This window comes from Muntiacus reevesi, chromosome 3 (assembly GCF_963930625.1).
Source record: "Muntiacus reevesi chromosome 3, mMunRee1.1, whole genome shotgun sequence".
NCBI lineage: Eukaryota > Metazoa > Chordata > Mammalia > Artiodactyla > Cervidae > Muntiacus > Muntiacus reevesi.
Genome location: NC_089251.1, coordinates 192627444 through 192741062, shown reverse-complemented (window position 1 = coordinate 192741062; position 113619 = coordinate 192627444). Strand labels below are relative to the sequence as shown.

Below are 113619 nucleotides of genomic sequence, written 5' to 3'. Positions count from 1 at the left end.
AGCAAGCTTTGGGAATTGGTGATGGACAGGGAAGCCTGGCATGTTGCAGTCTATGGGATTGCAGAGTCAGACACGACTGAGCGACTGAGCGACTGAACTGAACTGAAAGCAAAGTAGGTCTGGGTTTGTTGAAAGCTTCAATCACAATCACCTAAATAGTGCAAATAGGAGGACTCTTTCCCACCAATGCCTACTTTATAGGACTGTCGTAAGAAAAGTTTGAAGAGCAGCAGCATCAGGGGATCTACGGAGGAAAGAGGCACCACGTTCCATCCGTGGAATAAAATGGGTTGTTAGTAAATTCAGTAGCAAGAGGCTGGACTTCGTGGAAAAGCAGACAAAAAAGGGAGCACAGCAGTAATTGTACCAGGTAAGCCTCCCTGGAGCACAGAAGTGAAGAGGCAAGAACACAGCAGGAGTCTGATCCAGTGAGCTAGTCTGAGGAAGCCTGCCCTTCACGTAAACCCTTCCTGTGGCCTTCCAGTGTCCCCGCCATAGGGTATTGATAGTACAGTGAGAAAGACCTGATGCAGAGGGCCTATGCAACTCCTTGGAGAAAGGTCTGGAAGGAACTTGGATTTGTGAGGCATGGAAAAGTGAAGTCATTAGAGAAGAACTGTTTACAAAAGGGTTAAGTTGACCTCATTGGAGCAGCCTGAGTGGACTGAAGATCCGGGTTGGTTTTCTCCCACCAGTGTCAGGAAGTGTAAATGACCAAAGATATTTGCCTGCCCACGTCTTAACCTGTTTTGCACATCATCCTGGCCATGTGCAAGGAGCACTCGTGATATCAAGCAGGTGCTTACTCCCCTGACTTGGGGTCAGAACCTTCATAGGAATCAAGTTCCTCACACACAATAGGGGCTTAGTAAATTTATCACCTTCTGTTGTCCTTGGACTTTCATCTACATGCAACCCTTAGCTCCCATCAATCCCCAAAGATCATATCTTCTCCTACTCACAGCACAGTTGAGCTGCTTCCAGCAGGGTAACATTGGGTCTGCATCTCTACTGCTCCTTTCTCCTGAGCGCCAGCCCCCATTCCCAGTTCCTGCCAGAATTACCCAGTGTCCTCATAAAAGTCAGATGTGTTTGAAACCAACTCCTTTACTTTTATCCCTGAAACCAGCTGCCCACTCCCCTGGGTTTCAACATTCTCCAGTCAGTTCCAAACTCTAAGGCATCCTTGACCGTCTTTGTCAACCTGGGATGCTGTAACATCATAGATTACCATAGATTGGGTGGCTTAAACAGTGAGCATATTCCTCAAGGTCTGGAGGCTGAGAAGTCTGAGGTCAGGGTGTCGGTGCTTCCTTGCTTGAAGACAGCAGACTTACTGTGTCCTCACATGACCGAGGGCAGAGAGACACAAGTTCTTTTGAGACCCTTATAAGAGCACTGATTCTATTATTCCTGAAGGGTCCACTCTCGGAACCTCATTTCATCCTATTTACCAAAGGCCCTGCCTCCTAACACTGGGAGACAGGATTTCAACACGAGAATTTTGAGAGGACACACATACTCAGTTTATACATCGACTAACTCTCCCCAATGTGGAGTCGTTAAACCTGTAGCCAATTTCTCCAAAATAAGACTTGTATCAATCTGACCTTTTCCACTCCCATATCCTCCACCACAGAAGCGCTGTCACCGTTTTACTTATTTTTCTGGTAGAGGTTTAATCTATTTCTCTACTCAAATGTTCTCCTCACTCCAAATAGTCTGCGAGACAGCACGGCCAGCTCTGCTTCAACACCCCATGTTCCCCCTTCACCCTGTTGCTTTTTAGGTGCAAATGTCAGAATCCTCACCCCAGCCTCCCTCTCCACCAGACCATCTCCACCTCCTACACACATCCTCCCTATGTTAGTTTTCTATTACTACTGTATGTAGCACCTTAACTGTTCTGGAGGTCAGGGGTCCAACACAAGTCTCATCTGGCTAAAATCCAGGTATCGGCAGGGTGTGCTCCTCCTGGAGGCTCCAGCAGAGAATATTTCCTTGCTTTTTCTGGTTATTGGAGGCCACCCACATCCCTTGGCTTGTGGCCTCACTTCCTCCACCTTCACTGCCAGCATGCTTGCATCCTCTCGGGACATTCTTCCAAGATTACTTCCCCCTCTGACTCTAAGCTCAGCTGGGATGTGTTCTCCTCTTTTAAGGACCCAGGTGATTAGATTAGGACCCCTACAGGATAATCCAGGCTACTCTTCCCACTATATCCTCTCAGGATCCTCTTTTCCCATCCCACTCAGGCTTTATGTGGCTATGACACTCACCTTGGGTAATGATTCCTCTTGTGAGCAATGTAAGGCTCAAGACACTTAAGAATGGCATTTTTGTTGTTTCTTCCTTAGTCTTTCCACATTTGTTACATGTGGTGAGTCTATGAACCCTGTTTATTTGCAGCCCAGCACTAAGCTTTAACAAAGCATCACGCGTTTAAAAGGCAATTTATTAGAAGATAGAAATCCTCTTGGATTTTTTTCCTAAAATATCTGCAGTCCCCTTTGCCATGTACAGTAACATTTTCACAGCTGGCTACCTTGTGGGGAAGGGATGGGCATTATTCTGCTCGCCACACTCCCATCATTCATACCAACCTGCTGATCTTCAAGCAGGTTTGCCCCCTTCCTCCTTCATCATCTCGTTTCCACCACTTCCTTCGTTTGCCGTGCCTACATCAAATGTCTGATCGTTGTTCTCACTGTATATACACACACATCCCCTACCCATTTCTTTATTTTCCTAGAATCTTCTAGAGGAATCAAATCCATAATGGTAATGATGATATTGACAATGACTGCAGGGGCCTCTCACGGATTCTGATCAAGAGGGAATCATTGCAAGGCTGCTGCAGAGAAACAGGCTTAACTGCTGTAGTGTTTAATGGAATCAACTAAGTTCATCATTTTTTAAAATGTTATATCATTGTACTTAAGATTTTAATATGAATTTTCTTTTTTTTAATTTTTTTTTATTTTTGTTTTTTTTTTCAGTGGGTTTTGTCATACATTGATATGAATCAGCCATTGAGTTACACTTATTATATCATTGTACTTAAGATTTTAATATGAATTTTCTTTAACCACTAACCAAGTTTTTACTCTAGGAAGAAACTCTAAGAGGATTTCCTTCTTCCAATGAATTGGCTACTAGCCTTTCAAACATGTGATCCCTTTAAAAATTAGTGCTGGGCTACAAATAAACAGAGTTCATATGATCTCACCAGAGGCAATGAATGTGGAAAGACTAAGGAAGAAAACAGTAAGCCTTTCTTAAGTGACTTAAACCTTACATTGCTTACAGAGAAAACATTACCCAAGATCACTGTCATACCAACATAATGCCCACATGTAATAGGAAAACTAATTTTCCCAAGCATATGGTTATGTTGCTAATTTGTTAGGTGCTAAAACAATTTCCTTATTGTATATGTTCCTAATAAGTACGGAACTGTTTAGGCTCTACAAAGAAAGGTAAACATATTCCCCTGCTGCCAAATCTGTAGACTGAACGTCCCCATAAAAAGGACATGATTATACTTCCTACAGAAACTCCTCCTGAGAAATAACAGGCCTTTAACTGCAGTTCCCCCAGTGGAGGGCTACAGTAGAGGAAACCGCTAGAAACAGTAGGTCTGAGGTGAGGTACTGCTGCCCTTAGCAGCCAAAGATATCATTGATGTCTTTAAGGATGAACATTGTCCCAAAAGTTCAATGAACAGGGAGAATGTGAACAATAAGTAGGTTGTTAAGACAATTGTTAAGCTGCGTGTAGCTAACACCACAAGTCAAATATGGTATTTTTTGATACTTAGAAAATAATTATCTATTTTTCTTTAAAAGTGCATTAGTATCAATAGAAATAATAAAGAATGAGCCATCTTAGAGATAACAATAGAAAAAACAATTCTAAATTTGTCAGATTACTTGACAACAGGCAGGAAATGAGCTAGATATCTTCCACAAACGTCTCTTAGTGTCAGACTCACTCCTGCAAAGTATAAAACTAGTTTTTCAGTAGACAGAACAAAGTCAAGATTCCTGGATCTTGAGAGGTTTACTACATGGCAGGGGAGATCAGACAAATACACGTAACCAAATATGAAGAAGTGCAATAAAAGTATGACGAAGTGTGCATGGAGCACAGAAGAAAGAGAAACTCCTTTCACCTGGGATCTGGAAAGCCTTTTTTGGAAAATGTGGCTTTGGAGATGACGAAAGAAATGGTTGAAATTTTGGTAGAGTTGTATGTAAGGAAGGGAATTTAAAAACTTATCCTAAATTCAAATAAAGATGCAAAGGATCCCAAGTACCCATAACAACTTTGAATAAGAAAAACAAAGTTGGAGGACTTGAACAATCTGATTTTAAGACTTTTTAAAGCTACAGTAATCAAGAAGTGTGGTCCAGAACTAAACCAATACGCATATGGACAACTGCTTTTCAGTATCAGTGCAAAGGCAATTGTGGACAAAGGATTTTTTTCAACAAATAATGCTGCAACAATTAGGTATCCACATGCCAAAAAAATGAATTTCAATCCATACTTTTCTATGTACATAAAAATTAACTCAAAATGGATTATAGATCTAAATAAAAAATCTAAAACTATAAAACTTTTAGAAAAAAAATGTAGGATTAAACTTTTATGATTTGGGTTTGGCAAATATTTCTTTGCTACAACACCAGAAGTATGATCCATTTAAAGGAGAAGTGAAGTCACTCTGAAAAAGAATTTATATCACGAATAAAGAACTCTCAAAACTCAATAATAAAGCAGACACCCCAGTACGACAATGAAGAGACTTGAAAACACCCCTCACAAAGATACCCAGGTGGATAATAAGCACATGAAAAGATGCTGAATGGGATTTTTCAGGCCAGAAACTAGAGTGGGCTGCCAGTTCCTCCTCCAGGGGATCTTCCCAGCCCAGGGATTGAGCCAGAATCTCCAGCATTGCAGGTTAGATGCTTTACCATCTGAGCCACCAGTGGGGCTTATTAGTCATTAGTGAAATGCAACTAAAAACCACAGCGAGATACTACTACACACACATACTAGAATTAATAAAATTAAAAAGACTGACCTTGCAAAATGTTGGCAATGAAGTAAATCATTAAGAATTCATATACACCATGATGAATTCACAGTGAGATTTAAACAATTATTTTAGAAACCTGATAAGCAGTTTCTTTAAAAAGATAAACATCTAAGATATGACCCAGATATTCCTCTTCTAGGTGCTTTAGAAAATAAAAGCATATGTCCATAGAAAGACTTGTAACCAAATAGTCACTGCAGTTTTCTTTATAGTAGCCAAAATTGTAAATAACCCAAATATCCATCAACAAGAGAATGAATAAACAAATTATGGTCTATCCAAACACTACTCAAAATAAACTACTCAGCAATAAACACGACTCAGCAAATAATAATAAACTACTAATACAACAGGGATGAATCTCAAAATAATTACGCTGAATGAAAGCAGTCAGACAAAATAGAGTAGATACTGCTTGAGTCCATTCATACAAGTATCTTGAAAATGCAAACCAATATACAGTGATAGAAAGCAGATCAGTGGTTTCCAGGGCAAGAGATGGGAAGGGAGGGATTAAAAAAGGGCAGAAAACTTTTGGGGGGTGATGGGTGTGTTCATTGTCTTGAATGTGGTAATGGTTTCTTGGGGATATACTTATGTCAAATGAATTAAAGTGTATGTTTTAAATATGTGAAAATTATTTTGCCAAATATACCCCAAAGCTGTTTTAAGAAAAAACAGTTCAGTCCTGACTCACCTCAACTGGAGTAAGGTGATAGCCCCTCACTCTGTCTGGCTCTTAGGAAGAAAGGGGAGAAATTTCTCTCACAGAAGATAACATATGACACATCAAGGGATTTTTCACTCACAATGTCTGCCATGTAATAAAAATTTCTAGATGTGAAAAGTGTCAAGACTATATGATTGATAATACGAGAATAAGAAACATTAAACAATTAATGCAAACAGATGATGTAAAGAAATAACAAGAAAAACTATAAAATAATTCCCATTAATATAGTCAAGAAAATAGAGGAACTTGTGGGTAAATAGATGACAACATAAAGATGTTCACCAGAGAAACATGCTGGCATGTACTTTTAAGAAAAATCAAGCTCATACTCTAGAGCTGAGGCTTTCAGTTCTGGACACATGGTGAACTAAACTAATTTGAATCCCTTTTAAGTAAAATTTTTATTAAGTTATGCTGGATAAAATACAACAAAAATAATATAGAGCTAAATATGAAGGAGAGAGATGTTCCCAGGTGACATATATTAATAAAAAGGACACTTCACCAGAAAAGTAAGCTTGTAAGTTGATGCCATAGTACCCTGGAGGAAAGAGGCTTTAATCTGCATAGTGAATAGGGCTATACTGTCCATTTAGAAATGAAAAGAGGAGTTCATACCAGATGTGCAGACTTCCTTTATAGAACCCCCCAGATTTGCATGCCCAATCACTCAGTTGTGGCTGACCCTTTGAGACCCTATGGACTGTAGCCCACTAGGCTTCTCCTCCTATGGGATTTTACGAGCAAGAATACTGGAGTGGGTTGCCATTTCCCCCTCCAGGGGATCTTCCTGGTCCAAGGATCGAACTTAAGTCTCCTGCGTCTCCTGCGTCTCCTGCATTGGCAGTAGATTCTTTACCACTGAGCCGCTCCGGAAGCACCTGGGAAACTCCCTGCATAAAAGTTATTGAAAAAGCTGCCTCTTCATTGAAAGGGAGACTCAATGAACTCTACATGCAGACACAGGGAAAAGATGGAGCAACTGGTGCTGCCAAGGTCTCCAGGAAAAAAATCAAAGTCTCCCATAAAAAACCTGAACTCCAAGCCCATGCTTCATGTGGATGTGGAATCCAAATGGATATACTCTCTTTATGATTCAGGAATTCTCAAACAAAAACTTAACAATTCCAGATTGATCAAATCACTTGGGGCCTTAGGATAAGCAATACAAACTGTTCTCTAGGGAAGCTTTTATAAACTAGAATGTGTGAGATAACCATGGGGAAAAAAAATACATGCTGAAGAGCTCACACTATGCTACACATGCATCCATGCATATAATACACACAAGACAAAAAACAGAAGTAAATAATTGGCATGAGGAAGAAGTAGCTAATCCTCAAAGCCAGGATGATCACATTCCAGAGCCTGAAATTATGAAACAATCTAAAAGAGAATATAAAATAAGTTTGACTGAATCATTAAACATAAATCATAGAAAACATAATAGAAATCAGGATATCAAGAAAAAAGATCAATTTTTAAAGAACTAAACATAACATATAAATAAAATATATATAAGATCTTACATATAAAATTCAATGGTCATTACAGAATATCGAGTAGAGTTCCCTGTGCTACACAGTAGGTCCTTGTTGATTATCTATTTTATATACAGTAATGTATATATGTTAATACCGAACTCCTAATTTATCTCTCCCCATCTTTCCCATTTGGTAATCATAAGTTTGTTTCCTAAGTCTGTGAATATATTTCTGTTTTGAGATAAGTTCATTTGAATCATCTTTTAAGAATCAACATATAAGCAATGTCATATGATATCGGTCCTTTTCTGACTGACTTCACTCAGTATGACAATCTCCAGGTTCATCCATGTTGCTACAAATGGCATTACTTCATTATTTTTTATGGCTGAGTAATATTCCACTGTGTGCATATGTGTGTGTGTGTGTGTGTGTGAGTATACCACATCTGCTTTATCCATTCCTCTGTTGATGGACATTTAGGCTGTCTTCATGTCTTGGGATCCTACTCAGGGTCTCAGCCGTACCTGATTTAGATGAATAAGATGATGATATGTGGGACCCTTGAGCTGACACTATATCGACTAAATACTGGACTTTGATTTGATGATGTAATTATTGAGATTTTAGAGGATGTTGGGGGTGAGACAGATATATTTTGCATGAATCTTTGGGGTCACAGAGGAGAATGTAGTAGGATAATGCCCTCTCCCCGCCAAACATGTCCATTTCATAATCCCTAGAACCTATGCATATAGTACCTTGCATGGTGAAAAGGACTTTGTGGATGTGATTAAGTTAAGAATCTTGAGATGAGAGACTACTGTGAGTAATCCAATGTTATTACCAAGGCCTTATAGGAGAAAGGCAGGATGGTCAGAGACAGAGAGGTGAAGTGGAAAGAGGTGACAGTGATACAGGCTATGAGCCAAAAAGTGTGAACAGCCTCTGGAAGCTGCAAAAGACAAGAAATGCATCCTTCGCTAGAGCCTCCACATGGAACACAGCCCTGATGACACCTCGATTCTAGCCCACTGTCACTGGTCTCGCACTTCTGCACTTGAGAACTGTAAGACAATAAAGCTGGGTTGCTTTAAGTCACGGAGTGGCCCTTCGTTACAACAGCAACAGCAAATGGACTCGGGAACCAGCCTGAACATGAAGCACACGCTGCCTGCTATGCCATCATGAAGTTCTTTGTCTCTGACCCAGGAGCCTTGGCCTTCTGCCAGCTTCCACAGAGCTGTGTCATGATAACTTGTAAGCTTGAAAGAGGGGTCAAATCTTAGACCCTTCACAATTCTTGACATTTAGTTAATAAGAACAATGGTATATAGCCATGAATATTCTTCTATCTTTTAAATATCTGTCAGTCTTCTAATAAATCTACTTTTAACTAAAAAGCCACTTAAATAGTTTTGCATCTTAGTAATAGATAACTGTGGTTTATATTGAATTACTTAAATTATGAATAATAATATTCACATTCATAAAAGTCATTAAAATGAGCACTCTTTAATGAAAACAGGAAGTTTCTTTTTACAAGAATGTATATTAACCATAAGAAGTGTCCCATGCTTTGGGTCTTAAAGAATACTATTTGCCTCAAAAGACATTATGGGAAAGGGATTTCTTTTGGTGGAATAAATCCTAAAAGAAATTCGTTACATGACTCATACCATTAGGATCCTAGAGATGACAGAAATTAGGAGGCATTATAAACGTGGGACAGTTTTTAAATAAAATGAAAATTTTTTTTCTTTGTGTGAAAACAAAGAACCAGAGAAAATTATGGTGCAATAAATGTATTTATTTTTCAGTTTAAGCAAGACAGGCGGTAAATGAAAGTCCATATTGAAAATGCCACCCAGAGGTTAGTAGCTGGCCATGCATGCAGTGTGACTGTGCAAAACAAAATCATTTCCAAAACAGTGCGCAGATTTCATTCCTTCTTGAAATTAACTCCAAAGTCATTTCCAAAACAGTGCACAGATTTCATTCCTTCATGAAATTAACTCCAAAGTCATTTCCAAAACAGTGTGCAGATTTCATTCCTTCATGAAATTAACTCTTGTGTTGCCTGGAATGTCGGTTGATGGGGTGTTTATAACCCATTAACCATCCCACCTCCAAGGCTACACACCAGCCACACCGCCATCACCCACACATCTGCCTGGCAAAGAGCACTCAGCTTGTTCACCGGCCAGTGACCCAGCAGGGTGACCAATCACAGCTACACTGATACGGGGACACAGAACACTTCCTTTGACTCAGCTCACAGCCTGCCATACATCTGGGGGGTGGGACTGTCATATTAGGTGCTCATCTTGGGGCACGGGGTGTGGGGGCTGTCTCCAGGTTTGAGCTGTTTTAGCAAAGCGCTATAAATTTGGCCACAGTGACCGTGAGAGGCAAGGTCTCCTGACATCCTGGGAGATGCTCGAGCCCCTGACATAAGTTGGGTTCAATTAAGGGTTGAGAGAGAGGTACAGACCTGGGGGAATGTTATAACAAGAACCAGGGGGCAGCCTCTAGTTTATATAATTTGGGGTATTTCCAGCCTCATGTGAATACAAAGTCAAAAGTCCACAAATTAGTGGATCATCTACTCCAGACTCCTCACCTTACAGATAAAAAGGTGGCATCCCAGAGAATCAAAGTAACTTGCTAGAGGCAGAGCATGGTAGTGGCAGGGCCAGACAGGAAATGCAGCACATCAAACCCGATTCATGAATGCTGACGCTGAATACGTGACCAAGTTCTCAACAAGGAAGGTGAGACAGTGTAAATATTTGGTTCCCCCAAAAGTTCCAAATATGTTTAAAGGCATGAAAACTCAGCTTCACCATCTTTCTTCTCAGGGGGTTCTCTTCTCTTTCTGCCTCTCTCTGTCTGTCTCTTATACACAAACACACACACAATCTCGATGAACAGAGATTTCTGGCTATTCAACGACAAACCCAGCATTTTCAGGAAGACACCTGATAAAATGTGCTTCTCAGTCCAACTCTTTGTGTGAGGTCTGGACCACTGGCTTATTTTCTAGAATAGGTGTTTCGGAAATCAGGAGATCATCTTCCCCAAAGGAGTTCTGGTCGGTGTTGACGAAGTTGGGGATGTCGAATTTCATGAGCCTGTTCAGCTCCTCCTCTGGCCGCCCACTGCATCTGATGGCTTCCTGGAGATGAACTTCACTGTTGATGGCCGTGGTCTGGAGACAAGTTTTAGCCTTCTCCAAGGGGTCCGCTTCACTGATGTAGCAGTGAAAGAAGGACCTGGATTCCTCATTGCCCTGTGGAGAGAACACCTTATCTGGCTCCAGGGGCTTTCCAAAGTCTGACACAAAACTGTTCATCCTGAATCTCTTCTCCGAAGACTCTGCATTGCTGTGAAGAAAGGCAAAATAAAAGACTCCTTACCCACCAGCTCAGTTACCCGCGGGACGATGGTTTCCAGCATCTATGAAGTACACGTCCCTGTACAGAAAATGCAGACAAACATCAAACTGAAAGACACTACTACTTCTGAAGATGTACAAATCAACGCAAGGCAAAAGCCTCAAGGTGTGGGCCCTTGGATCGTCCTGAAAAGATGCTCTTCACTGAGGGATCTTCTATATTCTGCATTACACACCAGTATTTCTCAGTGGGGCCCTTTGTATTCTATCTGCAGTAGAATTATTTGTAGGGCTTCTCAAAATGCAATATTCCTGCTTGCAGATCCTCAGGATCTCTGGCAGAAGGAGCAGGTAATCTGTATTTTCTTAGAATCCCCAAGGATCACTACTCATGGTCCAGTTTAGAGCCGCTGGCCGACATCAGACCAGCCTGAGCAACAATTCGATCCCACAGGGGTGAATTTCACGTTTGTCAAGCACTGCCATATCCGTTGATCTCTCCCAATTCTCAAAACTGACCTGTGTAGTCACTTAGGCCAAAAGTTATACCTATTTCACAGAGGCAGAAGCTAAGGTAAGGAGCAGCCAGACTGCCTGCTTGACTGACACATTCCGTGACAGGAGTGGGGAGAAAACTCAGCTTCTTAATTCCCTGTTTCATTTAGTGTGAAACAAATGAGCAATTCAATGGTAGAAATTGGTGAATGGATGAGTAAAATAACTCTCAATGAGCACCGTAAGTACATGACAGAGCAGATACAAATTGAATAACCTGATGGCCTACCCAAAATTCATCTGCACCAGGTCACAGCTGTGGTTTGTGGGTTCTTTAGCTGTGGCATGTGGCATCTGGTTCCCTAAACAAGGATTGAACCCAGGCTCCCTGCGTTGGGAGCAAGGAGTCTTAGCCACTACACCACCAGGGAAATCCCTAGCCCACCTACTTTAATCACCATCCTTTCCAGATTGATATAAAAGTGACTCCCACACAGGTAGAGTGACTCCATAGGTCAAGAATCATGTCTGAACGTGCCTTCAAGTCCAGGACAGAACTTGACGACAAGTAGGCTCTGGAGTCTGCATTTAAGGCATGTGTAATCTCAGTGACTTCAGTTTTTATACCTCTTCCTCCCCATCCCATTGATGACTCACGATACAGCGTTTATGACCAAACTGTCACGGAGTAGGCAATATAGGATCCATTTACAACTCTTAGAAACTCACCTCCAAATTATCAGGAATCACCTGGATTTCAGAGTTCAGTAATTCTAGAAGCTTTGCAATCCAGGCAGCGGAGACACTTTTATATCAGGTTTATCTCCCGCATGACAACCCAGCTGACATCAGATAAGGAATTCCTCTCAGAAATCTGAGTTCCTCCTTTTAGTGATAAGCCTGATTAACCGATCTCATTGCCCACTCAGCAAAGGTGATATAAAGATCAATGGTTGACACAAGAGTACAACATTAATAGGTTATGTATTCAGAATTCAGAGAAAAATCATTTGAGAGAGACCGACAGAATTGTGTTTTAATGCAAATGTAAGTAGTCTTATCTTTCAGTAAGTGATTTTCTTCCCCTGGTTGTCACTTCACCCAAGTTTAAAAGATGTTTGAGAACAGGGATGAAAGGCGCCGACAACCTGTGACCTAAGAAACTAAAAAGTCATCGAGGAAAAAGAGGGGATTAACATGTTAGAAAAAAGCACGGTTAGGATGGCTGGGATCACGCCATCTCCCAGTTCCAGGCTGAGAAGCTCTGAGCACTCGCTTCTTGCCTATCTGGAGCATCAGCTGAGTAAGAAAGCCAGCCCCACTGCGCCCAGCAGCTCTTCCATTAGCCAGGCTACACGTTCTCAGGATTACGAGTTGGGGCCACTGAACACTTCCCTCCGCACCAGCCCTTGCTGAAAAACAAAGGCACAAGAGCAGAGCATCTTGCCCCTTCCCCAGGGCAGAGCCCAGCAGTGGACAGTAAGATGCCTTCCCTGCCTCACCCCCACTCATCTTTCTCCCCATGATCTCTTCCTGTGATAAAAGTACAATCTGACTCTCCCTTCCTGAAAACAAGGGAAAAATCCATCTTTGTTCTCTTAGAGTCTGAAAAGTGCAAGTGTTAGTCACTCAGTCGTGTCTGACTCTTTGCAACCCCATAGACTGTAGCCAGCTAGGCTCCTCTGTCCATGGGATTCTCCAGGCAAGAATACTGGAGTGGGTTGCCATTCCCTTCTCCAGAAGATCTTCCTGACCGAGGATTGAACCCGGGTCTCTTTATTGCTGGCAGATTCTTTACCACCTGAGACACCTAAACAGACCATCCTTTTATTCCTCTTTCCTTCCTTGACTGATAAACTAAAAAACCTGTATGTGAAAAACTGTGGTCATGGACATGGCTTGTTTCAATTCAGTTTCTTTTTTTTTTTTAATTCAGTTTCTATTCATCCCACCACTAAGTAAAATCTATGCACTGAAATCCATAGATCTTAAACATAAAATTCAATGTATTTTTATTGACACATACACCCAAGTAACCCTCTAATCAAGATATAGACTATTTCCTTTCTTCTGGAAAGGCTCCTTCCATTCAATTTCCAGCCCCTTCAGGTAACACAGATCTGATTTCTATTTCCATTGATTAGCTTTGCCTGTTCTTAAGCTTCCAGTCAATTTACACCTCCCTGGAGGCAATACCTCCTAGAAGCAATCCGTTTTGTTTTTTGTTTTGGGTGAGGTTGCGGGGGAGGGGCGCTGCAGGACATGCAGGGATCTTAGCTCCCCAACCAGGGACTGAACTCATGCCCCCTACATTGGGAGCAGAGTCTTAACCACTGGACCGCCAGGGAAGTCTCGGTCTGTTTTGATTTTTATCACTGCAGATAACAGTGATTTTTATCACTGTTCTTGAAATTCATACAAATGGAGTCATGCAATAAATAGTGTTTGTGTCTGGATATGATAGCATTTTCTCTTGATCTGTGATCTGCATTTTCATTTTCTTAGAGATGTCTTTTGATAAGCAGCTTTACATTTCAGTTAATTTCAAATTACTAACTTTTATCACTTATGTTAGAGCTTTTACATCTTAAGAACTAATTGCCAACTCTAAAATCACAAAGATATTCTCCTAATTTTTCTTCTAGAACCATCCTGTCCAATACAGTAGACAACAGCCACAGGTGGCTCTTCAAATTTAAGTAAAATTTAAAATTCGATTTCTTAGTCATATTACTCACATTTTAAGTGCTCAACAGCCACATGAGGCCAATGGTTACCTAATTAGGCAATACGAAGAACATTCCTGTCATCACAGAAAGTTCTATTGGATTGAACCGTTCTAGGAGGTTTTACTTTGGTTTTACTTTACATTATATATGTTGAGACAGGGGTCAAGGTTCATTTTTTCTCATACGTTTATCCTGTTGTACCAGCACTTTCTTTTCAAATGACCTTATACAAAAATCTCTGTATTTCTACACTGGTAATAAACAATAAGAAAATGAAAAAAATACATTCACAACAGCATCAAGAAATAGGATACTTGGGAATAAATATAACAAGGGGCGTGTAGGACCTGTACACTGAAAATTTCTATATTGCAAAGGGAAACTAAGGAAGAGCTTGGTATGTGAAGAGATATACCAGGTTTGTGGACTGAAAGCCTTCAGGTGTGAAGCCATATTGTGAAGGTTCCTTCCTTCAAGGGCCAAACACATTCCTCCCTTCTGGTTTAGTCTGCTAATGTTTGTTCTCCAATGCCTTCCAATACTCACTTTATAATTTGTCCAGATTTTATCACTGTTATCTGCAAGGTTATTCTGAAACATACTACTCTGCCCATCCTGAAATGGGAATCATGAATGGGCCGTTCATGAAACATTTCTGCCTCCACCTCCTTCCTTGACTCCTCCAATGAGTTGGGATCTCTCCCAGAGGACTGGGGGCCTCTCTCCACCTGCCTTCTCACTCTGCACTAAGCCCTTTTCTTTCCCTGCCTGGCACCCTCTTTAGAACGATGAGATCTTAAGGGCAGGCAGTTTCTTGTGTGGGTCCTCAGTGCCTTGCAGAGTACTAGGCATAGAGTAGTTGCTTCTTACATTTTTGTTAAATGAATGAATACATCGTCAGGAAGAGATCTTGAAACCAAAGCCACTCCTGCCTTGGCAGGGGGCCTCTCCTACAGTGCCTACAGGGTTGGAAATCAATACAAGGGTACACCCAGGTAAGGTCTAAAAGCAAGGGTGGGTGACCCTCAATAGACAGATGGTCTAACATGTGGATTAAATAATATAAGTAAAATGTAGAGCATAATTTAAAAAAAATAGAGAGAGGGTCTAGTAATAGAGATCTTGAATGTGGCTCCAGCATCAGAGGTATGAGAGATTTGGTAAACTAGCCCCAATGAGGTCTGCCTTGCCCTATTTTTGGCCAAGGGAAGCACTGTCTCTGCCTGCAGCCCACAGTGCCCCCCACATCCCCAAGCTGTCCCAGAGTCATCTGGTGTCTCCTGCCCTGAGTCGTTGGAGCTCACAGACCACAGAGCTACTAAAAGGGCAAAAACTGGAACACCGAAAGAACAAGAAACTTTGAGATGTTGACTGAGCTAGCAAGTAATATCATGTTAAAGTATCATAAAGAGAAAGAAAACTGAAGAATATGTGTGCTGGAGACTGAATGTGTGTCCCTCCAAAATTTCTATGTTGAAACTTAATCCCCCAAGTGATGGTATTAGGAGACAGGGCCTCTGGGAAATGAAGTGATTCATCTTATGAATGGGACTAGTGCCCAGATAAAAGAGGCCCCAGAGAGACAGAGAGAGAGAAAGAAAGAGTCCTCGTTCCTTCCCCCATATGAGGACACAGTGATAAATCTAGCACCTATGAGCCAGGAAACAAGTCCTCACCAGACACTGAATCTGCCAGCACGTTAACCTTGGACTTTTCAGCCTCCAAAACTGTGAGAAATAAACTTCTGTTACTTAACAAATCATCTAGTAAATATCCATGGTGTTTATAGGAGCCCAAACAGACTCAGAAAATTAGAAAATTCAGAATCTCCAAGAATTTGAGTGCCTTTCATTATATTTGTCACAGTCCTACCTATTCTATACCTTGTCATCATGAAATTGATATCAAGCTAGTGTGTTTGCAAGAAATTCTCCTCTGTCATACTAACTTTAGAAAAATGACAACTGTTGATTTTGGTACAACCTAAAATTCATTTGTTTCACTTATTTAAGAATCTGTATTCCTCATTTTCAGCTTGTTATAAGAAATGCAATTTGGACCTATCAATTGCAATATTCCCGAACTCCACCAGTCAGATTAAAGAGACTGTTCAGATTGTTCCGATTCTTTTCTTCTTCTCACTCTGGGTTGTGTCATGTAGTCTGTGAGCCAGATCAGAGATTCCCCCTCATGAGGACCCATCCCGTCCACCAGCACCTGCAGGGAACGCCATCTGCTTCCATGACACTCCCCCGCTCACAAACTCACTGATTCCCCAAATCCTTCTTCCTGATCTTTCAGAGTCCACTCCCACATCACGTGGCCTTTCCAGTGTCTGCTCCCGCCAGGCTCCCGGCTAACCTACAGTCCAGTCACATACCTGCCTGTCCCCCAAAGCCCTCAGGGTGGTCCCCCTCTGTGCCTTTGTTTGTGCTGTTTCTTCCACTCCTCTCTGTCAAAATCAAATCTATCCTTTGCTATCCAACTCCTACGTCCCTGCCTCCATGGACTTGTTTTGTTTTGTTTTGTTTTGTTTTTAGGAAGTTTACAGTTTATTCTGAGCCTTTTTCCTACTTTTTTACATGCCCTTTGTTTTGCCCCCCCCCCCAAAAAAAAGGTGATACATCAGTTGTGCTTCTTTGTGTGTGTTCTTCTCCCTCAATAATGATTTGAAGTTTTACTGGTTCTCCTTGAGGTCCTCAAGTCTGGATCTCCAAGAACTACTGGGTGGGGGAAAGAAAAGTGAAAGTGAAGTCAGAGTCATGACCAACTCTTTGTGACCCCATGGACTGTAGCCCACCAGGCCCCTCCGTCCATGGGATTCCCCAGGCAGGAATACTGGAGTGGGTTGCCGTTGCCTTCTCCATCCATGGACTTTTTGATCTCCCAACGGGAAGGAATCTTCCCCTTCTCTGGGCTCCTGTCCTATTTAATCAACCTTCTCTTACACCGGTTTAGCAGGGGGCTCAGTGGTAAAGAATCCGCCTACAATGCAGAGACACAGATGTGGGTTTGATCCCTGCGTTGGGAAGATCCCCTGGAGGAGGAAACGGCAATCCACTCCAATATTCTTGCCTGGGAAATCCCATGGATAGGGAGCCTGGAGGGCTACAGTCCATGGGGTCGCAAAGAGTCAGACACGACTTAGTGAATAGATCAATCACATACAGGGTGCGGCCCTTCCTGTCTCATGTCAGAGCTGCCTGGTGTGATCTTTTCTCTCCTATATACCGCTGTGCTGTATTCCACTCCTCTCTGCATCTCTCAAAGGGACTTGTCATTAGACCCTCCATCACTACCCTGGACAGTTGTACCTGCAGGTGGTCTGGAGCCCTGATTCCTGTGAAAGGCACAGCCACCTCCAGTAATTAGGGACGTGCTCCTTCCTCTGTGACCCTAAGACAAATCAAATCAGGAGGTCAGACTACTCCCCCCTTCACTGGCAGAGGGGGAACACCCGCAAGGCTCTGCGTTACTCCCTTAGGAATTTTAGAGATTTATGAGGTTTTCCAAGTGGACTGCCTGCTGCTAAGAGTCTCAGCAAGCCTTCACTGCTGTCAGCTTGGCTCCACCCATTAAATAGTGGTGGGCAGTCCAGTCTGTGGGCACCTGACTTCCAGTGGACTTTTAGAGACGCATAAGCCAAACAAAGACCTACTAAGAGTGAAAACTCCTGTGATGACCCACCAGTGAGAAAATGATAATAACCACTCTGGAGCCATAGTCTGTCCTGAGAGCTTCACGCCCTAGCAGAGGCACCAACCAAACCCGTGTGCGTGTGTGTGTGTGTGTGTGTGTGTGTGTGTGTGTGTGTAAGTGCCTCTTGGTTGCTTTCATTGGTAGTTCTGACTTGCCAGGGAGATGTCAGTCTCTGAGGAAAGACTCTACTACCTTAGAATGACCCTCAGTACGTCCTGGGCAAGCCATAGTTTTGCACTCAGGAAATACCTCTTGATTGATGGAGAATTAAAAGAAACTACTGAACAAAGGTGTATAACTTGAATCAGATATAAAAAGCACTTGGATTTTTTACCTGTTGATATATGGAGACCTCTCAGAATAACAGATCTTCCTTAGGAATAACCTGCTATGTCTGCATTCAGCTGGTTCCTACGACCTTGGTCATTATCGAAGACCTTGAGCACAGACAGTCTCCAGCTGTTAGCTTTTAGGTGCACTGTACCCATGCTTGGGTGAGAATCATACTCAGATAAATTGCAACTCCAGGTAAAATGCAATTTCCATTTTTGCAAGGTCATGAGCAATACCGTCCTCATCCCTAAAAAAGACCATCCCCACCTAGACAAGTGCACTTAGCAAAGGCTACTCAAAATGAGGATATCTGAGGTGTATGATGTCTGAGAGTTGATCTTTTTTTTTTTTTAAGAAGTCCAAAATATTCAACATAAAATGCAATCCAAGACGTTCCCTTACTCCTTCTCTCTGGCAGATTTATGACAATGAGGTGATTATGATGCTTTAACAAGACGGCAAAGAGAGTAAATGGCTCCTCAGTGGAGAAAGCACAGAAAAAGTGGTTCTTTTACCCTGACTGTCTATAAAGAATTCAAGTGAGAGGGTCCCCCCACCCCATACAACAGCAGATATTCCATGAGAAAATAATCCCCATTAAAGCTACTTCTTGGAGCTAAAAGCTTTTTAAAAAGGCATGACGGCAGCTTTATAAGAGTCTTTCTCCCTCTGCTCTCTGCTTTACCGGCACTCACCTTTATCTGAGTCTCCTCCTGGACACAGAGATTACCCTCCCCAGCCTGGCGGTCAGATGAGTGTGGCTAGTCCTGGCCAACGAGCTGTGAGAGGAAGGAATGTGTGCCACTCTCTGGCTGGAGAACAGACCAGCAAGTGTGAGTTCTCCATGTGCCCCACTGCTCATCACAGCAATTCAGGAGGCTGAACCTTAGAAATACTGCAGCTACAATGAAGAAGCATTGGTCCACGCCTTGCCAACCCTCAGAAGACATGTAGCTTGAACAACGTAAACCTGTGCTGCATTACAGTGAGACTTAGAGAGCTGTTTACTCCTGTCTCATAATCTCATTATGACACATCCACTCCTTAACAGAAGCCACTGAGTAGGCAGTGACTCTGGAATTGAAGTTCTCATGCTAAAATGACCCCAAGTTGTAAACCTCAGGGAAGAAGCCTATTTGCCATCCTTATGTCTTTCTTCTTCCAAGGGGATTCACACACTCTTTCCATAGATTAGCCGTTCAGTCTGCCCAGGATGTCTCCATGGAGAAAAAGATAGAACTAAGTGGCAGATTCAACACTAGTCAATTCTGAGTTGGGGCCTTAATCAGAAGTGATGCTCAAAATTCTCCAAACCAGGCTTCAACAGTACATGAACCGTGAACTTCCAGATGTTCAAGCTGGATTTAGAAAAGGCAGAGGAACCAGACATCAAATTGCCAACATCCATTGGATCATCAAAAAGCAAGAGAGTTCCAGAAAAACATCTACTTCTACTTTATTAAATACACCAAAGCCTTTTGTTGTGTGGATCACAACAAACTGTGGGATAATCTTCAAGAGATGGGAATACCAGACCACCTGACCTGTCTCCTGAGAAATCTGTATGCAGGTCAAGAAGCAACAATTAGAAATGGACATGGAACAACAAACTGGTTCAAAATTGGGAAAGGAGTATGTCAAACTTGTATATTGTGACCCTGCTTATTTAACTTATATGCAGTGTACATCATGAGAAATGCTGGGCTGGCTGAAGCACAAGCTGGAATCAAGATGGCCAGGAGAAATATCAATAACCTCAGATATGCAGATGACACCACCCTTATGGCAGAAAGTGAAGAAGAACTAAAGAGCCTCTTGATGAAAGTGAAAGAGGAGAGTGAAAAAGCTGGCTTAAAACTCAACATTCAGAAAACTATGATCATGGCATCTGGTCCCATCACTTTATGGCAAATAGATGGGGAAACAGTGGAAACAGTGCAGATGGTGATTGCAGCCATGAAATTGAAAGATGCTTGCTCCTTGGAAGAAAGGCTATAACCAACCTAGACAGCATATTAAAAAGCATAGACATTACTTTGCCAACAAATGTCCATCTAGTCAAAGCTTTGGTTTTTCTAGTAGTCATGTATGGATGTGAGAGTTGGACTATAAAGAAAGCTGTGCACCAAAGAATTTATGCTTTTGAACTGTGGTGTTGGAGAAGACTCTTGAGAAACCCTTGGACAGCAGGGAGATCCAATCAGTCCATCCTAAAGGAAATCAGTCCTGAATATTCATTGGAAGGATTGATGCTGAAGCTGAAATTCCAATACTTTGACCACCTGATGCGAAGAACTGGCTCATCTGAAAAGACCCTGATGCTGGGAAAGATTGAAGGCAGGAGAAGGGGACAACAGAGGATGATATGTTCTTTGTGACCCACAACCCAGAGAGCTTGTTACATAAAGCTGTTAGAATTCAGACATTTGAGCCATGACTAAGACTCTCTACTTAATCCCCTTTCTAAAATCATCTTACTCTTTCTTCACACAAAGACATCACTTTGCCAACAAAAGTCCATACAGTCAAAGCTATGGTTTTCCCAGTAGTCATATATAGATATGAGAATTGGACCTTAAAGAAGGCTGAGTGCCAAAGAACTAATGCTTTCAAACTGTGGTGCTGGAAAAGACTCTTGAGAGTCCCTTGAACTGCAAGGAGATCAAACCAGTCAATCCTAAAGGAAATCAGTCCTGAACATTCATTGGAAGAACTGATGCTGAAGATGAAGCTCCAGTATTTTGGCCACCTGACATGAAGGGCCAACTCACTGAAAAAGACCCTGATGTGGGGAAAGATTGAAGGCAGGAGGAGAAGGGGATGACAGAGGATGAGATGGTTGGATGGCATCACCGTCTCAATGGACATGAGTTTGAGGAAACTCTGGGAGATAGTGAAGAACAAGGAAGCCTGGCATGATGCAGTCCATGGGGTTGCAAAGAGTAGGACATGATTGAGCAACTGTAAAAGAACTTTTTCTGAGAGACATGGCCAAGGTGAGGTGAAGCCAGGGGAGAACGAAGTCACATTTGGCACATGTAGCTCCACCATGAAAGCTTAGGGCCTGTGGGAGGATGAGAATCTTCTGCTCCTTCGTACTCTTTACCTGCACCCCTCTGCTCTCCCCAGGATGCCATGAGCCATGCAGGGGTGGACTGATCTTCACTGAGGGCTGTCTGCTGGGAGGCTAGTGCATGCCAGCAGTGCCGTAGGTGTCCGTTCACTCAATCTTTACGAACCTCTAGGAGGCAGTGACGACTTTATTTTTACAAGTGAGAGAGGTTAAGAATCCAGGAAATCTGGAAATGTTTGACTCCAGAACCCATGCCTGATCCAGTATGTGATGAAAGAAAGCAAATCTGATAGCTTGATAATTATCTTTGCTATAAGAGAGAAAGATTTAATATTACTGATATGAAGTCATTTAATGTAGGGTTGACAACAGGAGCTTCAGAGAGACTTTAGTTTGAGGCTTGGCTCCATTTGTTGCTGTTGTTCAGTCGCTCGGTCATGTCCAACTCTTTGAGACCCCGTGGACTGCAGCATGCCAGGCTTCCCTCTCCTTCACTGTCTCCCGGAGCTTGCGCAAGCTCATGTCCATTGAGTCTGTGATGCCATCTAATCATCTTGTCCTCTGTCGTCCCCTTCTCCTCCTGCCTTCAATCCTTCCCAGCATCAGGGTCTTTTCTAATGAATTGGCTCTTTGTATCAAGTGGTCAAAGTATTGGAGCTTCAGTTTCAGCATCAGTCCTTCCAATGAATATTCAGGACTGATTTCCTTTAGGATTAACTGGTTTGATCTCCTTATAGTCAAAGGGACTCTCAAGAGTCTTCTCCAACACCACAGTTCAAAAGCATCAGTTCTTCAGCACTCAGACTTGTTTATGGTTCAGCTCTCACATCCATACATGACCACTGGGAAAACCATAGCTTTGAGTTTATGTACATTAGTTGACAAAGCAATGTCTCTGCTTTTTAATATGCATAGTTTTTTTTTTAAACCTGTGAATCCTTATATGAGTGATTCAGTCTCCTTTTTCTCATCTGTAAAGTGAGATTTTACAGGATAATTTCTATGTGATTTACTTCATCTTTCAGTAAGAACTTAGTGAGATTATACTATAAAGTGATTAACAGATCCTGGCAGATGGTAAATGTCAAAAAATGTTCTTAGTATTATTCTCAGTGATTTATCATTATGTCCTCCATGTCTAATTATCAGGGGCAAACTTAAAACTGACTGTTTTATATTAAAGTTGGCTGCTTGGATAATGTCTATTTTACAAAAAATATTTCCTGCCAAATAAATGTCAAGTTTACTAAGATATAAAACCATTCTTAACTGCTCCATTTAGGGATTTTTCCATATGTCTGTATCATTCAGTTTGATTTTCATATACTATAGCCAAATGCACGTCTTACACTGCTTCAGAAAAACATTTAAAGTGTGGCCCTGAGGGCTGATCCGTCTTTTCATTAAAAGTAAAAATGAAAAGGTCAAACTTTCTCCTTAACCTCACCAAAAGCATGTAGGGTTACAATGACCCCTGTTCTTTGAGATGACTAAGAATAACCATCAAAAGAGAAATCATCTATTAGAAGGACAAATAGCCAACTGGAAAACGGGAAAACCAAGCCTCAGCTACCCAGGGTCAATGTGAAATGCTGAGGCAATGTATTAGTCAGTGTTATCCAGAGAAATAGAACTAACAGGGGTGTTTGGGTGTGGGTGTGGGTGTGCGTGTAGGTGTGTATGAATGTGTGTGTGTGCCTGTGCACATTTATTTCTATATCTATCTATCTACACATTCAGGGTGAGGTGGGGACAGATTTAGTTTAAGAAATTGGTTCATGGGATGGTGGAGACAGGCAAGTCCAAAATCTGTAGGGTTTGGACAGGCTGGAGACCCAGGGAAGAGCTGCAGTCTGAGTCTGAAGGCAGTCCCCTGCCAGAATTCCTTTTTTGCTAGACAGAGGTTCATCTGTTTCTAGGAATGCCTTTTGCAGTTGGATGAGGCCCTCCCTCATTATGGGGAATGATCAGTCTTCCTAAAAGACTGATCTCACCTAAAAAAAAAAAAACAAAAAAAAACCTTCATAGAAACATCTAGAATAATGTTTTACCAAATATCATGGCCTAGACAAACACAAAATTACTCATTACAGGAAGTCATGCTCCCTTTTGAGCTAGGGTGTTCCCATCTATGAAATCATGTGCATCTTATGTGAAACAAGTACATCTCAACAACCATGAAAAGTCCATCCGGCTCGCTGAGGAGCAGGAAGAGAGAAGGGCTTACTATTCCCCGGTCACTCTGCTAGCTGTGCCCGAACCGGAGCTTGTCCTCGGCTTCTTTTACTACTGCTATAGTGAAGTCACTCAGTAGTGTCCCACTCTGTGACCCCGTGGACTGTAGCCCACCAGGCTCCTCCATCCATGGGATTCTCCAGGCAAGAATGCTGGAGTGGGTTGCCATTTCCTTCTCCAAGGGAATCTTCCCGACCCAGGGATCGAACCCAGGTCTCCCGCATGGCAGGCAGATGCTTTAACCTCTGAGCCACCAGAGAAGCCCTTACTACTGCTATAATCCACACCAGATTTCTAAACTCCTTGGACCAATATACTGAAGCAAAGGCATGTGCAGATGTTTGCAAAATCAAGGAGACAGAAAAGGGAAAGTTCATATTTTTTTTAGTGGCTATTCCAGAGATTCTCAACCATCCATTTCCATAGCCTTCAATAAAATGGTCTTTTACTTTCATTTAACAAGTGTTTGAATTTTTCTCTCAGACATTAATGTCTGAAAAGAGCTGTGTGATGCGCAGAACCATTCCCTTTATATGATTAGTTGTTAGAGTTCAAGTGCAGGCTGGAGACTGAACAGCAGACACTGCAGACTGTGTGATGAGTTACAACAAGAACACCACGGCTAGGTGGTGAGGATGAAGGCAGACACTGAATGGAAATGTGAGGATTTGTGCTCACTTTCTTCCATTTACTCTCCCAGGTCGTTCCCTACCCTTCCCCACCCTGCTCTGTGCCCTGGGAAACTGACCTCTGATGTAGGCTCTGGCCACTGGTAGTGGTGTGGTGCTCAGCCAGTGGGGAGCAGTGGTGAGAAAGGGGAGGGACGGGGAAAGACAGGTCTGGGTATTTGTTGGAGGCTCCCTCCATAAGAGGTCACACTGGGCTGTGTCCCTTGACCTGGGTCACTGCTCCTCTCAGCCAGTCTCTCTGCAGGGCTCCTGGGAGACAATCAGGGCCCTTCCGATTTAGGGCATCTATTCCTCAGTGTTCTGAGCCCTGGCATCCTGCACCATCCAGGAAGATGGGCTGCTCTCTTCCCAGGCCACAACCTGTGACGAGTCCCTTTGTCAAAAGCTCTAATCCAAAAAGATACATGCACCCCTGTGTTCACAGCAGCATTATTCACAACAGCTGAGATACAGAGACAACCTAAAAGTCCAGCAATGGATGAATGGATAGAGAAGACGTGGTACATATATACAATGGAATATTACTCAGCCATGAAAAAGAATGCAATAATGCCATCTGCAGCAACATCGATGCAACTAGAGATTATCATACTAAGTAAGTCAGAAAAAATACCATATGATATCACCTATATGTGGAATCTAAAATAGGGCACAAATGAACCTATCTATGAAACAGAAACAGACTCACAGATACTGCCTTGTGGTTGCCAAGGTAACAGAGGAATGGATTGCAAGTTTGGGACTAGTAAATGCAAACTAGTAGATATGGGATGGATAAAAAGAAAGATCCTACTGTATAAAACACAGAACCACCTTCAGTATCCTGGGATAAATCATTATGGAAAATAATACTAAAAAAGCAGAAATATGTGTATAACTGAGTCACTCTGCTGTAGAGCAGAAATTAACACAGCATTGTAAATCAACTATATTTCAAAAAGAAAATTAAGTTTTTAAAAAGCTCTTCTAATTACCTAATTTGAATGTGCTATCTGTTGCCTTCTGGAACTGACTGACAAGGTATCAAATAAGTAGTTATTTTTTCCTTTTTTGGAAGAGTTGGGATTAAAAAAGTCTCTAAAACATTTCTGAGTTTTTGCAAACTATAACCACCCAATTATGTTTTGATGTTATTCAACACTCATTAAGCATCCATGCAATCATTTCCTCCATAAATCCAAAGCCCATCACAGATGTTCTTTACCACACCATGAAACTTTTATAATCCTTTATCTCATTTTGAGGAAATTTAGTGCTGAATTCAGTGAATAATTAAACAATTTAGTTGAGTATTCAGTAACAATGATTTCTCTGCTCCTTGAAATGATTTTTTAAGCTAGCTTTCATCCTATTTTTGGTATTGTCCTTTTTCATTGTTTTCAGTCTGGTGAGTCACCTAAATTCTTTTGGGAATAAGGAGAAAATCCATCCTAATTAATAATCTTTCAAAATAAACATCGAGCCAGGATCAGCATTAAGACTACAGGAAAGACCAAGAAACCCAGGTGCATGAGGGTTCACTTGAAAAGAAGCCTCAGAGGCAAGAGGCAAAGTGCTAGGAGGAAAACAGGTCCCACCCAACCAGCACATGGGTCTGGACAGCAAACCCATCTCTCCACCCATGAGAAGCAACCCCACCCCCCGATACATTTCTGTTTCTTCAAGTCCCTGTGGGGTTTAACAGACATTTAGAAACAGCCCAAACTTACTCTTGGTGTGGGGCTCCTGTCTTGGTCAGCAGAGTCAGCACAAAAAACATAAAAATCACGAAGACTGCAAGACCAACCCAAAATCCAATCACAATGGAATCTGCAAGACAGTTAACACTGGGGTTAGTATTTCATAGCAACATAAAATTTAAACATTCAAGGAATCTGTGCTTTTTGATACATGAAATGAGAGAGGATGGTCACAGTCCTCTGAGACCACCTTGAACTATCGGACAGCAGGGAACAGTTAACATAAGGAATGAGGGAAGAGTCCATGTCTTCAGGTTCCTGACTCAGGTAACACTAGGAGATGTCAGCCTTCCTGACTCTTGGTTGCTACATTCCAACGGAAGAATTTAGGACAGAATCAGGCTGTCTAGGTCCTCAAGATTCCACTGAAGTGTCTTGAGTTAGAAAACCCAATTTTTAGCAGAAACTACAGGATGAAGCTTAAAATGACATCTGATTCATGTCAACCCAGTTTTGTTTTTTCACTCATGTTCATGCTGGCATAACTCAGGTCTTCACTACATCCTGCAAAGAACATAACAAATGGCCTCCTACGTGCTCTTCCTGCCTTCGGTCTTTGCCAGGCCTCATCTTAATGGAATCTGCTTTATCATAGCTCTGATAGTATTGCTCTTTCATGAAAAATACTTCAACAAAAATAGAATTGACCTTTTTCACATGAGAACAGATGCCACATACAAAGCACTTTTACCATATCTGGCATCTGAGAAGAAGGTGGCTCATGTTTGCAGTCTATTATTGTTTAAGTAGTTGTTTTCTCTCAGTTGATCCTTACTTTAAAACTGATGCTTCCCATCAGTCTGGGGGACACTGTATTCCTGTATTTGCCTGAACCCTTAGGCATAGTTCCTTAATACTCACACCTTTCCAGGGGTCCGTACCTTCACCTGGCCAGAACAACTTTCCCCAAACTGGAGATAATGAAAGTCTATCCCTCATTCAAAGTGCATTCCCCACATCAACTCCTTAAGGAAGCCTAATCTCCCCAACTGATGTGCCTGCTCCCTCCTGTGAACTCCATGACCTTTCTGTCTGTGCTTCTCTGCACAGCTCCCTCCTTGATCCTATCACAGGTAATAGTCACTAGTGTGTGTCTCTCAGATGCGGATGAGGCCGAGCTGTCTACACAACCTAGCACATTCATCATAAGGTCTTAAGTTTGGGGAAGCAACAGAGTTGAATTATTTTACATTTTCTGATCTATTCTAAGAAGTTTACCTACATGGCAATACAGTGAGGATGCCTAGCAATTTTTAAAAAGGTGAATAGAACATATACACTAAATGTGTTTAAATACAAAGCATTATTCTAATTGAATTATGTGTATATAGCACTCTTTCTAACATGAAGAAATCAGATTAGCAACTTGCTTGGCATAATTCTTACTTTTATTCTAAATATACTATCACCTAGAGGGTAACAACCTTTATTTAACAATGTTTTAAAAAATTATTTATTTTTAATTGAAGGATAATTGCTTTATAATATTGTGTTAGTTTCTGCCATACATCAACATGAATCAGTCATAAGTATACATATTTCCCCTCCCTCTCGATCCTCCCTCCCACCACCTGCCCCTTCCCACCCCTCTAGGTTGTTTCAGAGCCCCAGTTTATTCAATGGCATTTATTCAGTACTCTGGATGCAAAACCAATTTATCTTTCCCAGGGTTAAGAGTGCCTGAGAAACAGGAATTGTAGACTTTGCCTTACAAACTAATGGAAATGAAGCCTAACAAGACATAGGGACAAATACCAAAAAGCACATGTGTACAAATGCAATTAACATGTAACAATAGCATCTCAGTTATGGGGGCACAGACTGCAAAGCGTCATTTTTGCAGATAAATGCCAGCTCAGCCTCCTGCACTTCATCAACCGCCTGAATAGCAAAAGCCAATTCTAAAATGACCTGTCAGCGTTATGTTAAGTCCTCAGTTGAGAATTTAGTCATGTTGATTCATTTTCAAATCTGTTTACTAGGGAGGGGTTCTCATGAGCGCAGCTCTCACACAGCTGATGGTGGCTGGATCCCCAAGTGTCCTCCAGCCCCCTAGCCCAGGGTGGACACAGGCAGAGGTGCCTTTAACCCAGCCCAGTCCCTTCCCCTGGCCTTCTAGTGACCCAGGGAGCTGATCAAAAAGCAACAATAACGTGGGACCTGAGAGGGTCTCAGCCCTCAGCCAAGTCACAAGAGAGAAGAGAGTGGGAATGAGGAGAGCTTTGGTTAGAATCTTAGAATCCCCACAGTCCAATGGCATTTTCACGCATTCTCTTGATAATGTGGAATCCACGTTTCTCATGACAATATGCTTTAAGTAGCTTTGCTTACTCACATTCTCCTCCAGAGGAAATTCTGCATCCTCAGATTATCTCCATTAATTCTCCTCTACCTCATCCTCATCCTTTATCCAAACAATAAATACATGAGGCCCAATAAATACACAAGATACCTTTCTCACTCTGAGCCCCTTTCAGAGAGCATCAGAGAGCTCCATCTCATCCCAGGAACAACCAAACTCTCCTGAAGTTTTATTTCTATGTCAAGTTTCACGGACACAAGCATTCCAGTGAAAAGAGGAATACAGAGCCTCTGGTCTTCCCCAAAGTACCCTTTCTCAGGAGGAAGTGAGAACAGAGGTTTACATAGAGTGGGGGCTCCAAGAAACCTGCTTGGTTAAGGAAAAGCCTTCCACGGGGGTTTCTAATACAGCCGAAGAGCTACTTCTGTCCTGTCTAGAGACTGAGCTACTTAGAGACCATTTTAGTTTAAGAGAGTATAGGAGGAGAAATTGCCCAGGGGAATTCCAAATCGAATGCATCATAATAAAATAACCTCCCCTTTACCTGACGTCCAGCGAATGGAATGAAACAAGAGAGCTGACATGTGCACGGTTTTCACTGGTATGATCTGCCTTTCCATATATTATGTTTTCCATTTTAGGGGAGGATGAGAGTAACTATCCTATCCCTCCCCCCCAACCAGTCAGAATGGCCATCATTAAAGGGTTTACAAACAATAAATACCGGAAACGGTGTGGAGAAAAGGGAACCTTCTTACACTGCTTGTAAGAATGCACAGCCACTATGAAGAACAGTATGGAGGTTCCTTAAAAAACTAAAAATAGAGCTACCATATGATCCAGCAATCCTACTACTGGGCAAATATTCAGAGAAAACCACGGTTTGAAAGAATATGTGCACCCCAATGTTCAACTGCAGCACTGCTTCCAACAGCCAAAACAAGGAAGAAATCTCAATGTCCATCAACAGAGGAAGAGATAAAGATGTGGTACATATACACAATGGAATATTACTCAGCCATTAAAAGGAATGCAATAATGTGACCTGTGGCAACATGAATGAATCTAGAGATGATCATACTAGGTGAAGTAAGTCAGAGAAAGACAAATATTATAATGGTGATATGTGAAATATAAAAAAAATTATACAAATGAATTTATTTACAAAACAGAAATAGACTTACAGACTTAGAAAACAAACTGAGGGTTATCAAAAGAGAAAGGTGGAGGGGAGGGATAAGTTGGGAGTTTGGGATTAACATACACTCAATACTGTGTTTAACATAGATAACCAACAAAGATTTACTGTATAGTGCAGGGAACTCTGCTCAATATCTTGTAATAATGTAAATGGAAAAAGAATTTGAAAAGGAAGAGGTATATGTGTAACTGAATCACTTTGATGGTCATTTGAAACTAACACAAAATTGTATTAGGTTGGCCAAGAAGTTTGTTTTTGGCCAAACTCTTTGCGACCCCATGGACTGTAGCCTGCCAGGCTTCTCTGCCCACAGGGATTCTCCAGACCAGAATACTGGAGTGGGTTGCCATGTCCTCCTCCAGGGGATCTTCCCAACCCAGGGATCTAACCCAGGTCTCCTGCATTGCAGGCGGATTCTTTATTATCTGAGCCACCAGGGAAACCCAAGAATACTGGAGTGGGTAGCCTATCCCATCTCCAGGAGAACTTCCCAACCCAGGAATTGAACTGGGTCAATTTGGTACCAGCTGAGCTACCAGAGAAGCTCAAATCAACTATAGTCCAATATAAAAAATTTTTTAAAAAAGAATATATTGTGACCTTCCCATCTCATGGTTATATGAAAAGCAAGGGTTAGTGATTAATTTGAAAGACAGGGTTCAGGACACCAGCACAAGCACTGTTCTTATACCGATTCTGGTTCTTAAGGTATTAGGATCCGTTCTGTGTTATGGACTCCTGGGAAGGAGCCAACAGTGCTCCCGATCACAGGTCTTACTCCAAACCATGGAGCATTTTCTGTAATGTTCTTCCTCAGGTATCTTACAGCTCAATCTCTCGTTTCCTTCAGGCATTCGTTCATATTTCTCCTTCTCAGGAAGGCCTTCCACGTCCATTCTATCTATACTTTGACCTCCACACTTCACACCTCCTTTCCCTACATTATCTTCTATCACCATCTGGCATAGTTTGTCTATTTATTTATTATCTGTCTCTCAGGGTAGAATGCAAGATCTATAAGAGATGGGCTTTTTCTTTTCTGTTCACTGCTGTATCTCCAGTGATTAAAACAGGGCTGCACACAAAGGAGACACAGATATAAAAACCAGACTCTTGGACCCAGTGGGAGAAGGTGAGGGTGGGATGATTTGAAAGAATAGCACTGAAACGTGTACATTACCATATGCAAATAGATGACCAGTGCAAGTTTGATGCATAAAGAAGGACACCCAAAACTAGTGCTCTGGGACAACCCAGAGGGATAGTGTGGACAGGGACATGGAAGGGGGGTTCAGGATGGAGGGGACACATGTATACCTGTGGGTGATTCATGTTGATGTTTGGCAATAATGGAATTGGCATATATTGGAAAGCAATTATCCTTCAATTAAATTTATTAAAAAAATAGTGCTGCAAATAACAGGTGCTCAATAAATACATATAGAATGAATGGATGAATGAATGTCCATTTTTCTGGTATCAAATGTATGTCAGATACAGGTCCACTTCAGATAGTTATAAAGTTTATTATCAGATTCAAAACTGAAGGCAAAAGGAGAATTTACAATGATCATCAGAGGTTGTTTCTCAGATAAAAGACGCTATAGAGATAGGATCTTAATTTCAGCAAGCAGGAGAACTCAATCTAACTAGAGATGTAACTATTGTTGCTAAGAACAACCCATCACATGTAAAGTATAAAGATAACCATTATGGTCACTCCTGTCTTCCTAAATGCTTCCCCTTGAAATGACTGATTTTCATTCTTTTCAACTTGCACCTAATTGGCTTTGAATTTTTCTCAGCAAAACAAGAAGATGCACCTGAAGCCCAGAATTACAGCTTTTTAAAATGGAAGACACTAATCCTAAAGTTATACAATACAATAATTGATTTATTTTCCTGTATGTCTTGGGGTTTGTTCTGGAAGCTAAGGGCCTCTAATCAGATCTCTTACATTAAAATAGTAAAGATTTACCTAGGAATTTCTGTTTTTTGCCTAAAATAAATGCTAATACTAAAAAAAGCACTCCTTCTCAATGGTATAGTATGTAAAATGTGTAAATAATGCCTACATTTCTGCTTACATTTTGCAGGAATTTTTTCCAGCTATAATCATCTCTAAGTGTAATATGCCCCAAAGAAATTTCCAACTGTCTCTGGAAATGCCCCAACCAAAATTACAGCAGTATTGCCCTTTAAACTAAGAAAAAGAGGCAGGAGAAAAATGACACAAAAATAAAATCTGTGTCATGAAGTTATAAAAGCTTAGATTACAGGAAACCATATGATGATTTGCCCAGTCATATTGATTTTCATTAAAATCCTTAAGAGCAAGTATCCTTTCCCACAGACTATGCCAGAAAAATAAGAGATTAAAGAATTAAAGCAAATTAAGAAGGGTGATTCACACCCTGACAGCAATAGCCCTCCATCAGATAATGGATGACAGTACATCCTAATGGATTCCAGATGCTTTTCTTTTACTTCCACACAGAACTACTGAGCAGACATCAACAAAGGAGTGTGTGAAAGCATTTGATTATTACTATTCACTTCAGGGGTAAAGGATATGTGATTTAGTTAATGCTTTTTAAGGAACAAAAATAGAAAGCTCCTGATACAGGAAATTACTAACTCCAAAGCCCTTTACAACCCCACCGATGGTGACCAGAAGGCAGGAACCAGCCAGCTATCACTGCCCCTGTCCCTCTAACAGTCCGGAGTCGCTCAACCACAGCCACCAGCAATTAGCAGCACCCGGCTCCTCAGGACCTACAGGCGAAGCCAGGCTCTTGTGGTCCTTCCTGCAATTGGGGTGGGGAAAAGGCTAAAACTTAATTAGCTGGAATTGGGGGTCAGCCAAGATGGAGACTTGGGAGGCTCCTGAGGTCCCCTCTTCCCACAGACACATTGACTATATGGCTACATCTGGAGCAGTTCCCTCTGAAAGAGCTCCAGAAGCTAGCTGAATGACTCCTACACATCTGAAAAACGAGAAAGTACCCACCTTCATATCAGTAAGAAAGGCTGAGCCATCTCCTGCCATTAACCCCACCCCCAGCAGAGCAACGTGTGGTCAGAGGTAAGCCCCAACGCTCACCTTCCCTGAGGAAGGGTCTGGACCACACACTGGAGCCCCACTGGAGGCAGTTCAAGACGGCGGTGTGGAAAGGTCCCAAGTTCACCTTCTTCCACGGACATACAACTACAACTACACAGGGATACTTTCCTCAGAAAAGACCTGAAAACTGAGCAAGCAGAGCCTCTACAACGAAGGATAAGAAGACAGCACTGAGACAGTGAGCAGAGGCAGAAACACAGTCTCTCTCTCTCTCTCTCTCTCTCTCTCTCTCACACACACACACACACACACACACACAGAAAAAAACTCCATCCTAGGTGCCGCAATCCACAATTGGGAGAGATCTCAAAAATACAGAACTCTTCTCTAAGGTTAGAGGCATCTGAGCTCCATCAAAAGCATCCCAAATCATCAATCCTGCCTAGGAAAGACAAGCCCCCCAAATGGCTGACTTTAAAAAACCAATGGGTATTACTTTCAAGAAAAACAGAGCTCCTCAGGGAATGGAGAATATGTTTAAAGGGCTCATGCACAGACCCCCTCACCCCAGGACCCATTACAAAACACCAGTTTGAAAATCACCTGGCCTATTCAGAAAGGAGACCCATTAACTAATCTTAAAGCTTCTGCTGGAGAGGCACAAATTTGCTGGGACTCTTTCCAGTGATGGACACATTGACCATTTTCATGACCTCATTCTACCTTGCTAATTCCAGGGCTGGTGGGCGCTATCTTGGAACTCTCCCTCTAACCTGCTAGTGTCAGTGGGGGTGCCCCCCTGGGAGCCCCACCCACCCCGTGTCACAGCTGGGCTGGGCAAGCACCCTGCCCACCCCTGCACTGCAGTGGCAGGCACAGGCAGCCCATACAGGCGATGTCCCTTGAGTTCCTAGCTCTGGGGGCCAGGGCTTCTCACAGAACATTTCCTACATGCCACTCCTTTAAGCCTGCGAGAAGTGGCTCTTTTAGCTAATGCACAGAAGCCAACACAGAGAGTCAAGAAGAAGGAAGAAATGGAGGAATATGTTCCAAACAAAAGGACAAGATAAATCTCTAGAAATAGATCTTAGTGAGAGTTCAAAATAAGGGTCATAAATAGGGGAGTAAGCTCTTTGATACCACTCTTAGTAATGATTTTTTGGATTTAACATCCAAAGCAAAGGCAACAAAAGCAAAATAAACAAGTAGGACTACATTAAACTAAATAGATTCTGCATAGCAAAGTGAAAGCGAAAGTGAAGTTGCTCAGTCCTGTTGGACTCTTTGCAACCCCATGAACTCTAGCCTACCAGGCTCCTCCGTCCATGGGATTTTCCAGGCCAGAGTACTGGAGTGGGTTGCCATTTCCTTCTCCAGGGGATCTTCCTAACCCAGGAATTGAACCCAGGTCTCCTGCACTGCAGGTAGATGCTTTAACAATGGAAACCATCAATAACTTGAAAAGGTCACCTATGGAATAGCAGAAGACATATGCAAACCACATATCTGGTAAGAGTTTAATATCCAAAGTATACAAGGGACTCATATAACTCAATAGCAAAATAAACCCAATTAAAATATGGGCAAAAGTCCTGAACAGACATATTTCCACAGACAATATCCAAATGTTACAGGCACATGAAAATGTACTCAATATCACCAATCATTAGGAAAATGCAATTCAAAACCTCAAAGAGATATCATCTCACCCCTGTTAGAAAGTCCTTTATCAAAAAAGACAAGAGAGAACAAATGCTGGTGAGGATGTGGAGAAAAGATAACCCTTGTACATTGTTGGTAGGAATGTAACTTGTATAGCCACTATGTATAAAGTTCCTTAAGAAATTAAAACAGAACTACTGTAAGATCCAGCTTTTCCACTTTTGGAAAAATATCCCAAAGAAATGAAAGCATTATCTTGAAGAGGGTATCTGTATTCCCCTGTTCATTGCAACATTATTCACAATAGCCAAGGTATGGAAACAATCTCACTGTCCATTCACTGATAAATGGATTAAGAAAATGTGATAGACAGATGATAGAAATTTGAATATTTTTCAGCCTTTAAGAAGAAGGAAATATAGTCATTTATTACAACAAGGGTGAAACTGGAAGGCACTATATGAAGTGAGATAAGCTAGTTAGAGAAAGACAATTAGGGCATGATATCACTTACATGTAGACTCTAAAAGAGAAGTTAAACTCAAAGAAAGAGAGAGTAGAAAAGTGGCTGCCAGAGGCTGAAGGGTGGGGAAATCGGGAGAGGTTGGTAAAAAGAGTACAAACTTTCAACTGTAAGATGAATAAGATCTGGGGACCTGACATATAACGTGGAAAGTATAGTTGATAATACTGTCTTTACAGTCGGCAAGAGAGTAGAACATAAATGTTCTTACCAATGAATAAACAATCAAATACATACACCTGAGGTGATAGAAATGTTAATTAAGTTGATGAAGAGAATCCTTTCACCATATACACAACGTATCACCATTTTATTTATTGTATAAATATATGACAATTTTGTTTGTCAGTTATATCTCAGTGAAGCTGGAAAAACTAGAAAGTTCACCTTGCAATGGAGCGGCAAGTAGGGGTCAGAGGTCATGATGCCATGACAGCTCAGAGAGTCAGAGGCCAGAAAATATGAAAGGAGGGAAACCACTTCCTTGGCCACATTCGTCTTCAACTCTAACCACTCTTGTATTTCCTAAACATGCCCCATTCATCTGAGTCAGTAAAGGACCTACCGCTTTTATAACACTGTGGACGTTCATTCTGAAACAACCAAACCTCTCTAGGACATTCACAGGGTAACCACGACAGGACCCGGGAATGGGCAGCAGTTTCTGCTCATGACAACTCTGCTTACGGCGACTGAGCTGCTTCATGCTTGCCAGTCAGCCGGCAGTTATGACCAGACGTGAACAGTACCCTTTCATAGAATTATATTTCCTTGCTCTGTGCTAGATGATTAATTACTCCAACAACATGGAGCACAATTCATGCCTACAACAGAGTTGGGAATGATCATGAGTTATTCTGGTCCTTTATCATGAAAAAAACTCAGACAGACTGCTTTCCACAGTCCCAGAAACCCAGCAGGGCTGAAGGGATGCTGTGAACCGAGTGTTAAAAAAGGAAGCTTCTTCAAATTAGAGTCCTAGATTCTATTTGTGTATACATTTTTGATGGTCTAAATGTTCACAGTTTTGGAGAGCTGGAATCATTAATTTTTTTAAGTCTCAATTTGAAAGGGACATTGACTCATCCTCCACTAAGGGAATCTTCCAATCCAAGTCCTTCATCAGTCATGTGGAGGGGATTTATGGGGTTTAGGGGGTAGAGGATAAAGTTATGTATAAGCATGTCCATGGAAAGTAAACACTGGTGGCTTCACAGATTAAGGCAAACACACAACATGCTTACAATGGGAAATTGCACAAGACTTACATTTGTGAGCCTTCAGTCCTTCAAAGGAAACTGGTCCAATCTCATAATACTCATATTCCCAGGTATAATCAGAATTAGATGCAGATTGCTGGGATGTCCTGTTAGAAATTAACCTCTGGGCAGACATTTCTACCTGCACAAATGAAGAAAGGCAAGCGCAGAGTTTGTTAACTTAGCCACACTGTCCTTGACCATCTTCAGGAGGTCAGCAGGCAAAAGCCTAAGGGAGGTCCTATCCATCAGGTCAGGGACATTTCTCCCTGGCTGCCCATACTTCATCCCAAGCGGCCATTACTTCCTTTTCTCTCTCCAAGAGACTGGTATATATTTGTAACCAGACACCATGTCTTCTTTTGAGGTTGTTCCCCCAGAACTTAACCCAGTGCGTAGCACATAACCAAGTTCCAATAACTGATGAAAGAAAGAAGGAGGGAGAGAGTGGATCAAAATCCTCTGAGCTCACAACTTTAGTCTGACCACATATCACCACCTATAAAGAGCCTACAGAGGATAAATAAAATCAGTAGCAGGAGAGAACCAGCTCAACAGATTTCTACCAAGCACCTTCCATGGAAAAATAGACATGCCACCTACATCTAATGAAATGGAGTGGGGCAAAGAGAAGGGGACATCAAAAGTCACATCCCTGGGGAAGATCCTCAGTGGAAGCCCCAATCTTGGTCACCATTAACTCCTGAAATTTGTCCTATTTTCTGGATGTGCCAATGCCTCATTTTCTACAATTTTAGATTAAAAAATGCTGACTTCTTTGTGAAATGAGGTTGCACTGTACAGCATGGACACCTAAGATGCCAAGTCCACAGAGTCGGGATCCAGCAGTGTGCACCTGTGACATGTGAGGCACGGTACATCGTGGGCTAGGAGATGTCAGGCCAGGATCCCAGAGACATCCCCTAATAATGGGGCAAGAATGTGTTTGCATGTTCAATCACTCAGTTCTGTCTGACTCTTTGTGACCCCGTGGACTATAGCCCACCAGGCTTCTCTGTCCATGGGAATTCCTAGGCAAGAATACTGGAGTGGGTGGCTATTCCCTTCTCCAGGGGATGACCCTGACCCAGGGATCAAACCCATGTCTCCTGCATTGCAGGCAGATTCTTTACCACCTGGGAAGCCATAATGGGGGAAGAACACTAAGCAACAAATAACAGTAACATAAGGAAGAGTCTGAATGAAGTACCAGCCAAAACCAAGATTCACTGAACAGTATAACCACTGAGGACCATCGCCCCACCCCAAAATCTTTCTGAAGCTCCCCTTCTTCCACCCACCATAGGTCAGGATCACCCACTGCTGCCTCCAGGGCACAACCCCCAGATAAGCTGAGGCAAAATCTCCACCACTTTTCTGCCCCAAAGCATGAGTCTCACCTTTCCTTCTTTCTTTTAAAAAAAAACTAATTTATTTATTTTAACTGAAGGCTAATTACTTTACAATATCGTGGTGGTTTTTGCATACATTGACATGAATCAGCCATGGGTGAACATGTGTCCCCCCATCCCAACCCCCGCTCCCACCTCCCTCCCCATCCCATCCCTCTGGGTTGTCCCAGTGCACTGGCTTTGAGTGCCCTGTTTCATGCATCAAACTTGGACTGGTCATCTGTTTCACATATGGTAATATACATGTTTCAATGCTATTCTCTCAAATCATCCCACCCTTGTCTTTTCCCACAGTCTGTTCTTTATATCTGTGTCTCTTTTGCTGTCTCACATAAAGGGTCATCATTACCATCTTTCTAAATTTCATATATATGCATTAATATACTATATTGGTGTTTTTCTTTTTGACTTACTTCGCTCTGTAGAATAGGCTCCAGTTTCATCCTCCTCATTCAAACTGGTTCAAATGTGTTCTTTTTAATAGCTGAGTAATATTCCATTGTGTATGTGTACCACAACTTTCTTTTTTTTTTTCCATTTATTTTTATTAATTGGAGGCTAATTACTTTACAATATTGTAGTGGTTTTTGTCATACATTGACATGAATCAGCCATGGATGTACATGTAATCCCCATCCCGATCCCCCCTCCCACCTCCCTCTCCACCCAATTCCTCTGGGTCTTCCCAATGCACCAGCCCCGAGCACTTGTCTCATACATCCAGCCTGGGCTGGTGATCTGTTTCACCCTAGATAATGTACATGTTTCGGTGCTGTTCTCTCGAAATATCCCACCCTCACCTTCTCCCCCAGAGTCCAAAATTCTGTTCTGTACATCTGTGTCACTTTCTCTGTTTTGCATATAGGGTTATCATTACCATCTTTCTAAATTCCATATATATGCATTAGTATACTGTACTGGTCTTTATCTTTCTGGCTTACTTCACTCTGTATAATGGGCACCAGTTTCATCCATCTCATTAGAACTGATTCAAATGTATTCTTTTTAATGGCTAATATTCCATGGTGTATATGTACCACAGCTTCCTTATCCATTCGTCTGCTGATGGGCATCTAGGTTGCTTCCATGTCCTGGCTATTATAAACAGTGCTGCAATGAAAATTGGGGCGCACGTGTCTCTTTCAGATCTGGTTTCCTCGGTGGGTATGCCCAGAAGTGGGATTGCTGGGTCATATGGCAGTTCTATTTCCAGTTTTTTAAGGAATCTCCACACTGTTCTCCATAGCGGCTGTACTAGTTTGCATTCCCACCAACAGTGTAAGAGGGTTACCTTTTCTCCACACCCTCTCCAGCATTTATTGCTTGGAGACTTTTGGATAGCAGCCATCCTGACTGGTGTGTAATGGTACCTCACTGTGGTTTTGATTTGCATTTTTTTTGATAATGAGTGATGTTGAGCATCTTTTCATGTGTTTGTTAGCCATCTGTATGTCTTCTTTGGAGAAATGTCTGTTTAGTTCTTTGGCCCATTTTTTGATTGGGTCATTTATTTTTCTGGAATTGAGCTGCAGGAGTTGCTTGTATATTTTTGAGATTAATCCTTTGTCTATTGCTTCGTTTGCTATTACTTTCTCCCATTCTGAGGGCTGACTTCACTTTGCTTATAGTTTCCTTTGCTGTGCAAAAGCTTTTACGTTTCCTTAGGTCCCATTTGTTTATTTTTGCTTTTATTTCCAATATTCTGGGAGGTGGGTCATAGAGGATCCTGCTGTGATTTATGTTGGAGAGTGTTTTGCCTATGTTCTTCTCTAGGAGTTTTATAGTTTCTGATCTTACATTTAGATCTTTAATCCATTTTGAGTTTATTTTTGTATATGGTGTTAGAAAGTGTTCTAGTTTCATTCTTTTACAGGTGGTTGACCAGTTTTCCCAGCACCACTTGTTAAAGAGTTTGTCTTTTTTCCATTGTATATTCTTGCCTCCTTTGTCGAAGATAAGGTGTCCATAGGTTCGTGGATTTATCTCTGGGCTTTCTATTCTGTTCCATTGATCCATATTTCTGTCTTTGTGCCAGTACCATATGGTCTTGATGACTGTACCACAACTTTTTTATCCATTCATCTGCCGATGGACACCTAGGTTGCTTCCATATCCTGGCTATTATAAACAGTGCTGTGATGAACACTGGGGTACACGTGTCTCTTTCAATTCTAGTTTCCTCAGTGTGTATGCCCAGCAGTGGGATTGCTGGGTCGTACGGCAGTTCAATTTTCAGTTTTTTAAAGGAATCTTCACACTGTTTTCCATAGTGGTTGTACCAGTTTGCATTCCCACCAACAGTGTAAGAGGGTTCCCTTTTCTCCACACCCTCTCCAGTATTTACTGTTTGTAGACTTTTTGATAGCAGCCATTCTGAATGGTGTGAGATGATACCTCATTGTGGTTTTGATTTGCGTTTCTCTGCTAATGAGTGATGTTGAGCATTTTATCATGTGTTTGTTAGCCATATATATGTCTTCTTTGGAGAAATGTCTGTTTAGTTCTTTGGCCCATTTTTTTGATTGGGTCATTTTTATTTTTCTGCTATTAAGCTGCATGAGCTGTTTGTATATTTTTGAGATTAATTCTCTGTCAGTTGCTTCATTTGCTATTATTTTCTCCCACTCTGAAGGCTGTCTTTTCACCTTGCTTATAGTTTCCTTCATTGGGCAAAAGCTTTTAAGTTTAATTAGGCCCCACTTATTTATTTTTGCTTTTATTTCCATTACTCTGGGAGGTGGGTCATAGAGGATCTTGCAGTGATTTATGTCAGAGAGTGTTTTGCCTATGTTTTCCTCTAGGGGTTTTATAGTTTCTGGTCTTATACTTAGATCTTTAATCCATTTTGAGTTTATTTTTGTGTACGGTGTTAGAAAGTGCTCTAGTTTCATTCTTTTACAGGTGGTTGACCAGTTTTCCCAGCACCATTTGTTAAAGAGATTGTCTTTTCTCCATTGTATATTTTTGCCTCCTTTGTCAAAAATAAGGGGTCCATAGGTGTGTGGATTTATCTCTGGGCTTTCTACCTTGTTCCATTGATCTATGCTTTTGTCTTTGTGCCAGTACCATAATGTCTTGATGACTGTAGCTTTGTAATACAGTCTAAGGTCAGCTTTATAGTATAGTCTGAAGTCATCACCTTTCCCTCTTTCTTTCTTCCCATTTCCAGTCCTGGATACCACAGAAACAGACTCCAAGCCCTCACATCCTGTTGTTCAAAAGAGTATGTGCTCTGACCCAGAGATGTGTGACAGTATCAGAATTAGAGGGTGACTATGAGTGCCCAGCCAGACAAATCACTACTCCAAAGGTAGGAGAGAAGGTACCAACTCTCCTTTGGGAAAGAAAGCTATACAAATTTTAAGAAAAGCTGACCTTTGAGTAAGGATTTGGTTACCTTTCTAATACTGGCACAGAAATAACCATTGGTAATGGTAATGAAACCATTATGAAGAGTAGTTCTTCAGTTTTGAGGTTCAGAGATAAATGGTAGATTACGATGAACATAATTCCCATTTGAGAATGTTAAGAATTTCACACCACACAGGAAAAGGCACTGCATTTGAAGTCAGAAGAAGAGAGTCTCCATTGTTGTTTTCCCTCCATTTGCTATGTTGCCAAACAGGACACTTCAGCCAGCCACATCTTCCTCTTCTGCAAAACCAACCATCCTGACTTCCTGTTGTTGGCAGGAAGTGGTTCTGCCTACGGTCACTAATTGACACCATCATTATCCACCTGGCCTGCTTCTTGAGCCTCCTGTTTTTTCCGCGTCTACTATTACCAACCCACTGCAATCCATTCTCCACACAGCAGCCAATGATTTTTTAAAAAGACTGATTGCCCTTGTTACTCCTTTGCTTAATACTTTTAAATGGCTTCCTACTGCTCTAAGGACAAAGCCTAAAATCCTTAAGATATTCTACAAGGTCACGACTTGAGCCCTGCCATCTCCCCTTCTCTTGCCTCCTACCATACATCAAGTTGCACTTGGATTTCTTGCAGTTCTTCAAATACTTCATGCTCCTTAAAACCTGCACACATACTGTTCCCTCCGATGAGAGTATTCCTCCTACCACTTCATCCTAACCCACATCTCCTTTCCCGCATACTCTCATCATGTATACTGAAGAAAGCAAATCCATTTTACCACCTGTTTTTGTATAGTCTGCAAGTGAATAATGCTTTAATATTTTTAAGTTTTATTTTTATTTCTTTCTTCTCAGTTTTTCACTCATCTTATTTTTTTAAATTATTTTTTGGCCACATCATGTGGCATGTGGGACCTACGCTTCCTGACCAGGGCTTGAACCCATACCCCCTGCAGTGGAAGTGTGGAGTCTTAACCACTGGACCACCAGGGAATTTCCAAGAATGTTTTAATATTTTTAACCATTGGGAAGAAACAAAAGAATGGTATTATTCATGATCTGAGAGAATTTTAAGAAATTCAAGTATTAGAGCCCATAAATACAATTTCATCGGAACGTAGCTACCCTCGTTTTTGTTTTGTCTTCTCTAGCAGTACAACAGCTGAGTAGTTCTGAGGGAGATAGCAGAGTCCCCAAAGTCTAAAATATTTACTTTCTAATATCTTATAGAAAAAGTTTGCCAACTCCCTTCTCGAGAGTTGTGGCAAGAAAAAATGATCTGAGTTTCAGTTTTTCCAACAGGAGAGTAAAAGTGGTAACAGTACTAACATCATGAAGTTGTTCTAAAGATGAAATGTGATGTTGCATGAAATGTGCAGAGCCAGGATGCAGGGAAAAGCTAGTCTGAGAAAGAAATTACACAACAACAACTTCCCTGTCAGCCAATTCCTATCAACTTCACCATATGGTTAGTTGATCTATGTAATTTAGATGAATAAAATTACTATAATAAAAAATAAATCAAAAGGCATTCATTTCAATGGTTTAAAATCACAATGAGAAATATGGGATTCATGATGTTTCATCCAATCAAAAACATGGTAATAATCTCTGTCTTTTTGAGGCAAATAAGATGAAGTCTGGTTTGATCATATCATTTTTATGGGAAATTAGCATTACAGCCAATGTAATAAGCAGAGGAAGGTAGCTGGCTTCAGCTGGTGTCAAAATAGAAAAACAGAAAAAAGTATATAAAATGATGAAGAAAACAAATATGAGCAAATGTTTTCCATGCTCTGAGCATCACTGCCCATGATGTTCTTCTCCACATCTGTGCACAGTGGTCCCCCATCCGTGGTTGCCCAGGCCCACAGGTCCAGCGGCTCTTCCTGCTAGTCTATCAGCTCAGAAAGAAGCATTAGTACCACCAGCACAGGACCAGTGAGGAACCAGCAAGTAAAATATCTGAAAAAGAGTCGGATATCAAGAAGTATCAACCACTTACCCACCACAGAGAGGTGTTTCTTAAACTTCTTTTTTTTCTCCCTTACATTATTCCTATTCATCTAAATGAACTAGTTAGAGATGGATGGAGACCAAAGGGTGATGAAAGTCATAGGTGACAAGGTCCTGAGAGTTGAAAGGTGGTCCTTTAAGACAGGATGCCTGACAGATGCCTGGAGACAGGAGGCTCTCTGGGGAAGCGGAATGCGATGCAGGCCACACCATCCCCATGCCAGGGCAGCCATCTTTGTGGGGTCCTTCCCATGAAAGGAGCATCCTGTGTTTTCACTGGCTATTTCCTCTCGGTTCTTGAATTGCCAAGACAGATCTGGAGGACAGAACCTCTGGCTTCTGCTCCTACCTCACACCCTTGAAAAAGTCCACGAGGCAGTGCTTTTCATGCAAGTGTCAAATTATCCAGCTTGGGCCATCGCATGCCCAGGACAAACAACAAACAGAAGGCAGGGTGTTGCATAATGTCCGTTGTTGAAGCCCAGGGGTGCCTTTCTGAGCTTTGCAGACACAGAAGCTGGTGCTGCTTCACCATCTGGAAGCTGCCAGCGAATCTGGGTAGCAGTGCCCAGAGTATATTGTTGCCACAGTGGGGAGTGTCTGGGCTTTAACACACGCTGAAGGAGCGATGGGGCGCTGAGGCTTGCTCGCGGGGCTGCCGGGCTCAGACAGCTGCAGTCTTCAGAGCCCAGCAAACAGGAAGCACAGAGCGCCGTGTGCGGCCGCCTCCTGCCCCCGCTGCTCCTCACTCCCTCCTGAGAGTCTCTTCATGTCAGATTTCATCATAATATTAGAATCAGTAAAACAAACTTCTTCCAGAGGAAGCATATCCCAACAAGCCTATGGGCGCTGTACAGAGAGACTAATTGCTCTTCTGAGTAGCTGAACGCATCCTTGCCAACAACAATAATGAAAAATTATAACCTCACCTCAAAGCCCCACCTGAAAAATAAACTTACCTTCTTCAGGTGTGCACTGGGTGCTTCAGGCCAGTTTATAGGAGTGGGAGAGGGCAATTAGCAGGCCCTAGGAACCTCTCAGAACCATCTAAGCATTGTCCCTTCTCCCATCCACATGCCCAGCACTTTCATGTCTTCTTCAAATTATCCAATCTTTCTTTCTCCAACCCAGGTTCCCACACCACTCCTGGATATCCTCTTGCCTTCTTAAATCAGATCAAATAATTCTCTCCACATCCCTGAACTTGGGAAGATGTATATGAACATGGGGGTTTCCCTGGTGGCTCAGGCAATAAAAAATCTCCCTGCAATGCAGGAGACCCGGGTTCAACCCCTGGGTCAGGAAGGTCCCCTGGAGAAGGGAATGGCTACCCACTCCAGTATTCTTGCCTGGAAAATCCCATGGAGAGAGAAGTCTGGTGGGCTCTAGTCCAAGGGGCTGCAAAGAGTCAGGCATGACTAAGAGACTAGCATTTTCACTTTCACACATGAACATGGATGCTCCCATGGAGTGAATTAAAAGCTCTTCATCAATATCTGTGGTGGGTCACGATGGGTGCATGTGACGAGGGAGCTGTTTCCTTGGAACTGGACCTTTACTGCCATGTTAAGGGGTAGACATGAGCAGCTGAGTTTTCCAAGTGACCACCAACTCAGCACAGGACTAGCATATAAAGGAGAGATCCAAAAGATGCCTATAAACCCTAAAAAATGAGCATCCACAGGTGAGCGTGCACACACACACACACAGCCGGGAAGATACACCAAGCAGTTGCTGGCCAGTGTCACAGACCTAATGACCGAAGGTGGTCAGCTTGCATGGAGGCAGATCTAACGACCCATTTAAATTTGAGATTAAAATTCCCAACTGTAGGCATTCTTTCCGCTCTTCAATTCCCAAATTCCAAAAGCTGGTGTGCCACCCAGGATGGCAACCTCCATTCCGACCTGGGCCATGACGATCTCATTAATCACTTATCCTTATCTCTTTCTTCCTTCTATTCATAGCAACAGTTATCCCTTCACAACAGAGAAGTCACCCTTTCTCTTTCCAGCTGAGACATCCAAAAAATCAAAGACTGGCCAGGCCCCATTTTGGTCACCGAGGAGCCCAAGGTCAGAACTTCAGAAGCACAGCTTTAGAAGCTTCATTCCGTCACTGCACAGAGATATGACCAGGCACCCAAAGTAGAACTGATGATCCCCCCAGCTTATATGCAGCCACGTGGGATGGACCACACAGAAATCTAATAAGAGTCTTCAGGGTTATGAACTGGGCTCATGGTTAGGCCAGAACCAGCTGGATATTCCTAAAGCATTTCCAAAAGGCACTACCTTCCAGCAAGGAATCACACTTGACTCTATAAAATCAGAACCACTGTGGTCCCTCCCAGAATACTGCTTAACAAATGCTGACGTGGTCTTCTTACCCAGTGCATCGCTCCTTTTCATAGATTCCATGTGAATGCGAACCACGTGTTCTATCTGCACGTAACTTTAATTCTCATGCTTGCAGATTCCTTTTCGGTGAATCCATTTTAAGCCAGCAACTTCTTATACAGAGTGTGGCTTTTTATTTCCTTCAATTAAGGAGGCCATGCTTCCTGGGCTTCAGTCCTCCTCCTAACTATTGTCTTGACTTGAACACACATCTGACTTGTGAAGTCCAAGACTCTAGTTATTCAATTCAGACTATAAATATTATACACACACATGGTCCTTCCTCCCTTTTCAGATGGACACAATTCCAAAATTTCTCTACACAATCAAGGTTTATGCCTTGCTGCACATTTCCTAGAAAGTACTCAGTTACTCACAAAAATGTGGTGATAGGACTTCCCTGGTGGTACAGTGGATAAGAATCTGCCTGCCAATGCAGGGGACATGGGTTCGATCCTTAGTCCAGGAAGATCCACATACTGCAGGCAACTAAGCCACAGCTACTGAGCCACAAGTACTGAAGCTCATGAGCCTATAGCCCGTGCTCCAAAACAAGAGAAGCCACCGCAATGAGAAGCCCAGGCCCCACAATGAAGATAGCCCCCATTTACCACAAGTAGAGAAAGCCTGCACAGCAATGAAGACCCAGCACAGTCAATAAATAAATAAACAAAAACAGCAACTGACGACTGACAGAAATTCTGCATGCATCCTCTTCCTGTCTCTTCCTTGTTCTCCACTGCACAACAGCAACTTATTTTGAGGAGCAAAACTTGGAACAGAAAGTGCTTGCAAGCCTGAAGATTTCCTGTCTGAAAATCAGAATCAATGCCAATAGAAGAACAATTTCCAAGAGAAACTTATATTTTGTGCAACTAGATTTTCAGTCAACACCTGAAATGCAGAGAGGCTGAATTAACAAGTGGGCATCCTTCCTCCACCAGCTGATCTCTCAAGGAGGATAAGGGGTGGGTCCTACACTCACCTTCTCCAGTTATTTTCTGGACACCAGTTATGTTCTGGGTACATAGGCTGAGAAGTACTTTATAAAGTTCCTTGCTCTGTTTTACTCCCTGGGTCAACACAGCAAATGCTTATTGCATGAACTATGAGGTGGGGAACACAATGGCTGTCCTTGAGCCCCTTGAAGAGGTCTTTTGAGATGGGAACAGTCTTGGCAATGTGCCACAGGACAGGCCATGCTGGGACCACACGAACCACTGGGGGCCATCTGGGGGCCATCTGGGGGCCGTCTGGGGGCCATCTGGGGGCCATCTCCTCCCTTTGGTCTCTCTTTTATCAGGACAGGGACCTCTCCACTTGCTCACTGCTGTATTTCCAGCAACCCATCCAAAACCTGGCTCATAGCAGACATGCAATTAATACTCATCGAGTCAGTTTCTCATGATGTGGAAAAGCCATGAAATTATTTTGTTTTCATTCTCTTTCTCTACCCTGAACCCAAGAGGAGAGCTTTCCCATTTTAACAGAGACTTCAGCTGAATAGAGAGAAAACTGTCAGGTCTACACAAGGAATTACACTCCAGAGAGTAGCTGTAAAGCCTCCATCTGGGAAGAATTGCCTGAAAGTGACAACGCACGGCTCTGAGACATGTGAGGGGGTGGCAGGCATGCTGGCCTCAGCTCTGCAGATTTAGGCAGCTGGGTTTTCACAGTCCTCCAGGGGTGAGGCGGGCACACTGACCAAGCAAAGGAGAATGATTTATAACCGGAACATCCATTTGTTGAATTACAATAAGGAACAAAATGGTCAAGAAGACCAGAGCAGAGGTTTTGCAGTCTGAGAAACAAAATTCAAGATGAGAAGATTAGCCAGTGAATGTAGAATTAGGGCAAAGGAGTCATGCAATGTAATTTAGCCCACTACACACGTGACAGGATGCTCTGCTGTTTGTCTTGTATCCCAACACGGATGTTCTATTGCAGCCACAAAGTGAGGCCACTCTCAGCAGTGGAGGGGCTGGAGTCCTCACTGAAGAAATGCCATCCAGTTGATGAACTCCTGCCTCCTTCTGGACCCTGTTTTCCTCATTTCAAAAAGTTCTAGGCATGCTGTGCATGCTCAACTGCTTCAGTCGCTTCCAACTCTTGGCAACTGTATGGACTGTAGCCCGCCAGGCTCCTCTATCCATGGGAAATTCCTGGCAAGAATACTGGAGTGGGTTGCCATGCCCTCCTCCAGGAGATCGTCCTAGCCCAGGGATCAAACCCACATATCCTGCATTGCAGGCAGATTCTTTACCACTGAGACACTGGGGAAGTCCCCTAGGTAGGTTGAGGACATATCCCAAGATGACCACTCTCTTATAATTAGTCTTTTGGGGTTCCTATTACTATTTACTTTTTGCTATATTCCCGTGCCTTCTGAAAAAGTACAGCAGAAGATCTAAATAGGCACTTCTCCAAAGAAGACATATAATGGCCCCAAAGAACATAAAAAGATGCTCAGTGTCACTAAATATCAGAGAAATGTAAATCAAAACCACATGTGGATCACCTCACACAAGGCAGAATGGCCAGCATCAAAAAGCCAATAAACAATAATGTTGGAGAGGATATAGAGAAAAGGGAACCCTTCTACTTTGTTGGTGGGATTGTAAATTGGTACAGCCACTATAGAGAATAGTATGAAGCTGCCTTAGGCAAATAAAACAGAACTTCCATATGATGCAGCAATCCATTCCTAGGCATACATCCAGAGAAAACCTTAAATCAAAAAGATACATGCACCCCGGTGTTCATAGCAGCACTGTCTACAATAGCTAAGGCATGGGAGCAACCTAAATGTCCTGGGACGGAGGAATAGATAAAGAAGATATGGTACATATATACAGTGGAATATTACTCAGTCATAAAAAGAATGAAATAATACCATTTGCAGTAACATGGATGGACCTAGAGATAATCAGTTCAGTTCAGTCACTCAGTCGTGTCCAACTCTTTGTGACCCCGTGAATCGCAGCATGCCAGGCATCCCTGTCCATCACCAATTCCCAGAGTTTACTCAAACTAATCTCCATCGGGTCAGTGATGCCATCCAGCCATCTCATCCTCTGTTGTTCCCTTTTCCTCCTGTCTCCAATCCCTCCCAGCATCAGGGTCTTTTCCAATGAGTCAACTCTTCACATGAGGTGGCCAAAGGATTGGAGTTTCAGCTTCAGCATCAGTCCTTCCAATGAACACCCAGGACTGATCTCCTTTAGGATGGACTGGTTGGATGTCCTTGCAGTCCAAGGGACTCTCAAGAGTCTTCTCCAACACCACAGTTCAAAAGCATCAATTTTTCGGTGCTCAGCTTTCTTCACAGTCCAACTCTCACATCCATACATGACTACTGGAAAAACCATAGCCTTGACTAGATGGACCTTTGTTGGCAAAGTAATGTCTCTGTTTTTTAATATGCTATCTAGGTTGGTCATAACTTTCCTTCCAAGGAGTAAGCGTCTTTTAATTTCATGGCTACAGTCACCATCTGCAGTGATTTTGGAGCCCCCAAAAATAAAGTCTGACACTGTTTCCACTGTCTCCCCATCTATTTCCCATGAGGTGATGGGACCAGATGCCATGATCTTAGCTTTCTGAATGTTGAGCTTTAAGCCAACTTTTTCACTCTCTTCTTTCAACTTCATCAAAAGGCTTTTTAGTTCCTCTTCACTTTCTGCCGTAAGGGTGGTGTCATCTACATATCTGAGGTTATTGATATTTCTCCTGGCAATCTTGATTCCAGCTTGTGCTTCTTCCATTCCAGCATTTCTCATGATGTACTCTGCATATAAGTTAAATAGGCAGGGTGATGATATACAGCCTTGACATACTCCTTTCCCTATTTGGAACCAGTCTGTTGTTTCAGGTCCAGTTCTAACTGTTGCTTCCTGACCTGCATACAGGTTTCTCAAGAGGCAGGTCAGGTGGTCTGGTATTCCCATCTCTTTCAGAATTTTCCACAGTTTATTGTGATCCACTCAGTCGAAGGCTTTGGCATAGTCAACAAAGCAGAAATAGATGTTTTTCTGGAACTCTCTTGCTTTTTCAATGATCCAGCAGATGTCGGCAATTTGATCTCTGGTTCCTCTGCCTTTTCTAAAACCAGCTTTAACATATGGAAGTTCACGGTTCACGTATTACTGAAACCTGGCTTGAGGAATCTTGAGCATTACTTTACTAGCCTGTGAGATGAGTGCAATTGTGTGGTAGTCTGAGCATTCTTTGGGATTGCCTTTCTTGGGGATTGGAATGAAAACTGACCTTTTCCAGTCCTGTGCACGCTGCTAAGTTTTCCAAATTTGCTGGCATATGGAGTACAGCACTTTCACAGCATCATCCTTTAGGATTTGAAATAGTTCAACTGGAATTCCATCACCTCCACTAGCTTTGTTCGTAGTGATGCTTTCTAAGGCCCACTTGACTTCACATTCCAGAATGTCTGGTTCTAGGTGAGTGATCACACCATCGTGATTATCTGGGTCGTGAAGATCTTTTTTGTACAGTTCTTCTGTGTATTCTTGCCACCTCTTCTTAATATCTTCTGCTTCTGTTAGGTTCATACCATTTCTGCCCTTTATCGAGCCCATCTTTGCATGAAATATTCCCTTGGTATCTCTGATTTTCTTGAAGAGATCTCTAGTCTTTCCCATTCTGTTGTTTTCCTCTATTTCTTTGCACTGGTTGCTGAGGAATCTCAGCAATCTCTTATTGCTTATCTCTCCTTGCTATTCTTTGGAACTCTGCATTCACATGGGAATATCTTCCCTTTTCTTTTTTGCTTTTCACTTCTCTTCTTTTCATAGCTATTTGTAAGGCCTCCTCAGACAACCATTCTGCCTTTTTTGCATTTCTTTTCCATGGGGATGGTCTTGATCCTGTCTCCTGTACAATGTCACAAACCCCTGTCCATAGTTCATCAGGCACTCTATCAGACCTAGTCCCTTAAATCTATTTCTCACTTCCACTGTCCAGTCATAAGGGATTTGACTTAGGTCATACCTGAATGGTCTAGTGGTTTTCACTACTTTCTTCAATTTAAGTCTTGGCAATTTGGATTTAATTTGGCAATAAGGAGTTCATGATCTGAGCCACAGTCAGCTCCTGGTCTTGTTTTTGCTGACTATATAGAGCTTCTCCATCTTTGGCTGCAAAGAATATAATCAATCTGATTTTGGTGTTGACCATCTGGTGATGTCCATGTGTAGAGTCTTCTCTTGTGTTGTTGGAAGAGGGTGTTTGCTATGACCAGTGCGTTCTCTTGGCAAAACTCTTATTAGCCTTTGCCCTGCTTCATTCCATACTCTAAGGCCAAATTTGCCTGTTATTCCAGGTGTTTCTTGACTTCCTACTTTTGCATTCCAGTCCCCTATAATGAAAAGGACATCTTTTTTGGGTGTTAGTTCTAAAAGGTCTTGTAGGTCTTCATAGAACTGTTCAACTTCAGCTTCTTCAGCATTACTGGTTGGGGCATAGGCTTGGATTACCATAATATTGAACGGTTTGCCTTGGAAATGAATAGAGATCATTCTGTCATTTTTGAGATTGCATACAAGTACTGCATTTCGGACTTTTTTGTTGACCATGATGGCTATTCAATTTCTTCTAAGGGATTCCTGCCCACACTAAGTGAAATCAGACAAAGATAAATATATGATATCACTTATATGTGAAATCTAATTTTAAAATAATATAAATGACCTTATTTATAAAACAAACAAACTCACAGATATAGAAAACAAACATGATTACCAAAGGAGAAAATTGATTGGGAAGGCATAAAGTAGGAGTTTGGGACTAACATACGTGTGCTACTATATATAAAAAAGATAACCAACAAAGATCTACTGTATAGCACAGGGAACTCACTCAATATTCTATAACAACCTATATGAACACAGAATCTGAAAATGAATGAATATATGTATAACAGAATCACTTTGTTGTACACCTGAAACTAACTCAACGTTGTAAATCAACTATATTCCAACAAAACTAATTTTAAATAAATAAAAATGTTTAAAAGTACTAGAATCATGCCAAAGAAGTGATGTGAAGTATTAGTCACTCAGTCAAGTCCCTTTGCAACCCATGGACTGTAACCCACCAGGCTCCCTGTCCATGGGATTCTCCAAGCAAGAGTACTGGAGTGGGATGTCATTCCCTTCTCCAGAAGATCTTCCCAATCCAAGGATCGAATCCGGGTCTCCTGCACTGCAGACAGATTTTTTCCCTGAGTTGGGAAGATCCCCTGGAAAAGGGCATGGCAACCCACTCCAGTGTTCTTGCCTGGAGAATCCCATGGACAGAGGAGCCTGGTGGGCTGCAGCCCGTGGGGTCGCAAAGAGTCAGACACAACTGAGTGACTAACACACAAGCCAAAGAACCAGCTATCAAAAAGCAGTGCTTCATCACGCGATACTACTTCACACCCATTTACCCATTTGAATGGCTATTACCAAACAAACAGACAAACGAAAGTCCCCAGATCAGAAAACACTAACTGTTAGCAAGGACGCAGAGAAACTGGAGCCCTTGTGTGTTGCTGGCAGGAATACAAAACGGTGTAGCTTCTATGAAAGACACGGTAATGGGTCCTCAAAAATGTAAATATGGAATACCTTATGGCCCAGCATTTCCACCTCAGGGTACATACTCCAAAGAAATGAAAGCAGAGGTTCCAAGAGATAGCTGTACATCACCACAGTAGCATTATTCACAACAGCCAGAAGAAAGAAGCAGTCCAAATGTACACTGATGGATAAATGAATAAACAAAATGCAGCATGTACATACAGTGGAATATTATTCAGCCTCAGCAAAGAAGGAAATTCTGCCATATGCAACTACATGGATGAACCTTCAAAACAGCATGCTAAGTGAAATAAACCAGACACATAAGAATAAATACTGCATGATTCCACTTACATGGTATATCCAAAGCACTCCAATTCATACAAAGAATGTTGGTTGCCAAATGCAAGGAGAATGGAGAACTACTGATTAATGCCGGGGTCCCCAACCTCCAGGATCTAATGCCTGATGGTCTGAGGTGAAGCCGATGCAATAGCAATGGAAGTAAAGTGCATAATAAATGTAATGTACTTGAATCATCCTGAAACCATCCCTCTCCCACCCTGGTCCATGGACAAATTGTCTTCCACAAAACTGGTCCGTGGTGCCAAAAAGGTTGGCAAACAGGTTGATTTAATGAATATGGAATTTCAGTTGGGAAGATGAAAAACTTCTAAAGATGAGTGGTGGTTGATGGGTTGCACAACATTGTAAATGTGCCTAATGCCACTGAGTTGTAATTTAAAAATGGTACTTTTCATGTTATATATATTTCACCCAAAAATGTTCTAAAATCTTTTAAATAAGAAAAATATAACAAAAATCAACACTTTCTGGCCAATGTCCCAAGATGGGGGATGGTAACTGAAAGGTTCCCCAGAGTAAAAGACCATCCCAGGCGCCCTCCCTGTGTGGGTCCTTCCTCCACAGCCAACCTTCTAGGATCCAGCTTTGCTCAGTTCAAAAGCCTATGTGGCACTTCCTCACCACGAAAAAGGAATACTCGCTCTGTCCAGGCTGCGAGGAATCACCCTTCTGCCACAGAGAAGCTGGCAGTGTATTTATGCTGTGTGAGCTCTGGTCCTCACACTCTGACTAGTCCAGCAAACAGACTAGCTCCATTTCCCAAAATCTTTCTGTTAAGTTTCATCTACCATGGTCCCTATCACACTAGCCTGCCACATTTCAGGATAAAGTCCACCATTAGTTATCCTTCCAAAGCTTCCAGGGCCTTCTCATGGATTACATGTAAAGCCAGTTGCTTCCCCAGGACCACAGAAGTACCTCAATCTCATAAAATTGGCTCTAGTCTCTGGGAAATGTTTCCTGGAAAACATTTCATGGACCTGGAAAACAGGGATGCCAGTATATATATATATATATATATATATATATATATATATATATATATATATATTTTTTTTTTTTGGCCAGGTAAGGAAATTTGTAAAACAACAAAATAAAACAAAAACAAACAACTATCATTAACAAAGATCCTTTCATAGACAAAAGTTATGTTAAGCACCCTCCAAGGAGGAGAGAGATAATCTCACAATTAAAATAGTTCTCTGCAAGGAAAGAGAGCTGGCAGCCTGGCACCAGTATTTTTACAGCAAACAGACGTTTCCTTTCAGGTCTTGCCTCTGTCCACTGCATATTCACTGTCTCTGAAAGCAAAGGAGAAGTACTAAAAGAGATGTAGTGAAATTCCTTTTCAGATCTATGACTCTAGAACTGAATAGAATACCTACTTGCTTTCTACTTGCATCACACACTCAATGATGTGTGTTGTGTGTGTGTAGTGCAGCATGAATAAGATGCTATTAGAGTTGTGTCCCCCCAAATTCATATGTTGAAATCCTAACTTCCAATACTTTTTTTTTTTTAATGTGGACTATTTTAAGTCTTCATTGAATTTGTTACAATATTGCTCTTGTTTTAAGGTTTTGGCCCAGAGGCATGTGGGATCTTACCTCCCTGACCAGAAACCGAACTTGCACTCTTTGCATTGGAAGGCAAAGTCCTAACCACAGGACCACCAGCAAAGTCCCTCCCCTGTACCTTTGGAAGTGACTATATTTGGAAACAGTCTTTAAAGATGTACTTAAGTTCGATTGCTGTTAGGGTGGGCCCTAATGCGATCTGACTGGTGTCCTTATAGGAAGCGGTGATCAAGACACAAGGAGAGACTCCAGGGGCACTGGTGTACAGAGAGCCCACCACGTGCAGAGCAAGCAAATGGGTGGTCATCTATAAACCAGAGAGGCCTGGGGCAGATCCTCCTGTTACGGGCCTCGGAGGAAACCAACTCTGCTGACACCTCATCTTGGACTTCCAGTCAGCAGAGTTGTGGGAAATTAATTTCTGTTGTTAGAGCCACTCAGGTTCAGGTATTTTGTTACAGCAGTCCAGCATAAGGATATGGCTGCTGAAGTTCAATGCATGAAGCTGGTGCTCTGGGCCAACTCAGAGGGATGGGGCGGGCAGGGAGGTGGGAAGGGGATTCAGGATGGGGAGACACATGTGTACCCACGGGTGACTCAAGTTAATGTATGGCAAAACCCACCACAATACTGTAAAGAAATTACCTCCAATGAAAATAAATTAATCAAAAAAATAAGAATAAAGGTGCTGAAATTAATTTTTTAAAACTGATGTGTTATTAGATGAATTAGTTAGACAAACTGTCCTAGAAAGGCCCTTAAAAATAACTTATTTTCTACCAATCACTCTTACTGGCACTAAATAACATACATTTTCAGAAAGAAAACCTATTCCAGTATATGACAATGTCAACCAATACATTGATCAACCAATACATTCTTATTAATATGCCCCTCAAGGAGAAAGAACATGAACATGTTAAAATTAGTATGAGTCAATTCAGCTCAATAAAGAAATTCTAAACACTGTGAGTTTGATGTTGAACGATAGAGGAGCGGTTGAAAAGTCAAGGCCCGTACCCACAAGGAATTCAGAGTACTGAGGCTTGAGTTCAGAACCATGCTCTCCTCTGTTGAACGTCACTCTCTCAAACAAACACACATACACACACAGGCTAAGAAACGTCACAGCAGCCTGATGACAAGCAGATAACAGGTACAACTCAGACATTAAGAAAGGAAACACCCATTAGGGCTTCCCTGGGGGTCCGGTGACTGGGACTTGGCCTTCCATTGCAGGGGGTACAGGTTAGATCCCTGGTCAGGGAGGTAAGAAATCACATGCCTTCCAGCCAAAAAACCAAAACACAAAACAGAAGCTATATTGCAACAAATTCAACAAAGATTCTTAAAATGGTTCACATTAAAAACAACAACAACAACAAACTTTGAAGAAATAGGACTCATTATGACAGAGGAGCCTGGGGTGAGGGGACCCTCAGAGATGGTCATCTGAGGTTTTGCCCACTCTGTTCCACCTGCCAGCCTGGAGTGCCATCTCCTGCTCTCCAGCTTCCCACTTGCCTTTGAGGGTAGAAATCAGTCATCATTTCCTCCAGGGAATTCTGTCCGAGTCTCTCAGTCGTTGAGGACTCTCTCCCTTCTTTCAAATCCCATCACATGGATCACTTGAAGCTCTCATTTTAATAACAAGAGTATAAATCAGATTCTGTTAGTGCCTCTCAGCAAACCATCATACTTATTTATATAGATGCTATTAGAAAGCATCATGGCCAGCTGAATTACCATTTTAATGATGATAGAAAGACAACCACCCTTTCCATTTTAATTAATGGAATTTTTGAAACATTTGGCACAAGAAGACTAATGAGCGTGAGGTTGACTGTGTCTTAAATCACTTGGAGGATAATCTGGCAAACAAAGCGACTTTGTATTTATTGCTGATGGAATCTGTCTCCAAGCAGTGCACACTGTTCCTTCCAGCCTGGAGCTGAATCAATCTTTTGATAAGCAAGAAAGGAGTGGGACCAGGTATTTACATCTCTGTTCCACAGAAAAGGAAATTTAAACTAAAGCAATGGGTTAAGAGCTGGCGACAGAGCAGCAACAAAGCTACACTTTCCAATGATCTACTCTCTCCTAGGACCAATGGTGCCAAAAAGGCCCAAAGTCTTGGGGCCCACCTGGTTCAACCTCCTGGAGCATCAAATTTAAGAGAAAATTCAGAGGACACTTTAATATTAAACATGTTATAAAATAACTACAAAGAGCAAATGAATGCTCAATATAAACATCTACTTGCTTCTGGCAACCTTGGGCTCCACTTCAGACTCCCAGAAAAATGAGTTAACTCTCTTTGCCTATGGTGGTAATTTAGCACAAATTTTAAAGAAGCATAGGTAGGAATGTATGTAGGTTTACAAGATACAGTTTCTAGTAGTTTCTAGATCTTCAGATCTGCATCTTAAATTTCTGCGGGTTTTTTGTTGTTGGTTTTTGCTTTGTTTTTCACAGAAGATAGAATTATATTTTCTGGGGAAATCTACACAAAGGTTGATAGAAAGACAGGTTATGTTTATAACTATTACCATCACTTATCTCCTACTTTTTTTCCTTGATCATCAACCAGGGGAATTCAGAACTAGTATTTAAGGAAGAAGCTCCCCTAGCTGCCCCGTCTTTGCCTTTAATGGAGGAAAATAAATGCACCTTTAGGGGAAATAATCATTTGAAGCTTATAAGTTATTTTAACTTGAAGGGTTATGAAATTTACCAATGCTCTCTAGCCAGGGAGAAATTACAAAGCTCTTGGTAACACGGACATGAGAAACAATTAAACTGAGACACAAACATCCACATTCAGCAGCTCAAAGATTCTCAACTTCCATTTTTCACTTCACATCTCAGCAACACCATGATGGATTGAAGACTCACCCTGGCAAAGAGAAGAAGCAAAAATGCATACCTGCCTTTCTTTCCAATGGGACCAAGCACTTCATATACTCCAGTAAAAAAAAAAATAGCTTTGTACCCTGAAATAAGCCAAAAATAACATGACCATCCTGTCTGCAGGTTTGGTCTCCAAAATCATAAAACTTTGAAAATGTCCTATAAACCTGGACTCCCTAAAAAATTTTTTACCCTGATTGCTTATCATGGGAATGTCTGAAGATAAATCATGACTTTGGGGAATATGACCATCATGTGAGAAAGCTGTTTTCAACCATAAACAACAGACTATGTGCATTTGAGAATCCTGGAAACTATCTGGGGGCATTTTCCTTGAAGTTTTTATTGTGCTTTTATTTGATGAACCAATCTTCTGAAGCCTGGCTCCCTTGAATTCTCTTGCAAGTAAACATTTCTTTTTTTTTTTTCCTAAAGGCTCCTCTCGAAGTCTTCATCTGAAGTACACATCAAGTATAGACTGCTACTCTTTACTATTTCCACTGAAGCATATGTAACACACACTCTGAGCTGGCACAATTTATGGGACCTGATGAAATGTTAATTTCATTTTTCTCTTCCGCTGCTCCTTAAAATGCATTCAGTGGATTCATCCTTCCCACTCTCAGACTAACACGAGCAGAATCCTAGGGACTTTTCTACTGAAGCAACCATTTCAAAGTCTCCCAAGAATTAAAGTGTGCTGCCTGGGGACAAAAGAAACTCCAATCTGGTTATGACAATAAATCTCCTGCTACGCTAGTGAGGCCTGCTGCACGCTGGACTCCCGCAGCAACCCTGCAGGACGCTGGCTGGTGTCTTTTCTCTTTCCTTATGCCCAACAGCTGGCCAGCTTCTCATCCCTCCAAGATCAAAGCAAGTGGAGGGGCTGTGGAAGTCCTATCTGGGAGTTGTAAATTAGAGTGAAATATGCCAGAATGATCCCCCAAAATCTGTCTCCAAGCAGCACACACCGTTCCTTACAGCCTGGAGCTGAATCAATATTTTAATAAGTAAGAAAGGAGTGGGACCAGGTATTTCCATCTCTGTTCCACAGAAAAGGAAATTTAAACTGAAGCAATGGTTTAAGACAGAGCAGCAGGAAAATTAGTTTCTAAGGATCACTTTCCGAAAGCTTCTGTCACATTCCCTCCTTTTTTATTAACTTTCATTGTTTACTGTCCTAACACTGACATATAATGTTGTGTGTGTTGTACATGTACAGAAGCTTTCTCAGTTATACATACGCATCTATCTGTTCATCTTTGGATTCTTTTCCCATATGGGTTATTACAGAGTGTTGATAGACTTCCTTGGTATACATAGGTTGTTATTGACTATTTTATATGTAATAACATGTATTTGTTAATTCCAACCCCCTAATGTACCCCTTGTGCCCTTCTTTATTCTTTAGTAACTGTAAGTTTGATTTTTAAGTCCCTGAGTCCATTTATGTTCTCTCAATTAATTCACTATTTTTAGATTCCATCTATGAGTAATATGATATTTTTCTTTCTGGACAAATGGAGTATATTTCCTGCCATATTTCTGGTTTCCTTTCTGGAAAAGGAATATTTCCTGCCATATTCCTGGTTCTGACTTTCTTCACTTAGTTTGATCATCCATAGTTTTAGCTATGCTCCTGAAAACCATATTTCATTCTTTCTCGTGGCTGTTATATCCTACACTCTATACATGGGTGCTTTCATGGGTACTCATTTTCCTTCTACTGATGGCTCACTCATAATTTGAATGTGTGCCTTGTTCAGGACTTTAATTTGGTTCCCTATTTTATTTTTGTAGGCACACATAGATGTCTAGGAGCGTCTGTTCATTTCCAGTTACTGAAAGCTTATTTTCCTCTTATATGTGTGTGTGTGAGTCACTCAGTCGTGTCTGACTCTTTATGGCTCATGGACTATAGCCCCGCCAGGCTCCTCTGTCCATGGAATTCTCCAGGCAAGAATACTGGAGTGGGTTGCCACTCCTTTCTTCAGGGGAGGATCCAGGAAGAAATGGCAACCCACTTCCTGGTCCAGGGATTGAACTCAGGTCTCCTGCATGGAAGGCAGATTGCCGTCTGAGCCACCAGGGTACAGATCTAATAAAACCAAGGAATTTGAGCACTAGAAAGGGCATTGAGTAATGAAATCTGACACTCCTTCACCCAGTGGGCAATCCCTTCCCCAGTCCTGACAGATCCCCCAGTACTGGCTTGATCTACTTCTAGAAGCAAAGCTACTCTCTCTTCCTCAGATATCTGAGGAATGTCCTCAGAACTGACCAAGGCTGCTTTTTTTGTCAGGTGAAAAAAAACATTCCCTGTTCCTCATATGGCCTGGTACTCAGACCCTCATCATCCCATCACCTTCCTCGGGATCCTCTGAAGTTGTTCTCTGTCCTTTATAAAGGAGCCACCCTGGATATGACCCTGAGTAGAGTGGTCCCAGCTCCTCTGACTCAAATGTCACAGGTTGATAGATGGTAGTGGTTAAAGGCCCATGTTGCAATCCCAGCTCTATACTTGCTGCCTATATGATCTTGGACAAATTTCTTAATCCTTCTGTGCCTTAGTCTCAACATCTATTAAATGGGAATGGTGATGAGAAATGGAGTATTTCCTGCCATATCAGAAAACAAGAATGTCACAGTCATCAGCATTTGCAGCCACCACAGATGGTGAGCTGGTGAGCCTGAGGAAAGTCAGGAAAGAAAAGTCCTGCCATCTAGCAGCCAGCAGCCACTTCCTATGGTGAGCCCTGAGGAAAATCGGGATGTAAAAACACAGGATACTGGTCCCAGACAGCTGAGGTGCATATCAAAGGAATGATTTCAGTAAGCCCAGACTCTTGCATCTTCCCATACATAGAAAAATGCTAAATTCCTTAACTTGGAATATTAATTTTCTTTAGTTAACAATCATCATTTGATATTATGACTATCTGCTCTTTTTTGCAAAAATTTACATAGCCTGCCCCCCATGCCACCTCCTCAGAGCAGTTCCTCAGGGTTACTTGAGATGCTGCCTCCCAGACTTAAGCCCTAAAAATTTCCACCAAATCAAACGTAACTCTCAACTTTTAGGTTGTGAATATCTTTAAAATCAACAGCGATAATTACATTCCCTACTTCATGAGGGTGTGACAGGATTGAGAAAACAACTGTGAAACACTTACAACTCTACCTGGCACATAATCAGCTCCATGCAAGTATCTATTTGCTTTGTTTTCTTGTTTAAATCCTGTTCTCATCACTGCAACCCATGTTTGCTCTTGAGCAGCAACTTCACCCAGGTTCACGTTGACCTGGTGGGCCACTGGGACCCTCAGGTTACTTTTCTCACATGAACTGCAGCTTAGCAGAAACACCCCATCCTTTACTTTTTTCATTGATCCCAAATGCAGAAGACCTTGAACCATACTGTGAGCTCAACATTATATCTCTTGCCTGGAGATGGGTCTTATAGAGGATCCTACAGAAAAATGTCCCCTCTATATCTGTCTCATGATGAGTGACACCAGGGAGGTGTAGAGATGGAACCCTGTGGTGTGTCCACTCTTCCCACACCTTATCCTTAGGGAGAGTATGCCTCTGTAAAGGCAGGACACACATCTATGATGCGGGTGGGAGGCAGTGACTGAGTTATTCACAGGTCCCTAGCTGTGAAATGTAAGCAACTATAGCCACCTAGCTGTGAGAACCAAAAGAAGCTGCGCAGTAGGAAGCACACAGCCAAGTTGTCATCAGACCCCCGACATTAGAAGATCAAAAATAAAGGATTTGGAGAGGAATTCTGACTGGTAAAATACAACACCTGGGGGCCTAGAGAAATGGGCAGGAGGAAGACTACATTTTCCAGAAGATGCTGATGATATTATTTGCCAAGTAAAAGATGACCCCACGAGGAGCAGAGGAAGTTAGCCTGGAAGGAACAATTGGGCAGCCAGGGTTAGGTATGCACACCCATGCAGAGGCACACCACACACACACACACACACACACAACATTCATAACCCAATACTTGCCCTTGTACATACAGTGCACTCTGATCCTTTCTCGTCCCTTCTATTGAATTTCATGTTTTAAAAAAGGCTGGTGCAACTCACTATACTGATAGCATTCCACTGATGAGTCACAACCCACAGCTGAAAAACAGTGGATACGGCGCGCCCCAATCCGCAGCCCCACTAGGTTGCTAGAAAAGAGAAAAGAGTTCATTTGGCATACACTGATTTTGTAAATCCTTTCCCTGGTGCTCCTGAGCTAGCTTCTCTAAGAATTTGTTCTGGAGGGTTGCCAGGATTCAGTGTTTCCTTCTTTTGAAGTCTACAGGCTCTGCTACCATCTCTCAAGCCTGCCCTGAGGGACTGTGAGCTAGGATGCCTGCTACTTGAACCTCAGCTCAGTTTCAGGGTTTCTGGATCCCCTTAAAGGGGTTTGGGCTGCCCTTACTTTACTGAAAAGAAGGAAGCAGATTGGGGCAACACTGCCTCCTCCTGTCACCTGTTAATATCACCTCATCCTTCATAAACACTGGGTAATCTTCCTGATAAGAACACAACTGTCTGTTCTCAGGCACCCCAGCACCTGGCTACCTCCCCGGCACTCTGGACCTTATTCTTGTAGCCTTGGTCTTTCTTGCCTGCATTTTAGGTGATGCACCCCCACCGGATCACAGTCTTAGATTCTAGATCTCGCTTCCCCACTGTTAACTGGGGGATTTGGCTGGGAAATCTTATTTAATATCTCAACCTAATTTTCTTCACGTGTAAACTGGAAATATGACCGTTTACCTTTGGGATTTTATCAGCATTAATTTACACGTGGGAGTTCCCTTCTCCTCCCTGGAGTAGCAGGGAGACTTTCCCCAAGCTCCCTTTGCTTTTAGAACACCATCGCAGGCTTCGATTTTGTTAGATGAAATCCAGAGTATCATCTGCGATTGCCCGTGTTACCTCAATCGCGGCGGAAACCACAAAGCCTCCGAGCAAGTTTCTAATGAGGCGACTCTCTTCCTCAATTAAATACACAGAAACGACAGGAAAAAACCGAACCCGGTATTTCCCTCTAAACAGTAGAATGACCTGCAGGCAAAAGGAATTAACAGCAGTCAAACCCGCGTTATTCCGGGAGCCTAGCCCATCACCAGGAGCGCGCACCCGGGAGCCGCGGGCAGCGCGTTCCGCCGGGACAGGCAGCGCGTTCCGCCGGGACAGGCAGGTCTCCCGCGCCGGGGTGCGGGCTCTCTCGGCTGCTGGGGACATCCGGGCTTGCCGGCCAGAACAAGGAAAGTTCTCCTCCTGCCCCGGCGGGAGAAGGTGTGACCTATCATTGAGCGCAAGCGAGACCCACCACCCCAGCCCCGGGCGCCGCGCTCTTTGCTTTTTCGGACGCCCTCCGACAGCACGCGCACAGCAACCGTCCAGGAAGGCTCTGAACTTGGGTCCACTCCACGCGTCCGCACTCTTGCCCCGGACACCCTCGAGCAGATCTCTCCTCCCCACTCCCTTCCACTCAAACCACCCCCGCCCGCAAACGAAAAACCACCCCCTCGCAACCTCAGCAAGCCCGACCGTCCGTGGGAGCCAGAGCCTCAGGCCCCCGAGCCCCGTGCCGCCCGCGGTTACCGGTTCCTGCGAGGTGCGTGAGCGCGGCCGCCGCCTCCAGCTGTCTGGCCGGCCGGGCGCTCCCGGCGCTGCGGTGCGGCGGGGACGCGCGCTCCCGACCTGCGGCGGAGGCGGCGTGGCGCCGTCCCCCCACCCGCACCGAGTTCAAGGGCGCCCCGCCGGAGCCGCCAGCTCCGCCGAACGCTCGTGCCCTGGCTTCGGGGGTGGCACTCACGCACCTTCTGGATGACAGCCTGTCGCGAGGAAGCGAAAAGGACCGGAGCGCATTGTTCGCCCTCCCGGGGCTCGGCAGTGCGCCCCCTTGGCCAACTTTAGGGAACCGGAGCCCGAGAGCTGAGCGAGGAGTGAGGCGGTCTAGGAGGGGCTTAGGAAAAGTCCTCAGTACTGGGTTCAGGTTCAGTTACGCTGGGACTGGCCATCGTGAGCTCCTTTAATACCTCACATTGTTCTCCTCATGCCTGCCGGCACCGGGTCTCCCAGACAGGGCCCCCCAAAGATGAGAGCGAAACAGGAGTGGTTTCAAGTTAGAGACCTAGTTCCCTCCTGCCTTCCTGTAAATACTTATTGAGCCCTTATTCCGTGCCGGTCCCTGATCGGGCGATGGGAAGCAGCCCCCTGGGGCCTATATTCCAGGGGAAAAGACAGGCAATCAACAGAACAAATAAGAACGTGTCCTGTGTTGGATTGCGACAAGTGCTGTAGAGAAGAAATAACTCAGGAAAAGGACAGAGAATGTTTATGATGAGGGATGCAGTATTAAAGCAGGCGATTGGAGATGACCTCCCGGTAGGGCTTGCCTTCAAGCTTAGGAGGCCTGGCACCCTGAAAGCCAAGTGGAACCAGCCTTGTATTGCAGTGGGGTGAATGCAGCGAGAGCAGCAGGCAGGCAGGTTGGTGACTCTGATTAACTTCATCTCTTGGTGCCAAAAAAGGATTCCTGGAAATGACAGCTGATTCTTTTTTTTTTTTTTTTAAGCTAGTTTCATCACTCCATGTAAAATGAAGTGTTTTGCAAGCCACCCTTCCAGCTATATTCCTCAACCTTGGCCATAGGCAGTTTAATTCTAAATGGCATAATGTGACCATCTGTGATCCACTAGTCCTTCCGTAGTTCTCCATGTTCGTTACACATTCCTGGTCACCGGGAAGCAGCCCATCACCCGCACAGAAGAGCCTGTACTGCCCTGTTGATGGTACAGGATGCGGCAAATGCAATCAGAGCACGGAGCCTCAGAATGACTACTGCTGAGACGACATGGTGCAAAGGCCCATCTCTGCCTCAGCTGTCAGAGTTGGGTGGTGTCTTTTGGGCAGAGGGCCAAAGATTCCTGAAAACAAGGGCATATGTTACTGTGTGGAAAAGGCCACTAACCCTCAGTTTCGGAGGCTGAAACTGCAGCATTCAGTGGGAGCAATATCAACAATGGTACGGCAGAGCTCCCGTTACTCTCCTGAGCATCTCTGCCTCCCCATCAGTGCAGTTCAGTTACTCAGTCATGTCTGATTCTTTGTGACCCCATGGGCTGCAGCAGGCCAGACTTCCCTGTCCATCACCAACTCCTGGAGCTTGCTCAAATTCTTGTCCATTGAGTCGGTGATGCCATCTAACCATCTCATCCTCTGTCGTCCCCTTCTCCTGCTGCCCTCAATCTTTCCCAGCATCAGGATCTTTTCCAGTGAGTCAGTTCTTCCCATCAGGTGGCCAAAATATTGGTGTTTCGGCTTCAGCATCAGTCCTTCCAATGAATATTCAGGATTGATTTCCCTTAGGATTGACTGTTTGGTCTCCTTGCAGTCCAAGGGACTCTCAAGAGTCTTCTCCAACAAGACAGTTGAAAGCATCTGTTATTCGATCCTCAGCTTTCTTCACCATCCAACTCTCACATCCATACGTGACTACTGGAAAAACCATAGCTTTGACTAGATGGACCTTTGTTGGCACAGTAATGTCTTTACTTTTAAACATGCTGTCTAGATTGGTCTTGGCTTTTCTTCCAAGGAGCAGTGTCTTTTAATTTCATGACTGCAGTCACCATCTGCAGTGATTTTGGAGCCCAAGAAAATAAAAGTCTCACTGTTTCCATTGTTTCCCCATCTATTTGCCATGAGGTGATGGGACCAGATGCCATGATCTTAGTTTTTTGAATGTTGAGCTTTAAGCCAACTTTTCCACTCCTCTTTCACTTTCATCAAGAAGCTCTTTAGTTCTTCTTCACTTTCTGCCATAAGGTTGGTATCATCTGTGTATCTGAGGTTATTAATAGTTCATGCCTCCCCATGCCTGCATCTATTTCCTTCTTCCTTCTCCCAGTGTCAGCAATATCTTCCTCCTTTTCTTCAAGGTCCATCTCAAATGCCACTTCTTCCAGGAACCCTTTCTCACTGCCCCAGCTACAAACGAACTCTTATTCTAAAATCTGATCCCTCTTTATGGCACCTGTCATTTTAGAGTTTAACTCTAAAATAAGCTCCTCCTATTCCCCCATAGGCTTGTTTTATATTAAATTTCTCCACAAGTCCCAGCTTAGTGACTTGTAACCAGCAGACATTTAATGAGTTTTTTGTTAATAAATCTAGAAGAACATAACTTCATTTTCCCTTTTTAAGTTGACATATAGTTAATGTACAATATTATGTTAGTTACAGGTATACTGTATACTGATTCACAATATTTAAACATTATACTCCATTTATAGTTATTCTAAAACACTGCCTGCATCCCCCATGTTGTATAATATATCCTTGTAGCTTATTATGTATAATGGATTATACCTTTTAATCCCCTGTTCCTATATTGCCCCTTCCCCTTCTCTCTCCCTGCTGGTAACCACGTTTGTTCTCTGTATCTGTGAGTTGTTTCTTTTTTGTTATTCAGTATATTCACTAGTTTGTTGTACTTTTTATATTCCACATATAAGTGATATTGTACAGTATTTGTCTTTCTCTGTCCACTGTCCCTTAATTTTGTCACTTCATTCCATAACACCTTTCAAGCTCACAGAAGTTTAGTGATAGGATTTATATATGGCCATAGCTGTTGTCTGTCAATACAAACTGACAACAACTTACTTTGAAGTTAATTCTATTTGCCCCATTTTGAAGTGGGAAAACTGAGGTTTATGAGTAATGTCCCCACCATGAGACTAGAGTTGAGATTTAAACTGAAGAGATTTAAACTCAGTTCATTGCCAGAGCTGAGATTTAAACCCAGGGCTGTTTGACTCCAAAGTACATGCCCTTCACCACAAACTTATGCATCTCCTCATTCAGTCATGTATTCACACATGCATTCATACATTGAGTGATCAACAAATGTTTCTACTTACTGTACTCAGCTCTGCAGCAGGTGCTGAGAAAATGACAGGTGGTTAAAACATAGTCTTGCCCTCAAAACTGCTTTCAATCTGGTAGAGGGGACAGACCGATTAGGAAACACTCAGACTTTAGTGTTAGAAATCTTATAAAGAGATACATAAAGGCCCTACAGCAGTGCTTTGTTGAACGTTAGGTGATGACAATAGGGATTCACTGAAATAAAATTTAATTTTAATTTTGGAGGATACATCATATTTGATAGGATGGTATTAAAGAAAAGCATATGGTAGAAGAGTGAAGAGCACATACAAAAATATGGAAACATGTGAAAAATCGTGCATTCAGAGAAGGGCTATAGTCATTCAGGAGGGCTGCAGCATAGTGAAGGAGGTACTGAGATGGGGCTGAACCACAGATGGTCCACACATTAGCTCTATGGAGTCAATTATCCCCTGAACATGTATAAAAATCATGGATGACTAAGTATAAAAACTTTGTGCAGGAGAGGTTTGTGATCTTTAGTTAGAATCTCAGAGGGGCTGACTGGCCTGCAGCAGGGATGTAGGGAAATCAGTTCCCCTCACCATGGCCTCCTGTCCAATCCACAGACCACAGGCCATGGTCAGGGGAACTTACCAAGGGGTTGCAACATCAGCCAGGATGCTCTGTATACCTGGGCAGGGGTGTAAGGCTGAGCCCTGCCAAATCACCTCAAAACATGTAGTGGTGCTGCCAATCCTGGGCAAGGATGGCTCGACCCATACAGCATCTTCACCCCAGTATGCTCTCAAGACAAAAGGAGCAGGTAGCTGACTGGCATCTTTATAGGAAGAGATTAAGACACAGAGAGAGACCAGGGGCACCGTGTACAGAGGGACCACCGCGGGGAGAGGCAGCAAGAGGATGGACCTCTGGAAGCCAAGGAGAGTGACCTGGAACAGACCTTCTCTTTTCATTCTTCAGAGGAGACCAAGCCAGAGGGTGCCCTGATCTTGGCATTCTAGTCTCCAGAACTAGGAGAACAAAATTTTGTTCTTTAAGCCATCCAGTCTGTGGTGTTTTGTTATGGTAGCCCTAGCAGATTCATAGGTTAACAAAACACAGATTCACATCTCAAAGATAAAACTTTTAAGAATTTCAATATGGTGATCACAGAGCATTAAATCTCAAATGAGGCCCTCTGAAGTGTGGAGTTCCAGGCCCCATGCTGGCCACATGCCCATGATGCCAGATCTTGGAAATATGGGAACAATGATCTGAAGACAACTTGGCATTCACCAGCAGAGAGATGAGGTGAAAGCCATGAGAAGGGGTGAGAGTGCTTCCTAGAAATGTGAAATGAAAACACCAGAGGGCCGGTATTGGAAGCTAGAAAGGAAGGAGGGGATGGAGGGAAGAAGACAGAGAAAAAACAACTAAAGAAATCAGGGGTGGATGAGAGGAGGAAGGTGACCCCTAATGGAGAAATGAGCACTAGGGTCTAAGGCTCAAGGTCATGGGACTAAGAAGCAAAGATCATGACCTTTGCATGAAGGTCATGTGGTGGGAATTGAGGCCAGGTTGCTGCTGGATCAGGAATAAGGGCTGCATTTGCAGGCTACCCTTCTAAGGAGGCTGGGGGGTAGGGTGGGACTGCTGACAACCTTGGTGCAGGGCTATGAAAACCCAAAGGACAGGAGACTGAAAGCCAGCTCACACTCTGTCACTAAGGCATGTCAGCCTGCAGGAAGGGCTGATGGAAAGTCTTCTGACAAAGACACCTAATGGCCTCACCTTGAATAATAGAGCTGCAGCTAGACCTTTGTGTGTTGGTGTATTTATTACCTGCATCCCCTCACTGGCTCCACGATAGCAGCAACTGTTCTGTCTCCATCTGGCACTGGCATCAAAACTGACACATAGGAGGTCCAGTAACACATGTTCCAGAAATGAATGGGATACAGAGTTAAGGGAAAAGTTGCTTGTGTTTTGTCTTTATTCTGTTTCCAATGAAAGATACTTAAACCTGTTTATCGATTGAGAGCAAGGACCCAGAAGGAAGAAAGAAGTTGAAGGCAGAGTTGAGAGAGGAAATCATTGATGAAATAAGACACTAGAGAATAGAGTAAGAAAATCAATCAAAATAACAGCCAGAAGTTAAAAAAAAATTATCTGAATTACCTTTGAGAAATTCAGTCATTTGTTCATTCAGTGGTGAGCACATGGCTTTATCCTGAATCCTACTGGGGATGGGGAAGTTTGGGGAAGGGAAGGATGGATACATAAGAACATGTAAGAGAGACTCCCTCCCAGCTGTTTAAAATGATGACATCTGGTTAAGAAATTTCTCATGGAAAAGATAAATGACAATGAAACACAGCAAGGGGGTTCCCAAGTGTCTGAGCAACAAGGAAAGATTTGGAAGCAGAATGAGCTGGGGGAAAAACCTGGAAGCATTTGGAAAATCACTGCAGAGGAGTGACTTTGGAGAGGGGATAGGGAAAAGGATGGAGAATGTAAAGAAGGGACTCAGGATTGGCTCCCTGCCATGGCTGGTGGGTGGCCTCCAGGACGGGCAGGCAGGGCTCAGTGTTGGCTCAGAACATGGGACAGCGCCATGTACCTTCCGGTTGGCCAGGATCCATGCCAATGGGCCAGCAGGAAGCAGTAAAAATCCAGACCTCTCTCTGACAAATACACATCCCTAATAGCTACTGTGTCTGGGAGAGGGAAACTTGGCAGAAGTTGAGTGAGTTCAGTAATGAGGCAAGAAACAACTGAAGGAAAGGGATGAGAATGAAATATCGACACTGTTTTCAGAGGTCAAAGTGTATAATACAACAGCATTAACTGTTAGTGAAAAGATAATCTATCATAAAAACATTATATATTTTCCAAATAATTTGTAGTTTAATCAGAAAGATAGTATAAAATTTATCATTTGTCTCTAGCCGTGATTTGTTTGCCAATTCTTTGCTTCATTGCAAAATATAAGAAAATCTCCTATTTAAGAAAAAAAAAAAAAAAGAAAATGTAACCCATGGTTTAAAAAAAAATCCAAATCGAAGGCAAAATCACACATACACACACACACACACACACTCCACTATGCAAAGTTATCCAAGGGAGCAGAAAGTACAACTTGCCTCCATACCGTTGTTCAATTAAAGTTTCCAAAAATAAATAGGACAGTGAATGTTCAGAAACCTATAACATGAGGAGCACTGTCATAGCTGGCCATGTTCTAATAGAGAATCTCTCCCAAGTCAGCCATGGTAGGAGTGCTCCACCAATTTTCTTAGGTGATTTGAGAATTGTCACCTTTCCCTTCCTTTTTGCCTGACTTGGATTTCATTGTCTTGCCTTGGTTATCCTGTTGCTCTTTTCAAATTAGCACAGTTGTTTCTGAAGATACATAAACTGCTCTCCCTTGCCAATGGTGCCCTTTTATTGCGTGGAGCAGACACGGGCCAGGGAATGCCATCTGCACACATATGCACACACAGACTCCCTCCTGGGTATATCCACCCCATTCCTTTCCTTCTGAGACTTGAGCATTTGTCTGGAGCTCTCCTCTTTCTGTTAATCCTGTTATTCTTCCAGCAGAATGACACAAGATGTACACCCACAGACAAGGCACCAGGCAGACAAAACAGTTAATGCATTTCAGTTCATGTTTGGCATTCAATCAAGACAATGGAGCTGCCAGCCACTCTGAAATGTCAACTAGAATACATTTTACACTGCCAGGGAGAGAGAGATAGTGGCCCAGGGAAAAACTATAGCCTTGTGGTGATAACTTGCAGCTTGAGGCTCTGATGCTCACGTTTCTTTTTTTCCAAATCAAACTGCTTTGGAGTGAATTTCTGGTGGCTACTCATTCATTTACTATCACACAATAATGAGGAAGATTCAGTCTGTTGACTCTGGGCTGATCCATTCTGACAGCAAATAAGAAAGAGAGATTGGGCTCGTCCTGGCTACTTGCTCCTTGTTTTGCCTTACATTGTATCACATGCAGGAATTATTCCAAAGTGGAAAAGCACACTGACTCTGGCTATGATATTGGAAACTATGGCTGCGTGGGTGGCCCTTATGTGTGCATGGCTCTGTCTGACTGCATGCTGTCTACTTGCATAGCAACCCTACCAGTGAGAACAAGAAGAGGTCTTGCAGCCCCCTCTTCATCTTCCCAGGGAATCTACCTTCATTCCACCATTTTGTTCCTGGTCCTTTGGCCTCAGGGGAATTTTACACTCACCATCTTTACAGGAAGGATCTCCTTATGTGGTTTCAGCTCATACATGTGTATAAACCGAACCAAGCCAGTGTATCCCTGCTGTCAGAGAACATGTACTGACCCAGAAGCAGTCCCCCAAAATACCATTGCTCAAATGGGCACCCACTACCCTCAACCTTCACTGAATTCCTGCAAACTCACAAGCGCTGCTGGCCCAGTACCTGGCCACTCTGTTCACACCCTCTCTGCTCCTCCCTCATCTCCCAGGAATTTCAGATAGTCTGGCCCTTGGTAAACTTGCTGTGGGAGGCTGTCTCTAGCTGTCAGTCACATTCCTATCACCTTTGGTCCCATTCCTCTCTAGCCTTCCTTGATAATCCACACTTACACACATACACACAGAGAGACACAATTTCAATCCACTGTAATTTTACAGCAATTTCAGAATAGAAGGAAATGGCAACCCACACCAGTATTCTTGCCTGGAGAATCCCACAGAGGAGCCTGGCGGGCTACAGTCCATGGGGTCTCAAGAATCAGACACGACTTAGCGACTAAACCACCACCACAGAATAGAAGCCAACAATACTCAGAGCACTTACTCCACGCCATGCCAGTTGCTGTGGAGACATCACTTTCCATCCTCACAATCATCCTATGAAACAGCTGCTGCTGTTGTTCTCAGCCCCATTTTATAGATGTGTAAACTGATGCTTAACAAGGATAGGCAGATGCCATATGCCCCTATGCACCGAAAACATTCAGCATGCTTCTGCCTCTCCTCAAATGATCAGTAAAACTATTCTTAATATTTTTGACTCCACCAAAATTCATGTCCACATTTTATAAGAAACTGACTCAAAGTGAAGAAGATTAATAATAAGGAAGTAGTACATGAGTGTATATACATCTGGGTATGTGTGTTTCGTCTAAAATGTCAGAGAGAGATATTGAAAGAAATGTAAAAACATTTGAATTTTTATGATTTTAAAAGTAGCGCTAGTACTTTATGAAGTACTTTATAGAAAGACAAAAAAGAAAATCCTATATAACTTCACTGCCATAAAACTACCAATGATGGCATTTTGCACTTATTTTTAGACTGGAGTGAAACTTGGCTATTTACAATTATGTTTAAGTAGTAATCATATGGTCTTTACAAATTTGTATGTTTCTTTCACTTAACCATATTATATTGTAGGCATTTTCTATTTTATTATATAATCTCTAGGACCATCACTTTTAATGGCTACAATATTTCATTGAGTAGGTACCATAATTCATCTCATTACTGATAGTTTGGTAGATTCTGATTTTTTTTCTACTATAAGTTTTGCTGTAATGATATTTGTGTTTATCTTATACAAAGGCAGATATGACAAAATTCACAGCAATTTTTCTCTCTGTACTGGAACTACAAATATATTGAGTGTTTTACATTTGCAGACATTTTTCAGATGTCTGGCAATAGGTGGTGCCAGCAACACCCACCTTTGTAAGAGCCTGTGGGTGGGTAAGAGCAGAATGTACCAGTGAGAGTTTTTGTGTCTAGTTATTTTATTAATAAGAAATGTCATTATGAAGTACCTTAAGTTTATCAATGAGAAATTACTCAACTTAGCCTGGATATAAGAAAACTGAGATCAGGGAAGGATGATAGTATAATGTTACCAAGTAAAAGGGGAAGAGTTGGGGGAGAATTGTTAGGTGGCCACAGGTGAAGGCAGGTTTCTGCCAAGTAAGGGGAACTTCTGCAGCATGACCCGGAGAGATCCTATCTGAAGGCTGCGATCTGAACAGGGTGGACAGGCCCATAGCAAGGACTCGAGAATTCAAGTCACCCTGCAAGCCTAGGCTGGATGCTCTATAAGATCTCTTCCCACCTTGAGATATGGTCACTCTAGAAGTTATACAAAATGAGTTTTTCCTTTTGTATTATAGAAAAGAATCAATTAGCATAATTTTGAACAGTTTATAGTGACAAGGCAAGTTCTTTTATAATGGAGTGCATTTATTCAGTAAATCTGCATCATGCATCTAGCATGATTCGGGCATTATTTTAGATGCTAGGAATGCAAGAGTGAGCAAAACAGGAAAAAAAAACAGGAAAAAAAAAAAAAAAGAGTAGCCTTCATAGTGCTGATGCAATCTTCAAAAATGGTTGTGTGTGTATTGTTTTTTAAAAAAATATTTTCTTTTTTTGATGGGGACCATTTTAATGTTAGGATTTTTGGTCACAAGACATGTGGGGTCTCAGCTCCCAGACCAAGGATGGAACTCACACACCCTGCACTGGAAGGTGAAGTCATAATCACTGGACCAACAGGGAGGTTTCTGTATGATTTTTCTTATTTGACCCTAGAACGACAGCATGAGGAGAACAGATCAGGGACTCTCTGTTGTGCTTAGAGGGCTCAGTGATGGGCCCAGGAGCACAGCCTGAGTTGTGGGGAGGGAGGCAGACAAAGCCCCAAGAGCCACTGTGACAGTGCTCTGTGCAAGCCGTGTCCTGACCATGGGCCTGAATTTCTACTGTTCCAACTCAGACTTCCCCAATGGGCAATACGTCCTGAATTCCCTGAAAATGACTGCATTTTTCTTTTATTTATTTTTTTTCCATTTATTTTTATTAGTTGGAGGCTAATTACTTTACAACATTGTAGTGGTTTTTGCCATACACTGACATGAATCAGTCATGGATTTACATGTGTTCCCCATCCTGAACCCTCCTCCCACCTCCCTCCCCATCCCATCCCTCTGGGTCTTCCCAGTGCACCAGCCCCGAGCACTTGTCTCATGCATCCAACCTGGACTGGCGATCTGTTTCACCCTTGATAATATACGTTTTGATGCTGTTCTCTCAGATCATCCCACCCTTGCCTTCTTCCATAGAGTTCAAAAGTCTGTTCTATACATCTGTGTCTCTTTTTCTGTCTTACATATAGGGTTATCATTACCATCTTTCTAAATTCCATATATATGCGTTAGTATACTGTATTGGTCTTTATCTTTCTGGCTTACTTCACTCTGTATAATGGGCTCCAGTTTTATACATCTCATTAGAACTGATTCAAATGAATTCTCTTTAATGGCTGAGTAATATTCCATTGTGTATATGTACCACAGTTTCCTTATCCATTCGTCTGCTGATGGGCATCTAGGTTGCTTCCATGTCCTGGCTATTATAAACAGTGCTATGATGAACATTGGGGTGCACGTGTCTCTTTCAGATCTGGTTTCCTCAGTGTGTATGCCCAGAAGTGGGATTGCTGGGTCATATGGCAGTTCTATTTCCAGTTTTTAAAGGAATCTCCACACTGTTCTCCACAGTGGCTGTACTAGTTTGCACTCCCACCAACAGTGTAAGAGGGTTCCCTTTTCTCCACACCCTCTCCAGCATTTATTGCTTGTAGACTTTTGGATAGCAGCCATCTTGACTGGTGTGTAATGATACCTCATTGAGGTTTTGATTTGCATTTCTCTAATAATGAGTGATTTTGAGCATCTTTTCATGTGTTTGTTAGCCATCTGTATGTCTTCTTTGGAGAAATGTCTGTTTTATCCTTTGGCCCATTTTTTGATTGGGTCATTTATATATCTGGAATTGAGCTGCAGGAGTTGCTTGTATATTTTTGAGATTAATCCTTTGTCTGTTGCTTCATTTGCTATTATTTTCTCCCAATCTGAGGGCTGTCTTTTCACCTTGCTTATAGTTTCCTTTGTTGTGCAAAAACTTTTAAGTTTAATAAGGCCCCATTTGTTTTTTTGCTTTTATTTCCAATATTCTGGGAGGTGGGTCATAGAGGATCTTGCTGTGATTTATGTCAGAGAGTGTTTTGCCTATGTTCTCCTCTAGGAGTTTTATAGTTTCTGGTCTTACATTTAGATCTTTAATCCATTTTGAGTTTGTTTTTGTGTATGGTGTTAGAAAGTGTTCTAGTTTTATTTTTTTACAGGTGGTTGGCCAGTTTCCCCAGCACCACTTGTTAAAGAGGTTGTCTTTTTTCCATTGTATATTCTTGCCTCCTTTGTCAAATATAAGGTGTCCATATGTGGATTTATCTCTGGGCTTTCTATTCTGTTCCATTGATCTATATTTCTGTCTTTGTGCCAGTACCATACGGTCTTGATGACTGTGGCTTTGTAGTATAGTCTGAAGTCAGGCAGGTTGATTCCTCCAGTTCCATTCTTCTTTGTCAAGATTACTTTGGCTATTCGAGGTTTTTTGTATTTCCACACAAATTGTGAAATTATTTGCTCTAGATCTGTGAAAAATACCATTGGTAGCTTGATAGGGATTGCGTTGAATCTATAGATTGCTTTGCGTAGTATAGCCATTTTGACAATATTGATTCTTCCAATCCATGAACACGGTATATTTCTCCATCTGTTTGTGTCCTCTTTGATTTCTTTCATCAGTGTTTTATAGTTTTCTATGTCTAGGTCTTTTGTTTCTTTAGGTAGATATACTCCTAAGTATTTTATCTTTTTTGGTGCAATGGTGAATGGTATTGTTTCCTTAATTTCTCTGTTTTCTCATTGTTAGTGTTTAGGAATGCAAGGGATTTCTGTGTGTTAATTTTATATCCTGCAACTTTACTATATTCATTGATTAGCTCTAGTAACTTTCTGGTAGAGTCTTTAGGGTTTTCTATGTAGAGCATCATGTCATCTGCAAACAGCGAGAGTTTCACTTCTTCTTTTCCTATCCGGATTCCTTTTATTTCCTTTTCTGCTCTGATTGCTGTGGCCAAAACTTCCAAAACTATGTTGAATAGTAGTGCTGAGAGTGGGCACCCTTGCTTGTTCTTGATTTTAGGGGAAATGCTTTCAATTTTTCACCATTGAGGATAATGTTTGCTGTGGGTTTGTCATATATAGCTTTTATTATGTTGAGGTACGTTCCTTCTATTCCTGCTTCCTGGAGAGTGTTTATCAAAAATGGATGTTGAATTTTGTCAAAGGCTTTTTCTGTATCTATTGAGAAAATCATATGGTTTTTATCTTTCAATTTGCTAATGTGGTGTATTACATTGATTGATTTCTGGATATTAAAGAATCCTTGCATTTCCGGGATAAAGCCCACTTGGTAATGATGTATGATCTTTTTAATATGTTGTTGAATTCTGTTTGCTAAAATTTTGTTAAGGATTTTTTCATCTATGTTCATCAGTGATATTGGCCTGTAGTTTTCTTTTTTTGTGGCATCCTTGTCTGGTTTTGGAATTAGCATGATGGTGGCCTCATAGAATGAGTTTGGAAGTTTACCTTCTTCTGAAATTTTCTGGAAGAGTTTGAGTAAGATAGGAGTTAGCTCTTCTCTAAATTTTTGGTAGAATTCAGCTGTGAAGTCATCTGGTCCTGGGCTTTTGTTTGCTGGAAGATTTCTGATTACAGTTTTGATTTCTGTGCTTATGATGGGTCTGTTAAGATCTTCTATTTCTTCCTGGTTCAGTTTTGGAAAGTTACACTTTTCTATGAATTTGTCCATTTCTTCCAAGTTGTCCATTTTCTTGGCATAGAGCTGCTGGTAGTAGTCTCTTATGATCCTTTGTATTTCAGTGTTGTCTGTTGTGATCTTTCCATTTTCATTTCTAATTTTGTTGACTTGGTTCTTCTCTCTTTGTTTCTTAATGAGTCTTGCTAATGGTTTGTCAATTTTGTTTATCTTTTCAAAAAACCAGTTTTTAGCTTTGTTGATTTTTGCTATGGTCTCATTTGTTTCTTTTGTATTTATTTCTGCCCTAATTTTTAAGATTTCTTTCCTTCTACTAACGCTAGAGTTCTTCATTTCTTCCTTCTCTAGTTGCTTTCGGTGTAGAGTTAGGTTATTTATTTGACTTTTTCTTGTTTCTTGAGGTAAGCCTGTAATGCTGTGAATGTTCCCCTTAGCATTGCTTTTACAGTGTCCCATAGGATTTGGGTTGTTGTGTTTTCATTTTCATTTGTTTCTATGCATATTTTGATTTCTTTTTTGATTTCTTCTATGATTTGTTAGTTACTCAGAAGCATGTTATTTAGCCTCCATATGTTTGAATTTTTAATAGTTTTTTTTTCCCTGTAACTGAGATCTAATCTTACTGCATTGTGGTCAGAAAAGATGACTGGAATGATTTCAATTTTTTTGAATTTACCAAGAGTAGATTTATGGCCCAAGATGTGATCTATTCTAGAGAAGGTTCTGTGTGCACTTGAGAAAAAGGTGAAGTTGATTGTTTTAGGGTGAAATGTCCTATAGATATCAATTAGGTCTAGCTGGTCCATTGTGTCATTTAAAGTTTGGGTTTCCTTTTTAATTTCTGTTTAGTTGATCTATCCATAGGTGTGAGTGGGGTATTAAATTCTCCCACTATTATTGTGTTATTGTTAATTTCCCCTTTCATACTCATTAGCATTTGCTTTACATATTGTTGTGTTCCTATGTTGGGTGCATATATATTTATAATAGTTATATCTTTTTCTTGGACTGATCCTTTGATCATTATGTAGTGTCCTTCTTTGTCTCTTTTCACAGCCTTTATTTTAAAGTTTATTTTATCTGATATGAGTATTGCAATTCCTGCTTTCTTTTGGTCTCCGTTTGCGTGAAATATTTTTCCCAGCCCTTCACTTTCAGTCTGTATGTGTCCCTTGTTTTGAGATGGGTCTCTTTTTGACAGCATATATAGGGGTCTTGTTTTTGTATCCATTCAGCCAGTCTTTGTCTTTTGGTTGGGGCATTCAACCCATTTACATTTAAGGTAATTATTGATAGGTGTGGTCCCATTGTCATTTACTTTGTTGTTTTGGGTTCATGTCTATACAACCTTTCTGTGTTTCCTATCTAGAGAAGATCCTTTAGCATTTGTTGAAGAGCTGGTTTGGTGGTGCTGAATTCTCTCAGCTTTTGCTTGCCTGTAAAGCTTTTGATATATCCTTCATATGTGAATGAGATCCTTGCTGGGTACAGTAATCTGGGTTGTACATTATTCTCTTTCATTACTTTAAGTAAGTCCTGCCATTCCCTTCTGGCCTGAAGAGTTTCTATTGAAAGATCAACTGTTATCCTTATGGGAATCCCTTTGTGTGTTATTTGTTGTTTCTCCCTTGCTGCTTTTAATATTTGTTCTTTGTGTTTGATCTTTGTTAATTTGATTAATATGTGTCTTGGGGGTGTTTCACCTTGGGTTTATCCTGTTTGGGACTCTCTGGATATCTTAGACTTGTGTAACTACTTCCTTCCTCATTTTGGGGAAGTTTTCAGCTATTATCTCCTCGAGTATTTTTCTCATGGCCTTTCTTTTTGTCATCCTCTTCTGGGACTCCTATGATTCAAATGTTGGGGCGTTTCACATTGTCCCAGAGGTCCCTGAGGTTGTCCTCATTTCTTTTGATTCTTTTTTATTTTTTCCTCTCTCCTTCATTTATTTCCACCATTTTATCCTCTACCTCACATATCCTATCTTCTGCCTCTGTTATTCTACTGTTGGTTCCCTCCAGAGTGTTTTTGATCTCATTTATTGCATTATTCATTTTTAATTGTCTCTTTTTTATTTCTTCTAGGTCCTTGTTAAACATTTCTTGCATCTTCTCAATCCTTGTCTCCAGGCTATTTATTGTAACTCCATTTTGTTTTCAATATTTTGGATCATTTTTATTATCATTATTCTAAATTCTTTTTCAGGTAGATTCCCTATCTCCTCCTCTTTTGTTTGACTTGGTGGGCATTTTTCATATTCCTTTACCTGCTGGGTATTTCTCTGCCTTTTCATCTTGTTTAGATTGCTGTGTTTGGAGTGGCCTTTCTGTGTTCTGGTGGTCTGTGGTTCCTTTTTATTGTGGAGGTTTCTCCCAGTGGGTGGGGTTGGACGATTGGCTTGTCAAGGTTTCCTGGTTAGGGAAGCTTGCGTTGGTGTTCTGGTGCCTGGGACTGGATTTCTTCTCTCTGGAGTGTAATGGAGTGTCCAGTAGTGAGTTTTGAGATGGGTCTATGTGTTTGGTGTGACTTTGGGCAGCCTGTATGTTGATGCTCAGGGCTATGTTCCTGCGTTGCTGGAGAATTTGTGTGGTATGTCTTGCTCTGGAACTTATTGGCTCTTGGGTGGTGGTTGGTTTCAGTGTAGGTATCGAGGCTTTTGCATGATCTCTTATTACTTAATGTTCCCTGTAGTCAGGAGTTCTCTGGTGTTCTCAGGTTTTGGGTATAATCTCCTGCCTCTGGATTTCAGTCTTATTCTTCCAGTAGCCTCAAGACTTCTCCAACTGTACAACACTGATAATAAAACTTCTTGGTTAATGGTTAAAAGATTCTCCACAGTGAGAGACACCCAGAGAGGTTCACAGAGTTACATGAAGAAGAGGAGAGGGAGGAAGGAGATAGAGATGAGCAGGAGGAGAAAAGGGGGGACTCAAGAAGAGAGAGACAGATCTAGGCAGCACTGTGTTCCCTAAGTGTTCTCCATAGCCCATAACACCCACAGAGATTCAAGAATTGGATTGAGAAGAGAAGGGGAAGGGAGGTAATAGAGGTGATATGGGGGAGAAAAAGGAGAATCAAAAAGGGGAAGGAGTAATCAACACACTCCTGAGTAAAAATGGGTACTGAATATTGGATTCTTCAATGTCCAAAATTGATATCAAATACTGAAAAATAAAGAGTAAAAATCTAGAGTAGAGGTTAGACTCTTAAAAATACAATATTAAAAACAAAAACAGAAACACAAAAAATTTAAGAAATATATATGAAGTTTGCTTTAAAAATAGGGTCTTTTTTTTTTGCAAGGTTGTAGTGACATGAAAGTGAAAATTAAGGAGTCATAGAGGAGTAATAGAGGACTTTAAAAAAGAAAACAAAAGAAAAAAATTTTTAAAAAGAAAAAAATTTTTAATTTAAAAATAGTAAAAATATATGAATATGAAAATTAAGGAGTAATAGAGGACTTTAAAAGAAAATAAAAAAAGAAAAAAATTTTAATTAAAAATAGTAAATATATATGAAAATGAAGGAGTAATAGAGGACTTTAAAAGAAAATAAAAGAAAATGAAAATTAAAGTGTAATAGAGGAGTAATAGGAAATTTTAAAAGAAAATAAAAGAAAAAAGAAAAAGAAAAAATTTTAATAAAAACATAGTAAAAAAATCTATCTAGGAATTTCTCTGGAGCTGTTGCGGTCAGTGTGGGTTCGGTTCAGTTTCAGATAGCTCCTCGTACCAGCTTGCACTTCTCAATATCTACAGACCCCTTCCGGTGTAGTCGGTGTTACCTACAGGGGTTTTAGTCTGTTGCACCGGTCACTTCTGAAGCGCTTCCCTTTGTTTACTCGGCTTCTGTTTCCGGTCTCTTCAGTGTCTAATTTCCGCCCTGACACAGGCGGGCGGAGGTGGTCTCTGGTTCAGGTTCTCTGGTTCAGTCGCTGCGGGGAGGGAGGGGCGCCGCAGACAAATATCACCGGCCTGTGTGGGGAGCACTCGCAGTGTTCCGGCCACACTGGGTTTGCCCCGCTCACGGTGTGTGCTTTCCCCGTCTACACTGCTCAGGCTCCCGGCTGCTCTATAGGGAGCGGGCCCTGCTGGGAGTGCGGTTCCAGTTTTCCGGTCCTCCACCAAAGCGCGGGCTCGGTTGGGCCTGCTTTCTGTGCCTTCCCCCCCGCAGCAGCTCAGGCCGCCAGGAGCCTGACGGGCGCGCTCTCCCCGGGTGCGGTACGCCTCATCCCCTCCGCGGGCCCAGCCTCAGCTCACCTGTCGGGTGCGCCTTGGGTCTGTTCTGGGGAGCTGGTCTCTCACCGCGACCCTCCCGGCGGGTGTAGACCATCCAGAGTCTCAGGAAGTCTTTGGTTAGAAACTGGAGGCCTGTTCGCAGTTTGGTAGGGGTGCCCTCTCTGGGGCCGAGTTTGTCCCTTTCCCCTCCCCCCTGCCTCCTGCCTCCGGCGGGGGATGGGCCAGTCCACCGGCCAGCTCTTCTCTGGAATTGCTCAGTCCTTCCTTTTTCTGCAAACGGGCTGGCAGTGTGTTCAGTTAGCACTTTTTGCCGGTTAATTTTCTCTCTCTCTCTTGCTATCCCACAGTTTAAGTTGCTATCTCATGATAGCTCCCTCTGATTGTCCTCAGGGCATTCAGGCCCGGTCCTTACCCTAAGCAATGCTGCCGGCTCCTCTCCGTTCAGCCCCCACTTGCTGGTGGCGGATGCAAGCGTCTGGGGTACTTTTCTCCTGGGAGTTGCTTTTAGGAATATAATCTGTGGGTTTTATTTATTTTTCCTCCCAGTTAGGTTGCCTTCTGAGATTCGAAAACTTCCCCCAGACCCGCCAGTGAGAGGGTTTCCTGGTGTTTGGAAATTTCCTCTATTATGACTCCCTTCTCAGGACAGGTTCCTGTCCCTAGCTCTTTTGTCTCTCTTTTTATCTTTTATATTTTGTCCTACCTCCTTTCGAAGACAACGGCCTGCTTTTCTGGGCGCCTGATGTCCTCTGCTAGAGATCAGAAGTTGTTTTGTGGAGTTTGCTCAGCATTCAACTGTTCTTTCGATGAATTTGTAGGGGAGAAAGTGGTCTCCCCATCCTATTCCTCTGCCATCTTAGCTCCTTCAACTGCATTTTTAACATAGGAAAGAGGTTAAGCCTCAGAAGCAGTCTCATTACAAGCCTAAGATATTTCAATTTCTAAGCTATGAGGTTCTCAAAGGCTGACATTGTATTTTAACCATGTTTTAAAACTTCATGCCTGGCACATAGTACATGATTTATCAGCATTTGTTTGTGAAGAACCATAAGTCATCAATATCAGATGCTGTTCTAATATTGTGTTTTTCAAGTATACTGTTCTTGTGAAAGTACAGTAACTCAGAAATGGAAAGTGATGTCATTTCATATGACTTTGAAGAAACTGGAAAGGTAAGATAGGGATCTGGGTATCAGAAATGCTTGGTACAACAGACATGCTGGTCCATGGCTCAAACTGGTGTCTGGATGAAGCAAGGGTCTGACCTCATCTCCATCTTAAAGCATTAACTATTTTGAGAATTGAATGATTATTTTCTCAGCAATTCCAGTGTGTTCTGGTTAATGAATTTCCAGGAGTTTAACTAAGTTTTTCATTGTTATCACTGGATTGCCTAGAAGTAGAGTCCAGATTGGGACATGCTGGGATATCACAGGCATTCTCTGTCCTTAGAAATGAAGAAAAGTAAACACATTTTTTCATGGTAGGTTTCTAGCAGGTCTCTGTTTAGGTGGAGAATTTAGTGAAAACATGGCAGCAAGCTCCCTTTTCAAGTCCTCATCACCTGAGAAAAAAGCCACATTAGACCTAGTGTAGCAAAGGAGATTATATATATATATCAGTTCAGTTCAGTTCAGTTCAGTCGCTCAGTCGTATCCGACTCTTTGCCACCCCATGAATCGCAGGACATCAGGCCTCCCTGTCCATCACAAACTCCCGGAGTTTACTCAAACTCATGCCCATCGAGTTGGTGATGCCATCCAGCCATCTCATCCTCTGTTGTCCCCTTCTCCTCTTGCCCCCAAACCCTCCCAGCATCAGGGTCTTTTCCAATGAGTCAACTCTTCGCATGAGGTGACCAAAGTATTGGAGTTTCAGCTTCAGCATCAGTCCTTCCAAAGAACACCCAGCACTTATCTCCTTCAGGATGGACTGGTTGGATCTCCTTGCAGTCCAAGGAACTCTCAAGAGTCTTCTCCAACACCACAGTTCAAAAGCATCAATTTTTTGGTGCTCAGCTTTCTTCACAGTCCAACTCTCACATTCATACATGACCACTGGAAAAACCATAGCCTTGACTAGACGGACCTTTGTTGGCAAAGTAATGTCTCTGCTTTTTAATATGCTATCTAGGTTGGTCATAACTTTCCTTTCAAGGAGTAAGCGTGTTTTAATTTCATAGCTACAGTCACCATCTGCAGTGATTTTGGAGCCCCCCAAAATAAAGTCTGACACTGTTTCCACTGTCTCCCCATCTATTTCCCATGAGGTGATGGGACCAGATGCCATGATCATAGTTTTCTGAATGTTGAGCTTTAAGCCAACTTTTTCACTCTCCTCTTTCACTTTCATCAAGAAGCTCTTTAGTTCCTCTTCACTTTCTGCCATAAGGGTGGTGTCATCTGCATATCTGAGGTTATTGATATTTCTCCTGGCAATCTTGATTCCAGCTTGTGCTTCTTTCAGCCCAGCGTTTCTCATGATGTACTCTGCATACAAGTTAAATAAGCAGGGTGACAATACACAGCCTTGATGTACTCCTTTCCCAATTTGGAACCAGTCTATTGGTCTATGTCCAGTTCTAACTGTTGCTTCCTGACCTGCATACAGGTTTCTCAAGAGGCAGGTCAGGTGGTCTGGTATTCCCGTCTCCTTCAGAATTTTTCACAGTTTATTGTGATCCACACAGTCGAAGGCTTTGGCATAGTCAATAAAGCAGAAATAGATGTTTTTCTGGAACTCTCTTGCTTTTTCGATGATCCAGTGGATATTGGCAATTTGATCTCTGGTTCTTCTGCCTTTTCTAAAACCAGCTTGAACATCTGAAAGTTCCCGGTTCATGTATTGCTGAAGCCTGGCTTGGAGAATTTTGAGCATTACTTTACTAGCCTGTGAGATGAGTGCAATTGTGTGGTAGTTCTGTGCAAGAATACACAGAAGAACTGTACAAAAAAATCTTCATGACCCAGATAATCACAATGGTGTGATCACTCATCTAGAGCCAGACATCCTGGAATGTGAAGTCAAGTGGGCCTTAGAAAGCATCATTACAAACAAAGCTAGTGGAGGTGATGGAATTCCAGTTGAGCAATTTCAAATCCTAAAAGATGATGCTGTGAAAGTGCTGCACTCAATATGCCAGCAAATGTGGAAACTCAGCAGTGGCCACAGGACTGGAAAAGGTCAGTTTTCATCCCAATCCCTAAGAAAGGCAATCCCAAAGAAATACTATAGCGCTGGCCAAAAAGTTCATTTGGCTTTTCCTGTTACATCACATGGAAAAACATGAACCAACTTTTTGATAAACCCAATTTATTTCTATACTATACATAACATATATAGCTGTATATACATACATAACTGTGTAGAATACATGAGAAAATATCTATGAGAAAAAGGAAAGGAAAGGATGTCGGGTGAAAACAATGTAAAACATAAATCTATCTAGATAGATGGAGAAACCTGTAAAAGCTCAATCCCAAAGACAGTTCTAAATTCATTGTCTGTGTTCTGGCTAAAAAAAAAAAAAAAAAAAAAAAAGGCAGATCGAGAGAGTAGCATTGAAACACATACACTACTATATGTAAAATTAAATAGCCAGTGGAAATTTGCTGTATGATGCAGGGGGCTCAGATTTGGTGCCCTGTGACAACCTAGAGGGGTCAGATAGGGTGGGAGGTGTGAGGGAGGTTCAAGAGGGAGGAGACATAGGTATACTATGGCCAATTCATGTTGTTATAAGGCAGAAACCAACACAGTATTGTAAAGCAAGTATCCTCCCATTAATAATAAATGTAAAAAGAAGAACAAACAAAAGAATAGGTTTATTGATTTGCCAGGCAAAGGAGGACACAGCTGGCTCATGTCCTTCAAAAACTGTGTCTCAACCCGGGAGAATAAAAAAAAAAAAATAGATAAATTCAGTGTCTGTGCCCTGTCAAAATATTGATTTGGGGAAAAAATTTATTTGGATTTTTCTGTTACATCTTATAAAGAAACCAGAACAAACGTTTTGGCTAATCCAATGATTTCTCACCCTTGTTCACTTGAGAAAAAAATGTTAAAGATCAATGAAAGGAAAGAAGTTGTCTGGTGGCATCTAAGCAGTTAAGGAGAGATGATGTAGCCGGTGGTGAGGAGGCAGGGTTAGAGTTAGAGAGATCTAGGGTAGAATCTCTGATCTGCCACTCACTTGTTCTGTTCCTCAGTTATCTCATCCGCAAAGTAAAAATAAGCATTGTCTTCAGAACTGTTGGGAGTAGAACGAGGTCACTTATGTGAAGGGCTTAGGATGTCGTCTGTCATAGTAAATACTCATCAGAAGCAGCAGTGGCTTGGTTATGCATGATGTTGGCAGTAATCACAGGGCCAACAGGCTCAGCCTTGCAGAGAAAAGACAAGATATTTTGAGTCTGGACTTCTGAGTCCAAAGTTAAACAATTTTGTGCTCTGGGCAAATCAATGAATCTATTTATACTCCTATTGGTAACAAGGCATCAGCCAGCCAATCCTCACAAGTAGCAACTAATTTTATTTCAATTCCAGAGTCACATGAAAAGTGGAATCAAGGATGGCCTACTTCAAAGCAGCAGTCATGCACAGATGTGAGAGTTGGACCTTAAAGAAGCCTAAGTGCCAAAGAATTGGTGCTTTTGAACTGCGGTTCTGGAGGATACTCTTGAGAGTTCCTTGGACAGTGAGGAAATCAAACCAGTCAATCCTAAAGTAAATCAACCCTGATTATTCATTAGAAGGACTGATACTACTGTGAAGAGCCAGCTTATTGGAAAAGACCCTGATTCTGGGAAAGACTGAGAGCAGAAGGAGAAGGGGATGACAGAGGATGAGATGGTTGGATGGTATTACCAACACAATGGACATGAGTTTGAACAAACTTGGAGAGATAGTGAAGGGAAGCCTGGTGTGCTGCAGTCCATGGGTCACAAAGAGTTGGACACAGTCAAGTGACTGAACAACAACTTCAAAGCAGCCTCACCAGAAAAGTGCACCCTCCTACTTTGTTGGTTGGGGTATAAGTTTGGACAACTACTATGGAGTACAGAAAGGAAGTTCCTTAAAAAACTAAAAATAGAATTTCTGTATGAGCCAGCAGTCCCCTTCCTGAGCATATATCCAAAGAAAACTCTAATCTGAAAAGATACTTAAACCCCAGTGTTCACGTAGCACTATTTACAACTATTTACAAGCTAAGGTATAGAAGCAGCCTAAATGTCCTTCAACAGGTGAATGGGTAAAGAAGACGTGATATATACATACAATGGGATATTACTGAGTCATAAAAAGAATGAAATATTGCCACTTGTAGCAATATGGATGGAGTTAGAAATTATCATACTAAATGAAGCAAATTAGACAAAGACAAATATTTTGTCATATGATATCACTTATATGTGGAATCTAAAAAAATGGTACAAATGAACTTATTTACAAAGCAGAAATAGACTCAGATATAGAAAGCAAACTTATGATTATCAAAGGGGAACACCGGAGTGAGGAAGGGATAAATTAGGAGTTTGGGATTAAAATATACACATAACTATACATAAAACAGATAATCAACAAGGACCTACTGCATAGCACAGGGAAATACTCAAGGTTTTGTTATAAACTATATCTTTTCCACCATATGTATATACGTGTGTGCCTGTATATATACATCCTAACCACTTTACTCTACACCAGAAACTAACACAAAATTGTAAATCAACTATACTTCAATAAAAAAAAATTTACAAAAACATTCACCCCAAGATCTGAGTGGGTTTTACTTCCAATAGACTTTCTGTGAAACTAGAAAGTCTCCCAGGGAGACAATCCAGCTGCTCGCTCCCGTTTGTGTCCATGCTGTGGCTTTTCTCTGTGCCCAACAGTATTTTCTGGAGCTGGGTTGCTTCTTTTTCACAAGATGTGATGGTGGCTTGGGGAACGCAAACTCTGGCATGCATGCAGAACATAATTAGGGGGAAAAGCCCCCAGGCAGAAGTGTTCTCAACTCAAATAGAAAAGAATTAGAAGTTTGTTTATTAATATCTGCTGCTTTGGGAGATCTTGTCCTGTGGCTCTTTCCTTTGCTGAAAAGAATCGACACTGTGACACCTACAGTCAGCATGGAATCCCCAGAAAAGTGCTCCCAGAGGCTTTCCAAGGGAAAGGCACTTTGCAAGGCTTTCCACTTTATCTCTAGGGCGATATGATTAAGCAGCAGGTCTGCAGCTCACTCTTCTCATTAAGAGGACAGAGATGCCTGCAGAAAACAAAGAAGGTAGCTTGGTCTAATCTCCCTATAAAGATGCTAATGACAGCTCTCCTGCCAAGCAGTAATTAAATTGCTGGTAGAAGAGTCCTTCTCTAAGGAAAGGTTTACCCCTGGGTCCCAGGTGATCAAGCCTGGGCTTTGTAAAGTTCTGGGGCAGAGTTCTCTGTCACAGACATGTAAGCCTTATAACCAACGAGTATGAACAGGAGAGGTTTCAAGACTAAAATGGCCCTCTTCTATACACGATCTGACCTGACATATCCCTCAGACATGTCCAGAATCCCCCTGAGCTACAGTGAGTCCAGGACCTCATGAAACATCCTGAAGACCTGTGTTGAGAGCCCTAGGCTGGTCCCTGATTACCCTGTGCTTCTTCATCTGTTATCTCTTTGAAATTATCAGGAATGCTTGACCCTGGGAGTGTGCATGTGTACTAAGTGACTTTAGTTGTGTCCGACTCTGTGACCCAATGGACTGTAGCCCGCTACGCTCCTCTGTCCATGGGGATTCTCCAGGAAGAATACAGGAGTGGGTTGCCATTTACTTCTCCAGGGGATCTTCCTGATCCAGGGATCAAACCCACATCTCTTATGTCTCCTGCATTGGCAGGCAGGTTCTTGACCACTAGCACTACCTGGGAAGCCCCTGGGTGAGATCTCTGATTCCTGTGAATCTGATTAGACAATCCACCTTGTGATCAGTTGGGAGGCTGGTAAAGGACAAAGGGGTTTGTTCAAGCTCCATGTATCAGGCACCAGTCTGCAAGGTGAGCTTCATGCCTCTTGGGAGGGCTCATAAACCAAAGGCAGGCGCCCATTTTGAATCACCTTTGAGACCTGCCAGATGTAAAGACTTGGCACTTAGTCTGCCAAGATACTCTAGATAAGCATCAAGAGGAGAAATGGATGGAATTTAGAAACCTAGGTGGAGATGTCATTCTCATCAGACAGATTTCCCTCAAATTTGAGATAAAAGGCTTTCATTATAAACTACTCTCTGAATCTGAATTCAGCTAAACTCATAACATCAAGTAGGACAGTGATACCAAACAGTGTCAGATCTAGCCAGATGGATGGAATGTTTGAATGAAAGCAGTCATTCAAGCAAGACAACCATGCCAAGTGGGAACTCAGGTATTTTCCAGGTAGCATGTAGATCAGAGGGTCCCTGGTCACACATCCCTTCATTCCACCTCCAGCTCTGCCTCTTACTGACCCCACCACTTGAGTCTACAAAGTTTACCTTTGTCCTTGGACTCCCAATTATTTTTTTACCCATTTCCTCTTTCATTTTTATCCCTTTGGGATCAGCTTTGGTAAGCTATCTGCCTTATGAGAAAAAAACAGAAAAAAACCCCCAAAAAACACCAGAACTTTTCCAGTCATCCAGTGGCTAAGACTCCGTGCTTCCAGTACAGAGGGCATGGGTTCGACTCCTGGTCTGGAAACAATCACACATGACACACAGTGAGGCCAAATAAATAAACAGAAAGAACTAAAGTCACACAGTACTTTCTTCCTCATGATGGTAGGAAAATTAGCTCCCTTTAATCTTCTGGAGAGGGCTTTGCTTTAGGACTTGAATCTGTAAGCAGCATGTTGCCTGATTAAGTGCAGACTATGGACGTGCCTATAGTCCCTTTAGTCACCAGAAGCAGTTATCTGTGGAAGCTGGATGACACGCTGAGCTGTCAGTTCCCTCCCAGGACCAGGCGAATCATTCAACTCAAAACTCACGCAAAAGGAGTGAGCTCTGTCTTGTCTGATTGGCAATTACATTGTTTGAAAACCAGTCCTTCCCTCCAGCTTCTGAGGAAAACCCAGGGCTTGTACTGCTGCTTAGAGAGCAAGAGTTTTTTGCCAAACTCTAATGGATATTCCCCCAGATTTTGGAAGCAGAAACATTGAATCATCAAAGAGCAATCAACTGTGGGCTCCACTTCAGATGTCTCTTTGGGCGGGAGAAGTTTAGCTCTACGCCAGATGCTAGGTTTAAAGTAATAACTCATCTTCCTTATATCCCAAGTAGATATACTGGATTTTTGTACTTTCTAAAGAAATACAGAATATTTGCAACAGAAAAACAGACCTTGGACTCTAAGACATGGAAACATCCTTGTCTTCTTTCTCTCAAAGACAATTGCTTGTTTATATTTAACATTTAGGTATCATTTACTGTTATTCAGACTTTATAAGGGCTTCCCTGGTAGCTCAGCTGGTAAAGAATTTGCCTGCAATGCAGGAGACTCTGGTTCGATTCCTGGGTCAGGAAGATCCCCTGGAGAAGGGACAGGCTCCCCACTCCAGTATTCTTGGGCTTTCCTGATGGCTCAAATGGTAAAGAATCTTCCTGCAATGTGGGAGACCTGAGTTCGATCCCTGGGTTGGGAAGATCCATTGGAGGAAGGTATGGCAATCCACTGCAGTATGCTTGCCTGAAGCATCCCATGGACAGAGGAGCCTGGCAGGCTACAGTCCATGGGGTCACAAAGAATCAGACATGACTGAGCAGGCACACACACACAGACATACCAAAAGACAGAAATTCATCTCACTTTTGTTGAGCACTAGGACTAGACACTATGGTATTACAAATCAAAATGAATGTTATTAACTATCCATTCCTGGCTCTATACTAGGTTCTGAGGATATGTTAGTGAACAAGGTAAACTCTGCCCCTGCTTCACAGAACACACAGGTTTTGGAGAAGGCTGCCGATAAATGACAAACATTCTGAATCATCCTTCTAGGTTTGATTTTGTCAAATGCTGAGATTCCGTGATTTGGCAGTCATCTCAGGAGTTGCTTCTTGAATCTGGTAGTTCTTCATTTTAGAACTTTTGGAAGATACATGGTAATGGGTGCTAAGTAATTTAATGGTTATCTATGGAGTTGACATTGCTGGGTAGAGGGAGAGATCCAGTGGTCACACAGGCAATGCCACGGTGGGGTTGCACTGGTGAGGGTCTCATTGTGGATGGATTCTGTCTACCAAAGGGGCGAGAGAAAGAAAGTCAGTCCTAGTCAGAGCAGACTGAGTCGGGGAGCATTCTCTCCCTTAGAAGTCAACTGATGATGATTTAGAGCATCAACTCTGCTATTGGAACAAATTAAGAAAAATGTCTTTTTAAGGATAGAGGCTTTCTGAGCAAAAGGCATAAATGAATTCAGGACAGTGAGATCAAGAACCACATGGACACACACATGAATCCAGGCTGTCTTGCAACCAAGACAACTGAGGAATGATTAGTAGCAACTGGCACTAAGACCAGTTTTAGGCTACAAGACTGTGTATTTAATACATGGTGGACTGCATTACTTAAGTGTAATGAACATTATATTTCCTTAGAATGGATGATTCCTTCTTCCTGTAGTGTTCATAAATTTCTATCTGTGTTCCTGGACAACGTAGACCCTTCCTAAGGGGAATGAAACAAACTAGATAAGCAGAACTTGGAAGAGATAGATAAGCCTCTTCTCCACCAGAGTTGTGGTCTCTGTTCTCAGCTTCATCTGGCTACAAGTGGCTAGTGTTTGGATGGGGACCATCTCATCAACCAAACATCTTTCTCTTTCCCTTAAGCTCCATTATTTCCTCTCAGAAGAGTACCTTGGCTCCAAGGAAAATGGTCAAGGTTGCAGACTTAACGCTTGCATATGGTTAGCATTTCATGTTTATACTCTCTAGACAAAGCCCCAGTACCTTTTGGAAGACTTCATTCAGTGAAGAGAAATTTACTGCAATGTGTCTAAGTATGTACAGTCAATGATGAACGTGCCAACCCGTGTGATAGGGCACCTCTAACTGAAGGATGTCTTCCCGTGGAGGATCTCAATGCCCTAAACAGTGTGGAAAGAAGCCCTTAGCTCACTGCAGACTGACAACTGTGTAACTCTGAATAAGGAAAAGCTTTCGGGGCCTCTGTGTTCAGTGGCCCTGGCAGGCTTTCAAAATTTGGTTAAACAAGTTCCAGGGCAGCGTGGGACAATAACAGGAGTTTGGAAAAGGAGGTGAGAAGAGAGATCTGAGTGCTGACCTGCAGTAACCGCAGAGCCGTAGCCAGAGGCGTCTGCCAAGAACAAAGTTATGAGATGATCCCTCAGGAGAGCAAAGTAAGGCTGGTCAGACCCAGCATGAAAGGGCAATGAAATGTACAAGCTACAAGAAAGAACCACCAAGGAAAAAAAAAACACCCAAGCTTCATGCTGATGAAGTTGGCAAATTTACTTTCTAAAGAGCCAACTTTCCCCTACTCCCAGCAAAACTCAGTTATCCATAATGACACCTAGTTAAATTATTGTTGTATAACTGATCTGGGATTCAGAGTACATATAGGCAATGTGTTGGTAAACACATATGTTAAGAGACCATGGAACTTTGAAAGAAAAAGCAATTAGGGGCTCAGAAATTGTTTTTATGTCATTTCTATTTGAGAAGTGAGACCTGAAGAGATGTTTAAAAACAAATAAAAAACCCCCTCCATTCTAGCGAACACATGAGGGCTTTAATTCATACTGTATAGAAAGAAATACAGGTAAGGAAAGGAAAATATGTCCAATCAACACTTCCTTTCCAAACCCTCTGGATATAAAGATTTGTGAGGGAAAACCTAAAACCATGGAGTTAAATAGCCTGTGACTAGTTTAGAGTGTGGGATTCAGAAGACCACTTGGCTTACAGACCCTCCCAATATAATGGTTCCATCAAATTTCCCTTCGGTCATAACACTGACATTTTTATATCCTAGCAGAAAAGTACAGTTATGAGCTCATGCTTATTTTTACCAGCCAGAGCATTATCCATGTGTCTCTTTACAGTGAGGCCCCTAGGACACAAAGAAAGGAAAAAACATTGAATCATGATTTTTGATGCTGTGATTTGAAGTGCCAGTACCTCCTTTGAGAGAGCTACAAAGATAGCAGGAAGCTGAGATTCCCAGGGCAGGTCAGCAGGCAGTAGAGGAGCGGCATTTTTACAGCAACAATAAAAGCTTGAGAAAACATTGTTTGAAGCTCTTCATCAGGTAATTTCTGGCTCCTTTCCTTACCAGGATGAACTTACTGGCCCCAAGGCATACGCATGCAATGCACAAGTAATTCAAAGTATTTTCTTCTAGCCAATTAGTAACTGTGTTTAACTCAATGAACAACAAGTGACCCTAAAGCCTGGGGATGTTCAAAGTCCACTGCTTCATTTCCATATGTCCAGAAACACAGGTGCCCAGATTTGTGTCTCTCTGAAAGAATAAAGGAAAAGGAAAATTGCAATGAAAGTTTTATTCTTTTACTTTCATCTTTGGCCAAGATTTAAGGACTTTACCATGAAAATCACAACAGAGGAAGGGAATTCTGCCCACTGCTCTAAGTGATTTTTATAAATCTCATTCTTTTTGTTTTAAAGAGGAAAATGACATCAAAATTGTATGTGTATTTGCATTTCCTTTCTAAGTTCAAGGCTGAGAAAATATGAATTTAGTGAGGAAACTCAGAACAAAGAAGGAAAAAATCTTATTTAAAAAAGGAGCCAGAAGCTGACTTAAATTGTGCTTGACTTTTCAAAAAATTATTTCCCCGAGGGACTTCCCTGGTGGTCCAGCAGTTAAGACTTTGCCTTCCAAGGGTGCAGGTTCGATCCCTGGTCAGTGAGCTAAGATTACACATGTCTTGTGGCAAAAAAAAAAACCAAAACATAAAACAGAAACAATATTGTAACAAATTCAATAAAGACTTTAAAAATGGTCCATATTAAAAAAAAACTTTAATAAAGTTAAGAAAAAAGATTACTTCCCCACTACTTCTTTCATTAGGAGAAAGAAAGCCTGTTAGCAGGGAAAGTTCAAAGTGTACCAGGGGAGTTATAAGCATCCTTCTCTAATCAAAATCAATATCTGACCCAGAATGTCTTGTTGGAATCAATCACCTCAGTATGACTCACACATTAGTTCCTGCTTCTATTGGTGAATCTCCACCTGTATTTTTATTTTATGGTCTTTTCTAATTGAAGTTGGAAGCATCATTGATGACCTGGTGTGACTCTAAGAAGTAAAGAACTAAGTAGTGAGATTGTAGAAAACAGGAAGAGATTATTTATAATGTTGACCTTGGAAGTTATGTCTACAGGACTCCACAGTTTTGGTTGGTATATTAGCTTCTTAGGGCTTCCAGAGCAAAATCTCATAAACTTGGTCCTTAAAACAATAGAAACTCATTCTCTTACAGTTCTGAAAGCTCAGAGTCCGAAATCAAGGGGCCAGCAAGGTTGATTCCTTCTGGAAATCTCTGAAGGAAACTCTGTTCTAGGCTCCTCTCCTAGCCTCTGGTGGTTGCCAGTAATCTTGGCATTCCTTGGATGGTAGATACATCACTCGAGCATCCGCCTCCATCATCATATGTGTGTCTGAGTCTCTGCTTTCTCTTCTTATAAGGATGCTAGTCATAGTGAATAAGGGATTCACCCTACCCCAGTGTGACTTCATCTTAACTTCTATCTTAATTACATGTGCAAATATTCTATCTCCAAATAAGGTCACATGGACAGGTCCAGAACTGAGGATTTCAACGTACCTTTCTAGGGCGACACAATTCAACTCACTGTAGCCAGAAACAAATTTTTATAATTTTAACCAAAATGACTAAAGTTAAAGAAATCATTCTGTGTAAACCATTTTATGGACCTATTCACCCTAAAATTGTAAGCCTTTGGCTTCGCCCATGAGATTTCCATGTCAGCAAGTTAGATTTTATATATGTTTTGTATAGTGGCTTTTAAAACACACCCATCAGGTAGCTGCCCTTTGGCCTCATTAAAATAATCCACTTGAGCTGCTGCTCTTGGGCTGGAAATATTCTATTTGAAGTTGACTTATAGAATTCAAACTTATCACATATAATATGAGACCAAAATTTAGGGTGTTGGGAGTTTACACATTCAGATATTGGATGATCAAGGAGGAGACCAAAACTGGAAGTTTCCTATCTGATCCACCAAACTCAGACAACTTCCAGTGGGTTCCAGAACAAGAGTGCTGGGAAAGTGGTTTTCCTGATTTCAGAATAGTAATGGAATTGCTGCAGCAGCAGTTCCCCTGAAATCAGCTCCATTGGGTGATGTTTTTCTCATCTTTGGAGGAATCATGGCCAAAAGCACCTTGCAATGAATTTTAAGTTAAGACAACCTAACCTTTGAACCAACCACACTAATCAGGCAGCATCGAGAAAAAGGCAAAGTAGAGAGTAATCAAGTGTTTGTGACTGACTCCTCCATTTTTATCTGTTGGAATTAAACGTAAAAAGTCCTTAATTCGGGAACATTATAAATGCCATGAAATCAATAACTACACAGTAATTGTTTTGGCTTCCTCAAATTTCCCCCAACATTTCACCCTGAAAAATATCAAGCATACAGCAAAGTTAAAAGAATCTTATGGTCAACATCACCTAGATTATATCATGAACATTTGCTCTCTCATATAACTATCCATTGGCCCAACCTTCTATCTACCTGTCAATTTATCTTATTTTTATGCATTTGAAAGTAAATTATAGACATTAGTCACAACCTCTTAAATATTTCAGCATGCATATCTTTAGCTGGGGATTTACATAAATCCCCATTTACATAACAGGGCACATAAACTATGAGATATTTATATATCTCAAGCACCCCCCACCCCGTGAAGATAATTTGTTTCATAGTAAGTGTCCAGGTAGCATATTCTTTTCCCCAGGCATTTCAGTGAAATGTTAGTACTCAGGAAGGAGATAGCAAACAATGGGAGGAAATGAAACAGAAGCTTGTAGAAACCAGCAAAGAACTGGAAAAGAAAAACCATAGAAATAAGGCAAAGTTGGAGGAAACCCAAATCAAATCGACAAAAACACAAATCAAACACTGTAATAAAAAGACAATTCTTTGAAAGTTGAAAAGAATTAGAAAGAAAAAGATAAAGAAACAGGCAAAGGAAATCCATCAGATAGTTGAAATTACCAAAGAGAGAAAAACTACTTAAGTAGTAGGAGAATGAGAGGGACAGAAGCAAAATGGTAAACATGATACAAGCCCTGCAATGTAGAAAAATTGTATAACAATTAGCATATGTCTAGCCATATAAATGTGATTCAACTATTACAGAGCAAAATGCGAAGATGGGCGAAAACGGTGGGAAGAAAAATCCAATGATCTGTAATATATTTGAGTCAAAGGATATCATTTAAAGCTGTAAAATGAATACAAATACAAGCATATATAAAGGTATAAAAATAAAATTTTAAAATTATATTTTACTCAAATTAGGAGATGTAGGGGAAGGAGTTGAGTGGAAAACATGAAAATAAGCTTGTTTTATAAGGAAATGGCAACCCACTTCAGTACTCTTGCCTGGAGAATCTCTTGGATTAGAGGAGCCTGGTGGGCTACAGTCTATGGGGTCGCAAAGAGTTGGACATGACTGAATCAGCTTATTACAGCACAGCACATTATTGCTCATAGTAAGGAAAAATAGATATTGTCGCTAAAGAAATAAAGGGCTAAGGGTAATAGATATCTAGAATTACACAAGTAACCACAAAACAAAACCACCAAACTTCCTAAATATCAGATAAATCGTCCAGAATATAAAGATCACAGACTGAAATATTTTTTTTAAAATACTTTTTTAGAAACTATAAAATGACATATATAAAAAATAACAGAATTGAGACTACATGTGTTTTAAATCAATAAATATAAATGGAATGAACATACCTATTAAAAGAAAAAGAATTGTAGGCAAGACTAAAAAGCAAAACACCACTCCAAGCTGTGTGTATAAGATTCACTTAAAGTAAGTTAGAAAGGTTTAAAATAAAAAAGTGGGGAAAGTTATACCAGTTATTTAGAAACCGAAAGAAAGCAGGAATCCCAATTATAACATCATAATAGATGTAGTACCAGAAAAGGAACATTAAATGAAACAACGAGAAGGCATTTTAAAATACAAACTCCTTATAATTAATGGTGACTCTGTAACAGCTATAAATATTTACTTGAGCATAAAATAACATAGCAAAAATTTTCATAATTCAGAAACTATAGGAAATACCGGAAAGATTGGCAAAATTATAGTTTATCTCTCAGGAATAAATTGGCAAAAACAGAATTAGGATATAGAATACCTAAATAACATAATTAATAAGAGATAACTAATAAAAATGCAATACCTAGAAAATAGAAAATACATCTCCTTTTCAAGCACCCATAGTATAGTCAACTAAAACTGACCTGACTAGTATACAAATAAAATCTCAATAAATTCTTTATGATAGTGAGTTTTGCCATCCAAGAAAATGAATGTCTTTCCATCTATCCAAGTCCATTTTGTCCTTCATAAATATCCTATCATTTACTTCACATAGGTCTTTGTTTAATTATTGATACACTTGTCTCTTGATATTTTACCTTATTCAAGACTATTGTTAATAGACTTATTTCATTAAGTTGTTAACTGTATATATGGATGTATAAAGAAGCATATATGTGTGTGTGAATATATATACTATTTATTAATATTAGTGTAATACTATGCTCCTTTGGGCTTCTCTGGTAGCCCAGGTAGTAAAGAATCCACCTACAATGCAGGAGATCTGAGTTCGATTCCTAGGTCGGGAAGATCCTCTGGAGAAGGGAATGGCAACCCACTCCAGTATTCTTACCTGGAGAATCCCACGGATAGTGGAGCCTGGAGTGCTACAGTCCATGGGGTCGCAAAGAGTTGGACATGACTGAGCTATTAACATGCTCCTTTACTGAACTGTAGGTTTTTCAGCTGATCTTTATTGCCAAATACCCAGTGACTTCAGTCAATTTCCCAGTAGCCCTGTAGTCCTGAGAAGGGTGGCCGGAAGGGGAATCTGGAAGTTCCTGCAAAGATTCAGAGCAGCTGATGCCCACTCATTTGCCTCCACTGCTGGAAGAGAACATGATTTCTGCTTTCTTTCCACCTTCTAAAATCTTATAATATGCATTTTATTCATACTACTCCAGTATTCTTGCCTGGAGAATCCCATGGACAGAGGAGCCTGGTAGGCTACAGTCCATAGGGTTGCAAAGAGTCAGGCACAACTGAAGCAACTTAGCATGTACTAACACACCAAAATTATGATTGTGTGTAACGAGTGTGTGTGTGTGTGTGTGTATATATATCACTTCACATAGAAACTGCACTTCCAAAAACTTATCCTCTACATATATTTACATGTGTGAAATTTAAATAGCAAACACATGCATACAACCCAGCTGTCCATCAATAGGCGGTTGGTTTAAAAAATTATAGCATAGTCATTCAATGGATTATTGTGCATCTTAGAAAAGAATGAAGAAAACCTTTGTGAACTACTTTAGAAATAGTTTCAAGACATTAAGTGACCAAATTAAAGTGCATAATTTTATGAAGAGAAATCTAACCTTTATTTTTAACAAAAAGGAAAAATCACATATTATTCCACTGGCTTTTGTATGCTAAAAATCCTGGAAAGGCAAACAGGAAACTAACAACAGTGGTTGTCTTCGGTAGAGGACAATAACAAATGGGCAGATGGAGGATAGGATGGGAAAGATATAATACTATTTGGGAATTTATCTTTGAATTATTTAAATGCATTGCCTAGTCAAAAATAAATAAATGAGTTTTTAATGATGAAGCTTGGAGGAAGAAAAGAACTTGGCAGAAGTTCAGTGGAACCCTATAAAAGCAGTTATCTAAAGACTTCACAATAAGCTCCATGAGGAGTAAGTCTGATTCAGCCGAGAAAAGGGTAAACTGGGAGGTGACACAGCAGAACTTCTGTGTACAAGACGGTTGCTGACCATTTGCCATCTTTCCTGAAGACGTGAATGGTTGAGCTTGAATATCCAAATCAGACTGTGAAAACAGGACTAGGTTATCAAAAGGTCATACAGACTGAAACCAACCCTCCTTGAGATACTGAACTCTCAATTCACTTGCTTAAACACCCTGCACTGGTTTTTTGTTCAGTTACTTTAGAACAGGGAGCAGAGCCCTTCATAATCCGCACCAGGATACATTTTAAACCGGGCCCACTGCTAGACACCTGCTGCCTCTCTCTACATGATACACTCTCGTCTCTGGCCTGGTTTTAGCTTCCTGTTTTTAAAACCTCTTGTGCATTTTCATGCCTCTATGCCTTTGCTGATTCTGATCTCACTTTTTGGAATATTCTTCTACTTATCTTCCTAAAGGGACCCTACTCATTCTTGAGACTGAAGAAGTAATGCCTTTGCGAAACCGTTTGAAGCCCTCCCTAAATATGGCATAATTCTCTGGGTCTTCCTATGTCTTCTCCAGCTGAATGCCCATATCTCTGTTTTATTGTTCACTAAGCTACATGGTGATTAGTGGAATAGAAGTTTGGTGTCCCATTAAAATCAGCAGATACTAGATGTTTTCTTTTTATCCTTAGAAACCAATATAGTGGCCCATAGTTAGCACAGTCCCTGGTCTTAAATTATGCTTACTATATGGAGTGTGAGGTATAAAACATGTAATTGGGAATAAGAAAATTTAGACACTCATTCTGTGCTTATACATTTCAAACACTTTGATAGAATGATTGCTAGTCTGCTCTCCTATGTTTACATCTTAAGGGACAAATTCCAAGGCAATCTGTGGGATGTACTAAACAGACTCTTGAGTACCCCGGGATATATTCATTTCAAAAGATAAACAGTGGGTTTGCCACCAACGCAGTTGTGCAATGGGGAATATAAATGTGCTCTGAAAGTGAAACAGCACCTGTTTTCTTCATACATGAAGAAAATGATCCTTTAGGTGTGTATTTTCTGAGACCGTATGTATTTTAAACTACCAAACTGAATGTTCCACTAATTTATTTCAGCATTTTAGTTCTTTTCCTTGAGGAGAAAAAGAAGAGAAGCCCACAAAAGCTTCTACCTGATGCTACCAACACCCACCTCTCCACATCTCCCAAGACACAGTAGATAGAAATAGGGCCTCTTTAAGAAGACTTGGTTTTAGAAATGGATCTCTTACATGTCAGAAAAATACATTTTAATTTATCAAAATGTTTCAATCAGGGAATTCCATCTCAGGCTCATATTTTACATCCAAAGTCTTGTTCAAACACCTGAGTCCCTATGAAATCATTTTATTTATCATAACTGAGTATATTATTCATAATTGTAATACATGATCATATCATTTATGAGGAAATTGAATCAAACAGAAGCCTGTGCCTTCTTTCAGTCCAGTTTTATACTGACTCTGCTCAAAAGAAGTGGAAACAAACTCCTCTAAGGTCAGCTGACTTGGTCTGGATGTCCCATTCCATCACTGGGACCTCGAGCAAGTACTCATCCTCATTAAACCTTTGTTTCCTCCCCTCATAAAAAATAAATAATAATTTTTAAAAAAGAAATAATAATAACAACATACCTTTAAGCATTTCGAATTAGAAATGGGTTGCACATAGTACCTGGCATATAATAAATTCTCCACAAGTTGTGCGCTTTTTTTCCTAAATCATACTTTCATCTGCTTACCAGTATTTTCCTAGCTTATTGTAGTTTCCTCAGTCCGCAGCAACTGTGCCCTCCCTCTACCTTACCCTGATAGGCACACTCATCTTGGGCCTTAAGTATCAGTACCAGTGTCAACTCCCCTGAAAAAACTTCCTGATTTCCTCCAACTTCTCCAGGCCAATTAGTCATCCTTGAATGTTCTGCATACCTCTCTCATTACCCTGACTATATTGTTATGTGATATTTACTTATTTATCTATCTCCCCCACATTAGTGTAAATTCCTTGGAAAGAGAAACTGTCTTCACCTGTGATATTGTAATATCTTTACTTCTAAAGACACTATTTCCTTCCCACACCTGCATTTAGAAGGGAAATAAAAACAAAGCTCTTACAACGCTTTTATTCAGATGACTGAAATGAAAGACACTGGGTGTTAATGATATTTTGATGAGGAACTCAAGGGGAAATTTCCTATTCAGTGTGTTAATCACTCAGTTGTGTCCAACTCTTTGCAATCCCATGGGTGGTAGCTTGCCAGACTCCTCTGTCCATGGAATTCTCCAGGGGAGAATACTGGAGTGGGTAGGCATTCCCTTCTCCAGGGGATCTTCCTGACTCAGGGATCAAACACAAGTCTTTTGCATTGCAGGTAGATTCCTTACCATCTGAGTCTCCAGGGAAGCACTATTATAGCAAATATTTAAAATTTCTTAGTCCTGAGTTAGTCATTACTCTTCTCAAAAAATAAAATAGTGGTACTTATAAAAAATTAATTAAAAAAATCTTAGGTTTTGAATCTAAAGTTTACTTTGCCATATAAGTAAAACAAAATATACCTGTTCCAGAAGCAAATTCAAGTATAATATTGACAATATCCATAATGTATTTTCAAAATGTTCCAAGTTCACAATAATATCTCAACAAATCTATAGATGAATAAAGAATGAGTAATAGACCCTCTGTTTTAGGTGAAGTTAAAGTTTAGGGAAAAGGTTAAAATGATCAGTGTCTGACAGAAGATTCTGTTTTTAATTCTCTTATGAACTGTGTTTGAGGGTAGAGTCGTGCTGGTTTCAGAACAGGGCTAGGAATATGTAAAAATCCTCAATATTTCCTTCAAATCCCTCTTTACATACAAATATTTCATCAAGATTAACTTATCCCTTACATGCGGAATCTAAAAAGAAATGATACAACTGAATTTACTTACAAAACAGAAAGAGACTCACAGGCTTAGGAAACAAACTCATGGTTGTCCATGGGAAGGCACAGTCAGGGACTTTGGGAAGGTCATGCACACACTGCTATATTTAACATGGATTGTGCGGCACATGGAGCTCTGCTCAGTGTTATGTGCCTGCCTGGATGGGAGGGTGCTTGGGGGAGAATGGATACATGTATATGCATTTATGTGGCTGAGTCCCTTCACTGTTCGCCTGAAACTACCACAGACAGTATTGTTAATCAGCTATACCCCAATACAAACTGCTTTTGGTGTTAGAAAAAAAAAGATTAAGTTAATTAACAAAATTATTTTTCAAGATGGAAAACATCACTGTAGAAAGTGAAGCAATCATTTTTTGAAAGTTATATTCAAGCACTCAATTAGAATGAGAACAACACTTTGCTAATTAAGTTGGAGGCAATCTTATACTGGCTTCTCAGGTAGCTCAGAGGTAAAGAATACTCCTGCCAATACAGAGGATGCAAGACATGTGGGTTCGATCCCTAGGTTGGGAAGATCCCCTGGAGTAGGAAACGGCAATCCACTCCAATATTCTTGCCTGACACATTCCAAGGACAGAGTCTGGCTATAGTCCTTGGGGTCTCAAAGAGTCAGACATGACAAGTATAAATGCAGATACAACCTTATTATACTATGTGTCTGAAAGACTCAGACTCTTACTCTCTATGCTTTTGGTGTAGGACAGTATATCCAGATTTTGTTATTGATGGAATCTGAAGAGGTACTCAACTTCAAAAGCCAAGAAACCAGGTTTCAAACCAAAAGTATGCACAAACCTACAATAACTCATATAGTTTTACACACAAGCAGAGGGAAAAAAAGATTTTCTATTTATAAGTATCCCTTTATTTTCTAAGGAAGAAAGATTCTGGTAAGTGAAGGATTTCACCATAGGGAAGAGGTAAAATGTACTGAGCTCTGTAATATAAACCAGCTGCCAAAGAAGCCTCCTTTAAAATGTTCATTTCTCACCAATGCTCAGGGGAGGGGCATTTTATTGGAGAATGAGAACTCTCTGACTTCTGCTCCCAGAAAGTCATGGAGTGAGGACAATAGCTTTCCCCAGGACCCAGCCACATGTGTCTCACACAATTATTTTCGTCTTTTGGTTCGATTCAAAACCCCAAGTGGAGCAACTAATTTTATCACTGACAGAACTGAAAGAAAAAGATAAACTAACCCCAACCAACATAGGGGTTTATATACATCCTAGGGGTTTATATACATCCTGCTGGAATTTGCTCCTGGTAGCTGACAAAAATAGTGATGTTACTTAGAATCAATAACAAACTCTTTAGAAATGTAGCTGAATGTGCCATGAAGTCACAGTCTCAACTGGAACAGCTATACTGACAGAGTTGTAACTATTTCCCTTCAAAATCACAACAGTCCAGTATAGGGTGTCTTTGTAGTAAGTCCTCCCTCCTGGCTGATGAAATCAGTCACCATGGTAACAGGTGAACGCAGCAAGAGGCAGAAAACCATTTTCCATCCCCAGCACGATTCCTTCCCCTTTTATGAAATAACTCCAACACTCAGACAAAATAACAAAAAGCCCTACTGTGAACACTCCAGAGTTCACAGATACAGTCTCCTCCCTTGCTCCACTCAACCCATCTCCCTACACCACCCCATCCATACCAAAAATACTCTTTTTTTTTTAATTCAAATCTTCCCTCACTACAACTCTCCCTTATCTTTGGATTGACTTGATAGTGTCAATTCACAGTTCTTCCCAAATGTTCACAGGCAGCCAGGAGCCAGGGCAGACCCAGGAATGGCCCCAGTCTCCAGTTCATCCACCCTCCAAGTCCATTTACAAATACCTCCCCTGTGAAGGTGCATGCATCCCCTTCCCTCCCAAATGACCTACCATCCCAAGGTCCTCATTTCCTCTCAAGGTGGGGCCACTTTCCCCCAGGCCCAGGCTTCTCATGCTGGTCCCAGACTTTTCACTTCTGGTCTTCAGGCCCCACCAGCTGCTAAATTTTTCAGATACTTCTTTGTTGTTTTGCTGGACTTCATCCCTTCCTCCACCCTCCCCAGCAACTTCCCAAATGTGCAAACTTCATTGACTTACCATTTCCTTGCTAACCTCTCTCTTGGCATCAGCTTCTTTCTCTCTGACCTGTTTCCTAACCCTTGTATTGTAATGTAGAAGTTCAAAAACACTTTTCTTAGCTGCAAAAAACCAGAGACATCCCTTGAAGAGCAAGACCTGCCCTTGTTGAGGAAATGATCTGAATCAGAATCAGCTGCTTTTGGTTAGGAAGGGACTGAAAGTGGGTGGGACTGTTGTGGGTGAGGTGAGGGGAAGCGTTTGTTACCCGGAGGAGGAAGGATGGGACGCCAGCGAGATGACAGAGGCTTTGCACCCTAGGCCTCCCCAAACTTTTATGATCAAAGTTACAAAATGCCTGGTGAAAGCAGATTTTGGTTTTGTTTATTTTGTGGGGTTGGTGTGTGTGTGCGGCAAACTGGTGAAGGTGCTTTGCTTGTCATCCCGGTTGACATGACAGGACTTACTCAGGCCCTTTGTCTCCCTGAGGCAGACAGAGAGCTGAGGGAAAAAATGATGAATATATGACTTGTAAGAAATTCTCAAAACCATAGAAGGGCTCTGAATTCTCACTTGTCATGTTTGACTCTCTGAAGGAGGCCCTGGCTGATGCCTAGCATACATTTTACTAAGCTTATGTAACTTTATAACCGGCTTTTAATGCTTTCCGGCCCAAGGGAGAACGTAAAAATAAACAAACACATGTAAATCCATGGCTGATTCATGTCAATGTATGGCAAAAACCACTACAATATTGTAAAGTAATTAGCCTCCAACTAATAATACGAAAAAATAAAAAAAAGAAAAATTATAAAATGTGAATAGGACACTTTCTACACTGTGATTATAACCTTATGAAAACTATTTATACGCAGGGGGCATGGGTTTGATCCATGGTCAGGAAGCTATGATTTCACAAGCCACATAGTGGGGCCAAAAAGTAAAAAAAAGAAGAAAAGTTAAAAAAAGTTAAAAAAAATTTTTAAGTAAAAAGTTAAGATAATTAATTTAAATAAAAAGTAAACTTGAATTAAAAAAATATACCAAAAGATCAACAGTTTGGTAGTGGAATTACTGGTAACTCTTTTTCAAATGTTCTGTGATACAGTTATATTAGTTTTACTTTTTAAATAGGTAATTATGAAGGCTAAATAGTAATATGAGGAACTGTTCATGACAGTATATTAAGTTTAAAAAATAGAGTAAAATAGTGCTCTGGTATGTCTGCAATAATGTAAAATAAAAATCCAATATAGTTAGCTACCCTCCACTCTTTTAGAAAGTTCACTTTTATACCACTTCATTTTTATGAAAGGCTTACATTAGCACCTGCTTTCACTAATGGAAAGAAATCCTAAAAGGATTCTTGCTTTTATGGAAAAAAGGTGAAAAACAAACAGAGTGTTCAGCATTTGCTTGCAGTGAGTGGTCACAGGCCATGTGTACCCTAAGCAGAGAGTTCACCACCAAACTCTTTCCTGGGAAGTACAGCCAGCATCTCAGTACCAGGGTGTCTTAGCTTTAGCTGGGTCTCTGAGCAAGTACACCCGCTCATTTGTGTCTGACTCTGCAAATCCTCTGTCCATGGGATCTTCCAGGCGAGAATACTGGAGTGCGTTGCCATTTCCTCCTTCAGGGGATCTTTCTGATCCAGGGATCGGACCCGGTCTTCTGCATCTTCTGCATTGATGGCAGGTTCTTTACCACCCAGCCACCTGGGAAGCAGGTGTCTGTGAGCATCTACAGTTTAATTTCAATTTATTTTGTGTCTTCCTTAGCTGGATGTGTCCCTGAGGAACTGCTTCTTCACTTCACACCATTCTGATTTACAAAAAGTTTCTTAGGAACACTCTACTTTGGATATGGACGAAACCCAGTATGTAGACAAGGGGTGGCAAGGTGTTAAAAATGGTCCCAGTTTGATTCTTTTCAGTTAATTTTTATTGGAGTATAGTTGTTTTCCCTGGAGGAGGGCATGGCAGCCCACTGCAGTATTCTTGCCTGGAGAATCCCCATGGACAGAAGAGCCTGGTGGGCTACAGTCCCTGGGGTCATGCCTGAGCGGCTAAGCACACAGCCGTTATATCGTGTTGTGTGGTTTCTACTGCACAGCAAAGTGACTCAGTTGTGTGTGTGCGTGTGTGTGTGTGTGTGTGTGTGTGCCCCTCTTCGGATTTCCTGTCCGTTTAGGTCACCACAGGGCATTGAATAGAAGCCCTGTGCTGTACGGTAGGTTCCCATAAGTTATTTATTTTATGCATCATAGTTTATATGTCAATCCCAACCTCCTAACCCATCCCACTCCCCACTTCCAACCTTTCCCCTTTAGTGTCCATAAGTTTGTTCTCTATATGTCTCTATTTCTGCTTTGCAAACAAGTTCATCTGTACCGTTTTTCTAGAATCCATACATACGTGATACTATACGTCACTCTGTGTGACAGAGTGAAGTAAGTCAGAAAGATCCAGTGTGATTTTTATGGGAGGCAGACTCTGTGATAGAGTTGACTTCAAGTTGTTTTTTCGGGAGCCCTTAGTATCAAGACTTGTGGGAAAGAAGAACTGGAAGTGGGGAGGGCAGGGAGAAGTCTAGCCGCCCTGGTCCCTGAGTCGTCCCTGTTGGGCCGGGATCCCTGCTCTGCATGGCTCCCCACGCTCAGTCCCAGGATGCGGGTCACTCCAGGGAGGGGCGGCCTCAGGGGAAACAGTTCTCGGTTGCAGGGGCTCCACCTGAAGGTGTCTGCTGACAACACTCTTAGCAGCTGAGCCCACAGTTCCTTCCTTGAAGCAACCTGAGTCACACATGTCCCTATTCAGTACAAAAATGAGAACATTTGGTATGAAACGGCAGGATACAGTGTCTTCGTGTGTGTAAAAATTCCTTTTAATGTTGCTACATCAAATTTTTATTGCTATAGATCTGTGCTTTGAATAGTACCCATCTCATAGTACTGCCATGAGAGTGAAGATAACAAATATAAAGCACAGGCCTGGCCCAAAGTGCTCAATATTATTTAATGGTTATTTGCTTTTCATTTCTCCTAACTTAAGCCATGAGTTAGTCTCCTCTGCCTTCCTTGTGTCACGAGTCAGGGCCAAGCTACACTTTTTTGCAACTGCCCCTTCTCTTTCTGCTTCCCAGCATTAAAAATGGCATAGGGAGTTTGGGATTAATATACATACACATGAAAAAGAGATAACCAACAAGCAAGACCCTACTGTACAATGCAGGGAACTACATTCAATGCTCTGGAGCAACTTATAAGGGAAAAGAATCTGAAAAAGTATATATGTGTGTGTATATATATATACAAATACATGTGTAGGTATAACTAAATCACTTTGCTGCATGTCTTTACTCATATATATATGACTATATTTATTATATGTTTTCATATATATGTATGGCTTTCCTGGTGGCTCAGTGGTAAAGAATCTGCCTGCCAATGCAGGAGACTCAATCCCTGGGTTGGGAAGACACCCTGGAGAAGGAAATGACAATCCACTCCAGTATTTTTGCTTGGGAAATCCCATGGACAGAGAAACTTGGCAGGCTATAGTCCATGGCGTTGCAAAAGAGTCAGACATGACTTGTGACTAAACAACATATATGTATATATTGATATATATATGAATGTATTGTATACATTAATATATATGAATATATATATGTATAACTGAATCACTTTGCTATACACCTGAAACCAGCACAGCACTGTAAATCAATTATACTTCAGTGAAAAAATTTTTTTAATTTAAAAATAAAATGACATAAGGATGTGATGCTGGGGTCACACCAGCCTTCTTACAAGCATCTGATGACAGACAAGAGGGACAGACCCACACCTTAAGGTTGGGGAAGCAGGAGGACACATAAATAAATGAATAATCCATGTCTTTAATGTCATTTTTGAGATGACAAGCAATCCTGAGTTGTTTTACTCAGTAAACAAAAATATATATCTTCATGATATTTAAGCTACTCATACTTGCACTTTATTACTTGCAGCTAAAGATATTTCTAGCTAAAACATAGGGCAGAAGGGATAGATGGAAGATTGGGAGGAAAGAAACACATAAGGTTTACAAGCTGGCTTGAGTTCTGGAAAGTTGGGAGAGTTGCGTAAATACAGGAACTTTATAAATAGAACTTCATGATGAGGTCTCTTCCGACTGTGTCTGCTTCAAATTGATCCAAAGTTTAATTTTCTGAATACCTACCTTCTCCTGACACAGAACAAATTAAGCCCCTCTTTCCCTCTAGGCTACGTGGAGCAGGTGTGTGCAGAAAAAAAGGGTGCTAATGAGATTTTCTGTTATTGGTGGAGACTATTGTGGCCATTAAAAAACAAATGAAAAACTGTTTCATTCAGACATAGATTCCTAGAACTTTAGTAAGAAGACCTACATTCTGACAGTTTCCAACATTACCTATAATTTTAAGCTATTCATCCTCTTTATTATTCATCAGCATGGAGTTGTAGAAAGACAGTTGTGGAAAGACATCTCCATCCTCAGGAGGCTGTGTGCACATGATTCAGCTAGTGACTGGCTGTGGACTTTGGGGTAAGAAATTCAGGAGCTAGGAATTTAACTCACTTGCCAGAATTCCCCCAGTAAATGGGGAATGAAGAGCAGAATAGACTTTAGTGCTTCCCCAATTTTTATTCTTCACTCTAACTCTCTAAATGATGCTGTTTATCAGAGGCAGATTTCAAGCTTCTATACTGTCATAGATGAAAGAGATGGCTAGGAAATAAAACTCCTTGAATGATTAATTTAAATGAGTTTTAAGAAATGTAGAGTTTGGAACATTATGAAAAATAAAATTATGAAATATAAAAAATAAAATTATGAAAAAAAAAATAAAACTGACTTCCTAGGTTGACTTTTAAGAAAATAGAGTGAATCCATTTCCAAGAGATGGACGAAATGACCCCAGCCCAGGCCCGCGGATCCCACACATTCATACACACTTGGAAATGTCAGTTATTCAGCGAGATGCTCCCCAGCATTTGTGGCACACTGGGTTATATGTATGCCAAAACTTCTGTTTTGTTTTGGCTCTTAACTTAGTGTGGGTGACCGTACACTTCTCTCAACAAAATGATTTCTCAGTGCATGGTGGAGGCTCCCAGGATTAGCAGACCAGCTCCCTGCTCTTCTCTGCTGGGCTGTGCTTCTCTTCCAGCCTTCCACACTCCCCAGCTCAGGCATCCTGTCACATCTTTCCAGACCTTTCAACTGCTTACGTGACTGTGTGTTTATCTTTGACCCCTCAAGTCTGCACAATCAAGTTCACACATATAGGGACTTCCCTGGAGGCCCAGTGGTTGAGAATCCACCTTGCAATGCAGGGATGCAGGGATGCAGGCTTGATCCCTGGTCAGGGAACTAAGATCCCACATGCTGCAGGGCAACCAAGCCCATGTGCACAACTGCTGAAGCCCATGTGCTGAGGGCCTGTGCTCCACAACTAGAGAAAGCCCACAGGCAGCAATGAAGACCCAGCGCAGCCAAAAAAGACGGAGCTGACACATGAAATGTCCACGGAGCCTGGCTCTACTAAGACTGTCTGCTGCTTCTCTCAGCACATTAGATGAATCCAGAACCCCGAGGAGGGGCACTGGGGCAGCTGGTAAGTACAGCCTATGGAGCCTAACTCTGATCTGAGTGCTTCTACCAGCAGGCCAGCTCTCAGCTCCTTTGTTCTTGTTCCCCTTGGGCCCTCTGCTCATAAACAATGCCTCAGCAGTTCTCAGCATCACACACAAGTTAAGCAAGTACATTCTCACCTTGAGGGTGCCTACAAGGCACTGAACCAGATCAGGTGATCTGAGTAGATAAAAAGGCTTCTATAAGCAGAGCCATGCAAACCCTGAATAGACACATCAAGTGCATAATCAGTTTAGTTCAGGGGCTCAGTCATGTCTGACTCTCTGCGACCCCATGGACTGCATAATGATGGTTACTTTTTAACCTCAAGCCAAAGAATTTGGTATAGAAGGGGCCACTTTTAATCTGTGAGATCAAACAGTAGTTAGCAAAGTGATTCCCTCTAATTCATGTATGCCATGAACTGGTAGCAGAAGTAAAGGTATAGGATATTTCCTCCGGATAACAGACTCTTCTTAGAGTTCTCTGTTTAGTCTAAATGGAGAATGTTGGGCAGTGTTTCCCATGTGTGGGCTGAGAGTCCTTTCCCTCATATATCACCAGGGTGGCTTATTTAAAATGTAATTTTGTAGACTCCATCCAAGAGTTAAATCAGAATCTCTGGCAGGGGGATGCTAGGAGTGTGTACTTTAACCAGTCCCCCAAATTTGAGACCCACCCAAGTAGAGACAGGGCTTTCCCTGTGGCTCTAGTGGTAAAGAACCCGCCTGCCAGTGCAGGAGATGGAAGAGACTCAGGTTCGATTCCTGGGTTGGGAAGATCCCCTGGAGAAGGGGATGGCAACCTATTCCAGTATTCATGCCTGAGAAATCCTATGGCCAGAGAGGCCTGGTGGGCTACAGATCATAGAGTCACAGACAGCTGAACACAACTGAAGCAACTTTGCACACATGTGGTGAATGTGGAGTCTGACTGACATATCAATGTTTCCCAAATGTGCCTGGAGCCCCGAGGTCCTTTTCAAACAGACTCCCAGACCCCTTCCCTGGGAGGTGCAGATTCAGTAGGTCATGAGCAGGGCCCTGGAATCCGTACACTTAATGTGTCCCCAGTGACTCTGGTGGGACAAGTTTGAGGAACTCTGAATAGGAGGAAATTGCAAGGCGCATCACAGTTAAAACTGTAATAGTAAAGCAGACAGTTATTACATCCTTCCCACTAACACTGCTGAATGTTTTCCAGTGTTTGCTTACCTTGAAGCAATCTTATCAGATCAGTGATCATTATTTTATGGAGGAGGAGAATGAAACTTAGCAAAGTAACTTGAGGTCACACAGCTTGTAAGTACTGAAGTCAGGTCCTAGAAGTTAAAAGCTCCTGCTCCTTCCCAGGCTGTCTCATCTTTACACACCAGACAAGACCAGGAGAAAGTGCCTTCTCTCCTTCACTACCCCGGGGAGAGCCTCTTCCATGTGGTTTTACAGCGTTTTGAAATAGGACTTAGCACTCAAGGTCATAAAATACATTCCTCTTCATTTTATAAAATGTTTTGCTGACCAGAATCTTATTTTTAGGGTTTCATTTTGAAAACTGTTTTTCCAATGTTCACATTTTATGCTAAGTTCACTTCTTTATCAGGACACCTGAAGCTTCATATCATCAGCTTCTCCTCCAGTGACCTTGTAGAATTAACCTCTGTGTCACAGCTGAGAACTCAGAATTGTCTATTACTGCCAAGAGGCTAGAATGAACAACACAGAGTTTCTCTCTGAACAGCTGCCAACAAATATGCTTTGGTCTTAGGTGTTCATAATCTTTTTTTTAAACCATGTGTATTGTTCACACGGAAATTCCAGGTCAGGCTGAACTCCTGAGCTTGTTAACTAATTTTTAAGTTTGCTGAAGAAAGTTTGTTTTAAAAAAAATCAATCTTCAGAAAACTACTTCCTGTGCATACTTATTGTCATATTGCCTGGGGCTCTGGTATTTCAAAGAAAGGGTTGTGTCAGGGCTAGGGAAGGAGGTCAGGTTGGGGGGTGGGAGAAGGAGATGAGGTGGTCTTATCCTAAACTAATGAATATTATATGTAATTTCTCATTCAGATTCAAAGGTAGGAAGAAGAACTTGATGGCAGGCAGCCCAAGCCTGACTTTGAGTGTGGCCAGTGTCCTGAAGGATTGTATGGTTCTCTGAGGAACAGAGCAATGGACCATGAGTAGTTCAAATGCACAGGAAAAGCAAATCAGGAGTTATTCTTAAAAAGCAATTGCATTTTTCACATATCGTGTTATTGAATTGGAAAAATTATTATTGTTAAAATCACCATATTCCCCCCCCAAGGCAATCTACATTCAATGCAATTCCTATCAAATTATCAATGGCATTTTTTTTCACAGAACTAGAACATTTTTTAACTTTTTATGGAAACACAAAAGACCTCAAATAGCCAAAACAACCTTGAGAAATAGCAAGCTGATGGAATCATGTGCCCTACTTCAGACTACACTACAAAGTTACAGTAATCAAAACAGTATGGTGTTGGTGCAAAAACAGACACATAGATCAATGGAACATGATAAAGGGTCCAGAAATAAACTCACACACTTATGTTCAATTCATCTATGACAAATTATGCAAGAATATACAGTGGAGAAAAGATAATCTCTTCAATAAGTGGTGCTGGGAAGACTGGCCAGCATGTAAAAGAATGAAATTGGAACATTCTCTAATGCCAGATACAAAAATAAATTAAAAATGGATTAAAGACCTAAATGCAAGATCAGATACTATAAAACAAGAGAAAAACATAGGCATAATGTGCTTTCACATAAATTGCAAAAATTTTTTGATTCATTTCTTAGAATAATGGAAAAAATAAATAAATGGAACCTACTAAAACTTAAATCCTTTTGCACAGCAAAGGAAACCATAAACAAAACAAAAAGACAATTTATGCAATAGGAAAAAATATTTGCAAACAATGTGACCAACAAGGGATTTGTTTAAAAAATATGCAAACAGATCATACAGCTCAATATCAAAAAACAAAAAGCCCAATCAAAAAATGGGCAGAGGACCGAAACAGACATTTCTCCAAAGAAGAAAGATGGTCAACAGGCACATGAAAAGATGCTCATTATCACCAATTAATAGAGAAATGCAAATAAAGACTATAATAAGGTACCGCTTCACACCAATCAGAATGTCCATCATTAAAAAGCCTACAAATAGTAAATGTTGAGGAGGGTGTGGAGAAAAGGAATCCTCCTATACTGTTGGTGGGAATGTAAATTGGTATAGCCACATAGAGAACAGTATGAAGTTTTCTTAAAAAACTGAAAATAAAGTTACCATACGATCCAGCAATGCCACTTCTGGGCATATAGTTGGAAAAGATAAAAGATGTAATTTGAAGAGACACATGCACCACAATGTTCATAGCAGCATTATTTACAGTAGCTAAGACATGGAAACAAAATATATAAATATATAATATATAATGGAATATTATTCAGCCATAAAAAGAATGGAATAATGGCATTTGGAGCAACATGGATGGACCTAGAGATTATTACATTAAGTAAAGTAAGTCAGAGAGAGACAAATATCATATGATGTCACTTATAAGTGAAATCTACACTGGATCTTAGCCAAAAGGCCAAGAAGTGATTATAAGTGAAATCTAAAATAATGATACAAATGAACTTATTTACAAAGCAGAAATAGACTCACAGGCATAGAAAACAAATTTAAGCTTGCCAAAGAGGGGGGATAAATTAGAACTTTGGGGTTAACAGATACACACCACTATTTGCACGTAAAATAGATAAACAAGAAGGACCTACATTATGGTCCAGGGAAATCTATTCAGTATCTTGTACTAGCCTATAATGGAAAAGTATATATATATACTTTTTCATATATATATATATATATATAACTGAATAACTTTACTGTATACTTGAAAATAACACACCATTGTAATTCAACTATACATTAAAGAAAGTAGTTTGTTTTGAAAAAAATTGTTTTAAATTTTGAGATGTTAGGGGGAAAAAGTAATTGCACTTTTATAACGAGGTGAAACAGTGGCCTGTTTAATTACTGAGAATGATTAAGGTACTACTGAGACCTGTCTGCTTCAGAGTCCTATTTGTTTTTTCCGTTAAAGAAGATTCCCACAGCTTCATTGAAGTACAATTGGCATAGAACACAGTGCTCGTATATTTAGCACAATTTGGTAAGTTTCGGCAAAGGTGTACACTATGAACCATCACCACAGGCAACATAGTGAACCAGATACCACCAGCAAAAGATTCCTCTTGAGTTGTTTCCACATGGAGTCATTATGAATTAAGCTGCTATGAATATTTGCTCACAATTTTTTCTGTGATATATGCTTTTATTTCTCTTAGGTAAATACCTAGCGGAGGAATGGTTGGGTCATTTAAAAATTAGATCTATTTTTTAAAAAACCAACCTGACCTACTGCATCCCAGGCCAATACTCTGGCCACCTGATACAAAGAGCTGACTCGTCGGAAAAGACTGATGCTGGGAAAGACTGAGGGAAGGAGGAGAAGGGGACAGAGGATGAGATGGCTGGATGGCATCGCTGACTCAATGACATGAATTTGAGCAAGCTCTGGGAGATGGTGAAGGACAGGGAAGTCAGCCTATGGGGTGGGGTGGCAAAGAGTCAGACAAGACTGAGTGACTGAACAACAAAAAATATTTTTTAATTAGATTTATTTTAAAAAACCTGACCTACTACATCCCAGGTCCTGAGTCACAGATATACTCTTCACAGGCCCTCTGGAGGCTGATTCATAACCGTTTCTTGTCTCCCTTCAAGTGGGACATCCTGCCACGCACAGGATTGCTGGTGGTGCCTCTGCTGACACCACACACCAGTGAGTGATCATAGTCAGCTTCATGGTTCATGGACTGGTAGTTATGTTATTCATTGGCAAATGCAATACTTGGATCTCCTCAAATGCTCCTTGAAGACCACCCATTATTTCAAGGCTAATTAAGTGACTGGGCTTTTCCCATGTACAAACAATATGATGGACAAAGCTTGTGTATTTTAAGATATTTCTTATAAAATGACTGGACCCTGTCTCCAGGGCATAATAGCTCCAGGAGATTTCTCAGCCCTTCAGGTGCTTATTAAAGACAATATTGTTTTCTTTCTTCCAACTCTGAAGAAAGACATTAACCTCATAAAGAGTTCATAGGAAATTAAACACATCTAAACTCCAGAAGCGACTGAACTGAACTGAACTGAAACTCAAGGTTTAAATAGGAAAAAGAAAGGCTTGCAACTGATCCAATTTGAAGTGATTTGAAGGTTCAGCCAACATCATGTGACTAATTCAAATGTGTAATAATGACCTACTTCCCCTGAACAAACTGCAAACAACATTATGTGCTTTCAGGCAACAAGTCTTCTCCAGTCCTTTTCCCAGTGTCTGAAAGAGTGTACACTAGAGAAGAAGATTTATTGATTCTTTTGGGCAGGATGACTTTTTCCAACTACAAACATCTCATAACATAATCCAGAGATGTTTATTCCCAGTTGGAACTTATTTGTCTTCCCTTCTTCTGTTTTGTTCCTCTGAGTAATTTCTGCTGAGAGAAATGCTCTCTTCACCTCTTTCTGATGGAGTTTTCTATTTATACACAGCGGACGGGTACCTTGTGCAACAGTCATGTTTGAAAGATGGCTTTTCACTTATCCTAGACATGGAAAGTTTTGTTCTGTGGTTAAGCTAGTCCCTCTCAAGATGCATCCAGGTACGACCCAACGTGGTGGGGGTGGGCGGTGAGACAGTCTGTCTAGGACTTGGGTCCAGAGAGCTGCCCGCTGGAGCAGGAAGGCACAGCGGGAAGGGCTCTGGAACTTGGAGATTCCCACCCCACCTTGAATCTGGTGAGCTTCTAAAGGTCAGCTGAGCCCTACTGGACTTATCTTTTTAAAATTTATTTTATAAACATTTATAAAGAACTTAGCGCAGGCAGGCATCACCTAATCATTTACAAAGACTCATTCGTGAAACCCCCATCATTGCCTTGTGAGGGTGTGTTGTGAGTCCCACTGTTTAGAGGAGGGAACGGAGGCACTGGCAGGTTAAGAAACCTGACCCCCAAGTCACCAGGTCAGGAGGCAGGAGAGTCAGACAGTGGGCATCTGAGTCCACTCCCTTCATCTCTACCCATGCAAGAGGTGGACAGTGGCTATGGCAGCAATCCCGGCGCAGTCGGATGAGGGCGAGGGGAGCGGGCACGCAGGAGTCCAGGCCAAGGGAGTGTGTAAAGGAGGTCTGTGGGACCACAGGGACAGGACCCAGGCTCGCAGACCAGCCCACAGGTGGATCAGGAAGCACTGAGCTGCAAGTGCAAGAGGTGGCATATTCATTCAAAGCCTCAGCTTTGCTTCTACTTTGTCCTGTAGTTAAATCTGACCTTTTGATTAAGGACTCCATTCATCCATTTGCACATTCATTCACTTGTGTATTTGCTCAGTCAGTCATTCAACAAACATTTACTGAATGTGAATTGCCAGGATCTTTGCTAATGCCAAGGAGAAAACATAGCAATAAACCACAGACTGTACACTAATTTAAGGTTTAATAATAATGACCTTAAGTTAAAAGAATCCTTGTTTAAGAATCCCAGTG

At 41.6% G+C, this 113619-nt stretch overlaps 1 protein-coding gene across 1 annotated transcript; it reads right to left on the bottom strand.

Moving 5' to 3' along the window:
- Nucleotides 1-9194: 9194 nt before the first annotated feature.
- Nucleotides 9195-62081, bottom strand: MRAP2 (melanocortin 2 receptor accessory protein 2). Its single transcript, XM_065927805.1, has 4 exons — nt 61975-62081; nt 35734-35866; nt 25684-25783; nt 9195-10710 (listed from the first exon to the last, which is right to left on the bottom strand). The coding sequence occupies exons 2-4, from the start codon at nt 35858-35860 to the stop codon at nt 10323-10325; spliced, it is 615 nt and encodes a 204-aa protein (XP_065783877.1). The 5' UTR covers nt 35861-35866; nt 61975-62081; the 3' UTR covers nt 9195-10322.
- Nucleotides 62082-113619: the final 51538 nt, after the last annotated feature.

Coding starts and splice junctions, on each gene's coding strand:
- MRAP2 (XM_065927805.1), bottom strand. CDS start 35,860: ATGTCTGCCCAGAGGTTAATTTCTAACAGGACATCCCAGCAATCTGCA. Junction 25,784..35,733: donor AGGACTGAAGGCTCACAAAT/GTAAGTCTTGTG, acceptor ACTGTCTTGCAG/ATTCCATTGTGATTGGATTT. Junction 10,711..25,683: donor ACAGGAGCCCCACACCAAGA/GTAAGTTTGGGC, acceptor CTTTCTTCACAG/CAATGCAGAGTCTTCGGAGA.